Source organism: Leptosomus discolor, chromosome 20 (assembly GCF_034619465.1).
Source record: "Leptosomus discolor isolate bLepDis1 chromosome 20, bLepDis1.hap2, whole genome shotgun sequence".
Lineage (NCBI taxonomy): Eukaryota > Metazoa > Chordata > Aves > Leptosomiformes > Leptosomidae > Leptosomus > Leptosomus discolor.
This window is the reverse complement of record NC_141410.1, coordinates 8,406,697-8,534,211: the sequence shown is the minus strand read 5'-3', so window position 1 is coordinate 8,534,211 and position 127,515 is coordinate 8,406,697. Positions and strand designations below refer to the sequence as shown.

Sequence of the window (127,515 nt, the reverse complement as noted above, 5' to 3'; positions counted from 1 at the left end):
AGTTTGGGCGTACAGGCAGAAACATCCACACACTTTCATCTATGCCGGAAGGACCAAAGAAAACAAAAATTGTAACGATTTGACCTTTATGAAACCACATAAAACAGGAGGCCACAAGAGGTCACCTTGCCCCTTCTCCTGGCCCGAGGTGATCGGCGGGGCTTGTGCCTTTTCCTGCATTCCTCAGCCTCAGGACCCTCCAGCATCTGATCCCTGTGTTAAATAAGCCAGACTTTTGCTCACACAAGGATACTCTTGACCATGGCTGACAACTCAAGCAGGTCTGGGAACTCAGGTGGTAATGGGAGCCTGGTCTAGAGGTGACTCTTAGCTGTAGTTTGTGGACAGAGATGGCACTGAACATCGTATTTCATCTCATTTCATCACGGTTCTGTCCATGGCTGAGGTGAGGCCTCATCGTGACATTTCGTCATGGATTCCAATGCCCCTGGCCCTTGTGTTCGTCTGACTCTTGGTTTTAGTTTAGGTCCATATTACACAGGATGCATTTTCTCAACACGTGGAGATTTATACTTCAGGCCCTTCCCTCAGTCTGAAATTCATATAAAACTTGCCATGAATGGTGTGGTTTATACTGTTCTGCAGTCTGTGGTGCTCAATGGGTGGAGGACCCGAACTAAGCCCATGGTAATTAGCCTCATTTATCCATGCCACGTTACATCGCTATGTCCCGCAGCAAACGGGATCTGTTCAGCCGGACCCACCAGCGCAGATGTCTTCCTTCCTCGGGTGATTACACTGGCTTCAGAGGAGTTACCGCAGATTTACTGCACGGCCGATGGCAGCAGCAAATCCACTGTGTGCGGAAAATTAAAAACTAGATTAAGCAGTAACAGGATTGATGCCAATCCTTTTGACACTGCTGCCATAGAATCGCTCTGCGCATCCCGGACAGTTTGCGTTGTTGGTTTTTTTTTTTTTTTTTTTCTTTTTTTTCTGCAGCGCACACAACCTGGTGTTGGCAAATCCTCCCAGCGGCACCTCCAGCTCATCGCTCCACGGGTGTCCGAGGCGGCGGCCACTGCCTCAGCCCAGCACCACCCGCCTCGGTGTCATGAGTGTCTGCTGAGAAGCTCCCCTCAAACCAAGGAGGCCAGAGCTCAGCCCCCGAGCTGAGGGGAAGGGACCCGCGGCCCTCAGCCTCCCGGGCCCTCAGCCTCCCGGGCCCTCAGCCTCCCGGGCCCTCAGCCTCCCGGGCCCTCAGCCTCCCGGGCCCTCCGCGCGCAGCCTGCGAGGGTACGGATCCCTCCGCACCCCGCCTTACCCCCCCCCCCCCCCCCCGCCCGACTCGGCGGCGACCCGCGGGGGCAGCGACCCTGCCCTCCCCTGCTGCCTGCGGGCCGGCCCCGCTCTGAGCCCGGGCCAGTCCGGCCCTTCGCGCCGCGGGGCGGCGGCGGGCGGAGGGCGGAGGGCGGAGGGCTGAGGGCGGCGGCGGCGGGCGCGCTCATCCCCGCTGAGGCGGCGGGCGCGTGTGCGGCGGGCGCGGGGGGCGGGCGCTCGCTCGCTCGCTCGCTCGCCCGCGCGTCCTCGGCTGCCGGCGGGCGATGCGCTTCCTCCGCTGAACGCGCCGCGGGCCGAGCCGGCAGGATGACGGTGGAGTTCGAGGAGTGCATCAAGGACTCGCCCCGGTTCCGGTAAGGACCCCCCCCTCTCCACACACACACACACACGCACATACACCCCCCCCCCCGCCCTTCGCCCCTGCGGCGGAGCAGCGGGGCGCTGCCACGCTCCGCTAATCGCTTTAAGGCGGCGGGGGGCCGCGGTAAGCCGGGGCGGGAGAGCGCGGGGGACACACACGGGACGGGCAGGGCCCTGCCGGTTGCGCGCTCCGCCGGGCCGCGCACCGGGTAGCGGTGGGCCGGGGCGGCCGCGGGAAATGAGGCGGGGGGGGGGGGGGGGGGGGGAGCCGTGTCAGGGGAGCGAGCCCCGGGCCCGGTGCTGGGGATGCGGTTGGGCTGCGGGCGCTGCCCGCTCCTGCGCTGCATCCCGCCCTCCTCGCCCCGCTCGGGTCGGACGCTTGGCGGGGGAGAGGGTGGTTAATTGGGGAGCCCAGCAGGCAGCGCCGGATCCCCCGTTCCTAACCGGGTAAACTGGGGGGATCAGCTGGGCAGCGGCTGATTTAAAGCGCCCGAAAAGCCAGGGCTAAGAAAGACAGTCGTTTTCCATGCAGTCCCATCCCCATCTCTCGGAGGGTGGATTTTTTTTTTTTTTTTTTTTTTTTTTAGCGGTCTTGAAGGAATCCAGGCTATGACAACAAAAGACTCCGTCTTGGCTGTGCTGCATTTAGATCAGGCCGTTTCAGAAATGCCCAGGGCTGGAGAGGAGCCTCCACATTCTGGGTACAGATGCTCCATTATGCCCAGAGCATCCTGGCTAGGTGTCCGGATGGGCTAGGATGTCCTGATGCTCTAAAGGGAAGATCAGAGCTTCCATAGCTAACAGCCTCCTGCTGCTTTCAATACTGTGCCTGGATGGGGACAGAGAGAAAAGACAGACAATAGCCTGCAGAAGCAAGTTGGTCGGCGGTGTGTACAGGGGAAAGAGTTATCACGGGGTCTCTCCTTCTCTGCAGACGTTTCTTGTTGCTCCTTCTCAAACCCTTTTTGTTCATTAAATAGAACAGTTTGCATTTAAAAATGATTTCCTGGGATGCAAGATTCATACGAAGGGCTGCAGTGGTCTGTTGCTGTGGCTGCTCTGAATGATCGTCATTTTGTGTATGTACAACGTGTGTGGTTGTGTACAGCTGCGGGTCACGCAGACGCCTGGGCAAGTGCATGTTCTTTAGCCCTGCGTGTGGGACTCTGCAGGGCTGTGGAAAGGGTCCTGCTCCACACCTTTGTGTTTTAGTGGCGTGGTCAGATCCTGCTCTTTCTTGTTCCAAAGCTGGTTCCGAAAGTGTAATGGACAGTGCCATGTGAGATGACAGGCTGGTCTTATTTGTGTGCCTGGCTGGCGTCGGAATCATGGGAGTTTTTCATCAGGAAAAAGTTAGATGCATGGACAGGTTTGCAGAACGTACGAAGCTCCTTCTTCAAAGCCCTGCTCACTTAGCATCAATTAGAATTTATCCGCCCCCCCCCTCCTTTTTCTTTTTTGACTGTCATTTTATCCTATTGTGCTGCAGAGCATGTGAACTGTTCAGTGGCATCCTTCCAGAGCAGTGACTTCACTGTCCAGATGTCTCGTTCCACATGGCAGTGACCCTTTTCCTGGTGACGTCAAGATTGATTGATATGTTTATTTATTTATTTTGCCTTTGGTGTGCGTGGGCTTCGGGCCAAGTTTCTTAGTATGCAGGCAACATCATTCTGCTCTGTCTGCTCCATCCATAAAAACAAAACAGCTCTCAGAGTACTGTGTTGGACCTTTATCAAAAGCCAGTTATTTAAGCATGGAATTATGAACTATTTCCCAAATGGCCAGACACAGTCTGCCTGTTACAGGGAGAACAAGAGATTAGACTGGAGAAATAAGCCTGTGTATTTCAGGAGGGCTGAAACGTAGGTAGCAGGGGAATATGTAAGCTATGAACACCTCAAACAGTGAGGAAATACTGACATTAACAGGCCTATGGCAAAAAAAAAAAGAACAAAATATAATTCTTCAGACTTTCTCAAAGGGTACAGGTTTTAGCCTCCTTGAATTCTTTCTTCCTCCCAACTCTTTAATTAGCTCTTCCATTACAGTTATTTGTTTGTAATACAAGAGAATCCTTAGATGCCTGTAAGGGACAGGACTTCTTCCATAGGGCATGGCAGGGATGCTTCCTAACATGTCCCTAAACTCTTACAACTATAAAAAAAGTAAAATACCATACAAGCTAAACTATATACAAAAATACAGATAAAAATGAAGTGAGAGAAGATAGCGTATAATCTACTTTCTCACAGAGACTGAGACAGCAATAGGTGAAGTCCCTTGCCATGGGAAACATCTGTGAAAGAGCCAAAAATTTAATCCAGATTTCCCATACCGGTCCCTTAGCTGGGACTCGCCCTCCCTTTCCTGCTGGCACCCACTGCTGCACAGAGCCCCTTGGCGCTCCCCAGCGAAGGGTTGTGCCATGGTTTACAATTGGCTTATTCTCCTCAGCAGTGAGCCTTCGAGACAGGCAAATTGTTTTCTGTTTGTTATACACAGGGAGAAAAAAAAAACCTAAAAAAAATATTGCACAGGCGTAAACAAACACTGTGTTAAGCATTCCATAACAAGGCTACCAAACTAGTCTGCTTTGGCAATCAAATCCAATTACACGCCAAACACCCTGAATCAATACTCAATATACACTCGATCCATCATTGCTTCATACTTTGTAGGGACCAGTTGCTACAAAGAAAAGTTTTTTTTTAAATTTCATTACTTAAATGTGTATAGATCCTTAGATTGGTAGATAAGCCTTATTTCTGCAAGGCATCTTGCAGAGACATGTATATTCAATTCCAGTAAACAAGTATAATTACCTTGAAGGACCAGTTCTTGCACATTTGAATGCAACCCCTATAGATATTGTGGCTTTCATCTCCCTGAACATGCAGAGCCTTCTGTTTCAACCAGCAGTAGTCTGGGAAATCTAGGAACACGTTTCTGACTTGTTCCACTCAGTCACGGAAGCCGGTGGTCTGGAGTGATGCAAAGAACCCATTACTGCCCTTACCCTTGCAGAGCTGTTAAGCAACAGTGCTAGATGAGTAAATTTGGCTCATTCTTGCAAAATGGAAGTCCTTGGGCATACTGCTGGCTCCCAAGGCTTACCCCCTACTTCTATTCCCTCCTCGCTCAGGGAAGACTCGCTTGGCGCTAAGGGACGGGTAGGGACGTCGTTACTCGTTCTGGGTGTAAACGCACCACAGGAACAACCAGGAGGACAAGGGAAGAGTGGGAACAAATTGCAGAGGTTGGACCTGGCTGTAGCACTCTGTGGGTCGCAGAAAACCCCAGATGCCTCTGTGGTAATTCCCACGAGGGAGGGAAATAGGCGGTTATTTCCTTAACTCACGTTGCTATTGTAGTTATTGTTGCTATTAACTAGCCTGATTAATCAGACTCGTTGTGAGGTCAGGGTTACCCACTGCAGAGCGGGCTGCATGTCAGCGGGGTGAGCCAGGAGGTGCTCAGATTGCTGGAATCTTCTCACGAGGAGCCCTTACAGCTACCGTGACCTAAGGGACCAGACAGCTAACAGCATCCCTCCGTGTATATCCGAGCCCCAGGCCACTGACGGACCTCTGTGCTGCTTAGCAGGAAAGGGAGACCTGCAACTGAGGCGTAGGCTACACGAGACCACGTACGTGCCCAGATCTGAGGGGTGCCGGGGTTCGCCTCCCCCATGCCTTGCAGCCGCTTGGCTGGCTGTAATGCGGTAGTTCAGAGAGTCACAGGACTCCCGGGAGCAGCAACTGTCATCAGGCGGTGACCCAGGGACGTAGGCAGAGATGTTTGTTCTAGCAGTGTGCAGCCCTGTCTGCATGTTATTGCGGCGCTCATTAGGCAGAGGAAAATACAGGCGTGTAATTCCAGCTCCATGGAAGATGCAAGAAAAAAAAATTGTCATTTGCCAGAGGAAAAGAAAGTGGAAAAACAAGTACATTTAGAAAATGTATTCTGACTCTTACTAGGGTGTTTCAAACCAAATGGGAAGAATTAAAACCCTTGGTCAAGCTGATCTTGCCAAGTCTGATAACAGATTGAATTAGACAAGTTTAAAGCTCGCATAACCAGTTTTAATGCGTCCGTGCTGCGTGCATGTGTGGTAGTGAAGGCCTCTGCAGAAAGAAACTTCAGCGGCTTCTGTGTGATTTGTGTCAGTTGACACTGCACGCCTCTGACGTGTAGTTTGAGGTAAGCCAACCTTATTAGCTTAAGTTACTTAAAAGCGAATTTAACTAACACCCCGAATGGCCAAAGGAAGCGTCTTCATCTGTTTGACTAAATCAGTTTAACAAAAAGAACACATGCATTGATTGGAAATGGGGTTTTGTTACACAAGGCTTCTTATGTAAGTAAGATCTCTGATACTGATTGCAGTTGCATGGAGGTACGCCTACACAGAGAGCTTCTTTTTGAATCAGACTGATGAGGACAATTGCCATCACTTGCTGGTTTAGTTGCACAAGAGAGAAGATACTATCACAAAAGCAGCGTGATATTATCTATATCAATCATAATACCTGTCTTTATCTATTTTTTCTGTTTCCTATCTCTTTATCATCGCACTTCTAATGTCAAAGAGTCTGAAGTGTGTAAAGGGAGAAGTCAAAACAAAATTCTCACCATATAGTTACTTCCTCTCAGTGTCACCGTATAATTACTGCCTCTCACAGTACCAGCCATGAGATGCTCTCCCAGTTACAGCAGTCCATCTTGTCCATCCAGCCCCTAAATATCTGCTCATCGGTGTGGTGCTTTCCGAATGCAGTGAGGCTTTGTTTCCTCTCCTGGCTTCCAGCCGTCCTTTTTCAGCATCACTTTAAATGACCCCAAGTCAGCAATGCAGAACCAAATCGGCTCTTTACCAGGGTTGTACTGGGGGGCTCCATCTCTAAGCTGCTAGGTTGGCTCCTTCCCCCACATGTGTATTTGTGACAGTCTGTACCTAATGTGCCGTGCTGAGACTGCAGTTGTGACAGCTTCACCCGAAGGGGCCTCCTTTGCAGTCGAGGCCGCGTTACATTTCGGCTGCCCTTGTCTCGGGTGAATCCCATTCACAGCAGATCACAGCAGTACCCTCGCGTGGGACAGGTATTTTTTCCTCCATAGGTGGTATCACAGAGGTATATGGAAGCAGAAGTCCCTTAATCTGAGGTTCCCTGTCATCAAAACTACCTGAAGTTCGTAGGAAAAAGCTGCAGTCCCTCAGCCTGCATTGGTGTGGGCAGGTCTGAAGGTATTTATTCAATGTGTAGTCAGGGAAAATCCCCTGGTATGAGAGAACTGACTGGGTGACAACTGACTTGAGATCTCTGGCTTGGCCTCATAAATGGTACTTTATGCCAAATTTTTGTCAAGCAGTTTCCTTGGTAACTTTGAATTTTGAACTGCGTAGGCAGGGTATCCCGAAGGGCCAAAGTTCTGAAATCAAACCCCACCGATCCATCCAACTCTCCAAGTCAGAAAAGGATTTTTTTTTACATTTTTTTCCCCAAGATAAAACTGCCCAGACTTAGAAGCTGTAAGTTTGCAGTGGATGATACCAGACTGTGAAGTACAATCTCTCAGGCTGCTCATGGGAGCTGTAGCTCATAAGTTTCATAGTGCAGCACGTGGAGAAGGGAAATTTTAATATTTCGTAATTTGACAATTGGCTTTGTTACCAGGATAACGCTCCTGTAACACACCTTGTTTTGTAGTAGTGTGTACCCTGTGAGAACATCTGCAAACTTGGAAATGTTTCTAGCTCTCTAACAGAGCCGTTTCTGATTTGGAAGTTGCTTGCCTTCATTTTCAGTAGCTGTTCCTCTCTGTTGTCTTTCTGCTGGCTGGGGAGTATGTAGCTACACAGAGATGAAAATCATCTCTTTTGTCAGTGAGCGTCTTCTGGCATTTTTCTCTTTCCATGGCTCTCCTGGTTGCCAAGAGATAAGTGTAAGGAAAAAGCTGTTCAACCTGAACGATTTTGCGGGAGTAGTTTTGCACGGTGTAAAACTCTGGCTGTCACACGCTAAGGGTGTGAGTCTGGACTGCTTTCCCTCAAAGCCTTCCAGAGGGCAACACCACAAGGAACCACAGGCCTTGTCCTGTTAGGATGGGCAAAAGCCGCTGAGAAAGCCAACATCAGGGTTTTGCTAGTTGCTAGTTTTCTAGCCATAATAAAGAATGTAAGAAGGTTGGAAGTTAGATGTCAAAGCTTGCTAAAAGGAAAAAAAAAAAGGCAAAAGAGCAATAACCCTGTGGTGGAAGAGGGCAGTTGGACCCAGAGGGAGTGTGGCTGAGAGATGCTGATGCTAGCTTATCTGTGCTATTGAAATTATCTGTGGGAGAGTCATCCATTCCTCCTTGGAGAGTGCCACGTGTCTTGATAATTGTGCTTTGCTGGTTGTCTTGGCACCATGCAATGTCTCTGGATTCCAACCCTGGTCCTCGAAGGACTGCAGCATGGCCAAGTGATCACATAGAGTAAGAGTTCAGTGAAAAATTAGTTGGCATAACCTCATTGATGTGGACTCTAGACGGGCTCCTGTTGAAATGCGTGTTATTGCAAAGCCAGCGAGCTTTGCATTCTAGGGATAAGTCAGAGCCTGTTGTCACTCATGCTGCGGAAGCTCAGGAAGCTGGAAAGGTGCCACAAAGCCAGTTTCGTGGTGATGGGAAGCAATGGTGTCAAGCCTTCGTCTGAAGGGAACCCAGGCTTTCTGCTAGCTGGAGTGGAGAATGGGGAGTCCAGGGGCTGAGGGCTGCTGCTCGCTTTGGCTCTCAGCGATTGTGCGACTGAGGGAAGTTCCTTTTATTCATTTCAACAGCTCCTCGGTTTCGTTCTCATTAGTTTAGGGAGAGGGACAGGATGGAAGGGTCACACTGTGTATCTGAGTCAAGAGCCTGTGAAATAATTAATGTTTGTGATGACAAAGCACCTTCGCTAATGTGATGCCATCAACGCTGATTGATTAATCATTAATTTCTGGTGATCCCTTTAGGTAGGAAAGTGTGGCATTCCAGCACTGGGCTCCGAGGAGAGGAGGGCTAGAAAGGAGGGCAACGTCCTGCTGCCACCCGCACCGGGACCTCTCCCAGCCTGCGTGAGAGAAGCCATCCGTTTACCTTCATTTCCTTGTGCCTCCCAGCGACAGGAAGGCAGTGCAAGGTCCTGGAGACAGGCTGGGTTTTTTCAGTCTCAGTGGCATCAACAAGGCTGCTCTGCAGTCTGGTCAGGGAGAAGGGATGCAACGGCATGGTGGAGAATCCTTTGCCTGGAGGAGCTTGGACTGTGTGTCTGGCAGCTTTCTCTGGCTGGCCTCCCCCGTGCCAGCCATCCCGAGATGGGAGCTTGTTGCACATATCAGTGTTATCAGTGACATAGCCTCTATTAATCTGTGTGCTTTTGCAAAGTTTTGCACTGTCAGTAGGGCAGTTTGGCTTTGACCTATAATCGCTGGATAAGGAATAAAGCACTGTCTCATCTGCTGATGCACAGATCAGGGCATTATAAACGCCGCTACAGCTCCTAAGTTAGTTAAATACATGCTGGGGGATCTTGCAAGTCCCTTTCTCCAGTTAAACAGTATTTTCTGCCTTGCAGGGCACTTATCCTGGGGTTACTAACGGTAACCGGGGTACAGTGAGTTGGGAGACCTACTCGAGTCACTGGACATAGAGAGGCCAAAGACTTTCAGTTTGGAATTAGGGCTTAACAGGGTAACAGATGAACTCAGGATGGCAAGTGTGTGTGCTGGATTATTTGAGGTTAGGAACAGCGTGAAGGCTGAGACCTGTAATCAGAGCTGCAGGAGTGACTTTGGGTCTGGATGCAGCTGTCTCTGGGCTGCGTCTGTACCGTTTCACATAGTTTGTCAGGTCAAACACCCATGCCTGACCCCTCTTCAGGTACATGTGACTGGTGAGAAAGCCAGTTTCCCCACCACCAAGCAGTTTCCTGTAGCCATTGCAAAATAAGTTTCTGTTAATTCCTGCACCTAAGAGCTACCTGAACCTGCTAATGCCATAAAGCCTTGACTCTAAGCATCCCAAACTGCTCAGTTCTCAAGGGGCAGTGGAAGAACAGGGATGGGAGGGAGGAATGAAAATCAAGCACAAGCGCTTTGGAATCCCAAGCTTTTCTGAAATGCTGATGGTCCCTTTAAAACCCGGTTTCATAACGCTATGAAATTTCAGCCACAGTATTAATTTTTTTTTCAGCAGGAAGGCCAGTGGAACCATTAGTTTTTCTAGCTTACTAGGCACTGGGTTTGCTTAAAAAAAAAAAAACAGGCTACTGCTACTTTGTAAATTTGCTTATCTGGGATAAAGAGCCCTAGAAACAGACCTGCAATCAAAGTGGGGTTACATTTTGGGGACAGGATAGAATGTTTGCCTGGAGCCAAAAGTACTCGCTTGCTTGTTTGCTTGCAGTTCTCCTCTGCATCAGGACTGTATTCTGATTTCAGCCATTTGCAGTCGTTCCTGACTGCTGTCTCCCAAGAGTTTGTAGCACGCACACATCGTTAGCTCTTCCCATCGTTAATGTGGTTCCTGTCTAATGTAAAGCTCGCTTTAAAAATGAGGGTGGAGGAAAGGAAGTGAAAAAAAAGAAAAAGAAAGCAGCTTTGGCCCCATGCTAACACGATGCCATGCTAACTTTTCCTGTGGGGAAAGGAAGGGGGAACCAAGAGCAGAATTTGTACCCTCTCTGATCAGCGATTTCAGACTTGGAGGGAGAGAGGGAAGCAGGCATCATGGCCAGTATGGAAGGTTGAGATTTTTACCTGCCTTTCTTATTGCAGCTTTATCTTCTCTGAGGCACTGCAGAGCCTGCTCTGTTAAGATCTTGGAATGGGCAAGACAAGGAATTTGAGCTGCAGAATTTCCTACATGGAGGACGCTGGAGCACTAGGGAGCTGTGTGCCTCAGTCCCAGGCCAAGGGGGTGGACTGCGTGGCTTAACTGCAGCCGCAGGGAGATGGGTCTGTCTTCCAGGCTGTGTGGAGGTGAATTGCATCTCTGCTCCCCAGTGCACAGCAGCTAGAACGTAAGCTGCCAGCCTTCCTCTCTGTGGGACCCCGTAGGGTAGGGAGCAGACCTAGGATAATGAACAGTTATTTCTGTGGACTGCAAGGAGGGTGGAGGCTGATTTCCTGCAACTCCACTGCATCCATGCCTAGCTGCAGCCAGCCTGGCCCTCAGCCCAGAAGGAGCTGCCCACAACTGCAGTCACAACACCCATCGTGGCTGGCCATGTACCAACAAGGGAAAAAAGCATCATGCTTCATGTTCTGCCCGTTGTGCGAGCTGCTGAAGAAAGGGAAAAGTGTTTCTACTTCTGTTGCATCAAATCAGAAAAGGGGACAGGGTATGCTGGAGAGTCTGTTCCTCTAGAAGGCCTAGAGAAAAGTCTGTGTTTCTTCCAGCACGTGGTTGGTGGTGAGGAAACTGGCTTTGCCACCAGTCCCGTGCAGATGAACAGAGCCTAGGCATGCATGTATCTGCCCTGACAAACTAGGTGGGACAATACCAGCACAGGTCAAAGAAGCAGTGAGTAAGCCACACGTGTTACTGCAGGAGCCGATTACTCCTCTGAGCCACTGCTCCCAAAAGAAGAAAACGAGGCAAGATAATTGCCCCAACACAAACCTCTTGGCAAAATGTTCCATTCTTTTCACTTGGCGGGGTACGTGTTTTGGCTTCCTGGAGAGGGTTTCTTTCAAAGCAGTGCATCTACAGATCTTTTTGGTTTTGCAGGTTGCTGTCTCCTCTGGGCTCTCCTTTTGTAAAGAAGGGAATTCAGCTCAGAGTCTTTGATTTATAGGAAGGAAGGACCAGAAAAAAAGTGATGGAAAGGTGGTATGTGTGTTTGCAACAGCCCATACCACTCCACTGACTGCAAGGTTAGCCAGATGCAGTGTGGTACGTTTACAGCAGAGCCTGCCCACACGCATGTTCCGTTCTTGTCTTGCTTCACCTTATCTGCAGGAGAAGTTTACTTTGCTTATGTGCCAGGTCGCTTCTTGAGGGAGGTAGAGAACATTGTGTTGCTCTGATATAGTTAACCATTGCTTAATTCACTGTGAAGTTACACACACACGTATGTGGTCTCTGAGAGTAATCAGAGAATCGTTCTAGTACAGAACTTCTGCGGGATGTAGCGAGTGAATGGCTAAAAAGCAAAGCAGTATATTCATTACAGAGGATTAAGGGGATGATGTCAGAACTCATGGGTGGCACATCCCAGAGTGAAGTGCTCATTCATTCCTTAAATAAGCATAAAGTGGCACAGTCTAAACAGATTATATAATATCAGAGAGTGAGATAATCCGTTCTGTGCATACCCAGTCTGCTTCATCACACTACAGCAGGGCTTAATAATTTCCATACTCTTTATTAAATGCTACTGCTAATAGAAACAGCGTGTGTGAACACGTGTGTAAATGCATATGTGCACATGCAGTGTTTCCAAGGGTTGGATGCATCTGCCTGTTGATAGGGTAAGAGGATATTTTGTGGGAATAAAATTTAGCTGTATGGCCTGCGTGATACACACGTGTAGCTTGTAGTCCTTTCTCAGCATCCGAGCAGCTGTGCCAGTCTTTATTTAACAGTACACAGAGGAGACTGACATACGGGTTTGTCTGCTAAATCTCTGACCATCGGGATGAAAATACACTCTGCTACGTGTGGAGGTTTTACAGACATGGTCTGTGTGTATTGCTGCAGTAAAGTATCTCCATGGACACAGGGAGCAGCTAAAGGAGATTTATCTGTACTCCTACAACAAAGAATAGTTAGGTTATGCAAGTATACACACTCGTGGCTTGCTTTGAGGCCATTTTATGCCCATGCACTTGAGAAGAATACCAGCATAGTCCTGCTATATTTGCAGCGTTGAGGTGATGCAGAAATCTCCATAACTTCTGAAGAATGGCTATTTAAGTATGTCAGTTGTTCCTGCTCCATTCTAGCTCGGTGAAACAATGCTGCTTCCCACAGCTCAGTTTCTTTTCAGAATATCACCCCTTTGTTCGCTCTGATAAACCCAGTTTTTGGCAGGAAGTATGGATTTGTCCCCGCACCGTGACCTCGCCCCAGGATGTAGGAAACAGCCACTGTGATAGCACTGACATAGCAGGAGGCCCCTTTTCCCTTCCCTTCCCTTCCCTTCCCTTCCCTTCCCTTCCCTTCCCTTCCCTTCCCTTCCCTTCCCTTCCCTTCCCTTCCCTTCCCTTCCCTTCCCTTCCCTTCCCTTCCCTTCCCTTCCCTTCCCTTCCCTTCCCTTCCCTTCCCTTCCCTTCCCTTCCCTTCCCTTCCCTTCCCTTCCCTTCCCTTCCCTTCCCTTCCCTTCCCTTCCCTTCCCTTCCCTTCCCTTCCCTTCCCTTCCCTTCCCTTCCCTTCCCTTCCCTTCCCTTCCCTTCCCTTCCCTTCCCTTCCCTTCCCTTCCCTTCCCTTCCCTTCCCTTCCCTTCCCTTCCCTTCCCTTCCCTTCCCACTTCCCCACACACTTCCCCACACTTCTCTTCCCACACACTTCTCTTCCCGCACGCTTCCCGGCTTTTCTTGCTCGCACCATCTGGAGGCTGGCACTTCAGATGGTGCTCTCAGATCTGCAGAGAAGAGCCCACCTGAAGGTTGGAGGAAGAGGAGGTAGCAAGCTGACATTTGTAGAAAGACGCCTGCCTTAAGTGTTCAGAGGGTGTAGGAAAACCAGTTCTGCCAGATTGAGTTCAGGAGTTTGGAATAACGCGAGCTCTTGATGTACCACTGACTCATCTGAATTCAGAGGTAAAGCACAAAACTGTGGGACAATGCCAAACTAGTCGACAGGGCTGAGACACTGGAAAACTCCAAGCTGAGAGATATGTTGATGGGATGGGAAAAGGCTTTCTCAGAAGTCAAAATGCTGTAGCATCTTGCTTCAGGGACTTCGGTCTTTGCTTGTGTTCACCACAATTACTCATAGTTTAGAACTCCATACTTCTCTTTTACCTGCAGTTCTGAACTGGGTGGGTTGAGGCGAGATGTGTGAGATGCAAAGAAATCAAGAAGAAGTGGAGGTTTCTAGCTGAATTTTCAGTGTCGAGGATGAATATCTGTGAATCCTACAGGGCTGAACCCTGTTGTTCTGACCCTTGACTTTATGCTTCAATTTTTTTTCTGCTGCTGAGGCCTGGTTACTACAACGCCAGCTTTGTTCTCCCTTGCCTGGGCCACATCATTCAGTACAGAGAGGATGTAATAACTTTTACTCCCAGCAGCACTGGTCCCTGTTTCCTGCCCAATGATTCCCTCTACCCCCAACATTTTGGCTTTTTGTGTGAGCTTGGGAATTGCCTCCTTGTATATGAGCTTAACCATCCTGTCTCCAGAGCAGGGTCCAAGACAACGCTGGGGATGCAGGAGGACAGTGAGATTCTCATCCTGCAAGGATGATTTACTAGCTCAAAGGGATGTGACCGTCCATCGTATGGCCACAGAGAGCAGATAAGCAGTCTGTGGCTGGTAAAAGTCCTGCTAGCTGCACTCAAAAGAATGTCCTTCTCTAAAGCATGTCTGAGAAACTAATCCTTTACATGAGAATTAATTCCCCAGCCACATCACACCGGTTCTGTTCCCTCTGGAGAGGTGTAAGAGGAAGTCAGAGCTAGAAAAATGGGACCATACCCAACCCTTGGGAGTAATAAATAAAAGCAAGGGACGAGTAGTGGCTGTGACACTTATTCAGATTTCCCAAAGCAAGCTTCCATGCAGCACCAGCTGAAGTAGCACAGCCATGAACTCTCATCCCTTTAGAAAGGGTTGTGTTCTTGCTGGTATCAGTACTCTACAGGAAAAAAACCCCCAGTTTCTTGTGGCACTGGGACACAGCAAAAAACATTTGGCACCTCCGGGAGGGTGCAAGCAACACCGGACTCTCTCAGGGCAAAGGAAGGGGCAAGGACCCTCCCTTATTGCCCCAGGTCAGTCAGCACTTTCAGCATTTCTGCTGCCGGAGAGGGCAAGAGCGTCGCTGTGTTTGGCAGGACACGACACAGGAAAAGCCTTTCAGACAGAGACAAAGGGAGCATAGAGGTTGGGGAGCTCCAGTTCTGAGCCAAGGCCCAGGGGAGGGAGAGAAAAAAAGAAACAAGGAGCATTTAGTGCTGAAAGAGATCCCTGCTGGGGGAGGGTGGCTTGAGCTCAACTATGGACTAGGGGAAGTCTCAACAAAGCCTGCTGGAACTTGTCCAGCCCTGTTGGTAAACGGATGCTGCTGAGTTCACTTGGGGAGAAGACAGAACTGTTTGATAGAAGTTTTTTGATAAATCCGTTTTGCTTGTGAAAGAAAGCAAACAAATGTCATCTGAGGAGTCGCGTGCCCACATAATGTTTATTCCTTCAGCTCAGAAAAGAATATTCCTGTATTTAGTCTTTGCTGTGTGGTTTCCATATTGCCGCTGCGAAAGCCCAGTCCTTGCGACCCAGGAGGGGAGATGCCTTCTGATGAGCAAACAAGCAGTCTCTGCTCTAAAGTCACTTAGCCAGCTGGATCAAAGTGTGTAGGAAAGCAAAAGCATCACTCATGGGAAAGTGCAAATGACCCACCTGATGGAGTCTTGAGCGTGGAGAATGTTTGGTCATTAGCATGCCTGTTTCTGGGCACGTGTCTCGCCGAAGTCCTGTTTGTCAGGGGCTTGTCAGATGGATGAACTAGCTCGAGAGGGTCAAACAAGGCAAGTTACCTTTCTCTGGGGGAGACAGAGCAGGCCCAGGTCAGTGCAAAGCAAGAGCCAAAATTTGGTTCAGGAGGAGTCATCTTCTGGCTGCGCAGTGCAGTTGGACTGACGGGGCTGTTGTGGTGTCTGCTGCCTCACCTAGTTTGCTCGTGGTGAATCTGTGGATGATATTTTCTTCTCCAGAACTCAAAACCCTCTCTTGCATCCTTCTTCTGAATGACATTCCAGGAACTGAAGTGCCCAGTGTGACACTCAGAGAGGCCTGGAGAATACTGAACTGCAGGAGTGCAATTGTCCGTGCAGATTTCAGATGCAGAGACCTGTATCTCTTCCTGGACTTTTCTCAAAGTGTATTAGAGATGTGATGCTAAGATCTGCTGTACATTGAACCAGAGAGGTTGAATCTTGCAGCTGTGTCATCCTTCTGCAAAACAAATACTCAGGACAGAAAGTAAGGTAGAGATCCATTCAGCTTGATAACCAGAAAAATTACTAGCTATCAGCAGAAGTAGTGCTATGCTCTGGTGAGCTAAAGATGGAAGTTGTGGTGTGGTAGTTACCAGATGATCTTTGTTGGTTGCTCTGCCAATGCGTTGGCATTAGTGCACATGGCTGGCCCGTGAAATGGTCCGCATGGAGAATCCATCATTTTGAGCTGCTCAGCTCAGCATTTTAGCTGAGAAATGACTTCCCGTGAACTGAAGGGGACAAGAACAATGTTGAACAAGAAATGGGTAGTCCTGACTGCTCTGGCAAGTGGAGAACCCCCTTTGCCCTTAGGATGGTACCTTTTTAAAGTCAGCTGTCTGATTCACTGTCAGTCAGACTGTAGAATCCCCGAGGGGTCGATGTTCCTTACTGGTTTTACCACGGTTTGCCAAGACATCTGCATACTGCTGATCTGAAACCACCAAAAAGACTGTGTGGAGAAGAGGCACTACCCTAGGGAAGCAGTTTAGTTCAGTGCTGTTTCCTGACCTGATCTACCTATCCACACCAAGTCAGTTTTCTAATGGGATTTTCCTTTTCACACACACTGAAATAGCAGTAGTGAAAGATTAACAGTACTATGACATTGTGGGGCTGCTTCCCTTTTCTGTCAAGGTTTGGGAAGCTGCTCAAGAACTATGGGCAGAAATGGGAAATAGTTTGCTGCAATTTCTGTCAGAATTTCCCCCATAGGCTGTAATGATGAGTGGTGAAAAGTAAACTGCCTTCTGTATAGCATTTCCTCTCTGCTTTATGTACATGTTATGATCTGCAGATCAGGCAGGGTTGGACAGGGAGAGATCCAGATGCTCCAGTTGCTCTTGTCTCCTTGAATATTTGGTTGTGGGTTAAAAAAGGAGAAGCTGGGGGAAACCTGTTATCATGAGATACGTTACATAAGGAGTGCATTAAAAGAGCTAAGGAAGAATTTCATCTTTAAGCCATTAAATCCTAGAGTAATTTAGGTTGGAAGAGACCTCTGGAGGTCATCTAATCCAATGCCCTTCTCAAAGCAAGTCCAACTGGATCAGGTTGCTTAGTGCCTTGATTCTACAGGAGCTCAGACCAGTTATCAGAAAGTAGCAATGGAGAATTCAGCCTATGGGAAAAGTACTTGGTAAACTCCAATAGTTTAATAAATTCTAGCGGGCCTTTTCATAATTTGAACACAAATGAGAAGCAATACTGGAAAAAACCCTGTACTTGTGTATGTATAGCAGGGTGCATAGAAGCTGTATCTGTCATTGTGTGTCTCCTGAAGAGAGGTGTCAGTTTTTGCTAAATATTAATGTACTGATTTAAAGTCAATGGAACACCATGCAAACAAAATATGAAGTCGTCTTCATCTTGCTTAAAAACTCTGTCTAAACATACACCTCCAGCCTCTCAGTAGAAGGCTAAGAGCCATGAACTGACATTTAGCACATTCCAGACAAAGACTTGGATATTTCTGTAGCTGTGCAAAACATGCAAAATGTTACGACACTGTTAACAAAGCTAGAGCTAAGCTAACTTTAGGCACAGAATCTCTTCACCTGTGAGAAAACATACTGGAAGCAGTTTTAGGGGTTACGTCCCTATATCTAGCCTCCATGAAAAACACGAGAAAATGGAACAACAGATACCAGGAAAACAAATGTACCAGCGAAAACCAGATTTGGGCAAATTTGTTTTTCATGTCTTGATGTATTTTCCCTATTTTAATTGTTTATCTTCTTGGAGGTTCTTGTAGCATTCAAAAGCTGTGCTGAGACCACCTCTGACTGCTCTTAACAGCAGAAAAACAAGCTGATGTCGCTTGCTGGCTGTACTAGCTTGCTCTCAGCAAGCAATCCAAACCCCATCTTGCAGCAAGACAAGCCAGCAATCGCTAACTGTCCTGCCCACTGGGACCTCATAAGGAGCGAAGGGTTGAGTCTGCTAGCTACTTGTAGTGCTGTAGCAGGAAAAGAGCTGAAGCTGATAGATTTGATGACAAGTTCAAGTGTTTGAGCAATCATTGGGCTCAAAAAGGGAAAAGAAATTTTTCAGTGGAGCCTTTGGGAAAAAAAAAAAAAGAGAATAAAACAATGAAGAGAGAGATGAGGACCCTGCGTCTCAGAATCATTTTGGTGTCACATCATCCAAGGTTCTGCTGTTCTACCTCAGTTTTTTACTGCAGAAAACTCTCTCGTGCTCCCAGGATCAAAAAGCGTTGGCACAGCCTTCCACATCTGCATCATGCTTATAGCCATCTGTAGAGAGATTTTAGTCAAGATTAGAAATACAGCTTATTCCATTATCCTGGAACAAAAATAGGAGACACAAACCACTAAAAACAGCTCTTCTATTGCCATTTCTCCATTAAGCAATTGGTACAGTTTATCCCAAAGTCAGATGCATTTTAATGATGAGTAAAATCCCCGCCACACTCCTTAGTTCACAAGAGTGACAGTAAATGAATTACTTTTTACAAAACATAACATGAACCTCCGATAAGGTAATAAAAGCAATTCAATTTTTTTTTAAAGTGACTTAAATGTGAGTGGCTTTAAAATTACTTGCATAATCTGTTTTTACCTAGGTTTCTCCCACTTGTTCAAAACACAGTGGAGGTCTCAGATCGAGCCAGCAATTTCCACAGGGAGGAGATCAGCAGGGCTGCAGGAAATGGAGTGCTATATGGTTCCCTGAAAAGGAAAGCAAGGGGAAGTACACATCTACCTTATAGTCAGAGCTATAACGGCTGCTGGCCGCACAAAAGTCGTTAAAAAGAACAGGTAGCAGAAAGCATTAGTGCTTCAGTGAGTGCGAGTGGATCAGACCGGCGTGTGGAATTAGCGTTAACGCTTACTATAAATAGATTTATCTGGGCCAGAGTAAATCTCAGCCATTTTGACCAGGACGAGGAGTCACCTCTAAACGAAGCAGGTCCTGGCTGCATTCAACCACAAAGAAGTGCTTTAGCCTAAACCCCAGCCCTCAGGGTTGATGGGAGGCAGATAGAGCAGGTCCTATCGCAGAGCCAGGGAGACTTGCCAGGCCGTGCACTTCCCATTCCCTGGCTGCAGCGCGGGTTGATCGCGCTGAGGATGCAGGGTTGTTACAGACTCTTTGCAAAGCAAGACTGAACCAACCACTGTGTCATCCAGGCTCCCAGGAGGAGCGCAGACAAGCAAGCTTGGCTTCTTAGAGGCCGTGCTGTCATGGCCAGGCGGGTCACACTGGCCTTGCAGGGTCGCTTCAGGGCTCTCCATACTGGTTTCAAGAGACAAACAAAGCTAGCACCTCACAGACCAAGCGCTGCTCACTCACTTCGCTCTGAACACAAACTCTTCTCAGCTTTTTCTCCCACCCCACAGCCAGCGTTCCCTCCTGCTGGTGGCCTGTCTCCTAGCAGGGTCGTTAGGTACAGGGAGAGATGTGCCCAGGGTGACGCCTGGGGAGGTTTAACCCTCTCCTGCTAAGTTTTTTGATTATTATTACTTAACTTCGGAAGAGGCAATGGGGGAGTGTTCGAAGGAAATGAAGAAAAAAAAAAAAAATGTATATGTATACACCCCCTTGAAAGAGGGGAAGAATTTTAGTTGCCCTGACCCTCAATTCCTCTCCATTCATTGGAGCAGGACCTCTCCCAGCCAAGGTGGAGGTGTGGGTTAGTGCTCACCTTATGGCTGGTTTTACTGGTTCCCCGTTCCCCCTCCCCAGCCCCTTGGCCCATCCTTACTTCTTTGGCCTTTTGCAAGTTCTCTCTGGATGTTATGCTTTCCTTCTGATTTATGGTTTCCTGTGGGCTTGGAGGAATGTGAGGCAGGAGCTGCGTTCTGCTTTGTCACTTTGGAGCAGAAAGGGAAACAGAGATTAGTAGCAACAGGTCTTGGGTTTTTTGTGGAGGTTTGCAGGCTGATAGCAAAGCATTAGGAAGGATCAGAGGTACCCTGTGGTGACAGGCCACAGACTGGCTGCCTTGCTGAAGTGCCGAAAGCGCAGTGAGCCGCAGACCAGGCAGAAACCATTGCAGCCATTGTTCCCATTTAGCAATGGCATAGACATGGGTGCTGTCAAATACAAAGAGCAGCCATCTATTTCTTATTCCAGATGATTTTTATTTTAGATAATTCGAATGTGCAGAAACCCTCCACAAAACAGAGCAAAGGCCATGGTTAAGAATTGGCAGGCAAGCCGAGTGAACTTTCCTTTCTGCTGCAGATCTGAGAATAAACTAGTCGCTGCACAAAGGCAGCCTTAGAAATGTGAAGATAAAGAACACAGAAACCAGGATACGCTGTGTTATTCCTGCATATCCTCCAGGAACATGTGGTGGTTTTGTAGTGCCGTTGGATCATCCCTGTGTCTGGGATGGAGGCAAAGTCCTGTTAGAGCATTAGCCTGTGAGGTGGTTCAGGGTACGATCTGTCAGATCAAAGCCCCGTTGGTTCTGGGTTGGGTGGAAGGCTGAATTTAGTGCCTTTTGGGTGGGTTGGTGTGTCACCGTCATCAGTTCTGAGGTGGTTTTGTCAGTTGTTTTCCAAGTCGGGCCTGTGTGATCTCAGTGATCGAGAATCCTGGGCTGTGGCTTGGCCTTGACTCAGCCTCAAATCAGAACCAGGCACTCCTCCCCACATGAACTCTGTCTCCTTGGCCTGTTTCTTTCCAGGACGTGTCATTCAGAGCTCTGCGTTCTCGTCTTCCCTTTGCAGTGAGAAGGTGTTGGGTGTTTGTGTCTAACAAACAGCATCCTTGACCTGGCACGTGGTTAGCTTGTGGGTCAGTGTTGGCTGGACATAGTGGTTAGCACTACAGGTGGATATCCAGCTTGTAGTTGCCAGCGGCTCGTATTAGCTGAACGCAGTGGGTTTATTTAACTTAGTGCACAGTTTTACCCCCTCTTTGACCAAGGCACGTGGTAAAATATTTCCTTTGTTAATCTGCTGTGTGAGTCCGTAACAGAATTTTCAGAACAGAAGTGCTCGTGTGTGGAAGAAAAGGCCTTTTTAAACAATGTACTGATAGGCAGTGGCCCTGCTTCCCAAAGCAAATGAGGCCTTCATTCATTAAATCAGAAGCAGTTGGATCTCCATTCCAGTGGACGGAGATGCTCACTTAAATCATATCTAATATAAATAACGTTAGTCTGCTCACTGCCTCTCCACTTATTAAGCTCTCTCTCTGATGGGAGAATGTGAGTGACTGTGCAGAGCGTCTCAGAGGTGCTGTGAACTTGCTCTGCCAGGCACGACATCCTTTCGTTCCAGGTGCTTAGCCAGTTGAGAGCAGAAGTGGGCCAAGATGTGTCGCACAGTGAACTAGGAACCCCCGTCTGCAGGATTAGTGCCAACATCTGGAGTGTTTTGGCTCCAGTTGTTACTATATGAGCGGAAAAGAGAGCTCAGTGGTCAGCAAGGACTTGCAATCATGTAGTTAAATGCTATCATCTCATTTCCAAAGCAAGGGCCATGCAGTGCTATCATCTGACTTTACGGAGGGGTTGACAATTCCTCCTACCTCTGGCTTTTCTCCAGTTCTCTTGTATTTATACTTAAAGGCCAGATGTGCTAGGTGCAAGTTAGACGGGGAATGGGCTTCTTCTTAGCATCACCTGAGCTGTTTAGCACGCTGTGTGTGTGCATGCTTGTTGTTGGGTCCATTATGGACCAGCTGCAGGCTTGAGAGCATCTGGCTTTCTTCCCAACTTCCAGTCTTGTTGCAAGACATATTATTTCCAGCTTGCTTTTGATGATTGTCTTTCATTGTTTTAACAGAGGTTTTTAGTGATATTTATCTGACAGGCAATGTGAAGTACTGGGTGAGGGATCAGGGAGATCAGTTCTGTTCTTGGTTTGGGTGTTGACCCTTTGTTTCGACTTCCTTGGGTCACATTACCTCTTCTGTGCCGCTCTTTACCTGCCTTATCTACTTAAACTCACTGGAGCTTTGACAGTCTCTTTCTGTGACACTGTATAATATCAAATATATAGGGCTTTCGGTATGCTTGGGGAGTGCAGTTGCTACTGCAAGCAATGCCAACAATATAAGCTTTTTCTTTCCTTACTTTTCTATGAGTGGGGCTTCTGTATGTATTTTGTAAGCATTAAGTAGTAGCCAAATGAGTACACAAAAACATAGCCCATGGCTTGACTCGTCATGTAAAGATATTAATAACCGTGCGCACAAAGGAAATGATTAAGGGATAGGCAGTGTTCCTAATTGAATGCTTCTTCCCCATTCATGGGAGGAAGGGTGTGAAATCTCTCTTATGCTTGCCAGCTCTCATTACAGAAATCGGTCATTAGCCCCATTTATGCGACAGGTTAGTCTGCAACGCGGAGCCAATTCGCAGGGCAGGGCTGGGCTTCGTTGGAGCCCTGTGAGGAGCTAGGAGTTGCCGGTTTGCAGGCATTTCTGTAATTTTTTTCCCCAATTTTTACTAGAGAAGCGGAATGGGCTGAAAAATTGGTCAAAGAAACTCCTGTGATAGAAATTCCAAAGTATTTTTTTTTGCTCAAAAACTGTCATTCCATTTCCAGCTGGGTTCAGATCTTGTTGTGAAACTTAGAAGTCAAAGGAGCTCAGTTTCAAAGTGATGGAAGCAGAATATATTGGTCCATCTTTTCCTTCCAGAATGGAATATTGCCAGTCTCAACACTGTCCCATGAAATGCTTCACTCTGATAAATCAGCGCTTCCCAATGCCAAGGCATTCTTTCGGAAAATACTTTTTTCTCCAGAAAATTCCCAGGCAGCTCTACATTTAATGTAACGTTTCACAAATTCTGTGCCATCCCAGGCTGCAGTGCAGTGAGTTAGCTCTTGGCCCTGATGATTGCGTAAGCAAAGCCTTTGATGTGTAATCACTCCTACTCAGCCCTGAGCAGGAGAACCTGTTTCACGGGGCAGAGAAGCGTTTTTTAAAATGCATCGCTTATATCCAGTGCTTTTCAGAAGTTTCTTCAGCCTTTCCTGTCAGATTAGTGCATCTCTGGATTATCCAGAGCTCGTCAATAGCGTTCTTCCTACAATTCTTTGTTCAGGTAGGGAATTAATCTCATTTTAGAGCTGATGATCTGAGGCTAGAATTTTAAAGGCACTGAAGTGCCTGTGGAAATACATGGGTGGCTTGTGAAATTTTTAAAAACCTCTTAAATTCCAATATCGAGTAGACACAGGCTGAAGTACCTAAAGTATCTTATAAAACCAACAACAACAGTGATTTTATCGAGTTCTGCTGGATTTTGCGCTGAAACAGAGTAGAGCCTTCTGATGACGTGGTGATGGCAAGATAGGGGAGCGGTGGGTCGCACAGGTATCTTGCTAGTTGTCTGTCAGAATAAGTATCTGGAGAGGCAGAGGGATGCTCTGCATGTGCTCTGCAGCTAAAAGCACTGAGTATCTCCGGGCTTTTGGTCATGTAAGTCTGTCCTCCTATGAAGGTCAATGTGTTTAAAGAGTTTGAAAAGTTTAAGTTAAACCAAATTAAACAGCATTGGACCAAACGAGCACTGGACCTTTGTATATCAATGTAACTCCCCAGGGGCTTCTGCAGTGGTAATTAAATACCAGGCCAGGTTTTGTTTGTGTTTACACTTGTGTAATTTTGCTGAATTTATTGGGCTGGTATAAATGGAGGAGATTTAGACTAGTGGGGGTGGAAGTGAATGTCCTAAAAGAAAGCCAGAACATTCACAAAAACAAGTCTCATTCAGTCTTGAGTTTGCTTTGTGGTTTCCTTGTGAATCAGAGAAGAAAAAGGGAGTGGGAGGAGAGGAGAGAAAAGACGTTCAGAACCCAATCCAAAACCAACCCCTTCTCTTCCCCTAGCCAATATCTCTCATATAAGACGTTTGTTTCTTCTGGCAGTAGGAGGAAACCTTTCCAGACATTGTCCTCTGAGAACTGCTCAGCATTTGCAGTTAAAAGGGCAGTGCACTAAGAAAGAGAAACAAGAAAGAATAACTGTTGCTGTAACACAAAGGACAGGTGGGTTTATTTTTTTGGCCCCAAGAGTTCATGCTGTATCGCATATAAGGTTTGATTTCGTGGAGCGCTTCCCGATCTGCAGGGCCTTAACTGCCTAAAGCACCAGCCCCCCTCAGTTAATTCCTGCAGTGATTTCTCTGTCAATGGAGGACATGATGAGGACTCATTTAAGACTTGAGGGCTGCACATGTATCCCTGAGTTCCAAAAACATTGGATAAGAAGAGCGATTGTTTTCTTATCTGTTTTCATGAATCAGTAATAACATTTCTTCCCACTCTACTACGAGAGGCCAAGCTAAATTCTTCATCCCCATCCCACTTCTTCAGCCTCAACAGGGAGGACGGAGCTTCTGGCATTGAAATACTTTTCCTTGCAAAAGGTGCTGCCTGCAAGCTGTTCTCAGAACGTGTCCGGGAATACCCTGAGCCAGCCAGCCCGTGTGTACTGTTCGTACAGAGCACATTGCACTTGTGGAGAAACTTGGCTTATCCAGTTCTTCAGAGTGGGGCTTGGTGAGGGCTGAGATGATGCGGCCTGAACATGTTCCCCAACAGATTCACACTGAAAGAAAAGCGTGGGCCAGTGAGAACGCAGCGCTGGTGGAGCTAGGGATGTTGCATGTCTTGAGAGCTTGATGTCAAGGCTGGGGACTACCCTGGAAAACAAGCTTTCAGCCAGTATGTTTATTTAAATGGCCTATGTGGTCTTACGAGTTAGTCAAAAGAGCCTCGTTGACCTTTAAATCCAGCAAGCTGTAATGTATTAAGCAAAGGCCCATTAGTGCTGTGGAAAGATTGGGAAGGTTGGGGCACAACCTGCTTTAGCAGATATGAAGGGAAGCGAATCCACTAATACAAAGACACCTAAGGATGCCATACTGTCCGTTACCCTGGGATCTGCGGCAAGGCTTGTTTTAAACGGTGCTGTGTGTAAACCGATCAATAGGATTATTTTGGAGGCCACACTAATTAAGGGATTATCCAATGAAAGTGGTGAGATGCTCTCTCTGCCTTAGATAATGGGACACTGCTCCTTCTGCAGCTGAGACGGAGATTCAAGGACTGCCTCTCTGACAGGAATTTGCTTTCAAACGGGTGGTTTTAACTGGAAGCCTGTGTGCCAAGGGGGCTGGCACGTCATGCAGAGTTGAAACAGGGGTAGTTTGGATGTGCTGTGCAGCACTTGCCAGTCTGCAATACCTCCCAGTGGGCTGTGGGGTTTTTTGAATGTCAGATTTACTGCTGTCTTCTGTGCACCCTGGGTCGACTTATTTCAATAAAAGCTGTTGTGCTGAGGCAAGCTTGAAGTTTAGTTTTGCTCCAAAGGCAAAGGAGATGTCAAAAGAGTGGTAGGGCAGGGTGGACATAAAAAGGACATCAGTGTTTGTTCCCGGGAGAGTGTAGTTCTGAATATCACTGCTCTCAGGGGCGAAGGAGTTCCTTCCTTCTGGAAACAGAGAAACATTTGACGTTGGCAGACGTTGGGAAGGTACAATCAATGGATGGGGTCTGTGTTTTGGGGCTTGAGTCCGAGGAGGAGGGTGCTCTGCTCTGGTGCTGGCCTTCTGAGGTGACAGTGTGACTTTCACTCCCATGTGACTCATTTTGGGCTTCGCAAGGGAGAATTCCGGGGGTTCTGTGAGGGTCTGGGCCCCGTACTTCCAGCAGGATGGAGCGACTGGGGGCTCAGGTGCTGGTGAGAGCTGGGAGCGTCGCCCCTGCCCGTGGAGCTGCACTGACAACTGGGAAATGAAAAGCAAAAAAGCCCGGCGCTGAAAAGGCCAGTGAGGCTCAGCTTTGGCAGAGGGTCGGGAAATCTCGCCGAGCAGGGAGAATTGTGGCGAGGCGGCCAAGGGGAACACAGCTCCAGTGTTGGGGCCCACAATGGAGTTCCTGTGGCGGCGGCCACAAGGGAGGGCATTGTCTGCGGCCCCAAGGGTGCCTGTGCTCCACGCGCGGAGCCATTAGCAGCTAATGAGTTCAAAATTCACCGTCGAGGCAGAGGACAAGTAGCAATCAGTGCTGGATGATACTGTGCTCCTAGAATAGGCCCTGTGTGGTTGTCTGTTCCGGAGCTAATGGGAACAAGAGATGAAGTGTGCGTGCGTGTGTGTGTGTGTGTTTGTGTTTGGGAGGTCAGGGGGACATTTATCGCTGCCGTTGCAGCAAAGGGACACCTGCCACTGGCAAACTGGAACGTTGGCCTTGCTCTGCGTTTGTGCCTGCGACTTTCTCACCACAGTCCCCCTTTCTCTCTCTTTTGGCGCTTCAGAGGCTGTCAAGGGACGAGAAGCGTCCCGAGCCAGGCCAGGTGCACGATCAGTGCCCAGGGTTCTGAAGCCCAAAGAGGCGTAGGAAGCAAAGGCCTGACCTAGTGAAGCCTTGTGCCAAACCCCTCTGTGGCTGCAAGGGTGCAGAACCAGTGTGGAAGGCTGGATTCCCAGCCGGGGTAAATCAGCAGGGCTTCACATGGCCTTTGTAAGAATTGAAACTCTGCCCCTGAGAGACAGCAAAAGCACTTTTCTTCTGCTTTCTTGCACTTCCCTTTGCTCATCTACCCTTGTCTCTCTGCATCGGTTTCCTGGCCCCTCTCCCTGACTTGCAGCATCTCCTGTTATTGCCACTGTCTTACCCCCTTACCGTTCCCTGTCTCCCATCGATCTCTCTGAAATGCCTTTGCATTCCAGCTCTAGGATTCAAACAAGCAGGCTCCGCATCTTCTGCCGAACCGTGCGTGTCTGCATTGTGGTTATGCATGTGTGTGGGAGAATGAATATTTAGGAGTAAAACAAAGTTTTCTCTGCAGCAATAACCACGATAGACTAAACAAAATCTTGCACACATCTGCAGTCCAGCTATTTCTGGTGCGAGGCAGAAAGCTTGTGCCGCATAGCAGAGTCCACCTAACATCTGCCAGTGGTGCTTTTTTTCCAAAACAACTTCTCTGTGGAATTCTAGTGAGTCACAGGCCCTGTATCTACCTGCCACTCCGCACTGTTACCAGCAAGGTGCAGGGCTGCACTATTTTGCATGAAAACAGGTTTGTTTTCTAACCAAAACCCTGTTTAATCCCTGCTGATGTCAGAAGATTTTCCTCTAGGTTCTCATGTTATGAAGTTGGTGTAGATCTGTGACAGGGTATGCAGCCTGCATTTTCAAGGTCTAATTCATCACTTGGTATGTGGGTAAACATTTAGTATGTGATTTAAGGCCTCCATTTAGTGGGCAGACGTTTGACAGTCAATTCTGCAAGTCATCACCCACCTGCTATCAGGATGCATACTGATTCTGCACATGTCCTGCCTTCCTGGCTTAGTATTAAGGATGATATTTGTGGCAGGAGTAGGGAGGGGAGTGTGTGTCCCAGTGTCTCATGCCAGAAGATCCAGCCTGTCTGCTTTCATTTACTGGCCAAATTCACCTCTCCGGCCATAGCAGTCTTAGGTTGCTTGGGAGCTGAGGATTAGTTTGTGATATTTAATTTTTTTAAAGTTGCAGCTTGTGGTAACAAGTGATCACATGGGACTCAGAGAAATCAAAGACTTGATGGTTCCAGATAAAAGCCCAGTAGCCCCATGCAAAAAAAAAAAAAGGATTTCACACTTATTTTAAGATACGTCATGTGTTTGAAATTATGTCTTCTGCAGTTCCTTCACTGTTTGTTTGCATAAAAGCATAGTGCATGTATTTTTATTTAGAGAAATGCAGCAACCTGCCGTTTGACCTGCTGTGGCTTGGGGCAGCAACTCTTTTCCTCACTTTGTCTAGGCTCTCCTGGGATGCTCAGCTGTGATGAAGGCACTTGCTTTGTGGCTGGCGTTTTTGTGGGGCTTCAGTTTGTTAGTGTGAACACCTCCTGTGCGCTGCACCAGATTGCTCTTTCCTGCGAAGTAATGCAGGTGGAGCAAGCCTACAGAAAACTTCGTATACCCGGCTTACAAGAGGGACTCTGTGTCTTCCATTTCTCACCCTTGGGACAGCAAAGCACCCAGGGGTTCAAGTGTAGCAGCATGTAACATTAACTCCCAGTTTATTCCTTGCTGAGCATACCTCTGGATCCAGTTCATCCTACTGGCTATACCAGTGCAACTGGTTTTACAAAGACATTTCTTCACTCGGTATGCCGTTCCAACTTAGCAAGCTGGGTGAAGCGTGTGCTGGGCACTAGGCATATATGTGAAATCCCATTGAATTTGGTGGGAGTGAGAGACAGGTTTAAAATCAAGTATCTGCTTGAGGACTTTGCCTATGCATGCCCTTTAAAACCGAGCTGGCTCCAGGACTTTTCCTCTAAGCCTTTGCCAGTGAAGGCCTTGATATTAACCCACCTTTGGTAGCTTTCTCACTGGCTGGCTGTTGCCACCAGGGCACAGCACAGTGCCCTGGGAGCAGGTACTCTCACAGAATGGCTGTGTAAGCACGTGTGATTATTGTTCTCCCTGCCTCAGTCTTTCCACGTGGAGCATGAGGCTATTAGGCCTTTATTCACCTGCAGTGAAACCGTGTGGTGAGACCTCAAGCATCAAAGGCAAACTTTCTCCTCAGCGAACCTCCCTCCTCCAGTCACGGTGCTATGCCAAGGATCCTGTCGCTTCCCAGTGATTTTTATCACTGCCAGAGCCAGCCTTCTGCAAGAACTGTACTGTCTGGGGCAATAGCTTCATGGGTGCTCAAAGCGAGCCCTGCAGAGAAGGCAAGCAGAATCCCAGTGCTGTGAAGACCAGTATCTCATCCAGTTCCAGCTCCAGTTCCTTATGTGGACAGAAATCAGGAAGGAAATCAATGTTTTCTAGTAAAATTGGACTTTTCTCCTTAACCTGATGAAGCGAGAGCAGTTCTGAACACGTCACTGGTGACTTGGCCAGATGAGCTCCTTTGGCATGCACTGTGTGACTGAGCATGACAAGATCTCGCTCTCAGCCCTCTGTACCGTTCAAGCCTGGCTAGTGTCTGCAGGCCAGCAGCCTTGTCCCAGTCAGCACAATGGAGCAGTGCAGCCTTCGTTCCGTTCTGACTCCGGCTGCCTTGTACGCTTCACACGCGTGCTGTCCGGTCGGCACCGAGCTGTGACTCCGTGTTGTGGCTCTTGTGAAGGACTAAGCTCCCTCTCGCTGCGCTGTGCACTGCTATTTGGGGCTATTGTACCGAAAAGGTGAGAAACTGGAAGTTCACACGTTTAGCAGGAATGGTGGACACGTTAAAGAATCCTGATTTAATGAGGGGATGGAAAATGGCTAAAAATTCTCGCTGTTGGGTAAGATGAGGTACACTGACACCGTAGTTCATACCCACTGTAAGAGTCAGGAAGGAGCTCTTTTCTCCTCGTTTCCATTGACAATTGAACTGGTGTATTATGGGAATTTCTTTCACTGACAGACAGGCGACGGTCGGCATCACAAGACTGGTCTTTGCCACCCTGCGTAGTGATCCCTGTGTTCGTTCTGTGCTGCAGTCGGTCACCTAGGATTTGCCAGCAATGCTGCCCTTTCCTGGATGGAAGCTGAAGTGTCGTGGGGTGTTCCAAACCTGCTTTTGCACCCAGCAAACTTTCTGCTTCCACTCAAGCAGCAGAGACCTCAGTTTGGAGGTGGGAAAAGAGAGAATAATCTTTGGTCTGATCTTCCTAAGACTTTGAGACACGGAGTGGCAGCGGGAAAAGGACGGCTCTGAAACTGAAGGTAGCTGTATATCCTCTACCTACGTGAATGCTGCTGACTTGGAAGCCAGAGAGCAAAAGCATCACATGTGCCAGTTTCTAGCATAACTACTCAAAATCTAGGTCAGTGTTTGCACTGTGTCAAGCATTTATGCTTGGGAAGGCTATTGACTTGTCAGCACTGGGGGTGTGTTAATAAGTCTCTGGCAATATTAACAGTAATCTGTTCGCAGTATCTTTGATCTGAAGGTCTTTGAATCCGGTGCAGTTGTCATTAAGTGGAGTTCACGGTACAGCTTTGCGAAAGCAGCTCCATTTTACAGCTGAGGAAGCCAAGGCAGGGAGTGACTGTGAGTTATTTTTGATGACACCGCTGAGTCATTGCCAGAGGTAAGGCTACAACCCAGGAGCACTGGCTCCCAGACTCCTGCTCCAAGTCACTAGACAGCACTCTCCCCAGCCTGGTTAGACCCACCCTTGGAATATGGTATTCCAAGGCATTAATTCCAGCTGCAGCAAGACTTCTCTGCTGAGCTGTAAGCACAGCAGTGATATACATACCAAAGAACCAGATAAACATTTACTTTTCCTTTGTGTGAGAGTGCTGCAGCCAGCAGGGACTGCGGGAACTTCCTCCCCCTCTGCACACCAACAGAAGGCAGGGAGCTCGCAGTGAGGGATAAACGGGCATAAATAACAAGGGGACAAGGGAACAAGCTGCGTTTCCCAAGAATCTGAGGGAAGCAAATGAACCTGCTCAGAAGCTTGACAAGGATGGGTGAGAGCAGGTAGCAGCAGGTTCAGGGGCTGATGGAGAGGCGTTTTCCCTGCCATCGCTTTCTCCTGATCCAGACTGCCGTCAGGAAAACCAGGAACCCTCACAAGGATAAGAAAGATGGGATTTCATCCTCCTGATGCTAAATGCAGAATTTTGCCATTGAGCCACAGAAAGAGAAATGAAGCTTGCACTTTGAGAACTTGCTGCTCTGGAACAGAATTTAAGCATTACTGAAGTCGTTGGTCTTCTACCCAACTGAGTTTTAATCTAGTTTGTCCTGATCTTGCTGTTGACGAAAGAACAATAGACTCAAAGGCCCAAGGCAGTCAACATCAGCTGCACTGGTTTCTCTCTGGAAGGAAAGAGGGACCAGTGACAGACAACTGAGGACAGCGCTGTTCATGTGCTGTGACTAATTTATGCCCATCAGACTCAAGACTATGAAGCCAGCTCCTTTCAGAAAACTTAAACCCAGGCAACAATTGAATAGTAATACATTGGATCTGACTTTCCTCAATTGTATGCAGAGTTTTCGATTACCCAGGCTGCTCCTTTATTCTTGTGCTCCCCCCACCACGTGGAGAGCCAGGTGCTCTGCGCAGGATGGATGGAGGTGTGGAAGAGCAAGGGCTAAGGACTGGCATGCACAGGCTTGGTGGAGATGTGATGGGAAAGCCTGGTTTGATTAGAAATTGTTAGGCAACAGAGCTTGAAAGAAGCCGTGGCTGCTGATTTTACAACGGGCAGCACGGCAGGGCTGTGCCCGGCCCGCACGTGGGTAGCAGGGGTGAAGGGCTGGTTGGGAGAGGTAATAGAGGAGAAGCAAAGGAGAAGCAGATGGCATGGCAGCAGCACTTGCTACCCCGACCATCAGCCAGGGAGCCCCTAAAGCCTCAGGTGCAACTTAATCCCAAATTAATACAGTTTAGCTCTAGGCACCCCACTGCTGTGTGTGTAATTGGGGGAAAGCAGTGTTGTTTGTCTGGTGTGCGTGGCAGGGACGGATTAGTGATGGCTGTAATGAGCCACGCTTAGCTGGCAGGGCGACAGGATTTAGTGGACTGGGGATGGGAAGGATTCCTGTCGATGGAGTCTGTTCCCACATATTCTTCCTGGCTTCTGGTTGGTTTCACTCCCCAGCATCCCTCTTCCCAGTTCTAGATTGACTCTTCCAGTCCAGTTTAAGACTGGGACCAGGACTCAGGGGACTTTCTGCTTATTTGCTTTTAGAAGTTGAGCAAGGTGAGTCCCCTTTTTTGTGCCTCATTTTTCCCACGTAAGCTATAGGACATGTGTGAAGCACGTGAGAATATAAGGCTCCACTCATGTTTTCAGAGAGCTTTTGGTTTCAGGAGTGACTGGCATTAATGGAGGCAGTATATGTTCTGTCCAGGGCAGCTCTTCAGTCCCTTCTCAAATCCGTCTGGGAGACACTCATGTAGGATGTGCTTGTTGAGCCTCACAGAACCAGCACCAACAAAGTGATTCAAATCTCCAGTATTTTAACAAGTGATGTGTGTGTCTGAAGTGGCTGGTTACTGGCGTGGCTGCTCTTCTGCCTTGTGTATGAGAGCTACAAACTCGCTGCCGCTGTAGCCTTGAGGAGGCATCTCACCTAGACTCTCTTCGCTTTCCAGTCCACAAGGTGGGATGCTGAACTGGTATTTAATGACACTATCCAGTTGCGTTACTCCTTAGAACTTCCGTCTCCAGCACTGTCCTGTGCACCCTGCTCGTTATCCTCAGAAACCTTTGGCTGTGCTCAACTGTCTCCCAGCCCGTCCCATGCTATTTCCAGGAGCAAATGCAAAAAGCCATGCAAATGAAGCTCTCCTTTCCTACGGGAAGCCATGGCAATTGCAGGATCTGGTTGTCATGGATATTGTCACCATGGAGCCGTTGCCATGGTGCTGTCTGCTCACATTGACAGAGAGATGCAAAGTATGCTTATCCTTTTGAAGAAAGGAGGAAGAACTGTGGATACTAGAGGGCACAGAAGCTTTCAGATAGGTAATTAGGGAGGTTAATAACTACTTTGTTTTAGAATTTTGCTGACTCTGCTGTCTGTCTCTGTCAGGTTCCTTATTTTTCTCTTTTGTGTCTTACAGTAACAGCCAACAAAAGGAAATGAGACTGATGTACTTGCTGTAGGTCACCCACAGTTGTATTTCACCATGCAATGAAAGCAGCACTTTTCTCTCTTGCAAAAAAAAAAAAATAATCCAAAGAGTGACCACTGGTAATCAGTGCTCGGCTTTTATCTCCTCTCAGTTTAAACCCCCAGAAATACAGTATCTTGTGGAAGACGGGGATATGGAGGTGGAATTTAAAATCCCATCTTCCCCTGCGGGCCCCTTTTCCTGGAAGGAACACACTCACCTTATTTTAATTTCTAGAGAAAGTCTGTGCTCCTTTGGAAGGTAGTTTGGCGGCTGTTAGTGACCTTGTCAGGCTGCTGATGGTTCTGGAAGGAGGAGTTGAATGAGAAACGACTTGAGTCCGTGCCAGACATCCTTGTCTAGTTAGGGGCAGAGCTAATCTCACCAAGGCAAATGCTGGTTTCACTCCATTTCAAATAGAACAGTCAGATTTAGTAAACAGTAATAACAACTCTGCTTTGCACACCTACAGCTCCTGACTCACCGAATATTTTGCCACTACTGTTTATTAAATCCCCCAAACAATCCTGCGAGAGAGGGAAGGATTCGTTTTTCTCAGCCTTTTAATAGCGATAATGGGGCACAGAGACTGTGGTGATGGTCTCCCATGGATGCTGTGGCCGTCAGGAACAGGATCCAGGAGCTCCTGTTTCCCGTCCTGAGCTCTGGAAAGCTCATGTTTCATTCTGTCGCACAGCATTACACTAAGGGAGGCCTGAACATCACTGTAGTGACATGTAGGGTAGGGCCCTTAGCAGCCTGATTTAGAGCTATATTAAACAGAGATCTGAATGCTCCGGGTGGCTAAGTAACATCGTCTTTGATCTGAATATGCCAGTGGCTCGCTTCCAAACACATTAAGCTCATGAGGCAGTCCTTTTCCTGGCCACAGAAGATGTTTCTCTGGAGGAGTTGTCACTGCGAGGCATGGATTAGCTCTTTTCCTGGCTTTGACAGACATTTTGGTCGCTGCTAGCCACAAAGTGGGGTTTATGCAGAAGCACATCCAGTTGTTCCTGGCGCAGGGTGGGTTTCTAGGAATTTCCCAGCCCACTCAACGTGTTGACCAGGTAGAACACAAGGTGGAAAAGAGCTGCTTGGCCTGTGGTGCTCCTGTTCCACGTATGACTCCAAGATTTGAAACCGAGCACGCCTGCACGCCTCCGAGCCAGCAGTTGGGAACAGCTGGCCTGCAGGTGGGACTGGGTTCGGAGTTCAAGGGCTGCAGCTTCTCCTTCTCTCCAGCTCGGGGAGAGTTTTATGCACAGCAATACGGGTGGCTTGTAAGGGAGTGGTAACACGCTGTAGCAGTTAGATCGCATTTGTAAGAGTCACAAATCAGCCTGAGTTAGAATTGGCACCAGTGGAGGTAGAGGGAGGGAGGCAGGCTCTCCAGAAACGTTCCTGCTCCTGCTGAGCCGAAGGGATGTCTTCACGTTGGCTGCGATGGGGAGTTGGCTTGTACCCCACGCGTCCTGCCGATGTGACACGGGTCAGCGGGATCAGCTCACGCGGTGCAGAGCTGCGCGGCCCCAAAGAGATCTGCCTGCCTTCGGTGGGCGCTTGTGAAAGCGAGAAGCTCCGAGGTACTTTTTACATGCTTGGTTGTAAAAATGCAGGTTTTTTTGTAGGTGGTGAGTGAGATAGCTTTTGTGTAAAAATGTGCCTTAGGGACAAACGCGCCCTTTACTTGACCAACCTGTAATCTGGTGACTGCATGCAGAAAATAGCCCTGTGTTGTTCTGAGCTTGAATACTGAAAAAAAAGTCCTAGTCTTTATATTCTTGTGCCTCAGTTTCCCTGCCAGAATAGTGAGGAAAACCAAGTGCACTTCCCAAGGAAAAAGAAGGGCATGTTTAATTAAGTCAGCTTTGTGAGTTGCTTTGACAGCTGCAAGTATAAGTAGTTGCTATTATAGCAGCTAATAATTTGGAATTGTATGTTCTTTTGGTTCTCTTCTTCATATAGTTATGAGAGGTGACCAAGCATTTTTAGGTCATTTTATTACTTTTTAATACCTAGTTTGGTGTTGGATTTCTGCCTTCCTGTAGAACACGTGTGCGTTTGTGTCAAATGCACTCAGTTAACAAAACATTTCAAGAAAACCATGACCACTATTCCAGCGTGAAGAAAAAGAAATGTGAAAAATGCAGACAGGCCTCTCTGAGAACTCTCTGTTGATCACTTCATGCCTAAGCTGGTTAGTAATATGATGTTGTTTAATGCTAAGGTTTATTAGTCGAGTACATGACTGTTCTTTGCTGTAGTCAGCTTGTCACCTGGGGATCCCCCGGAGCTTGCCAAACATGGATTAATCACTGAATACTCACGGTGTCACCGTGAAGCAAATGTTTATCAATTTAGCAATGGGGGAGTCGAGGCTAAGAGATGAGTTATGTGGCAGCTAGTAACAGCTTTGTGAGGCCTGCTTATTCCTCCCCTCATCACAAACCATCTCTTTTGTAAGACTATTACTCAGCAGAGTCAGAGGCAAATGATGACAAATGACAATCTGACTGAAAAAGGGACCTTTCACAGCTGGCGCCCCTCCGTCAGAAGGTCATTTCTCCTCTGGTTTTGCCCGCCCTCCTCTACCAGCTCTGTCCTTCTAACTGCACCCCAAGCAGAGCTTATAAAATCCAGTTCTAGGCACCCACACACTTACACTCAGCCTCAGCTTGTCGTGATGCTGACGGCCTCGTTTCTGCATCAGTTTGCCAGTGGGACCTTCTGGCTTTGATCGCTTCTTGGCTGTGGGCGATTATTCTCTTGGTGCTTGGCTAGGACCGTCTAATGGAAGTTTGTAGAACCAGGTCACAAGAGGGGAAAGGCAGATGTGTTCTTGCCACAGACCCAATTCTCTGATAGCAGTATAGCTTATTATTCCTGTCCCCATGGGAGATGAAAATGCTTCTGGGAAGATCTCTGTCACGTACAAACCATGCTTCTGAGTGGCTTTATTAAAGGACAAAGAAAAAATCACAATGCAAAACCCTCTGGACTGTGGGGAATTACTGATTTCTCTGAGCAAGGAAACTCAAGCCTCATCTCTTTAGTTGGAAGGGCTCTGCTGTGCACTGAAAGACCAGCAGATGAGATCGTGGATTGTTTTCTCTCCCCTCATGACGGAAATAGCCCAAGGCCTGGAAAAGCATTAGCAGGAAGAGCACAGCATCAGGAAACACGAAGGGCACCCAGCCAGGACATGACTACACAGCTTTTAGCTGCCCAGCAATTGGGACATTGCTTTTTTGGGTGAAGGGATTCAATTCCCTCTTGTCAGAATCACTTGGTTTCCTAGCCAGCTGCCTCCAGCTGGGTGAGCATGTGAGCCCTAAGTGCTGAGCATCCCTGTGTACACACTCCAGCTGCTGCCTGTGCCTGGGGTTTTCTGTTTGTGTCAGAAGCCACGAGTGCTGTGGACATGGCAAGCGTGTAGGTTCAGTAGGGATCACGTGTGCCACTTGCCGTGCCTGCTCCTCTCCCTTCTGTATTCCTTCGGGATGGAGCAGTGGAGCTCAGCAGTGCTGAGGTGGCATTAGTCATCCCTGTGGAGTTATTCCAGGTTCTCAGCTTGCTTGTGTAACTGAAAGGGTTTTGCCTTTTATCTATGACACACTGGTGGAACAGTGGGAGGATTTAAATTTGGGAATGAAATTGGCAGAGAATTTAGCCCGGTGCTTGTCTTTTGCAGTAAGCAGTTGCTCTGGAACCTGTTATTTCTCTAGGGAAGCATGATCAGTGGACTCTGGAATTGCATTAGTGAGCAGGATAAGGACATTTTGAACCCCAACAGCCCAGGGATGGACTTAGGCATGTTGTACCCTTGAAGGATGGAAAATCAGGTGTTAAGGAGTCTGGTGTCATCTCTTTCCCCGAGCTTTCTGCCTCTTTGAGGCAAATGTGCTGGGCCTGTCCTGGCTGTGTGAATCAGGGCCTGTCAAGAAGGACCTCAGTTAACGCTGCTTTAGCTTGTTACCTCCTGGTTTGCAACGTACAGGAATAGCGTGGGTCATAACGAAGTTGGCTGCCATTCATGCACGTCATTCTGGGGGTGGACAGTAGTGAGTTGGTGAGCAAGGCCGTCAGCAACCTGTTACTTCTGGATTTTGCTCCCTTGACATGGCAGGCCCTGCGGTGACATCATTTGGTCAGGGAGGAGGAGAAGGTGGGGGAGAGGGGCACTCTTGAACTGCTTCTGGTTTTGAGCGCTGCTGCGCCACTCCAAGTTTCTGCCAGCCCGTAGAGAACTTACATCGCTTTCTAAGAAGCAAAGGGCCAGAGCTGCAGTGAGAAGAACCCCTGGCCAACAAGACCAGGTGTGTGGGAGAAGGTTCTGCAGGGTAGGAGTTAGGCATTTGGTTGAGGACTGAAGTCTTTTTCCTTCCACTTACAGCTTATCCAAGATGAATGCATGGCTGCACTACCCCTAGCCACATCTCGGCCTTATAATTCATCTCCCCAAGGGCTTCATTCAGATATAAAAGCACCATGTAACTGGAAAGGATGGATTAAATGTTCACCCTTGTTTCCTGTAATGAAGCTGGAACTCCCATTACAGTCCTGGAACCGAACAGGTCCCTGAGATCACTGTCCTTGAAATCAAACACTTGGAACCTTTTATATCGAGTCCGTACACCAAATATAAAGCTCAAGTTTCATGCTCTCCTAGCCATAGTCAGTTGTATTCATACCTTAGTGGATACCAAAATGTCTTCCTATGCCACACAGAGTCCAAATATATCAACTGCTTTTCTTAGGAGATAAAACTGGGGAGTAAATTATAGATGCTCTCTCCACCTTCTGGCAGGAAATATGCAGCTAAGGCTGCCCTGCTATACTAGCCTCTAGCTGATGTCTGCAGATTAAACAGTGGCTGCTGTTGCTTTCCTGAAAAGAAAAGCATCCCCAGAAATCCCAGCTCTCTTTTTTTAGCTGGTTATTTTGTCCAGCTATCAGAAGCATGAAGAAACCAAGTGGAAAAATTGAGTCTGGCAGTAAGAGTGCGATGCATGAAGGCACACGACTTCCAAACCCAGAGAACAAAAATAGCTGCAAGAGAAAAAAATTTGCCTGAAAGAGGCTCTTTAATTATTCCATTTCTTTCAAAAGCTTTGCCCCCGGCACAGCCAGGCTGCCATTTGTATAGAGCAGCCATATGTGTTTCAGTAAAGCTTGAGCACCACATTATTAGAGAGAAAGAAGCTTCTTTTTTGGCTGTGTTTTCAAAGAGCTGGTAGCAGATCGATTGTGGCCAGAGCCCTGGGCACAAGGGAGTCTGTACTTTCATAATGAGTCACCAGGATTTAATTTTCAGTCCGGCTGATGTGAGGGTGAGGGATTTTAGATTGCTGCTTGGATTCTAGAGGCTGCTCCCAGAGGGCTGCTCAAGGAAGAGGTTGGAGGAAAGCAAAGAAAGGACTACCCAGCACTTACTTTTTCAGTCTGCTGGAGGAAGTTCCTGGGCTGTTGTTGCTGTGGATCGAAATCTTTCATGGTGGCATTTTCTGCTGCTGCTACAGAAAGGCAAAGTCCTTTAGCAGTAACCAGCAGCCCGGTGAATCTATGTTTCAGGACACTGACAGAACACCCAGTCTCCTAGAAGCCACCCGTTCCCTTCTGTGGTGTCTAGGTCTTTACATCTTTCTCCAGCACTTGCAAGTTGACACTTTGGAGGCTTCTGAGGTACGCTGAGAATATTGCAAAGCTTTGAAATACTCTTGTGGCTGTTGTTTGTGCTGAAGACGGCCATACCGACATCTTGAGTTTCCTCTGATGAGGCAGCAGATGTTCAGTTATATATCTTTCTCTGGAATTAAGTCAACAGCAATTGTATGAAACCTGCCTCTTGGCTGAGACGTTGTTCAAAAGAACACTGCAGCGGGACTGAAGAGTAAAGAAATTCCTAAACACCAGTAACCAGTCAAATGTGATTTGCAAGCCCACGAAAAGACCCCTGTTAAATACACCTACTGAAGTAACCTTTTCTGAACCGTCAAAGGGGCTTTCCAGTAAGATCTGTTTGTTTAATTTTTCTTTGGGCATGGGGACCATGGGAAGCAGAAGAAGAGAGGGATGCCAGGTCAGGTGAGCACTGCCACACAGTAAGGAAACAGAGTACGACCTTGCTGCTGCTGCGCTGAAGCAGAGGCCCTCGTTCTCCAGTGGCATCAGTGGCATGGTCTGACCCTTCTGTGAGAGTTTGCAATGTCCCTTTGGGCTGTACGGCTTGAGTGAGCAGACAGGAATCCGGGAAGTGCAAGGGATCGTTCTCCAGTAGGTGCTTGACCTCAGCCACCGTCTTATCAGTAGCATTGCAGCTTCACATGACAGGAGTCCCTGAGTCAGCCCAGAGCTTGGAAAGACAGTAGAGGCAATGCTGTGGGCTGGACATGGATCTGTGTTAGTAATTTTCTGTAATGGCCTTACTGTGTCTCCTTCTTTTCCCAGTGCCTGTGGTGGGACAGAGAGGTATTTGTAGAAAGCAAAGGCTGGCATTACAGTGTCATCCCAGGACAGAGCTTGTTCTTCAAAAACAAAAGTGCCAAAAAAGAAATAGATGCACTATACTTGGTCTTTCTGCTATTATCACAGCAAATGATGGTTGTCAACCTGCAGCGACCGGTTCCCTCCCTTTGCAGAAGGGAAACTGAGAGCCCTGCAACTGCAGCAAAGTCAGGCCTTGGGACGCAAAAGTATTCCTTGCTGGGGAGTTGTTTCAATGAACTCCTACACAAATACAACCTACACACAAAGACATGCTCCCACCATGGTGGGTGCAGATTTAGTCTCTGGCTATGTGCAGTTTTGAGGAACTGATGATGAAAAAGGCCGTTTCGAACATAAATGGGTTCTTGCTGTCTTGCCTGCTCCGTCCTGGTTTCTTGCCAGCTTTCTTACAGGTACAGGAGAAGGCCAGGGATCAAGGACCCTCCTGAGCAGCCATGCTGTATTACTGCAACTTCAGAGAGCCCGGAGCTTGGTCCATTCAGAAGCAGAGTGCTCGGCTGCCCTCTTGTTTTGCTTGCTTGGGGTGGCTCTAGACAGAGGGTGTCAGTAAAACCTGTGTCTGAAGTTCTGACCTCACCATTTTTTACACTGGGTGCCATGGCAGGGAAAAGGCTGTCTGGTTTTTAAGGGCCTAGGAAGAGAGAAGTGATGTGTGGGGCGAGGGAAGGTGTAACAAACATGGTTCATTTAAAGTTCTCGGCAGGTAGCAAAGTTTTGATAAGAACGTGTTTCTCCTTGCGTGCCAAAGTAGAGGAGCCAATTGTGGGCAGTAGTTGTATTTTCTTGCATCCGGTGTTTTTGAATGAAAGCAGATTCCAGGCTGTCTTCTGCGCTATATAATGGTGATTAATAACCTAGCCTGTTTCCTCTGGGTTTAATGGTCGGCTTATGTTAAGATGTAGGGAGTATTGTTTGCTGAGATGACATCAAGAGCTCTTGGATGAAAGGAGTAGAGACGCTTCCTTTCCTCAGACAGCATTGGCAGGCTTTCGGTGGTTCTCGCTGCTCACAGAGCTGAAGAACATCACAGCTCATTTAGGAACAGCAGACCTACCCCTTTTTCTCCTTCAGACTCACTTGTTAAAAGAAACCAGATGAGGAAAGGGCAGCAGTGGAGTCACAAGTGGCCTGTAAATGACCAGCATCCCCCATCTGCCCTCCCTGTCTGGGAGCAGTGTGGTCAAACCACAGGCCAGAAGGCATTTTTAATGGAAAGGGACATTGATGGAGGAGACATTCCTCTGCTTGTTAAGTAATATCATGTGGGAACAAGAGAGCAGTGGAAGGGGAGGACAGGAGTCTCCGAAGGAGAGTTACAGCTGTTACATCACCATTCTTGAATATGCAGCCGGTTTAGATTCAAGAAGACAGTTGTTCGACCTGCAGACTCTCGTCTTTGCTCCACCTGGATTACGCAGGGCTGTAGCAAATGAGCAACTGTTGGCTGTCTCATAGCTTACAGATGGGGACTGCGCTCGCCTGTGTACGGTATTACGCGTATTTCCCATTGAAGAGTGATCAGAAGGGGCGTTCCTGAGTGTGCTGCGATACTTCGGTGGTGTGTAATCTTTGTAAGGTACATGCAAGTACTGTGCTGTTGGCCTGAACCCTTCCTCAGCTCGGCAGAAATTTAGATGCAGACCCCAGCTTTGTGACCTTTTGGCCTTTTTTTCTTAAATTTATCCTTCCTTCTCTTGGAAGCATGTCCCTTAGTGAAGGCAGTCACTATCTTCATCACTCACTAATTCACTGAGGACACCAAGAGCCTCAGAGGCACAGAGTTACTACATACACTGGTGGTTCCTCCAGGACTTTTGCTGCTCCCTTTGGTCGGTGGGTCTCCTCTCCTTTTGCTGAGACAGCAGTATTGATTCATGTGGCTCTAAGTCACATCTCTCCCCTACCGTTCTTTCAGCTGGCACATGTTCAGTGCTGGATTTTTTAAAGCCTGAGTGTAATATTTCAGCAACCAACCTTTTAAATTACAAGACCACAAACTTAAGAAGCTCCTTGCAGTGAAATTTGTATTGCATATCCTTGGTGCATAAGGGTGGCGTGAGGCTTACCACATTTCCAGGTGTGTGGTTAAAGAAGCAGCTGTCCAAGTGTAGACATCCTATCGCAGTGAGCAGCTCTGCGGGGGAACGCTCGTAGGTTTACAGTGCTTACTGTTGGACTCTGGCCTCAAAAACGTCATTTCATACCACATGCCTCAGTCTAGGAATGCCTTTTGGAAACGGCTGATGTCATGTTAGTATTCCACTTTGTGAGGGAGGCCTGGTGACCTCTGCAGCTGGATTCTAATAGCCTCTTACTGTCACATCTGTCCAGTGATGTGGAAAGAAAACAGATCCGATAATCATGGAGCAGATTTATCCATATGCAAGCAAAGCCCCACGTGTGTGAAAGAGACTTATGGTGTTCAGCGACAGAAGGACCAAGATGTGTTTCTGCTTGAGTGATGGTTCCTAAGGTTCAAAGGACATTAATTCGCCATGTGGCTGCACTTCAGGCACAGTTGTAGCCTAGAAAATGGGGTTTGGTGCTACTGAAGGAAGCAATTTGTGCCCGATGTGAGCGGGTGGCTGAGGTGTGGAACAATGGTTGCTTCTGGGTCACTTGGCATTACTGTTGGTTAACAACGTCGCCTGCAGCATCAGAACAAGGCCACTAAATGAGTTTGCTGAGTATGAGCCCCACAGCACACTTGAATTTCTCCGTGACACTGACAGAAGATAGCGTAATCTCCACCTCTTTTCCCAGCCCTGTGGAATTAATTCCTGATGAGAATTAATCCTGATGAAGTGCAAATCTCTCCTCCTGTCCACCACCAGTACACATACCTTAGTCCCTCTGATCTTTACTTATTTGGGACTTCCTGGCTTCTTTCCCAATCATCATAAGCAATCAATTAATTATTTCTTTTTGCTGTTGTCATTGCAGGGCAACCATTGATGAAGTGGAAACAGATGTGGTGGAGATAGAGGCAAAGCTTGACAAGGTAAGATGGGGCAACTTGGCGCATTGTTTTGAAGAGGGACTGATGAGTTCCTGCTTGGGAATATGACCCCACCAGTCTCCTCTAAAACGTTAGCCCATCTCAGGCTGTCAGGAAACTAAGGTGTGATAACAGCAGGCTTGTCAACAGGACCATGTCTCCCTCTACTGACAGGTGTCTGTCAAGGCTCCTTTGTGACTGCCAAAGGAGTTAGGACAAGAGGTCCAGACTTGGCCTCCCAGTGCTGAATGATGGCTTCTTGTTCTGGTCCTGGATGTCAGGGGACTGACACTGCTTCTTCTGCTGTGGCAAGTGATTCCAGTGCTGGTTCCCCTCACCACCATCTTGCTTGTGAATTTAAGCTGCGTGGGGTGGGAGCCAGTACACGTCCACAGAGCACGGGCAGCGCTGTGTCAGCTCGGGGATGCGGGCAGGCACTTGCAGGTAAGCGAGGGCCCAGATTCAGGCTGATGATGGTGCTTGCTGTCTGGTGTTCAGCCAGGCTACGCTGCAGCTGTCATCTGACCCTGGAAATACCCTCTCAGGGACCATTTTGGCCATTTTGCACTTATGCTGGTGATTCTTGACATCCAGTTGGTAGCTTGGATCTAAGTCGGAGGCTTTATGATGGAAGGTGGCTTTTCCACCCCCACTTCTCTTGACATCTGAGACAGCAGCCAAGTTGTTTCTAGATGAAGACAGAGAGAAGTGAAGAAGAGGAGCCAGAAGAGCTGTTGGCTTTTTATCTGTGAGATTTCCCAAAGCTAGCAAGGGATAAAACTGTGTCTGATGCAGCAATGGGCTTTGTTGAAATCACAAGCCCTAGGCAAAGCTGTGTCCTATAAAACCTATTTACTAATCAAGCTGCTTGAAATGGTTATTTGCACAAGCTAACTAGTCTCACTGGTGAAAGCTGCAAAGGGATTTAGGTTATCCGTTTTCCTCTAAGCTAAGGCTCTAAAGACAAGGCATGGGGTGAAACTTGCTCTGATTCTACCACTACTGCTGTCAGTGCCTCCTGGAGTTAGATGACTTGGTGTGCCAGGGACAATTCTGGAGCAAGGAGGGTGGCCTGGAAGTACAAGAGCTTTTCAGGGCTTTCAGCTTTTTAATTTTCAGTGCTTTGTTGCAAAATTATTTGAGCTTCTTCGGCTGAGGACTGCATTAAAACAATAGCCTCGTGCAATTTTTGATCTTCCCCTGACAGCAGTTATGGGGTGATGTTCTGGTAAGCGCAGAGTGGGTGGACATTTCGCTCTGTTTGCACGCACCATTTCCCCCGTCTGCTGCAGAGATGACTGCTCATGCAAAGTGCTGGCTCAGTCACTGTCAGCAACAGGCTTATCAGCCCTGGGTCCAGGGCAAGCGAGGCTGGAGTTTGCATCTGAAGAGCCACCAAAGTTCGAGTTAGTTTCTCTGAGGGTAACTTTGGACAAGATTCAGTCACCCCCATGCCTAATAAATCAGCCTGGGGTGGCCCAGCTTCTCTCCTGTGTACCAGCTGGGTGGATGCCCAGGACAGCCTTTCTAGGGCAGTGGTACCCAGATAGCTGGCGTGACTAGTTCTTAAAGAGCAGCAAGCTGGTAGGGACTGACTCTTTTCTCTGCCTCTTACTGGGCACTGAGCCCTTAGTTGATAAATGAATAGCCATTTAACACCTGCTTAAAATGGAGGTAAATGGCAGTGTAAATGATTCACCCAAAGGAACACCAGAGATTTGGGTTTGATTGCTATTTCAAAGAGATTTCCTTCATTCTGTCCTGTGCTCCCTCTGCACAGCCATCGCTGCTCCCCTTGGGAGTCTGCTTGTGCTGAATGGCCTTCAGCTGCTAGAAACCCAGCCTTGGCCACAAGTGTTTGCACAGAGGTATGCTAGAAACCGCCACGTTGCAGAATAGGCTGGATTTCCTTTCCAGAGGATCTGTCCAAACCCCCAGTGTACGTCTGGGCTCCAGATGTGACAGGAACTGCATCTGTTTGCTTTTCTTCTCTGGGCTTGGATGGGATAGTACAAGTCTGCAAGCATCCAATGCTGTTCTTTCAAATTGTGTCGACAGGAGAGGATATGAAGACTGTATATACTATGTATACACAGATATACCACGTGTGACTATATGTATTTATACATTCAGATGTACCCAGATATATTTGTACAGGGTTGCAGACAGAGGCAAGCAAGCTTGTTCTGCAACGCATGCATATAGATTAGACCCCAAAGCCTTGTGGCTGCATAAATAAAACAAGCACCAAGCCCCAAAACAGCACACCATGCTTCAGTGGGGCGAGCTACTCATTCCCAGCCTCTAGGTGAGTCTGGTTGACAGGAAAAGATTTCTAAAGCCATTTTTTCGTTAGTAAGATTAATATCCCTAAAAAGCTTCTGGATTTTGAGAATGGAAAACTTCATTTGAAAGTGTTGTTCGTTATCAGCAGCTGAAGCTTTTCACTTAGTTAAAAAGCCTGGAACAGTGATGATTTAAAAAAGAGAAGCAAACAAAAATGAAAAAATTGTGCTCAGTGGCCAAGTGTTCCTGTTGCAGATCTCTTGGGCCTTCGGTTTATGGCTTTATCTTAAGTTGTTTCACGTAACCTTTTACAGCTGAAAGGAGATAGGCTAATGGCCAGGAATTCTTGCTAAGCTAATGCAGTTCCAGGCATGCTAAGGCAGTTTGCTGTGGCTAGGAAGTCTGGGAATATTTCCTGCAGCTGCTGAATTGTCAGAAGTTAATAAAGGAGATGTATGCCTGTGCTGCAGCAGACGAATTCCAAAGTGAGGAAGCCACCCCATTTTGCTGCAGATTCCAGGTAACTTCACTGGTGACTTCACTACAACAAGGCTGGCGAGACGAATCGGAGCGTGTGTAGCTTGCTCAAAGTTGTTAACGTTTCTCTGAACAAAGCTCTTGCCAGGTCCATCAGAAACACTGTACTAAGTCACAGGCAGTCCCGAGATACACTCTGTAATCCCTCACAGTGCACCAGCAAAGTTTCCTTGGGCTGCAGAAATGTGGGGATTGATGCATAGTTATCCGCAATCTTGATGGTTTGACCTGTGTGTGAGGGAACACGGTTTTTCACTGCACACAGCAGACGTGGCTTAAGCAGTCCTGGTCAGTTGGTCTAAGGGGAATGTGATACAAAAACATCAGGCTGCTGAGTGCTGGCTCCCCTTCGTTCCAAGGTAAGAGCAGTACAGGTCTCCCCAAATGTACAGAACAGCCAGCTGGGCTCAGAGCCTCGACAGTCCCAAGGAGCAGCATACTCCCAGCAGGGACACTCTGGGCAGCTTATCACTTCCACCCAGCACCACGGAGTCTTACCTCTCCCCAGTCAATCCGTGTGATCAGGTTCCTTTTATTGCAGTCCTGATGCCTCCACATAGAACAAACAGTAAAAACCCCCTGGAAAAAAAAGGGGCTGCCCTGATTCATCTGTCCTCAGGGGACAGCCTGGAGTTGTTGTTCTTGAGTGACAGGCGAAATGCTGACAGCATCACACACCTGAGAAGTGCGGTTTGCATCCCCGTTTCTGCCGTAAGGGTTGCTCGTGTAGCCGCGCCGGGAACGTGAATGTCATCCTGTTCTAAAGGGCTTGGGCTGTGGTGGTGGTGCAGATGGAAACCGGCCTGGCTGCAGCTCGGTTTGATGTGTTCCGCTGCCTGTCCGCTCACACCTCTCTCCTTGTGCAGCTGGTGAAGCTATGCAGTGGGATGATTGAAGCAGGCAAAGCCTACATCACCACCAACAAGCACTTTGTCAGCGGAGTCCGGGACTTGTCGCAGCAGTGCAAGAAGGATGAAATGATTTCGGTAAGTCGTCCTGTGGGATGGAGCATGGGGCGCAGTGAGGGCTGGGAAGCGTTAAGCTTCCTGATGCTGTGAACGGACCCTATATCCAAGACCCTTATACTGTTTGAGTAGCCATTTAGTGTGAGATTTTATTTTTGGAGGAACGTAGAGACCATCTGATAACGCAATGCTGAAAGGTCAGAGTGAGATTTGTTGTTTGCAGGGAGAACTGAACTTTGAAGAAGCCACAGTGCTGGCAAGGGTGGTGGAATCTAGGTCAGTAAGCATCAGATATTTAGGAAAGGCGGGTAACCAGCCTACAAGGGCAACGACTGACATGTTGATTTCAGCACTAAACTGGAAAGGACAGGGAGCCTGTGGCTTCAATGTCAGACATTTTCGAAACGCCTTCTTGCCAAATGGCAGAGTGGCTCTTCAGTGGCTTAATGAGAATCTCTCTCAGCCGTTGAACCCCTGGGAATGAAGGGCAGCTGCTTCTATTCACTGCCAGTTCTCTTCACCTTTTTTTTTTTGCAGGAGTGCCTCGACAAATTTGGAGACAGTCTGCAGGAAATGATTAACTATCACATGGTAAGATGCAGCTTCCACTTGTCTTTTTACGTGCCGGTGGCATCGTTTCTCAAGGCACTGATTAATGGTCTCCTGTGTTTGGCTTACTTGACACTGCACAAAGGTGGGGTCCGTGAAGGGGAGTGTCTTTATGTTCCAGTCCCTGCCCACTGCGTAGCCAAGAGAGCAGCAAAGGGCTGGGAGTTACTATTGCCTGTTGCAGCAATATTGAGTTGGATGAACTGTGAGTCTGGCCTCACAATGATCAGTCCTGATGCATCATGTACGCTGGGAAATGGGATTTCCACAGGCTTGCGAGGAGGAACCGCTTAGTGAAGGGGTGTGTGCTGTCGCATGGGTGCCTTTTGGCTCGTTTCAGATCAGAGATGTCCAAGGAATATGTAGCAGGGTGAGGTTAGAGGCCCCTTCGTCAGAGGACGAGGATTGCTCACAAAGGTCCCGCGCTCCAGATGCCTTGTTCTTCTTTTGGGATAGCACAGGATTTTGTAGTGAGGACAGACACGGTCCTGAGGAGCTGTGACAGCTCAGGACTCTGGCTGTTAACAGCTTGTCGTGTATAACCTTGTTGCTGCAGATTTGGAATACACTCTGAAGCCTGGCTTTCAAATTTGTGACATTAGGACGCTGGCAAGGCTGTGAATGGCTCAAACCCAGAGGACTTCATTGTTCAGTCGATGCTGGCAGCAGACTCAGGGAGTTGTGTGCAGCTCTGTGTTTAAGGATAACACAGGATATGTTAATGCTGAGATGAAAGAAGGGACGTGCCCAGACAGTGGCTGTTCTCCTGAGCTGACTATATGTCACTTAACAGAGCCCAAGGAGTTAGAATCTGCCCTTTCTCCATCCCAGACATCCAGCCAAGGCATCTGTAAACCTTGTAGGAGAGGAAGGTGCTTCATGCTTGGTGGCTCCATGCCAGACCCACAATTTTAAGCCTGTAACTCTGTAGGAGCTTAAAGCACAAGTGCTTTGAAGTGGAGGAAGCTTCAGGGTGTCAGCACTGGACTGACCCACTTTTATACCCCGGTGCCCTTGTCAAAGTACATTAGGCGTGGTGCTTGCTTTTAGGATGCAAGTTAACCATGTGCAGTTGGAGAAGAAGCTGCATCAAGTCCATTTAATTATTTCATGGAGCAGGTGGGAAGACTGTTTCCTAGTGAAAAATGGCAGGGAGTAGAGGTACTGCACACGCAGCTCTCCTAGGCCTGTTAGGATTTGGGAACAGTCAAAAAGCTGTGCAGCAATGTTGGCGGTGCAGTGAACAAACCAGTGTGAGCATCAGGGAAAAGGTGCGTTTGTGGCAGAGAAAGTCAAACCCGGATTTTCTGATGCTGCCCAAATTCCCTCTGAAAACCTAAGGCCTTTCTGGCCCCTGAGAAGCTACCCCTTCGTTCCAGGGATCGCATCACAGCTGCACTGATAGGGGCTGGGCTGAGGAGTGCGTGCAGCCCAGCCACGAGGAAGCAGTCCCAGCCAGAAAGCTCTGGATGCAGAATGCTGTCTTCATGCTCCGCTGCGCCAGCTGTGCAGCTTCCCCTGGATCCCTGGTCTCTGCCAAAAGTGCCACTTCTGGGATTGCTGTTGCCTCAGCCAGCTAATAAGCAGAAGGACCCTTCCTAGAGCTGTCAAATCCCCAGCTGATGCGGTGTGACCCTTCCCATGCACCCCACCCTGTTGGGCAGGGGTGAACTCCCCGCGACGTGTGACTCAGGGGCTGTAAAAGGCGGTTATTTCCCTACCACCAGCTGCATGCACAAGAGGAAACGGGGCTTAAATCCTCCCTCCCCCCGGCCTTTGGAGAGCACCCTCCTCCCTTGGTGCGCAGCAGTGTGAGTCCCTCTCCAGGAAATGGCTTTGGAATGACTGCTGCATCTTGAGCCCTCTCCGGCGGCTGTTCGATTAGCCGAGTTATTTTTAGTGCCTTCTGCTGTCTCCTTTGTGTGTGCCCGTGCGTGCGTGTGTGTGTGTGTGTGTGTGTATCTTGGCTCATCCGCGTCTGAGGATCGCAGCTATGAAACAGTTGTCAGTGCTTACTCTAGGAATGCGGCCAGGACAGTATGTACAACTGGAACAAGTTAAAAAGAAGGGAAAACATCCCCCAAAAATTGGTTGGAAGAGCTTGTTCTGTAATTTTATTGCTAGAGCACAGGGCCTGGAGATGTTTCTAGTTTGGCAAAATCCAAGCCTAAAACCCGCTTGAATGTAGAGGATGGACACACTGAGCTCCAGAGCATTCCCACAAGGAGGACAAACCACCAAAGCAACCTTAGAGGACAAATGACAAAAGAGAGACTTGAGTTCAGAAGAGCTGGAGTCAGTGTCCTCTCCCTTTTTTTTTTGTGCTCTTAGCCAAATGCATTTGGGCTGATGCCTTACTCATGTCAAAGCATGCACAGAGGTTAGAAACCTCAATGCCGTTGTGGATCTGGACTATTGTACATTTATGTCTCAGCTTCCGTATCTGCAAAAAGCATTTCAGATGCTTTCCTGTCTCTGAGGGGCTATGGGGAGGACACACAGACTAACGACTAACAGAAGCTCTGCTTATTCGTGCCAGGTAAATACCAGGATTGTCAGAAAGATGAATCGTTACCTCAAGCAGTAGAATGTTTGCCCAAACTGTGGAAAGGGATGAAACCAAGGAAGGATAGGCAGGGAGAGGGAAAAGAGGATGGGTTTAATACTGAGATTAAAGGTGCTGGGATTCAAATTCTATTCATCCACACAGACTCCTGGGAGATTACACTGATATGACTGGAAACAGTGTTTGGCCCTTGCCTGATAGTGAAATTTGAGGAAGATGGACAATGAGGGAGCAGCACTGCTCCGTGGGGAACAGTATCTGGGGAGGATTTCAACCAGTCGACAGGCTGCCTAGCGAACAGTGCAGGGAGCAAGTCTTCCTTCCCCATTCAGAGCTGTACTTCTTGCTCTGGCTTGGCGAGAGAAAGCAAAGCAACCAAGTTATAAATCTGTTTGGCCCTTTCAGAACCAAGTGCAGCACTGCAGAAAGCACTCCCACCTTCTGGGTTAGTTCCCAGTTAGGAGACTGGCTTCCTTCAGGAGCTGCTTTGGTCCAAGCAGTTTCATGACCCCTTCCAGCCAGCGAAGACTAGCTGTACCACAGAGAGAGGCAGTCCTGCCGCCCCTCTTGCCTTCTCTCCGTCTTCAGCTTTCTCCAGCACCCTTGCCATCCCTCCCTAGTGCTGGCTCAGGGGTCACACAGCTGCAGAGGGCACTGGGCTGTGTCCAGACTAGCCGGATTTTGGCTGGTTAAAACCGTTTCACAATGCAGCCGCACACACACAGCGAACTCCTGACTGCAGTGCTAGCCTGCGCTGGCTGAGAAGGTTCGTGAAGCTGTGGTCCAAGGCTTCCCTGAACTCCAGAGGTCACTGCCTCTCCCCATTAAGTATTTAAGAAGAAGTCTGGGCTCCTGGTTTTGGCTGGGTGTGTTGACTGCCTAACGTGGGCAGCTGTTTTACTGGGATGGCTTTGTAGGAGAGACAGGAAAGGTTAGATGGCTCGGACAGACTGATGTAGGTGATGATGCTGGAGTAAAAGGTCGAGGAACTACTGTCTCTAGCTGGTTGTGTTTGATTTGACTAGTGAGCTGGAGAATGGCACTGCCCTAGCGGCCCCAGAGAATGTGTTTCTGTAACATGCCAGCTGCTTATCTGGGAGGCTGGTTTTGCTTGTGGCTCTAGGGAAAACGGCCTTCCAACATCTTTGGCAATTGATTTCCTAGGATGTTGTGTTCAGAAACGTATGCTTAGTGGCTTGAAAAAGAGCTTCCTACTGATGTTACAATGCTGACCTCTGGAGGCATCGCTGCAGCTGCAGATGTTGGTAGCAGCGTCAGCAGAAAAGCCAAAGGTCCCGCTGGCTGCCCTGTCGCCTTGGAGTCAGATTCGAGGCGGGATGCTGTGCATGTATTTCTCTTGGTGGCTGTACTGGGTCTGGATGTGTGCTGCGTTTTGCTTTAGGGGCTTGTCATTTCCCTCTCCGAACAATCATGGCAGCGTGCAGGTCCGCTGAATTCCTGTATTTATCTTTTCTAACAGCAATTCAGTGGTCCGATTCTCAGTCATATTAATGCTATGTTAGATACCTAAGGGATAAGGATCCCCCGCCTCAGGCGTCCTAGACCCAATATTTCAGCTGTGCAGGAGGAGAATATCTGGTGAGAAATGACTGTGACTGCTTCCCATGTTCCAAAAGCCAAATGCTCCACCTTTCCCTGTTGACTCTAGGAGTCCTGCAGTTGTCAGTCGTGCTGCAAAGTTGAAAGCATCAACTATTACCGCCAGTACTTGTGAAGTACAATTTTTAGGGTAATTGGCTCTTTACCAAACACAGGCAGGACAGAGGTGCAGGGTCTCAGAGGTATTTATTTCTCCAAGTACCACTGGACATGGTGAAACTGAGGCACTTGGAGTGTTAGCTTCCCCAAGTGAAAATGAAATCTTCCTCCTGAAAAATTCCATGTAGCTGAGATCCCCAGGGAGTGAGGGGTCTTCCCCTCACTGTGCCAACACTTCAGTATCCCAGAGCACTTCCCTCCCATAAATGTTATGGTCTGTCCCATTATTTGTACTGTTCGGTTCTGTCGCTCCCCTACCTGCCAGGAGCCTTTGCCCCAACGCAGAATGAGCTGCCGTTCTGCAGAAGCTCCCCTGCCCCTTCTCTGGCAGGGGCAGTCTTCGCAGCGTGGGGCACAGCTGAGCTGCCTGAAGGATGCTGCTGCATCACGTCGCCTCAGCGGGCGAGCTCCCGTGCGCTGGTTGGAGGGGCGTGATCCATGACAGGGAACGAGTTTCCAGCTACCTCTGCGAGACCTCTGAGCGGCGGGTGGCAGACGGGGATGCCAGAGCCTTGCAGCCACCTTCCTGCGCAGCTCACCAGCCTGAACCATTTCCTTTCACAGGAGCCTGAGTGGCATGAACTGGAATTTTGCTTGAGGGCCTGCAGTCTCCCCTGTGACCCCTCCTCCTCACTACATACCACGCTGGAGTGAATAAATTTTGACTGTGGCTTGCCAAGCTCTGCTGTACTGGAAACGCTTCTTGCTTGTCTGCAGACAGATGCTGTGCTGTCAGCTCCAAACCCTGTGTGTTTGCTTGCCTCCTTCCTTCCTCCTCATCACCCTCCCTAAAACACAGAACAGATCGAAAGGCATATAGCAATCTGCCAGACCATTATATGTGAGAAAACAACCTTTCCCTCTTTTCACAGAATCTGATGAATGTAAGTACATGAGTGTAACGAGGTTTCCCCACAGGTAACAGAGCATAAAGTTGCCGTCAGTTCTAGAGCAGTAGCTGCTAATTACTGGCTGTTGGATTTACACAATGACGCGAGGCAATGGCGTTTGGAATTAGAGCAGTGCAGAAGCTCGCTTTTTTTTTGTTCCACCCCATTGCCAAAGACTGTTAAACCCTAGACTTGAAGTGGATTTTGTGGCCCCGAAATTCTGATTAGGTCAGAGTTCTCTGTGCTGCTTTTAGGTGCGGTTCTTTCTACTGCAGTCATGTAGAAGCACTTGGGAAGGCAGGGTAATCCTCTCCAGGGACGTTTAAAGCAGACACGGCTGGTTATGCTCCATGCCAGCCTCTTGGTGCTGACTAGCTGTCCAGATTAAGAGATGTACAACTTAGAGAGAATTCAAAGCTGTCAGCATCCATTTCCAGGGAGCTGGGGAAGGAGAGGCTCCAGGTTACACAAGGGCAAGAGGCAGTGGATAATCCCTGGCGCTGTCAAAGAATGGGAGGCAGTTTTCCCACCAGCCTATTGCCCTACACATGCCTTGGAAGGAAATACCAGGATCTGCAGCCCAACCCTTTACACATCAAGGCTTTTTTCCATGCAGTTCCCTCTCTCTGTGTCATCAGAAAGGTAGAGAGAGACGAAAGGATGCAAGTGAAAGTGCTGTTGTGATAGGATTGCTCTGACTGAGCCCCTTAAGTGCATCTTCAGCAGCACCAAGTATTTTCCAGCTCAGAAGACATAATATTAGCATTGCCCTCATCAGACTACTTCAGACAGTGCTGTGTTGAGCTTCATTAAGTCCTAAGCTTTCCTGTCTGCCATAAATCACTGTAGCTACGTCACAGGAATCCTCCAGCAGGAGCAGTAGCAGCTTGGAGGGGAGATTTAGCTGTGCTGAGCGAGCCAGGAAGCATTTCCTGCTGACAAGAAGAAAAGCCACCCAAGCTGTGATGAGTCAGTGAGGCAGATGGCAGATGTCATGGGTGGAGGGTAGTGGTGGATTTCAGGGGCAAGGAAGAAGTAAGTGAGAGTGGGGAGTGCCTCCAAGCTGCCTATTCTCCACAGGGTTGGGTGGACCCCCTGCATTTCCTGACAGAACTTGGGAAGGGTCCATCAAGCTACCACAGTAAGGGATGTCGTTTGTGGATGCAGAATTACCATCTGACAGGGGAGACGCTTTCTGTCATCTCATGGCTTCACAGCTTTTGCCATTGTGACCTAGCGCAATGACACGATACTAGTCCAAAAGGCTTTAGCGAGCTGCTGCCCCTGAAGTTTGGTACCAGTCTAGCAGCTCACACGAGCTCAGTGCTGCGTTTCAGAAAGACTAGGGTTTTGTCAGTTACTAGAATATCTTCGGGTGAGCACTTTCTAGTTAGGGAAGGAAATCTGCTTCTCCAGTATGTAAGGAGCAGGAACGAACGTCCTTTGGCCTGAGCACAAACTGGAGCTCTTGAGCTTTTTGTGAGCAAGCTGGCAGGAAGGTTGGCATAAAGATTATGGATGGTCACCTTCTGCAGGGCCGGGTCCTTTTTGTTCCCCAGCAGATGCTCAGCGATGGCTGACAGAACCACACCTGGGCAGCCCTGTACCTGCCCGGCCAGCCCTGCCAGCCTGGCTGTAGCTGCCTCTCTCACAGCCACGCTGCAGTGTCCCCAGTTTGGGAGACTGCTGACGGGACAGGATTCCTGAGACCGGATAAAAAGATCAGGCTCTGATTCCCAGGCCACCAGACGACCAACCCTCATTTAAATGCAACGTAAACCAGTCGCCAGACTGTTTCAGGGAGAATGAGGCCTCCAGACTGGCCGTGAGGGAGATAAGCATGGAGATGTGACTCATCCAGCTCATGACCGCTGTGGCCGGGGTGGTGAATTGGTGGAGCTGGAGAAGGGAGAGCTGCCTTTGTCCATAGGTCAGGCAGCTGCGGAGGAAGCTCCACACCCTCCATCTCATCAGATGGGGCCAGGTATTGCAGGAGAAGGGCTGATTCGCTCAGGGATCTTGATCTCATCTCAGGCTGTGGCCCTCAATGCACTAATAGACCTTAATGGCTCTGACCAGCTTCACCTGGGGCCTCCACCCACACCTCTACCTGTGGGCCCAGGCACTCCATTTAAGCTCTGCCCAGGGCCTTTAGTCTTGGTTTGAGCTGTGCTGTAGGAACACAGCTCTCCAGCTCAGGCCATACACGGCTATGGACCCTGGTCATCCCAATTTAGAGATTTTTCTAGCTTGATGCTGGACCTGCCTTGTCACCGTGGCTCTGCCTGGCAGTCTCTGGGCCTGACCCCGATACCTGGACTGACTTCCAAGCTTAGCCTTGGACCTGCCTCATCAGCACAAACCGACCTGATGATCTTGGCTCTTGGTTGAACCTGCCCTGCTTTCTTGGGGTGGTGGGGTGGAGTCTTGGCTGGTGAGGCCCCCGCCCTGCCGGTTGCATTATCCCTCCGTTGGCTCCTGGTCCAATGGCCTCTGCTGCTCGCTGACGAATTCCCACCGCAAATGCTGTTGCCTGCCTTTAATCTCTACTCGAGCGCTATTCCCCTGTGCAGCTGCGATGTCCTACTTCTGAACTTCGCACACGTAAGTGCTGAGAGAAGCAGTTCACAGCTAGGCAGTCTCACTTCTTTTTAGCTTCTGCTTTGTTTAGGAGCCTGGTGGGATCTCCTCTTGTAAGCTCCGCAAGGAGCCATGCGGGAGTGCTGTGGCAGTGGCAGCCCTTTGGATCTCTGATGTCTTGGCGTCTTGATTTTGGGCTTACGGTTCCAGGAGTAGCATCCTGGGCCACTGAACTTGCTTTTGTTTCTTGGGGGTGTGAAACTCCGAAGCCCCTGTCAAACACAGGTTTGTGGTTTATCCCGTTTTCTCAGAAGTCCGTGCTGGGAAAGTGAAATGTAGGATTTAGCCTTTTGCTGCTGTTGGGTGAGAGTTGTGTTAACTCCCTTCTTCTGTGCTGACCCTCCTCCGGCACAGATGTGTGTGAGTCATGGGCTGGACTTCTCATGTCTTGGTGGAAGCTAAGAGAGAGGGTGGGGTGATATTTGGTCTGGAAAATTTTAAAACAAATGATTTGTTCCAAATAGGTCTGGGAAAGGAGAAAAAGCCAAGGGATGATTTTATATTTGAAACTCTAGCTATTAAAACTCTGTTTATTTTGCATTGAAAACTGAGCAGAGGACCCACTTGAAAATAATCCCCTGGTGATCTTGCCTGGCAAAATTAATGAAGAAGCAATAAAAGCAATGCTGGTATCATAGGATGCTTCTCAGCAAAGATGCTGCTGGCAGGAAAGGCATGTTCATTACCTGGTATCCCCTCACAAACCCCTTGGCAATCCCTGCCCCAGACTTACAATGAATCGTTGCAGGAAGGAAGGGCACCATCACAGTGCTGTGGGGCTCAGTGCGTGAATAGCAGGAGCAGAGGAGCACTGACAGAGCAGGAGATGGATATATGGATATGGCTTGTCTTCCTTGTTTGTGCAGTTTTCCTGCTCTGGTGCAGATACACTGAAATTTAAAATTCTGCATGGAAATGTCCCTGTACCACAGGCACAGCAATACTGCTTGTGTGATCACCAGGAGTTCAGTTCCCTCTCAGTAAACAGCTGTAAGGAGCAGTTTTTGTGAGCTTTGATTTTTAGACCTGGCCTGAATCCTTAGTTAATTCCTCTTCCTAGGCAGCCTGAGAACAAGCCCATGCTGTGGCTGAAGAGCATTGCACATAGGCCTGGAAGTGCCCTGCTGGGAGAGCGCCTGCCTGTTACATGCAGAGACCTTCTATAAATGCTTCCCTTGTGCTCTTCAGTGCATCTGTCCTTTTTCCAGCCAGGCACTGGTGTGCAGAGCTCTTCTGACTGCCACAAAAGGGCGAGGGCAGGATCCTACTTCCAGGGTGATCTACCTGGCCTGGGACCTGGCTCACTTTGTCCCGTGTACCCCGAGCTCAGTGGATTTTTTGCTTGCTGCTTTCAATGCAGCACCCTAGGGCACCAGCGAGGAGCTGATTTTTCCCAGGCAGGAATGGGAAGGTGGATGTAGGTGCCCCACACTAGCACTGCCTGATGTGGTATCTGCTTGTCGGGCAACAGCCTGCATTTCTGTGAAGCCTTTCAGTCACACTGGTTCCCATCTACATCGTAGCTTTGTGTAGCCCAGACTTGCTATTTATCAAGCTGAGGAAGCCCCATTCCTTAGGTGTGTGGCTTGATTTTTATGTACCCCAGGATCCATTCTTCCCTGGAATGTCCCAGGGTACTTGTCTGCAGTCCTGAGTACAGCATAATAGTGTCTCTTCCTTTCCCTGATCCTAAGCAAATGTGTCATCCTGGCAGAAACCAATGATGGAAGCTTTCCAGGTGTAGGTGCAGGTGGGAACCAGATGGCTTTGGTGCTGCTTTCTTATCCCTGCGTGGTATCATGAGTGGAGGGGAGCATTGTCAATGCCCAAACATCGCTTGGAGAAGCTGCTCCATGAGAAGAGCTGCAGGCCAACGCCTCTTGGAGTGCTGTTGGAGAGAGCAAATGGATGCCAAGAGCAGTAAATAATTTACATTGGTAAAAACACAAAGCTGGGTGGTCTTGGGGTTTTCTTTCTTCCCCCTCCTTGCTTTGCATCTGGTCGTATTTAGAGGCTGTTCATGGCTGTTTATACTCAGCTAGTCCTGGCATGTTTCTTGCATTGTCCTTGGCTGCAGCAGTACCCATAATGAAGGTGTTTGAGGCTCTGCAGCCAGTGCTGCTGCTTCTACGCAGAGTGCTTTGCCTTCTGTTTGGAGTAGTACACCTGTGTGGTGTCACAAGCGTGACTTGCTTATCTCCTAGTGGGAGATGGTAGGTAGGGATGACATCTGTGACTGTACGAGTCCGTTGGCGTTAGAAGGAAGGGTCAGGAATGAACGAGGGTGGCTTTGCTATTAGATTACTGTGAGGCACAAGAAGGTTGAAGCTGGTGACCACCTCAGAGTGTGTGTCATGTGTCAGATCTCTGCAGTGCCTGCCAAGATCTGAGTGCCGTGGACAGAGTACTGCTCAGGCTGGGAATGCTGATCATGCTCCAGTGTGGGTGGGTGGTTTTAGTTTTGTTATGGTATCTCACTATCCTCTACTTTTCGTCGGCAATTAATCAAATCAGTCTTCCCCAAGTCGAGTCTGTTTTGCCTGTGATGGTAACTGGCAAGCGATCTCTGTGTACTTAATTCATGAGATTTTTCATCTTATTTTCTCCCTCTCTTGCTGAGGAGGGGTAGTGAGAGAGTGGCTTGGTGGGCACCTGGCAGCCAGACAAGGTTAACCCACCACCTCCTCAAAAAAAGCTGCTGCTTTAGGCAGTGCCAGCTCTTTTGCCCTGTAAATGGTCTCACATGACTGTTCCTGCCTCTTGGAAAAAGCCAGGAGACCCAGAGGTGCTCATCACTTCTGGGTCATACCTGAACTATGTAGTGAAGCAGAGAAGGTGGCCGGGAAAGTGAAAGAGAGATGGTGGGTGGGGTGTTGAGGGAAGCTGCCCAAAAAACTCCCACTGGAAACCCAAGCTTGCCACAAAGAGGAGGGGGGAAAAAAAGCAAACTGGGAAAAACAGTTTATTTTAATCCGAAGGGCTTCGTACGATCTGCTTGCTGAGAGGAGGTGGCTTGACAAAGTCCTGTGTCAGCCTCACATTCCCTGGTTGAGAGCAATCCCTCCCACTCTGTGGGCTCAGGCAGCCTCCCCCGAAAGGGCTTTGGTCATTTCAGGAGAGAAACGAAGGCCGAATGCTGCTCCTGGTGACTGCGTCCTCAGGAAGACAGATACCATGGTGTGTCCCAGGACCTCTCTGGGTTAAATTGGCTGCTCAGGACACAGTGTTAAATCGGAGACAACGAGTCAGGGTTATTCAGGCCAAACAGCTGTCGTGATGCCAGACCCCCAGCACTGTGATGTTTCAGGGCATCATTAAGTTTGGGGCCGGTGCCCAGGCCTCGTGTTCCTGGTGGTGGAATGAAGTGGAGTCCCTGTCTGTTCTTCGTGGGCCACTCTTGCTAGCTGCAGCGTGGCCAATGGGTTTTCCCTGGAACCCTGGGATGACGTGTACTTGGTGCTGCGGTCGCTATGTGATCTGGGAGCTTCTGGCCATCTGGTCCCAATTAGCCAAAATGCTGTGTCATCCCTTTCCATGTCTGAAATGGGGAGTTCTTTGTAATCATGCCTGTCAGAGGTGGGTGGGAGGGAGCTGAGCAGGCACCACTGTTTGGCATCTAGCAGAAGGCAGGGGGAGAACATCTCTTAAAGGAAGATGGAGATGAGATGGACAGAAGGGGTGGAGTGATGGGCTTGGGACCATTTTTTTGTGAGGCACAGACAGGAGAATAAAACTTGAAAGACTTGTAAGGACTAAGTCTCTCTATATGGTATGCTTGGACCTCTCACCCATGTTCATCAGTGTGTGCCTGGCTGTGGTGTACCTTCAGGTTGGACATTAGGAAAAACTTCTTTACTGAAAGAGTGGTCAAACGTTGGAACAGGCTGCCCGGGGAGTAGTGGAGTAACCATCCCTGGAGGCGTTAAAAAAACAGGTAGATGTGGCACTTCGGGACGTGATTTAGTGGGCATGGTGGTGTTGGGTTGACGGTTGGACTTGATGATCTTAGAGGTCTTTTCCGACCTAATGATTCTGTGGTTCAACGATTGTGCCTGTCTCCTTCCCGAAGTGCTGTAGTGCTGAGGTGACAGTGCCCTCCTCTGGCAAAATGAGAAATTCGAGGCTCGGCAGAGACAGTTCGAAATGGGGACTATGAAGGCAGCTGCTCCTCCAAACACTCCTCTTGTGAAAGTCTGTTGGTAGCGTAGGTCTCTTTGTGATATGCAGAGCCCTGGCACAGGCTGTGGAACCTGCAGCGCAGGAATTCTGTGCTTGTAAGGGAGCGCTGCAGCTACAGAAAAAAGTTATCTGTTGTGACAGCCGTCAAGTAATGGACACCACTAAGCCCTGCAGTAATGCTGAGTCCCTCACACTGAAGCTCCTAGAGAGCATTCAGGGATTTTTCTGACTCCTCAGTGTTTCCATGTTGCAAAAATATTTGATATTCTTTTCTCTGACTTTTCTTTCAGATCCTGTTTGACCAGGCTCAGAGGTCAGTCCGGCAGCAGCTGCACAATTTTGTGAAAGAGTGAGTACTTTTGTTATCAGTTTGGTCTTCAGCTTCTTGGACTTCCATTGCACCTGTCCTGTGTGCACTGGAAACAGAACTGCAACCTCTGCATGATGACTAAAGCTTGGAGCAGAAGAGACACTGAAGGGCAGAGGATCCGGTTTGCATGATGGCTGTTGCTGTCGTCTTCCTACGCTGTCATTTGGTTGCTCTGTTGTCAACCAGATGTCTTCAACTTGTTCCCAGCTTGTAGTTAAAGCTGGATATGAGGCATGCTTTGAGATCAGAGCATCATCCTAAAGTCTAGTGAAGTTTATCTGCAGAGCTGATCCTGTAGGTCAGATGCATCCCAGAGTTCAGATCCCTACAGAGCAGGGTTAGCTCGGCATCTTCTGCTGTCTTACATTCGATGCAGGGTTTTCTTGGTGGTTTAAACTGGTTTATGCTTGCAGAAGGAAGGAACTTTGCTGCTAAATGACTTTGGGGTCCAGCAAAATCACTGTGTTCTTGGCTCCCAGTTGCATCACACTTAGTCACTCAAAATTCCAGCAGCCCGGCTCTTCTGGAGTAACCTGAGCATCCGTCTGGAAGAGGACAGGCAGGAGGGCCCTTCTTTGTGCAGAGAGCGCAGCTGATCATCCCTGTGCCTTCAGCTTGGAGCTTGACTTGTGGTTCAGAGTTATTTGCCGATAGAAAACAAGTTTGCTGGTGTGAGCAATGCTAAATATTGCATGTGAAGGATGTTCTCTTGCACGTGGCGGGCCTGAGGAGCGCAAGAACTGGGCCCAGGAAGGTCACTGGATGGGGCCAGTCTGTACCTTTTTGATCAAGGCTCTCAGCAGGCTGTCCCTGCCGTTGCTGCATGGACACGTTTCCTCCGAGTGCCTCTTTTCCCCAGGGCAGTCCCTAGTGCAGCCTGGGATCCCAAATCAGCTGAATATAGGTCAGAGAGGCAACCCAGGCCTTCAGCTAAGCAGGAGCTGGTTGCCATGGGAACTGGTAATTGCCTGTGAATCCCTCAGCAGCTCTGTGGTTTGATGGAGGGAGAGGGTTCCTAGCTGACCGACCCCCCCCCCCCCCATTCCTCATCCCCATCTTCTTGCCTAGCACTCCCCCTACCCCCACTTTCTCTATAATCATCTCTCTGATGAGCTCAGATTTAATCTGCTTAAGGCTGGCAGTCGGAAGGGGGAATTTCACCTTCTTGGTGGGTCTGTCATCCTTTCGGCATCTTTGCAACTTACCCTTTTGTTTTGTTTTGTTTTTGCACTTGCACTGCTCAACCCCTGCACTGGCAGGCCTCGGTGCTTTGATATTTGCATTGCTCCTGCCCTTGGTTGGAAAATAAATTCCACGCTTGGGACCATTTTGAATAATCCACCTAGGGCAAATCTGCAGCTTCCTGGCTGATGATGGGAACTGTGCCCTTGCACGGTGATTCATACATATCTGAGGGACAATATCTGCCTCTAACCTGCCTCCCCTGGCCCCAAGCATGAAGGTCTTTGCTTGGTTTATTTGTGGCGCACACACAGGAGAAGTCAGCTTGCCCTGCCCGTGCTGTCTGTAGCCGAATGCTCTGTGACTCCCTTAACATGTTACCAAGCCACAGACCTTGCTGAACAAAAGGTTTTTACTGACTAACTCCTGAGGTTGCAGTGTTCCTGCTGCAGCCTGACTTGGAGCTAGCTGAGAATTCCCAGCAGTACCACATGCCTCAGAACTCCTGTTCCTTTCCACTGGGGATATACACAGATGAGGAAGCTCTTCTCTCCAAAGCTGGATCAAAAGCAGTGTAAAATCCCCACAGCCCTTTGCTGCAAGTGACCCAAAAATGCAAGAAGTGACCCTGTTTTCCTGTCAATGGAGCTAGATGGCCATGTAACTCAGCAGCCCTGAGCATTGAGGGCGACGTGAAGAAGCAGCAACCACCACAGCAGTAATCCAGTCACCTCTGTGTTCATTTATCTTTGCTGTACCTGCTCGTGGTAGATTCTTTTGGCCAGAGGCTGATCCATACACAAGTATGTATAACTTCAAACAGTTTGCCACAGGGCAGAGTTCAGCATTTACTGTCTGACCGTCATGTTCAACTCAGGCTCTTCGTCTTCCCTAGGGCAAAGAATAAGCGGATGCTACTTACTTAATAAAAGTTTTTAACTTTTTAATAAGTTATAACAGTTTATAATTGAGGTAAACAGAGCTCCTCTGGACAGAAAATAAGTGTTACAGCCACTGTAGATCAGCATTACTGCCTTCAACTCCTGAGGAACCAGGGCCACTTGTAAGAGCTGATCTTCAGGAATCGCTGTCCTCGCTTCTCTGTGGTCATGCAACTCCAATCAAGTCCTGCCTGAATGGTACCTGCTATTTAATTAAAAAAAAACCCAAAACAACCCAGCCATACAAACTAAAAAAAACCCTGCCTGCTGCTATGTCTTTATAGCCTTCCCCCTGCCTCTGCAAAGCAGACCCCTGATCCCATGTGAGGTCTTAAGGCATAAATAAAACTTTGAAAGTTCGTATTTTGCATCATGTATTTGTGAAAGCAAATGCTAATAAATGTGCCTATTATACAAGGGGAATAGAATAGTCAAAAGTCTGGATTTTACAGCCAGGCAAGACAGAATCAGCTAGAGATGCACATGAAGGGCCTGGCTGCCTGAATTTGAAAAGCAGCTGGTTTTACTCTTTTTGCCAAAAGTGAAATATGGAGCGTGTGTTTTCACAGGTAGGTTCTGAAATGTTCTGCTCACCACTTATTCTGAGGGCGGTTGTGAACCTTCTTTAGGGCTGGATGTCATCTGGCCTGGCTTTCTGGATGCTCTCCTTGGAGAATTTCCTTCAGGCTTTGCAGGCAGTATGTAAGGTCCAGTATCTTTCTTTACCAACTGTCTTTAAAGAAGAGCTGTCTAGGGTTAATCTGGAGTCATTCCAGCTGGACACGGTAGAGCTTGGTGGGGTGGGTTAGGATCCCAGTGGCATCTGGGGCAGGATCTCCACGTGAGCACGGTGTACTGGGTTGCACCTCTCCCTGCTCTTCTGATATCAGCAATATCCTGGCTGCTTTGTAACGGCGATTCTCATCTTCTTTGGGTTCCAGTGATGTTCGGAAGTTCAAGGAAACTAAGAAGCAGTTTGACAAGGTGCGAGAGGACATGGAGATCTCGCTGGTGAAGAATGCCCAGGCACCTCGGCACAAGCCCCATGAAGTGGAGGAGGCAACAGGCACCTTGACCATAACCAGAAAGTGTTTCCGGCATCTGGCCCTAGACTATGTGTTGCAGGTTGGTGTCTGTGCCCCCAGCTCTGGCGGGATCTCCCAGTACGGAACAAGACATCGCAGGCACATTGCTGAATAATCTAATATAGGGAGTGAAGATGAGGAGTGGGATGAGGAGGGGCAAGTAGGGTCCCAGAATTGGGTTCAAAAGGGTACTGGATTAATAACCCATTGGTTGTTTTGCCCTCTGCCCCCTGAGGGAGTCCTTAGGACTGGTGTGTGATGGAGCATGAGACAAAGAAGGTTTGCTCTAGTTCCCGGCACTGGTGTAGCTGCACCACTATAAACCCATGTGGCAGTGTACCTGAGAAAGGAGACGTTAATGATTTTTTCAGTAACAGAAATTAAATACACTGCCTTAGACTGAGTATCTCTTGCCAGTGGGAGATTGCCTGCAGGAACACGCACTCGCTGCACCCAGAACGGTCAAAGATTTTTCTTAGGCTTCACGTCAGGTCTGTCCTTCCAGGCAGTGGGTGTATTAAGCAGACAAATTGAGTGTTAATATTGATCCATGTGTGTTGCCACTAGCTGTCACTCCTGCAGCACCGAACTAAGACAGTCTGCCGACAGGTTCTGCCTGACCATGAGGTAGTCTCTGATGTCACACGCTCTGGCAGCTGCAGGCAGAAAGGCAGTGCTTTCCCCTTAAAGCATAAGTCATGCATGTTGTTGATCCTCCTTTAGGATTGCAATTTTTGGCATCTAGGATTTAGACATGAATGCAACTGTATTTGCTGGCAAGGTCACACTACCCTGAGCTCCCTCCAGTTCTCCCACTGATGAAGAGGAGGAGTTCCTTTAATGTGCTGACCCAATACTGGGGGAGGTTTCCCTGTCAGTCCACTGCAAGGTACCAGTCTAAATCCATCAGGTTTGAAATGCCTAGACGTGAACTTGTCCAGGCATCCTTTAATTAAGGATATAGTGAAGAGAGTTCTTTTATTCTTTTGTGTGTGAAAGGAGATCTTTCCCTGACCTTGAATTTCCACACAACTGAAGGGCACCCCCTCATAATGAATTAAAACTGTATCCTAATTGCAGTAAGTTGAGCTCTCCCACCACAAATCGCAGCTCAGGTACCTGGGAGACAACTTAGCTCACCGCAAAAGTCAATTCCCAGAATTTGCTGTGGTGGGATTGGCTATGGAGGGCACTGTTGGCAGAAAACTCCTAGTTTGTCCTCATGCAAGTGCTACGTGCGGAAAATCTTCCAACCAGCATCCACCGTTTTCTCTCCAGCTTCCAGAGAGACAGACCCTGTTCTGTGGATCTCTTGCACCTTTCCTATCTTGCAGAACTGATCTTCATCGCCTTTTGACTTGTCAACTGGCCTGAAAGTGGCGTGGTCAGACTTGAAGGATTACTCACACGCCTTGAAGAGAGCCCAAAGGACCAGGACCCAGCAAAGCCCAGTTCAGGGCAAGACTTTTCACTGCAGTTAGCGCATTTCCATTATTACAGTGGCCGGTTTATGGCTGTGAATGGTGAGGAGTCGTCACTGGTGTAGAATGAAACTATCTGATATAAAGACCAGATCACCTAGTACAGAATCAAGAGGCTGGTCATGGCGTGCCTCACGGGTACTGCCCTAAGCAGAACCGTGACAGGCGCTAGCAAGCTGCCCTCTGGTGACTTTTACCTGGTTTTAGGTTCAGTTACTGCAAGCATAGTCCTGCTGAACAAACAGATACTGCATTTATAAATGATGGAAGCGATTGTCTGTCATGGTAACACGTTATTCGTGACACTGACAGCTGAAACCCCGTCGAAACCTTCTGCTACATTTGACAGTTTCTTCAGTACTAATTGCAGCACTTTCAAAGACTCCACAGTGTAGCTCATCCTGGGTCAGTTCTCAGCCTCTTACTTATATATTTTTTTAATTATTTTTCCATCTCATGGATATTTTTCACTTCCAGATCCTTGACCCAGTAGCAGAGAAATGTGCTGGGTCTCACAGGGTTTGCCTTTGTCCCCCATTAAAGGAGGTGTGCAATAGTTTTATCTTTGTTTCCAAGAGATGCCGATGGTTGTAGACTCACTGGTAGAGTGATGAACATTAGAAAACGATACTGCCTTTCTTGTTCTTCTGACCTACCTAGGTTATTCCAGTCTTCCTCTTCTTCCTTTCAGGGTAAAGATTGCTGTTCACTCCAAAACGTGCTGCAGCCGTGCAATTGCATGGAGTAGGGGTTAGCACTCATTTTCCTGGTGTCATAGAACAATACTGGAGAGAAAGAAAGAACTGGGACGTAGCACCTTGCTGCGTTGTGCCCGAGGTTTTGCGGTAGGGATTTGAAGTGGGACTTTGCAGGTCAAAGATGCAGGCGGTGAACTGTGAGGTGTCAAAGATGAGCTTCTGCAAGCACTCTGCTGGAGGACTCGAGGGATGGCCAAGCTCTCCTAGTCCTCCCAGTAAATACTCCAAACTGGTTCTTTTGCAGTAGCAGGGTGTATTTCCAAAGCAATGCTATCTTGCTGTTGCAAGAGGTACTGCAGGTCTTCCCTGCCAGGGAAGAGGTGTAAGCCTGAATGTTCTAGAAGGCCTCTCTTCCACCCTAGGACCCCCAGCACAATCCTGAGCTTCTGCCGCTTCTGTGTGGAAGCGGTGTGATGGTCTCTCTCGGTCAGCCATGCGCTTTTCTCTAAGACAAATGGTTGTGCAAAGGGTGTGCATACTGAGATCATAGGCCCCCTGCAGGTGCCACAGTTTCTTGGCTGGCTTCGCTGTGATTTCTGAAAACCCCAGTGACACGACCCTGGTACCTCTCAGCCCGCCAAGAGAAATCAAAGCAGCAACCTGAAAGATTAAACATCTCCTTCATGCGATACCAAATTGCGCTCTGGGGTCACCGTTTGTTGTCAGCCTACGTACAGACAGACATCTAGCAGTGACCTTAATCAGTAGCAGCCCAGATCAGAAAATGCATTTATGCTGTTTCACTTTTTATTCCGCCTGGAACTCACCAGAACTCTCTTTTCAGAGAACACCTTCCTGGAACTGTCCTTGAATCGTTTGTCGTGTGCTGCTAGGGGTATTGCAGCAAGTTGTTCATGCTTAGATCTCCATGCCAGACTGCTTAATGCTGCTGATGCTGAGAATCTTGTCTTGATTCCTTCACAGATCAATGTCCTGCAGGCCAAGAAGAAGTTCGAAATACTGGATGCGGTAAGGGCTCTCTGTGTTTTCTGTGGCTGCTCTCAGTGACTCAATGAAAGGCAGCCCTCTCCATTTCAGGTTGCATGGGTCGAGATACTGACTCCTCGGTCTGCCCTGGAGATACTGTCTGGGACTTCTCTGGGGGCTGCAGGTATGCTAACAAGAGGGGAGAATGAAGGAGCAGCGAGATACTGCACAGGCCAGAGCTGGAGGGGAATTTCAGGGGTGAAGGACACGGCTTTTGCTGCTTTGTGCTTCACAGCAGGGGTTACCTGACAGTGTGGAAGGATTTGTGAGAGGAAGAAAGGAGAAGAGGGAGAGGCATCTGATGGATAGATTGCTTTGGGAAGGGAAAGGTTAGACCTTGAAGTGACTCATTTGTGGGTAATAAGGGATAAGGACTTTTCACACTCGCTTTGTCCCAGAACATGTTCTGACCTTATTATTGTTTCCCTCCCCAGATGCTGTCCTTCATGCATGCCCAGTACACCTTTTTCCAGCAGGGCTACAGTCTTCTCCATGAACTGGATCCCTACATGAAGAAACTAGCCACCGAGGTGAGGGGACAGGGAATGTGATTGACTCAGTCTGCCTGTTTGTACCCCTTCACCCTGAAAGCCCATATGCTTTCCTGTTCAGCTCCCACACTTGGTGATCAGGGAGTGGTCAGAGCATCGTGCTTTTTGGATGAGCTGTGCTGCGCTACGGGGTGACAGCCAAGAGCTATGGTTACTTCCAGAGCACACCCAGACACAGCCCTTTTCTCCTCTTGTGGGGACTTACGATGTTAGGCAGGGCTGGTGTAATCCCAGAGCAGGGCAGCGGAGATGGACAGTGGCTCATAAATCTCCTTCCTGACTTTTATACCTCATGTTCTTCTCCCTGCCTTTAGCTGGACCAGCTGGTGATTGATTCTGCAGTGGAGAAGAGGGAGATGGAGCACAAGCATGCGCTGATCCAGCAGAGGGTGAGTCCTGGGGCTGCAGCTTGGTGCAAGCAGCACTTCTCTCCCCCAGTGCGGTTGTCTGGATCAGGCTTACTGGGTTTGTCCTTCACAGCCCGGAGCAGCAGCAGCAGAAGTTGTCGAGATGAGAGTAATAACCTTGTGGGTGCTGGGAGGCCCAGCTAGTAGGTAGGCCTGATCAAATGCAGGGCATTCAGCTCCTGACATATCTGAGTACACAAGGGTGAGGGACACAGGGAGGACCCCCGTGGGTCAGGGCACCAGCTCTGCCGCTGCCCTGCTCTGCCTCTGAGCAAGCCTTCCTCCTGTGCTTTCACTCCCTCTTGGCTGCTAAGGACGTGGGAAGGTTTAAAGGTTCACGGTCTGTAAATGGCTCTGAGGTAGAGGAGGGGATGCAGTTGGTGTAATCGCCTGTGAAAACCACTTGACTGCATAGCAGAGCTGCTTTTGGGGAGAAGTTAGAGCACTCCTCCCCCACCCTTTTTTTTCCTCTCCCCTCCCTCAGTCTCGCATCCTTCCTCTGGCTGAGCAAGCTAGCTTTTTATCTGGCAATCCCAACGATTGCCAGCTACTGCAGTATTAGCGTGTCCCTTCTGACACTTCTCCCTGCCTCTCGCTGCCTCGCTCCCTGGTGAGGCAGCAGTATGGCAGCATGCCTGAGTGCCCAGCCCGACCAGATGGCCAGAGTCCCTGTTAAATCATCCAGCAGACGAAGGAGTGGATGCCCTCCTTCGGTACCCACAGACGGGACTGGCTGCAGGGCCTTTTCTTCCTTCACAGGGAGCTCACACTGTGCTGGAGTGATGTTAGTGGGTCGTGGCGGGGAGAGAGAGCGGGGCTCCGTACTGCTGTTGAGAGGAGAGTGTGCTGTGGTGAACTTTTCATGCAAGAACTGCATGAACCGCAGTTCAGATGCTTCTTGCTTAGCTCCTGTGACATGACAGGGCTACAGCCTTGAGCAGCATAACTTTGGAAAGGTCCATGGGGACCCAAGCAGTAGAGCTGCTGTGGCTGAGCAAGCTGTTGTTTTCAGCTGAGCTATGGTAACCCACTGTGTGTGTGTGCTCTCACCTGCTGTAATTGGGAGTAACCACCATGAACTGGCAAGATAATAGGACTGATTATCCAAAAAAGTCTGAGCCTTCAGTAGGGAGGCATCTTTGGTTAAGCATCTTGGGCTCTGATTTTTCCAGACCATTCATCTGGGAATGATTCCAAATCCAAGGCTTGTAGAAACATTCAACTAATTTTTTTTTTTTCCCTTTTCTTTTCCTTCTCTTCTTCATGGGTTGCTGACCTGCCTTTGCAGACGCTCCTGCAGGTGAGTACCCGCTTATGTTTCCCTCTGGCATCTTCATTGCTCAGAATTAGCACTTTGCTGCTCTGGATCTTTGCTAAGTCCTGCCTTTGAAAGCAAAACAAAGAAACCTTGTCATAATGTTAGTGCTGTAACCTGGCCACTGGAGGTGGAATTTTAAAGCCCAGTTTCAAGTGAGTTTGGTTTCTCCTCGTTAAAATTGTTCTCAGTCCTGTGCTAAAATAAGATTTCAGTTCCCTCTGTAGGGTGGTCAGTCTTGACTCGGAGTTCAGTGTTGCAGTGGCAGCAGTTCTTGGCTGTCACTTAATGCATGTTTGGTGCTTAGGAGCCTTTGAGGACCATGGGTCTGGTGGGAGGCGAATTGGCTGCACAAGCTCATAAGTGTTGGACTTTCAACATACACACACACACACACTCTCATGCTCGGTGGGCAAAGCAAGAGGGGATTTCAGAGACCCCTGAGAAATAGCTGTTCAGGAGCCAAGCCCTGAGTAGGAATCTCTAAGGAGTCCATATCTGGCAGGTACTTGTGTGGATCAATACCTCTCAACAGGAGGAATCGAAGTGGCTGTTGGTTTCTCTCTAATGCTTTCTCTCTCAAAAATGTCATAACCCATGAAATGGAAGCGTAACCAGATTTGAAAGCTAATGACAGACATTCCCTGTGAATCAGCCTGTGCATATGCTCCCTTTGGTTGAGTGTTCTGAGGGAGGGGTAAATCCATTTGTGAACTCTCAGTCCCCCTGGGACTGTGCTGGAGTGATGACTTCATTCAAGGGAACATGGAAAATCTCTCTAGCGGAGTGTGTTTCAGTTAAATCTCTTTACGTGGCTTTGCTGACTGGGCTAGTAGGGAATGAAACAGAGGTCAGGCTGCAAGAAGGAGAACGAGCAATTAGTCCTTATCAGGATACATATGCATAGAGCTGTGACTGTCTGCATAAGCTTGTAAGACAGCTGAACATCCCTACTGCAGTTTAGGATTTAAAGCTTCCTGCCTGGAAATGTTAGGAGACTGCTTTTCAGCTGCTCTGAGTCGGTGTTGCTCCTCCCTTTGCAATGGAGCATGGCACTCTGCATCTGCTGAGCATCTCACCATCTCCAAAGGGAGCACGGCGTGTGTTTGAATGTCTGTCCTCATGCTGAGCCCAGAATACCCTCTGAAAAATTGGGAGATGCAGTTGCGCTTAATTAGAGAGGAGTGGCAGAAATATCCTTTTTTTTTTTTTTTTCCCCTCCTCAACACAGTGTCTTCCTCAACAGCCTGCTAAGGCATGACAGAAAGGGAGGGGATCCAGTTTAAATAATAACATTTTGAAGTGTTCTTGGGGTGGGGGAACTGCATAGAGCCTGAAGGTAGGGCCTTGCTCACTGGATTGTCTTTGGGCAGCTTTGTGAGGCGTGGAGGGCAGCCTTCTGAAAGTCAAGTTCATAAGGAAGTGGTCTGTGGCATTTTGGTTCCTGATTGTTTTAATTAATTGTTTAATTGAAATAGATTTGGTAGGAGAGAAAAACTTGGCACAAATCTTGACTGTTTTCTTTGGCACTGGAATTCAGGTGCTTTTTTCCTATGCCACCCTTTCCCCATCTTCCCTCATGGAACATCTGCCACCTCTGGGGCAGATTCCTAGGGCAGCTGTCACTTCAAGCTGTCGTCTTAACTGCTGCCCTCTCTGCCTTCGTAGCTCAGAAGCCTTAAAGAGCTCCATTTGCAGCTTCACAATTCTTATGAAAATAATGCTTATTTAGACAAAAAAGATTCCAATCAAATCAGCACGAGGAAAGGAAGAGTCTTAATTTTTGTGGGCTACAATAAATTATCCTCCTGATGTGCAAAGAGAGAGGAGAGCTTCAGCATGAAGGGTGGGGGTGCCTTTCTTCTGGCTGTGTGTGGGATGCATGTGTGCCAGGACTGCAGCATGGAATACGTTTCTGGAAAGGCTGAGGAGACAGTCTTGTACCTTCCCACATTTCTCTTGTGTGTGGAACTAAACAGTCTTAAACCACGCATGTAATGAGTTTGTATGTTTTTTATGTGGGCTCAGTTGCTTCAGATGGATGCACAAAGGCACACAGGGCCTGGTCTAGGTTGGACTACTTAGGAGAAAAATTTTGGAGAACTTAATACTGGAACACGCAGGCCTAGGGATTTTTTCCAATGGGAAAACGGGAGAGAAATGGTAACGTTTCAACCAGTGCTCCCTCGTGGATCCTGACCTTCCTGAATCCTTCCTCTGCACCAAAACTGACAGGCAGCTTCTGAAAGTGGAAGAACACGGGGCTATATAAAAGCTCCTTCGCAGCCTCCCACCTATTCCCAGGTCTGGAGTAGTGGGGGAAGCGGTTGTGCTTCTGTTGCCTGTTTGCAGGGCAAGGGAGGATGGAGTGCCAAGGCAGAGTGCTCTGCCTCATTTAGCCCAGCTGGTGGATAACAAACCAGGGGCCAGATGGCACTGCAACCCCCTGCTTTCTGCCGCTGTGGTGGAGCAGGGGTGGAATTGCTGGCCAAAGGGTGGCTCTGCTCCAGGACGCCGGGGGGAGCAGACCCCGCTGAAGGCAGACGAGCCTGGCTCTGTGAAGGTCAGGGTGCCGCTCGGTGAGCGTCTTCCTGTCAACTTTGCTCTGCGTCGCCTTCTCCCACTCCCTTCTGTGCCTCCATGGCAGCTGTATGATAATTAGCCCTTGCTCTAAGCTGATTGACTGTGAATAGGAGGCAGGAGCAGGGGGGGGGGAGCAGGTGGTCCCCAGAGGCCAGCAGACTTCCTTCGCCCAGTGCCCCTTGCTTTGACAGGAGCCAACGGCAGAGCTTCAAGCTTCCCCAAAAAGGAGTAGGAGGGGTAGAGGAGAAGGGGCTGAAAAAGAAATCCCTCCTTCCCTGCCAGCCCACGGTGCTTAGCAGAGATGCTACTCTAGAGAGCGAGCAGAGAGAGAGAGAGGACACACGGAGCTGCTCCCTGCTCTCTAGCTAGGCAAGAGCAGCAAAACCTCCCTTGCAGCTGGCATCATGAAGATTTTCGGCAGGCTTGAATACCTCCTGGTAAGGAGACTCCTGCAGGGTCGGTTTGTCTTGGGGGGGGGGGGAAAGTTCAGAGGGCACTTTTCCCTGGGGGAGCAAGGATTGCGCCTGTAGGACCTCGCTTGCTGATGCGACCCAAAAGCAAGTACAGCTTTATTACTGCAGGAGAGCAAACGGGTTTGGTTCTGCTTCGGGGATGGAAAAGCGCTGGGGCAGGGTGCAGATCTCCGTGCATCATCTGCTGGCAAGCTGCAGAGCAGGGAGATCATTTGGCATTAGGAAATTGAAGAAACAAAAGGTCTGTAAATGGGATTTGGCCGGCATGAAAGCAAGCTGTCTGCGCAGAACGGGAATGTAGGTGGGGGAGCCCTCCTCCAAATTCCATCTGCCTCTGAGGGTCTTGGATTGTACACAGTGTATACACAGAGGTAAAAATAGCCAGATAGAGAAAAGGTTGAAATATATTCAGGCATGAGAAGAAAATGGAATGTGCATGCACCAGTGTTTGTGTGGAAGGGGGGTGTGTGCATCTTTAGGGAATGCGAACGTTCCTCTGAATTATGTTCTTGTTAGATTCAGAGCCAAACTAGCCACGTAGAGCTTATAACTCGCCTCCAGGAGAAGTTCCTTTCGATGCATGGATGTATACGTAATGTTGTTAGAGTATACATAATATTGCTGATAAATACTGAGCATCATTGGTTACTTAAGTAAGCAGGGCACTTTTGGATAAAGCCTTTGTCTTCTGTGAGGGAAAACATGTCTCACGTGTGGTGTCGCTTAGGCTAAGTGGTATTGATTGGAAATAAAATACCATGGAGGTTTGGCAGTAACATGTTTCTCTGAATAGCTAAAAACACCTGGACTGAAATGGTTCACTAGTCATGCTTGCCTAGTTCTGATAGTGTTTTCCATCAGTAGAAATCAAAATGTTGTGCAGAAAAGGACAGTATCATTATTCCCACGTTGAATTGGTACACTGAAGGAGTAATGCTAAGGCTCTTCAGGGAGGGCCGTTGCCGTAGTGATGGTATTTTAAAGAATTTTAAGCAAGTCTTGGTATTTTGGAGAAAGACTCTATCTGTTCTCAGCCAGGTGTTGTGCTCTTTGGGATAGGAATGAACCCATAAACAAAACCTTCCTACTTCAGTGGGTCTGCTCTTAGGCAGAGCTCCTCACTTAGAAGCTTCCCCCCACCCCAGGGGTTCCAGGCTGATGAGGGGCATCTTCACTCTTTGAATTAAGTCTGTTCACTGAAGCTGAAGGTTTATTTAATTTCATCAGCCATTTTCTCTGCACGAAAAGCTGGCTTCCCAGGAGCGATTGGAAGAGCTTGTCTGGCCTCTGCAGTGCAAGCGGTCTCGGTGCATGCTGTGTGGGGATGGACGAGGGAGCTCGTGACCGAGTGGGCCATGAGGCAACCTTCAAACAGGCCTTTTTCTTGTCTTTTTTTTTTTTTCTTCTTTCATGGGTCTGTTTGTGCCTGTGCTGGGTTTTTGCTTTGCATTTGCTGGTTTGAAAGTGTCCACATTAATGTCCTTTTTTTTTTTTTTACATCCCTATGGATATGTCTCTGGGAATGTGTTGCTTCATTGTTGCTTCAGCAGCTTTCAGTGTGCTCCCATGGAAACCATTGTGATGTCATTTCTAAAAGAGTATCCGTTCCCAGGCAGCCTCCTGTCTAAACTCAGAGTGACAGGACTGAGAAGGGGAGGGGACAGTGAGACAAGATTGGTGTGATTTACTGAAAAGTCGGTGAAGGGAAGGGGAGCAGATGATGGCAGAGATCTGGCTTCTTATTTTGGAAGACGTCCGATTTATTTTACCCACGTGTGATCCAACATGTCACTGCTGTTGCTAATCGTGACTGCCCGTGCCAAAGCCATTCAGATCCCAATCCTAGGAAGCCTTTTCTGTGTCAAGCATTTTTTCCTGTTACAGAGACAATGAGGTGCTAAATGCAGACTCAATCAGTCCAAATTCATTGGGAGCAGACTTGCCTGCTCCGTGTACATTGCAATGATGGAAGGGATTTGGTAAAAGGTAGTTTATTAAAACCACGCATTAAAATCTCATGTATAGGAGGAAATAGAAAAAGAGGGGACGAGGGAAAGCATATGTGCGCACTCTCTTACCCTGCTTTGTCAAGGGTAAAATTTCAATCAAGAAAGTTACTTTGAGCGTTGTAAAATGGTGACACGTTCCTTCTCCACCAGCAGCTCCCAGACACCTTGGCTTGGCTTAGAGGGCTGGGAGGGTTTTTATTTCCTAGTTCTGTGTGGAGTCAGGCGGTCCATAGATGTGCTGCATCCCTTGTAAGAGTCACAGAGAGACTTAGTGATGGCACGGTTGATGATGTGCTTGGCAGGAGCAGTGTCCGTCAGCCAGGACCCTTCCACTTATTTCCCAGAATTAACAGGATCGAAATCTTCTCGTGTCAATGAACAGAACAGATACAGGGACACCTTAAGGGCAGGTCTGCCAGTTAAGGGGCTCATTGTCACACACGTGTGTGTATGCAGCTGTGGCCACGCACTACCATGATATTTCAATGCCGTTGGCCAGATGATCTCCTCAGACAGTTTCTAAGCAAGCTTTGACCTGGAAGCAGGTTTCAACAGGTATTCTTGTAACACTTCTTCCAGAAATGCGCCCTTTCTTTTCAAGGGCTGTGGTAAGGAAGTTGCCTGCATGGGCTACAGCGAGAAGATGTGCCTAGGAGCCCGTTGTTGAAGCCCATAGTTTGAGCTGGCTCTGGTGTACGGGAGGTTTCACGATTGCACTTGCCATGATTTTTGCCTTTCAGCCACCTGAGCCGTTTCTGTACATCTCCTTTTTGGCCTCGGCCTGGCAGTGAGCGGAAAAATGATAGCGATCAGAGGGATAATATTTTCCCTGATTTCCTTGCTCTCAATAACTTTGGAGGCACCTGAAGCCTTTGCTACAAGCAGAGCGTGATGGAGTGGGGCAGAGTGCCCCTGAGGATCAGGGTGCTGCACGCCCCGGGGCTAAGGGGCAGACCGGTCCTTATGCCTCGGATCTCTCCCTTGGTTTGTACCTACTCTACAAACCCAGCTTACAGCTCTGGTCGACTGTTCTGCCCTCAACCGCCCTGCAGTAGTTCTGTGGAATTGCTCAGGAATTACACCAGCGGAAATATGAACAGAATTTGGCCTGGGGGATATTTCCTAAGCAGGGAAGAGAAATACCTTCAAAGTAATGCAAACACGAGCCATTCTTCCCAGCAATGTGTTTCCATGTTTGGACATCATCCAGATGGCGCTCTGTTGTCTTAGCTGTGTTAAGTGTTTGGTGGTTTTGTGTGTAATTGTCTAAAACTGGGCTTGGCGCAGGTTAAGAGTTCTTTCAGAGGCAAGGAACGACTCCACGGGCCTTCAGCTGTTCTGCTGTAGCCGTTGGGTTTGTGGAGAGGTGTCACACGATACAGCCTCAACGAGGTTAAGTTCACACCTGGCTTGACTCCACTGGTTTTTAGTGGATTTACTCTAGTGACGCATATGGCCCATCTGTTCCTCCAGCACTCACCAGCGATATATCCTTCTTCCCGTCACACTGCTGGATTATTTAAGGATAGTTGAAGAAGTCAGGTGATTATATTTAGACCCTCCTCCTTATTTTTACCTCTTTCACAAAGTGAGACGCAGCTAAGTGGTCGTTTTTAAGATGTGCTTGGAAGGGTTTCGCCCTGCAGTTGCTGTGCACTTTTCAACAAGGTCTAGATTTTTGGATGTTTGCATTATTTACTATGAAACAGGGCAGATTCTCATCAAATTTATAGAATTGCCACGTTGGAGCAGCTCTACAAAAAAAAAAAAATCACACTTTCAAATATCTACGAGTTAGAGGAAAATTCCCTCTGGCCTTTGTTTGCAGTATGTACATGAAAGACATCTGCAGAAGAGGACCCCTATGGGATTCACCCATTTATGGCAAGAAAATTTGGGTCTGAGCAGACCTTTCTTAATTGGGTGCCTTACAGCAGTTTCTACTGTCTAATTGGGCATCATGCTGTCTTTCCAAGGAATGACTCAGTCCTGTCCCATTATATCTCCTCCTTCTGTATCAGAATTATTATTATTATGACACCTCCCAGGCAAGCTTGCATCTCTGAGCATGAAAATAACTCATCTTAATGAGAGTGAAGTGCATGTTGCCTAGCAACACAGCATCACCAGGGTCTTCGTGTGCTGAGCTAGGAAAGGCACTTCACTTAATGGGGCTGTTTTCACCGCTCTGTTGTGTCTTTGAACCAAGTAGTACGCGGGAAATATTTGTGCTGGAGAGGGAGGTGTGGGTAGAATGCATCATTAGGGAGGAATCAGTGTGCAGAGAGACAATGTGCCTTAGTTCCCCTGTTTAGAGGGGAAAGTTGTTTAGGTTTCATGACCTAGTTTCTCTTGGGAAGGAGGCAGACCCTTGCCCCGGGAGAAGGATCCCGTGTTCTGTGAGAGCAGCTGCTATTCTCTCTGCTCTGTGTCTTGCTCACCAGCTGTCAGAATCCGTGAGATCCATCTGATGAATCGGTGCCAAACCCGACAAATCAGCTCCGACGGGTGACATAGCGGAGAGAATTGAGTGAGCGCAGATTGGAGGTGGCATGGGAAGATACCTGATGAAAATGGAACTGATAAGCCTTCCCCTCTAGAAATCATCATGCCCGTTTTCCTTGTGTGAAGAGGCTGGGGTTTGTTCTGTTCCTGACCCTTAGCAGAACGGAGAGGTGGTAGCAGCACTGCTAACTCACTTGGCCAGTGAAAAGCGCCTCTATGGCTTTATTTCCCGTGGCAGACTGCCCCAAATATTGGGAATTTTTAGCCCTCATGATAACAAGCTACCTGCCTTTCTCCTTATCAGCTACCAGAGGGGAAAATACAGCATGTAATAGTACTTTCCTGCAAACAACAGGGACAGATAAGCTTACTGGAATGAGGATAATTCATGACTGCTATTCATGGCTGCAGCCCACTAAGGCATAGGGATATGCTGTGACAGACAGCTCTGCCTGAACCTTAGGATTTCGACAGATGTTTTTCTCTTCTTGATGTTTTGATTAAGCTCATCTCCATCTTGGTCCTAGAGAGTGCAGTCATGTCAGAGTCTCGGTCTCTTTCTATTTGCAGGACTTCTCCTATGATGACTCGAAGGTGGAGTTTAATGTTGATGCCCCGAATGGAGTGGTGATGGAAGGCTACCTCTTCAAGAGAGCTAGCAATGCTTTCAAAACATGGAATCGGTGAGCAGTAACTCATATTCCATTTGATATTTGGGCTAAGCCTCTGAACACAGCAAACACTGCCTGCACAGGAACACGCTTCGTTTTTTGGGGGGTCTTAGCAACTGTTATCGTCACTGGAAGGATTCTGAGCTAAGTAGTTAGAAGCTAAGTAGTTAAAATGAGGTTGGTTTGATAGTTTCTGCATACAGAGGCTTTTCTTTTAGGGGCATTGTGCATGCAGGTTGAGGGAGGTGATCCTTAGTCTCTACTCAGCGCTGGTGAGGCCACAGCTGGAGTACTGTGTCCAGTTCTGAGCTCCCCAGCACAAGAAAGGCACGGGCTTACTGGAGGGGGGCTAGTGAAGGGCCACAAAGATGATTAAGGGGCTGGAACATCTCTCGTGTGAGGAAAGGCTGAGAGAGCTGGAAATGCAGCCTGAGGAAGAGAAGGCTCGGGGAGGAAGTCTTACCAATGTGTACAAATTCCTGATGGGAGGGAATGAAGAAGAGGGAGCCAGACTTCTCAGCAGTGCCTAGTGACAGAGCAAGAGGCAAGGGGCACGTATTAAAAAAGTGACATCATTTCATCTGAACACAAGAAACTGCTTTTTTACTGTGAGGATGCTCAAGCAGTGGGGCAGGTTGCCCAGAGAGGTGGTGAAGGCTCCATCTGTGGCGGTATTCAGAAACCAACTGGGCACAGTCCTGGGCAACCTGCTCTAGCTGGCCCTGCTTGAGCGGGAGGGTTGGACTGGGTGATCTGAAGAGGTCCCTTTCGCTGCAAGTGAGATCATAACTGCATCTGAGTAAGTCCTCACGAGAGAAGCAGTGTCTCGAGAGATTAATGCGGCCTTATCAGCACATTAATCTGACTGTGTGGTGCCGAGTCAGCTCAGAGCAAAAGAGGAGTAAGCATCTGCTTCATTGCAACAGTGTTTTAAGACCACATAAATTTTCTACCACCACTTTATAACGTGCGTGCTGAGCTTGCAAAGCCACTTGCTTTGCAGGTTTTTGATTTCGGTGTCTTGGAGACGCGTACATTAAGCAGTAAAAGAGCTAGATGCTGTGTAGTTTGCATAAGTCACTATTTTCGTGTTCGAAACTTCTGTGAAGCTGTGTATTCCTCTTAGGCTGCATCGTGGAATGAGCCAGCTCATGTTTTGCTGCATCTCAGTAAATGCTAGAAAAAAAAGGAATGCCTTCCCCAATGGAGGAATGACCAGGTTTCATGCAGGGAAGATAGGGCACAACGCAGCTCAAGGCTTGCCCTAGGAAAGCTGTAGATTTACAACAGTTAGGAGAAATGCCCTAACAACCCTAACACAGCAGGACAGGCCATGAGTATCAAACCTGTCTGTTTTGGGACAGGGGGATATGTGAGTGTGGAAATATGAACTGTGCTGCCGGGAGCTGAGAAATGATTTTCTGTGCACTGACCCTGCTCTTAATAATTTAGAAGTATTTCATCTGGTAGGTCACTGGGAATGCCAGGCTCGCATGCCTCCTGCACTGGCCAGGAGTCTCTGCAGCTGCCAGAGACCAAGAGAAAGTGGAAGCAAAGGTTTCATGTTCTACCCTTGCTCGATATTTGTGCTTTTAGTTTCCCTTGAGATAGTCAGTGGGTTTCATAAATGGTTGTGCAAAAGGATTCGAACCCTTCCAGTGAGTTTCTAATGCATGAGATCAATGCCTTTCTGACCTACACTTCCTCCTCTCACATAACAGGGGAATGATACAATATTAAGAGATCTTTTACTTGGCTATGGGGTACGTTAAAATCATACACTACAGCAAGGCTGAAATGTGGTGGTGTTATTAGACTTTGGAATAAATAAACACTAAATGGTTCAGTGAACAGTTTGTGGTATGCTCAGAAACTGCCTGTATTTGCATGGAAAAAAGACTTGAAATTATTAGAGATCTCTGAATTGGTTAGTGATTCTTTCTCTCAGAAGCTTCCCTTAGTACTAAGGAGATTCCAGTCAAATTTTAGTGTAATTTTGTTACCCCTCAGGCTTTCTCATCCCCTGACAGTTAAGTCCTTGCGCTCGGAGGAACCAGAAACCACAACAGCAGCTATAGCACGGTTCATCACAGCGTTTGATTTCAGTGCTCACGAGCTGTTGCACTGGGAAGATATCTGAGCCGAATTTTGATCAGCCCTTTAGGGTTCCCTGCAAAGTATAGCCTCGGTTCATGGCATGGCTGCTTTCACTGACACCACGGGGGTTTGTGAAGCAGAAGCTCGTTCCACAATGTGTCGGGTTAATACCAAGACCTGTGCTTGACTCTTGTGATAGAGGGGAATGGTTCCAGGGAACTCCCTTCTCCTAGCAGCTCCTCTGGCTGGGATTTCGAGGGTCATTCTAAAGGGCACTTATCCTGGAGGGGACATGACCCTCTGGGACATTTTGTTTTTCCTGATGTCTGAAGTAATGTTAGTGTCAAGGGCTCCAAGTTTTCCCTGTCCCCTAAATCTCAGCTATCCTCCCTGTATCCTCCTACATCCCAGTCGTACACAATCTGCATCTTCCCCGCAGCATCTCCATGTCCTCAGTCCCACCCACTCTTACCCATATCTACCAGCACCTCAGCTATTCACAGCTCCTGTAGCCTACTCATCGCCTTCTGGCTGTCACTCAGTGCCTCCCCCTCATGTGAGCAGGAGGGGGCAGGCAGAACAGCAAAATCCACAGTTGAGGATATGGGGCTGGGAACCAGCACCAGGCAGAACTGCCTGCCGTGGGGTGGCGAGCAGGAGAGCACAGAGACCAGAACCTGACAGTCAGACTTTCTGCTCAGCTTCCTGTGACCACAGGGCAGCTCGAGCATAGGCTGCTACTGTCACAGCAGCTCAGGGTGATGCAGAGCCGTATCAGCTCATCAAAATGGGCTCCCACCTAGATAGGATGGCCTCCGTTTACCGGCGTTTTCTCCACAGACACGTCAAGTCCTTTTGTTGTCTTTCATCTGTTTAATGTTTCAGCAATGATGAAAGAAAAAGAATCCTGTCTCCTCTCATTTTCCCAGGGAACCTAGTTCTTTTGCGAACAGAGTGCGTAATACCTGCTGTAAATAACATCTTGCCGCAAGTCTCTCTGACTCTTTCTTCTCAGGTATTCCAGCACCACCTTCCTGAAGCTTAGTGTGGTGGTCGTGGCTTTCATTGCTCTCCATGAAAATGATCAAGTTGCTAAATCTTAGGCTGTATCTTGGAACGAGGAAGTGACTTGGAGGTTTGGATTTAGCACTGAAGATGACCAGGGAATTACCTCTGCTGTCAGCATCATATGGACCTTCTGTCACTTTGTTTTAACGGAAAGCTGCTAGCTGCTGACTTGTTGCCTTCTAAGAACCTGCTTCACACACACCTGTCTGTACTCTAGCCGTAGGAAACAGGAGCTTTGGCATTGTTTGGCCTCCTGTAAGCTGTGGTGGGTACAGAGAAATCAGCCTGGTGGGTAGCATAGCCTCCATAAACAGCAAGATGTGCATCTTCTTTGTATTATTTTCTCCAACACTATTTGTAGAGCTGCCAGTTAGCAGGGTTTTCTGAGATGTATTTTCCTTTTTCCCACCTGGAAGTTTCTTCACGATGTCAAGGAATTTTTGCCTTGCCTTGTGACAGCCTGCTTGCAGAGGCAGCAGGCACGCTGTGTCTGGCATGGCACGTGCAAGTAATCCAGCTTCCCCAGTAAATGTCAAGTGTACCCACTGTGCAAGTGTGCCCTAACCAGTTCAACGCGTCCCACAGGCGCTGGATTTACTGCCTGCACCAGGGCCAGCGTGCACACACAGCCTCCTGCCCCAGAAATCGCAGGCAGCAATATGAGACTGCCCTACTCCTTCGTTTCTTCTCACCTTTCCTCCCTTCTTGCTATACCTTGACGTGTCTAGAACACTTGCCATCACAGCACCTCAGTGCCAAGAGTCATTCCCTAAGGCTGTGAATCCTTTGTTCTCCAAGGGAGGGCACTGGAGAAGGGTGAGCTTTTCCTGTGACATTACTTTCCAGCTTCTTGGAATAATTTACACTCTTTTTAAGTGGAGAGCTGTCCTGCTCTGCTGCAGAACAAACTGCCTCTCTAGCTCTGCTGTTCCCTTGTTCTGATGTCTGTCTGTCTGTCTTCCCTCAGGAGGTGGTTCTCCATACAGAACAGTCAGCTGGTGTACCAGAAAAAGCTAAAGGTCAGTGAGGCTACCCGAGATGACCCTGGCAGATTAGCCAACTTGTCTGGTGTCCTGCTTTGCTGGGGACTTCTGCACCGTGGGGTGGAGGAGTGGGGAGGGGAATTGGATCAGAGGGACAGCAAGCCCGTTCAGGCATTACTGCGCTCCAAAGTGAGACTGTACTGAGAACGAAGCGGCAGCAGATGGTGTTTGTGGCAGTCTAAATATTCCTGCTCATCAGGGGAAGCTGGTGAAATCCCCAGTAAGCCTGCCGCTTCACGTGCACGTTGTCCCATGCTTGGAGTCTGTATCACCCCTTCCTACCGCCCTGGAGTTACCTGGTGGTGGGCTGCCTCTGCTCTTTCTGGGCTCAGCAGATGCCAACCAGCGGGGTTTGGGAAGGATTTTTCTGAGGGGCCTGATTATGACACAGATTCAGGGAGCCAACAAAGCCACCTCTTCTCACCCTTTCAGGATGTCCTTACGGTGGTGGTGGAAGACCTGCGGCTCTGTACTGTCAAGCCGTGTGAAGACATAGAGAGGAGGTTTTGCTTTGAGGTCGTCTCACCCACCAAGTAAGTTTGGTGGCTTCCCTAAGCCATCCTCATGGTAACTGGTCTGTGCATGGAACTGCAGGAGATTAGATTTGAGCAGATGCTGCCCTGGGCTATTAAATGTGGACTGGGAGGTACCGTTGTCCCGATGAAGTTTGTCAGACATCGGTTTAAGCCAGATCTAGGCCGTGCATACCTGATATACAGGCAGTGAAGCTGGCAATGGTCAGCTCTTCAAAACAGCTAGCAGACCTGCCTGGAGTTTCTGAGGAGGGAACAGCTCTGACGGTGCAAGCTTGTAGGATTAATTTTTGCCCCTTTGCCTGTCAAATCAAGGTGCTGCCCCTATCGGAACATCTATGCCGAGGCTGAAGTGGAACAATTTTGACCAAAACTCGCACCCTGTCCTCTTTCCAACTCATTTGCTTCCTTCACAGGAGCTGCATGCTGCAGGCTGACTCGGAGAAGCTGCGTCAGGCCTGGATTCAGGCTGTTCAAGCTAGCATTGCTTCTGCGTACCGCGAGAGTCCCGACAGCTACTACATTGAAGTGAGTGAGCGGGTCACGAAAGATCTGTAATTGTGCCTCAGATAGTGAGGGGATGGTGGGCTTTGGGGCCGTGGCAGGTCACCTGTGGGTGGGTGGCCCATTTGGAAATACCCTTCTGCCCCCAAGGAACGGAGCTGACGTCGGTGCTCACTCAGAGGCAACAATTGTTCACCAACCAAAGCCGCGCTTCTAAAGCTGGGCTAGGGGAAAGGCAAGGCTTTAAATCAACGTTGTCCTGACATCTTCACTTTTTTTGCCATCACGCTGGATTGATGTTCCCCTAGGAATTATGCCCCCCCTGGAAAGAGCTTTCTCCCTAGCTGGGACAAGTGCAAGCAAGGCACCATGATAGTGAGTAGTTTGCATGCTGCCCGTGCTCCCAGAGCAGCGGTGGGGTGCTGTGCCATCTTGTGGCAATTAGAGATTAATGAGGCTTTACCCCTTCCTTTCTTGGACTAGCCCTAGTTTATTCTTCAGGTGACAGTTCCTATCAGTGCCTCTGCAGTGCAAAGCTCTGGTTTATTCCACGGTGCTTTGCAGAATCCTGGACCCCTTTTTTTTTTTTTTTTTTCTTCCCTGCAGAGGCTGGACCGAACTGCTTCCCCATCCACCAGCAGCATCGATTCTGCTACCGACTCCCGGGAGCGCAGTGTGAAAGGAGAGACCATCTTGCAGAGAGTGCAGAGCATCCCTGGGAACGACCAGTGCTGTGACTGTGGTCAGCCAGACCCTCGCTGGGCCAGTATCAACCTGGGCATTCTGCTGTGCATTGAGTGCTCCGGTATCCACAGGTACTGCGTGCGTGTGCGCTCTGTGCTGCCAGCTAGGGGTGGATTGTGAGGTCCTGGAAAAAACAGTGGAGCTTGAATTACAACTGACTATAATTTTTGTGCAGATAGATTCAGGAGTAATGGCTTGCTGCAGTATCTGTGTGTGTGTGCAGGTATATCTGTGTATCCATGTGTATAAAACTCTCTGCTATAGCTGCATCTGCATAGACAAACACGCAGGAGCTGGATTGATCTTGCTCATCTGATGATGCATGAGAAATTCTGTTTTGAGGCACATAACCATTTCGGTTTTCTTCCTTTTGGATCAACAGGAGTCTGGGTGTTCACTGCTCCAAGGTCCGATCTCTCACACTGGACTCCTGGGAGCCAGAGTTACTGAAAGTGAGTGTTGGCTTTTAACGGCCAGAGATAGACCAATGGTGGGTGTGGAGGAAGGTAGCTCCTCACCTGAGGATTTCACTCGCTCCCTGTTGTATTGCAGCTGATGTGTGAGCTGGGGAACAGTACCATGAATCAGATTTATGAGGCACAGTGTGAAGAGCTGGGACTTAAGAAACCAACAGCAGGGAGCTCCAGGTGAGCCCGAGCGCACACACTGATCCTCCTCTCAGTCCTGTGGCAAGCTCTCCATCACACAGCAAACCCAGTACCCTAAGCTCTCTGGAAAGTGAGATTAAGAGTCTGACTGGCCCTTTGCTGAGGGCCCAGGCTACCTCAGGTACACCTGCCTCACCCCACTCCCTCTGTAGCTAGCCAGAGCTTGACTCTCAAAGGTCAGTGAGGCATTACCAGCCAGCAACCTGGTGAAACATGCTTGGGAACTGGGGCTTGGTGGGTTTACAACATGCTCTGAGACCTTTCAAATACGTATAACTGAAGCACGTGGTGTTGCCTAGGGCTGAACATCTCATTCCACTGTCAGCTACACCCTGCACTACTTAGTTTTGCTCTGAAATGGGAGAGATTTTTAGGTTTGAGAAACCTTCCCTTCTTAATACAGGCCTGAATGATTTTTAGGGCTCGAAGCCAGGCTGATAAAATGACCCAGAGCAGCTCCATCTCCTTGTGGCTGTTTGCTTTAGGCAAATCCCGTGATCCTGTGCACAGCTTTGTGCTGTTCTTCTCTTAGGCAGGACAAGGAAGCCTGGATCAAGGTGAAGTATGTGGAGAAGAAATTCCTGAAGAAGCTGCCAAATGGGGAGGCTCTGACAGAGAATGAGCGGAAACCTCGACGCTGGTGTGTGAAGAAGTGCCAGAGACACAACAGCGCCACGAAAGCGCCCACAGCTCGTAGAAAGTACCGCCACGAAGCGGGCAACGCCTCGCCAGCCATGTTGTCATCAGGTGGGAACCTCCCTTGCCCCAGTCCCCCTGCGGGGCTGTGTTGGCCTGCCCACCACTCTTTGTAGGGGCGCCCACAGCTGCCCTAGTCACGTGTGTGCCCCTGTCTTCCTCTGGGACCTGCAAGCCTGCCAGGGGTGTTGGCAAAAATGCTGTTTCACAAACCATGTTGGCCTGGGTCTTTAGAGCCATTTCCTGACACTTTCCATCTGTTTAGGGAGGCTCTTGTGGCTAGAGGAGATCGTTACACTAGGGCGATCCAGCAGCTTCTAAGCTTGTTTTGTGCATTTTCTTTTGTACTCCAGCTTCCTGCTTTTTAATAAGTTTCAAGTCCTTTTAGTTTTTGCCTGCCTGGCCTGTAAAAGAGGCCACGCTTATGAAGGGTTCAAGCTACTCAAAATGCTCTGGGGTGACTTGGTCTGCAGCGTAGCACCACCCCTGGTCGGCTCTGTTGTGTTTTGATGGGCACGGGTATGGCTCTGGACACCTCTGGGGCGCACTGGGCGTGCAAGCTCAGGTCTGTGTAAATGCAGCTGCAGAATCGTGTCTCGTTTGTTCGTTTGCATGTTGTTAACTACCTGTTTCAAAATCTCTCTGGGTAAAATAGCAGCTACGCTGGAGAGGAAGTTCCGTCGAGATTCCCTCTTCTGCCCCGATGAGCTGGACTCGCTCTTCTCCTACTTTGATACTGGTGCTGGCTCCGGCCCACGCAGTAAGTACAAAGAACGAAAGTGTCTCTGCTCCTGGCACGCTTCACCTCCCAGCTCTTCTAGGGCATGTGTGTTGCAGCAGACCTAAGGCAGGGTGTTGGCCTCACAGCAGAGAGGGTCAATATTTCAGAAGAGTGATGGGGAGTTAGTTGCACAAACTCCAACCCCTTGCTCTTTTTATTGCACTTAGTATTTTAATATCCTACCCAGTCCGTCCCTGCTGTTTGCATTCTGGTGGATGGGATTTTTTCCCCCAACATCTTTTGCTCCCAGATCGTGCATTCCATTGGCTTTTTTTCTGGTTTTTAGTTTTGGCTTTTAATTTTTTTCCTTTTTTTTTTTTTTTGGCAAGTCTTACTGCGGACAATTTTTCTTTTTGTGTTTGTGACGATGAACTCCCCTCATATTCCGTCCACCTTCCTCTAGGTGCCAGCCACATCTCTATGCAGCATCCGCTAACAGGTGGCCCCTGGAGTGGCAGTGGCATTGGTCCCGGTGGGAGCGGTACGCCGTTCCTCCTGGACGGAGGTAAGGTGACGCTCTGGCAGCTAGCAGCAAAAGAGACACCCAAATTTTACCTGTTCCAAACCAAGCTTCAGAGGCAGTTACGTATTTTCTTTCAGCCAAATGATTGGAACGTATACGTGACCAGTCCCATGTGGGAAAGACAGGCTGGCAGGCTTTTGAAAGGCAAAAGGCTTCCTAGGGTTTCCAGCAGTCAAGTTACTACATCTTAAAGGAACAACTGTCCCTCAGATGAGATAAAGGATCCAATCCTGGGACCTCATGGCAAGTAGGAAGTAAGAAGTGTTTACTCCAAATGCCCCACATCTGTCACAGACGGAGCCGTGTGGTCTGTTATCATACTTAGCTGAGGAGTGGTGACTTTTTAAAACTTACTAGCTTGCTTGCTTGATATCATATGAACTTGAGAAATGATTATGGGCCCTGAGTCAGCACAGCAGAAAATCACAGGCTTTCCCACAAGTACATGTTCTCTCCTGAAATCAGTGAAGAAGATGCTTTAGTGCTTGTCTGAGTCGGTGCCTTAAGGGCTATCCCACTTTCAAGGAATATAGCATTACTAGTCAACAGAAACAGTACTTGGGAGATGCAGGACTTCAGAGTTGCTCGACAGCCTTATCTTGCTTCTGTAGAAGAAAATGTGAATTTTGTCACTGATTCAACTGGTAATCTGTCATATTAATATTCACGTGATATGAGCCAGATCCTCTCTTCTTGCTTTGCTGTAAATCTAGAGTGGTGCCTCTCGTATGGCCTCACTGGAGTCACTCACTCTTTACTTGTACTGACATAACGGAGAGCAGAGTTTCACCAAGCAGTGTGTTTGCTTTCTACAAAAACCAGCAATGATTTTTTCTGACAGCAAATCAAAAAAAAAAAAGTGCCTGATATGTACCACTTTAAACCTTTCCTGTTGTAGCTTCGTGATCTCCTTTGGCTGTTGAACAGTGCTGAAGGATTGCTTGTGAGCCATGATTTCAGGACCACTGATTTGGACACTGTTCTTTATCGGGGACCTAGTTGTAGCTGCTCTGAAGGGTTCAACAGGCAGCCTTTAAGGTTAAGGTGTCACTTGCTATGGTTTGCAAGGCTCAGATCTTTAGTTCTTGCAGGCTTTCCTGCTAGGACTCTTTGCAAAGATTGCTCAGCTCCTGTTTCAGAAACATTTTCCCAGCTACAGTCTGGCTCGTTTTTCTTTCTAATCACAGTGGTTTGAGGGTAGGTCTTGGGGTAGATCATGGAGACTTAAACTCTTGAGTTCTGGGAGGACAGACACCCCCAGCCCTTGCAGTCATTGGGAAGTTAAAAGCAGCAAAGAGGTGAATCCAGCCAGAGATCTCAAGGGGGGCTGGGCATCCCTCCGGACAAAGGTGATGTGCCATCCCTGTTCCCAAGGGGGCGATTCCTGCATGTGCTTCTTCCTTCCTTTCTGTCACTTTCTTGATTGCTTTTGGGTGCAAGCTGGAAAAGGTGTAAAGTTTCTCGCCACTGACACGTTGAGTGTCTTTGGACAAGTCGCTTCATCTCTTCATGACTCCGTTTCTTGTGTGTCTTGCAACATTCCCCAGCTGAGCAGGGAAGGTGGGAAGCACTGTAGGAAAAGGGAAGGGCTGTCTGTGAGGGTGAATAAGCCAATGGATGCTGCTTTAAGAGTTTGGCTTGAGACACACACCGTTGATTTTATTTGGCCCAGTCATGGTCAACAGTCTGTCACAAGAGCGACGTTGCACTGGCAAGTGCCCCAGTGACAACTGAGGAGGTCTGGGGAGAGCACGGGTGGAGTGGAAACTGAGGTGATGAGTGGTAAAAGCAGAGAGGTGTCTTTATTTGGTCGTGGCGCTGCACAACTTGCTGCCAAGCTGTCTCTGCTGCTGCTCTGCTCCAGTCTACGTCACGGCGTCCCTCACGGCTTGCAGCGAGGGCTGTCCTCCACAGCCCAGCGTGCCATGGCGGTGTTGGAGCATCCCTGCATGAAGGGCAGCCTGGGGACATGGACACCATAAGGCTTTGAATCTTTCCTTGGGCAGTTTTACTGAGCGGAGCTAAGTGGGATTAGCAGTCCCCCTCTCCCTGGCCAGCAGCGCCCGGTGCAATGTGTGTGTGACGTTCTGCGCAGCCCTGTTCCCCTGCGGTCTCAGCTGTGCCTGGTGCTGGACTGCCTGCGTATTAAAATGGGCTTGGTTTGTCTTCTGTTGGCCCTGCAGGTCTGAGCAGTGACAGCGGGCTTGGAGGAAGCACAGATGGCAGCACCGATATCCTGGTGTTTGGCTCTGTGGTGGACAGCGTGACCGAGGAAGGTGGGTGTGACAGAGGGAGTGTGGGGAGGCGGCTAGGGCTAAGGCAGGATGGATGGGCGGGACTGTCTGGTGCCAAGGACAGCAGGGAACGTCAGAAATGGGAAAGATGAAGCTTTTTGGGTTATCTCTCTCCATCCTTTTCCGCCGCTTAGAGTGCGAGGTGTCAGAGGAGTCAAGCGGTGAAGCAGAGATTGAACAGGAGGCATCCGATTTGGAGGACCTGAGGGAGCTGCATCCTGGCTTGTTGATCTACAAGGCAGCACAAGCCCGAAACCTGCCTCTCATGGCAGAAGCCCTCGCGCATGGTGCCGAGATCAACTGGGTGAACGATGAAGATGAAAACAAAACCCCTCTGATCCAAGCTGTGATGGGGGTACGTGGCGCTGGTGGCTGGGAGGCCGCATTTGGGCCTGTGAGGTCTTGACTCTGGTTCAGAGCGCGCTGACAACGGGCGGCTCACAGCCTGGTTACGTGCTCGTGCATCCTCTCGGAACTGCTGGCCGAGTTGATTTAGAGATTCCCCCTTTTCCTTGCCAGGGCTCCTTGATAGCCTGTGAATTCCTGCTGCAGAATGGGGCAGATGTTAACCAAAGAGACAGCCGAGGCCGAGCTCCCTTGCATCACGCCACATACCTGGGGCACACTGGGTAAGTTCTTTGCGCGTCGCTGTGACGTGCTCCATCGCCCTCGAACTGAGATTCCGTGTTAACGCTGACAGTCGTGGGGTGAGCTGGCCGAGGGCGCTGGGCTTTGGTGAATTGGTTATTTGCCAAGCATGCCTTCTTACACCACATCAATAGCTTGATTGTCTTGAGGATAATTGCCCCCTTGATGCTAGGTTGGGGGTAGTTGGGCCCCTCTACGCCCGTTCCTTTGTCCACGCCACTGCAGCGTTTCCTGATTTAGACCCATCAAAGCAAAGCTGGGCCTTGCTGTGGAAGGACAGAGCCCTCTGCCTGCTTCAGCGTGGGGTAGGGGAGCTGGAATGTCTGCTCTGACGGTCTTTTCTTTCCCTTCTGCAGTCAGGTCTGCTTGTTCCTCAAGCGAGGGGCAAATCAGCACGCGGTGGATGGTGATGGGCAGGACCCGCTCAGTATCGCTGTCCAGGCAGCCAACGCAGACATAGTCACCTTGTAAGTGCCACCAGGACTTCCCAGTGCATGCCTGCAGGAAGGCTGCCTGTAAGTAGCCAGCGGGGAAGAAATAACCAACCCCTCTCTCCCTTGTGCTTTCTCCGTTTCACTCTAGGCTGCGTCTGGCTCGAATGAACGAGGAGATGCGAGAAGCAGAGGGCCCCTTTGGACAACCAGGTCAATATCCCAGCAACAGCCCTACTGAGCTGCAGTACAGGAAGTGTATACAGGAGTTCATCAGCCTTAACATAGATGAGTGTTAGTGATAACTACCCCACCTCCCCTTTGCTGTCTTGAAGTTGGGCTGAATTTCTAGAAGCCCCGAGAAGCCCCTATCCTTGGTATATTGGTGTTTCTTGCAGATTGGTCTGTTTTTTGATGCCTGCACATGTTGGTCGAGATGCACGCAGGAAGGACGAGGGGTCTTTCCTGTTGGCATTAAGTTCTCATGCTTGACTACTGGATGGTTGATTTTTGTGTAGGAGATTCCTAGGGCATAACCACAGACCATGGCGTGTGGACTTGAGTGTGTGAAAAGTATGGGAAGCGAGTTTAGCATTAAAAAAAAAAAAAAAATTAAAAAAAAAAAAAGAGAAGAAAAGGAAACCCTCTATCACCAGGAGAAACCCACCAACAATACGATCAGACGAGCCTGTCTCTGCTTCAGTGTAGTGACCGGGCACTGAGTTCTCGTCTGAACAGTTTGTTTGGAAGGGGTTCGGATGCGGAGCCCTCTGTCCTGGCCGCGTGACCAGCAGCCTGCTCTCTCCTGGGACTCCTGCAGCAACTGGGAGCTGCTGGGGCCAGTTCGGAAAACTCAAAAGATGACCTCTAAAGTCAGGAGCAGGCTGTTTTGTGGGGCAGAGGTGTTTTGCTCCAGAAGGCCCAACAGAAGTGGTAGGATTGAGAGCGACGGCTACTCCCCTTAACTGCTCTCAGGACTATACCAGCCACGCGCCCCTCTTTGCCCTTGGTGGTTAGCTGGTCAAAGCCATAGCTCGCCTGCTTCCTGGGCCAAGATGCAATCCGCACAGCGTCATGGAAGCAGCAGTGCTAACTTTTTTTCTTTTTTTGAGGCTGGGAGAAGCTTGTCGCTGGCGACGGGCTTTGTGTCAGGGAAGAAAAGCCACGTCCGACTCCCAGCGCCGAAATGGCTGGCGGCACGGTGCCGTTGGACTTCGGGTTCGGTTTGGTTCCTGGTTCACTTTGGATTTCGGACTGAGCATCTCTGTGCAGGAGACTTCTGCTTGCATGTGTCTCCCTCTGTGCGCTCCCCCCCTGCGTGCTGAAGCATGTGAGTAGGGCATCTCAGCAGCTGGCCCGGGGGCTTTTGAGTTCCCCAGGTCCCATGACCAGCAGAATCTTTGTTTTGTTTGTTTGTTTCTTTCCCTTTTCTTGTATTATTTGTTGCTGCAGTGGGGGAATGTGTTTCTACTTAGAGCACTTTGTTGCTACGTTTATGGTCTGCGTTACGGGGATGATGCCCCAGCAGCTCTGCAGAGGTGCTGGGGCCGTGTCATCCTGCCTCAGGAGGGCTTGCAGATTATCCTTTGGCTGGGAGTTTGGATGCCAAGCTGAGGTGAGCTGCAAGAGCCTCTTCAGAAATGCCCTCAACTGCACCCGCCCTCGGGGTTTTTCAGGACTCGTGGGTGGCAATCCACCACTGGTGTTTAGCCTGCCTGGGCTGCTGGCTCTGGGGTTGGGCCATAGTGCCTTACGGATAGCGCTGCGATCTTGAGGGGATCAGGATCTTGCAAGGAATGCAAGAATACCAGGCAGAGTTCCCCACCCTCCTGCGTTACGTCAGCAGTGGTGCACAATCGTGTTGTTTTTTTCATCCAGTGCGTGTTTGACTTCCTTCCTTTGGGTGCTGGCTGCGCTCACGCCGCAGCCCTTAGCGCATTCAGCCTCTGCAGGTTTGTTTTATCGACGTCATTGCGTTCCTCGGATGCTGAAGCAACAGCGATCCAGCTCTTCACTCAAGATACAGCCCTCAGAGACCGAACCCCCAGCGCTCTGTGTCCACCCACACACCCTAAAGTGGAACAATACGCTCCCCTTAGTCTCCAGTCGGGTGTCCTCTCCGTTCCAGGGGGAGTCCCCGCTCCCTTAGCAAAGTGCTGTCCCCAGTTTGGCTGCAGCCAGACCGCAGTTTTCTGTCTGTGCCATCTGGGTCTTGAAGTGAGTCTGTGTTGCTTTCTCCTTCTTGCTCCCTGTGGAGCTTTGGGATGCCCAGTACGGAGTGCCGAGTTCTGATCTCGGTCCCAGTTGTCTCTGGTGAATCAGAAACGGTCCCAGTGACTGTGCTGAAACTGCTGCAGAGCAATGGCAGCACAAAAGCCGGCCCCGGGGCCTTCCGTGCTTCCCGAAATAATAAAACAATCTCCTTCCACTGATCCACAAATTAATGAGCTTGGCCCCATCAGCCATTTTCATCATTGGCAATGCTTTTCGGGGCGTTTTCTCCATCGCCCTGCTCTTTCTGTCCCAGGAGGCCGGTGCTCTGCTGCTGAACCTGCAGCTCCATGCTGGCGTGAACGTGCCGATTCCCAGCACGCCGCTGGGCTGGCGCGGGAGGCCGTCGTGCAGACTTGTGTTCCGCCGCCTTGGCTGTTCAGTGCTTGGCCTGAAACGGCCCTGACCTCTTCGACCAGGCAACGCTCCCTCTGAGGCGAAGCTGTAGGACGTGCCCTTAAGAGCTGGCAGAGGGCAGGGTCTGTGGTCGTCCTCTGTTCGGCCGTGGCACCCTCGGGGGTGATTCGGGGCTGCACGTGGGATGGAAGCGGCGTGGCATAAAACGCCGTCAGTGCTGCAATTCCGTTTCAGAGGAACGCTAGGAACGTATAAATAGTTTAAATATTGGGTCCTCGGATGCTGAAGCAACAGCGATCCAGCTCTTCACTCAAGATACAGCCCTCAGAGACCGAACCCCCAGCGCTCTGTGTCCACCCACACACCCCAAAGTGGAACAATACGCTCCCCTTAGTCTCCAGTCGGGTGTCCTCTCCGTTCCAGGGGGAGTCCCCGCTCCCTTAGCAAAGTGCTGTCCCCAGTTTGGCTGCAGCCAGACCGCAGTTTTCTGTCTGTGCCATCTGGGTCTTGAAGTGAGTCTGTGTTGCTTTCTCATTCTTGCTCCCTGTGGAGCTTTGGGATGCCCAGTACGGAGTGCCGTATAAATAAATTATAGGAACGTATAAATCCCTAGTTCAGAGGACAGCTTCTTGGTGAGCAGGGACCGTGTTCTGCCTGTAGCTCCCACGTGTGGCTCTGGAGCCGCGCCACCGCGCGGAGAGGGCTGGCTGCAGGCGTACCGCCGTGCCAGTGCCACCCCCTGTGGGCAGACGGGCGCTCTCCCTAGCTGTGGCTGCAGTGCTGCTCCGTGGCCTCCTTCCCTTCGCGTCTGACGCGCCCTGGGTTAAACATCTTTCTTTCTGGGACCTGTGTGAGGGTACAGCCGGTACCGCTCGGCCTTCCTGGTGCGGGATTACAGGTTACGACTTTACGTCCTCCCGGAGCTTCACCTTTCGGTCCTTTGCGTTGGCCGTCGGCCGTCTTTCTGGTCCCAAGTCGCCGTCAAATCTCCCATGTGGCGCCCCACTGAGCGGGGTGGTGCCTTCACTTGGGGGTCGCTGCCCCGTCGGACGCCCCTCCCTTGTCAGCTGAGCTCCGCAGCCGCTGGCCGCGTCGCTGTCGGTCTGAGCGGGCGCAGGAGCCAGGCCGTGGTCCTGCCCAAACCGTCGGGGTGAAACGCCCTGCAGACCTCGCCGCTCTGCGCGGAGCTCCCACCGTGTTGGGTGCTGTTGTCCAGTGAAACCAGTTATGGTGCTGAGCCTGCTGGCAAGAGCCAAGCCTTTAAGCGTGTGTCTGCCTTCAGCAGGACGGTGCTACGCTGAGGGTTAGACCATGCGGCTCGCCCTCGGCGTCCAGGTCAGCACTTGGAGTGCTCAGGGGCTGATACACAGAGAGAACTCGCTCTGCTTCTGGGCTGGGAGCCGAGAGACTCTCTCTACTGATTTCTCTTTGATAATCCTGTCCCAGTTTATGCTGATCTGCATCGATTTAGTCAGTTGTCAGTGCTGATCTCCCCGCAAGTCGTGCCCTTCCCTAGAAAAAGGCCGCACCGAATCAGAGCTGTGGCCTCTGTCAAGGGGACTTCAAAGATCTTGAAAGTGAAATAGATGCTTCACCACTGCCATGGTCCTACTCAGTTAATGAATTTCAGCATGATCATCGTCCAGCAATGGGTTTTTTTTCTATATGTACAGCAACTTAAAACACCCCAACTGGTTTTCCAGCTTTTGATGAGAACTTAGAAATAGGACTGATCCTTTCTGTAAGCCAAGGAGAACTGGAGACGTGGCTTCCACCTTGGGTCATTTTATTTCACAGTCAGCGTCAGCGGCTCACGAGAACAATATGAAAATCCTGTACAGTTAGGTCCATTGAAGCTCAGACTCACTGCTGGAGTACATGAAGTTAAAGCCTATGTAAATACTGATGCAAAAAGCAGTGTCTTGCAAGACAATTTATCTATTTAACATGTATTGGTACTTTATTTAGATTCAATGTATAAAGCAACTTTGTGCACTTTTCCTACATACAGTATTGGGGGGTTTTATGTTCTTTTGTTATGGATTTTGTGCTGTCTTTTTTTTTTTTTAATCAGTGAAATTGTTAAGTATTTAATTTATTATTGATGTGCCCAGAGGACTAGTGCAATTTTTATTCAATACAGTTTTTCTGTATTTAATGTCAGGATTTTTTTGTAGCATTGTTAGGGAATATTTTCCAAACCCTGCCTTTTTTTCCCTCCCCCCGCAGTTTCCCTGTCTCCCGCCTGCCCCTTTTCTCTTCTATTTTTGTTCTACAGATCACGAGGCATTAGATGCCTCTGGCTTGAAATATAATGAAACACTTTAGTACATCCTACAGTTTCTAAAACAAAAAAGGTTCTCCAGGAAAAAAAAAAAAAACAGAACACTAAGGAGGCACTTCTCAATGTTTTCTGTGTTTATTTGATTTTTTTTTTTGAGGGATGTGTGTGTGTGTGTGTGCGCGCATGTGTGCTTAGAAGTTTGGAGGGGAGAGTGGGGAAGGTGTACAGAAAATTTGTTTTCAGCGAAGTAAATGGCCGACCAGGCTCCAGGGAAGACTAGACAGTGAACGCTCTCTTTTTCTTTTTTTTCCCTTCTTCAACTACAGCTCTGTTTGTGTTGTACAATCTTGTTTGCAGTATCTAACCCCAAACTGCTCTCTTCTCATTCTTCCTTTCTTTGCAAAGAGTGCGTATGTTCTCTATGCGACAGTAACTTGGTTGCAGCCGCAGTTAACGGGAGGAGATTTGCCTTTGTCTAGAAAGCAACATGCCAGGCATTGTCCAGACACAAAGGGACCCCAACCCTTGCCTCAGCCACGCCGATTCTGCCCTCTTTTGAGATTTTTGGGATCTGGGTGAATAGTTATACACCTGTCCTAGCTTTCATTTACCTTGTAACCAAGTGCCTGGACAGGTAGTCTAGGTTTGAAACGTGGGGCTCTGCCACGCGTCTCTGATTCCAAACGGGATGAATTCAGGTCGCTGGCAAGTTGAAATGACGCCCTCTGCCTTCCCTCTCCACGTGTCACCCAGGGAAGCCTCAGGTTATTTTAATAGTGTTGTCTCTGAGCTTGTCTCTGCAACGTGAAATTTCTTGGAGCAGTCTAGAGGAAAAAACATGGAATTGGAAGAATCGATGTCTTTTAAAGGAAAAGACGTTTGACAAGCTGAGACTGTGCTCGGCGTGAAATAGATCAGTAACATCTCAGACCAGCAAATTTATGGCCATTACTTATGCAAGAGGAAAACAGGACCTCTTAAGAAATGCACTGACTAACTCACTGTCCAGCGGCCGCAACACTAACCCGCTGTGTTGCTCCTGTGCTGCTCGACTGTCCCTGAACCCACTCCTCTCTCCTCACTGCCCGAGCATTATTGCTTTCAACCAAAGACAAAACAGGATGAACGGATTAAAGGTGACACTAAACCCTGGGTTAGCTGGTGAGTGCACGTGTGTGCGAGGAGAGCGCGTGGCGCTGCCAAGCGGAGGAGGGAGCGTGGGGAAGAAGTGGCTGAGCAGGAGAAGGGAGAGTGGGAGTTCTGAAGAAATGAGGTTTGGTGGTGTTTGGGGGTGGTTTTTTTTTGAGGTTCCAAAATAGAGAGTGCTGTTTCCATGGGAATGTGAGTCGTATCGGTCTGCCTGCTGGTTCCTCAGCCTTGTAGGGAGTTGGGGCTGGGGTACCCCCCTTCTGAGCTGTGCGCCCAGCGCTGGGGTGGAGGGGGAGACAGGGCAGCCGCATCGCTACGGGGAGGGCGTGAGGGACGGAGGTGGGTGTAGATGCCGAGACAGTTTCCAAGGCAGGAGGAGGACCACGTGTGTGTTTCTGGCGCAGCGTTTGAGCTGGCTGGAGAGGCCGGCCGAGGGAGCAGCGCTGCCCCACAAACCCGCCTCGGCACCCTCCTCGCGGGGAGGAGCTGCCCCTTTTCGTTCGTGGGTCCCGGTGCTCCGATCGGGGACGTGGCAGGAGCGGCCGAGAGGTGGCCTTCGGGGTGTCGGGGTGCCTCTGTAGCCCTGTCTCGGTCGGCTCCCGTCCGTCCGTCGTGTCCCTCCTGTTAGGGTGGGTTCCCCAGCCCGCGAGCCCTCGACGTCAGGCCCGTGGCTGTTGAATCGCAGAAAGGGAGGGAGCCTTTCTTCCCCGAGGGTAGCGCAGCCTGGAGCGAAAGCCTTTGAGGTAGGAGCTGGCTCAGGCTCCCCTACCTCCCTGAGCAGCACAGGGAGAAAGAAGTTCTTCAGCCGGGTCCGAGCCGCTGCGGGCGGTTGGTTTAACGCGGCGCTGCCGAGCGGCCGGGCTGCCGTACCAGGGGCTGACACTTGCTGTAAATACGCTATAACCTATTAACTCCTTCACATGCCTGCTTTCAGTACAACTTTGTAACACGTTTTTTAATTCCCCTTTTCCCTACACAGCCTGTACTGACTGTAACTATGGAACCAGATATTCTGTATGTTATTATCTTTGTACAATTTTAAAACTGTTGCTGTGGTGTCTGCCTTTTCTCCCTTCCCTTCTCTTCTATTGTCTCTTGAAACACTGTTAATAAAAATCTAGATAAACTCCCTCCCTCCTCCTTCTTTGGCTTGATTTATTTGTGTAAGGTTTCTTGCCTTGTTGCCTGTATTAACTGGATCTAGAAAACCATCCCCTTTTAACCCGTTTTCCTTCTCCTCTGCAACCCACAGCTTGAGTTTTGCGGCAGTGAATAGACTGGAATGCCACCTCCCTACTCTGCATTTTTGTCTGGGTTTCTGTGACGCTGTCTTGCGATAATGTGATTTCAGGGTGCTGGGGAAGAAGGTTGGGGTAAAGGTGACAGGCTCAGCTCACACCCCCCCCCCCCCCCCAACCCCCCCATTCGTATTTTTTCAGACTACTCGAATCACTTAATGCTTGGGATGCCCCGAGCTCTGCTGATGGTGCTCCTGTGAAAGGAGACCTTGCACTAGATGAAAATATCAACCTTCTGCCCCCGGACCACCCTCTCCCACATACCACAGTGCCATCCTTCCCCCTCCCTGGTTTCTGTCCTACTGTGTGTCTATGGCAGAAAAATAAAAGAAGAAGAAAAGAAAGACTGGCCTGGCCTCGTGATTTCTGTCCCACTTAGCGTGGAAAACAAATGCAGAAAAACAAAATGGTGGAATAACCTTTGTTTTCCCCTGGAGGGACAGACAGATCTCAATGAATCCGGGTAGGCTCGTGAACTCAGTGAGGGAGTTAAATAGGAAGGATGCTTTGAAATCAGGAGTGTTCAGTCATTGAAGGCCTTTGTGGAAGGAGAGCTGCGTCTCACAGTAGATTTGTAAGCACAGGGCTTGGGAGACACGTGGCTTGTTCCCCACCCTGACCCCCACAGCCCCCCCCCCCCTTTATTTTACCACCTTTCTGTTGCCTGTCTACGGTGGAGATGAGGGTCTCACCCATCCACACAAGGATAAACCCACTGAAGACTTGAAATGCGATTACAGAAACCCAGGGCTCCAAAAGACACTCTCTCTCTTTAGTTAACGAGGATTAAATGCTTAAATAGCTTCAGAAACCTGGGACTAATACTGCACTGCAACAGTAGGATTCGTGTAACTGGGGTCATATCTGAGTGTTGCCAGGACAAATACTTTACCAGTGTGCAGGAGGATTAGTGATCTCCCTGGGCGAGGATATTCTCGTGATTTTACCAGCGTCATCAGGCTGCTGGCAGGAGGTAACAGCAACTCTCTGTCCCACTGCCTGAGTGCCCCCTTGACACCATCCTGCCGGTGTCAGAACTAAGTCAGGATCAAAGAGGGGGAGGCGGCAGTGGCTGTTCCCTGGTCTCTACACCAGAACTCAGCCGGGTTCATCACTCACCTCTTGCTGCCCGGGACGGTTACCAGTTCAACAGCGGACTCGTTCTAAATAAACTCGTTCTAAATAAACCCTGCAGAGGAGCCTTTAGGTCCTCACCGAAAAGCTGCCTGTTTGCTGTAAGGGTGGTGGTGGGGTTTGTCTTCTCCCAGGAAGGGAGTCCGTTTTGTTCAGGGAAGGTGGGGGCGGAGGAGCAGGTGGAAACGCTGGGGTGATGCACACGCAGGCAGCGTGGGTGGTGCGGGGGGTCTGTCGCTGGCGGGAGGGGACAGTGGCCTGACAGGCTGCAGGGCAAAGTCGCTGCAGCATGAGGGTGGGTTTGGATGCACCGGACAGCGCTGGCGGGAGCGGTGGCAACAGGCTGAGTCCCACCCGGTGCGAGAGGCTCAGGTGACTCTAACCAGCAGGTAGGTCCAGTTGGTTCTGCGGGAGGCGCGAACCCACACGTTTCCTGAGCTTTGCTGTGCCTGAAGACCAACAGAACCCGATCAAAGCCGGCCTGACGATAAGGCTCACGTCACAAGCCTTTCCCACCCGCCGTGGATAATGCTGAAGACTCTTATTCTCGAGACCTTTTGGGCTGGACGCTCTAAAAACAGACAATGCTCACACCCCGGCGTGCTCACCCGTGAGCTGGGGTGGAAGGGGGACACCACGGTCACCGAGGGACCTGTCCGGTGAGCTTGTGTCAAAGGAGCGGCTGGAGAAATGCTTCTTGGCAGATGCCCGCAGGGTGGGGAGCTCTGCCGGCAGGCGAGGGGAAGCTGCAAGCCTTCTCTGTCCCCTCTCAGCTGGCTGGACACGCTCCCACTCAGACCATTGTCTCCAGCCCAGTTTGGGAGGCAATGTTGAGGTTACACTGGTTCCTGCTTTCGACTTGGCTTTGTGGAACCATGTTTTTGTATTGGCAGTTGCCTTCCCTGCAGCAGCATTGACAGGTGATGTGCCTTGGAGCTGTGCAGCTCATGGCAGCTGTGGATCTACCCTCTCCGTGACCTCCAGGACATGTCTTCTGTCACACAAAGGGCACAGGAGCTCTTGTATGAAAGACTGAAGGTAGCTGCACCCATGTAGGTGAATACCTGGGATCTTTCACTTATCTTTTCCCCTATGGCTACACGGGTTCATCACCAGGTAAAAATGAGTTCAGTAGCCCCATCCTTGGCAAAAAGTGCCCTAGAACATCAAGCAGCGAACATACAAGCAGAGATACCATTAAAGGGATGCGGGTGCCTAATTATCTCGAGAATTGCAGCATAAATGTGAAACCGTTCCTGCATCAAGGGAGATTCTATCACAGAACCACTGCTGGGACACCTGAACTCTTTGCCTTCACTTGTGGTTTGAGCACTTGTCGTGGAGAATTGTTATTATCCGACAGTGCCCTTCCACAGGTGGTTGTTTTGCTCCCGTCCAGGCGGACTGGTGTTGGACCTGCCACAACAAGCTCTGAAAAGTCTGGCTGCCAGAAGAGAAGCCAGACAACTAGCACATCGCCTTCTTTCTCCTACTGGCTGAACGCTGTCCCCAGCAAACTAATATCAAGCCCTAAGTTCCCAACTGCATGAAGCTCTGCTGTTGCACAAGTGGCACAACGGAAGACCTTGGCGTTTCGGAGCACTCAGCTTCCAGACCAGCTCTCCTTCAAGTCTTAAAAGTCTCTCTACTGTCTCTTTCTGGGCTTTGGAAAAAAGTACCAGTAATATTAAAAGGGAGAAATTATCACAAATCTGATCATGAAGCAAGAGTCTTGACATACGCAAGCTCCTGATTAAGCTTGTTCTTATTAACAGCGAGTGGAAAGCCAAACCAGAACCCTCTGGGGCAGTGCAAGGCTCAAGAGCTGGGCTCTGCCTCTCTATCCCATGTACAGCTCCCGCTCACATCCAGATGAAAGTCGTGATTCCGAGTGAGAATGGCCTGATGGCACCAGGATCTCCGTGGGTGGGAAGTATCAAAGCAAGGCAAAGCAAAGCTATCGGGGATTAACGCCTCTTCCTGTGTGTTTTTGCAGGAGACGCTACCTACCTGGACATCTTCCGCGAGTTCTCTCACATGGCTTCGAACAACCCCGAGAAACTCAAAAGGAGGAGCCTCCATTTCAGCCACTCCTGCAGATAGAACCCCCCTCCTTCCCTCTGCCAAGCCCTTCTGCTGGGAGGTCGAGCTCTGAGCTGCTGAACCCCACGAGCACAGACCAGCGGGGACGTCTCGGCTGGTGCGGGAGGCAAACTGAGCTCAGCTGCTGGAGAAAGATCTTCCCTGTTCAGCCACGCTTCTCCTGGAAACCTGTGTTTTCCCTGGTCTCTGCTGGTGTGCCCTGACCAGGAAGATGACAGACTTTCCAGGGGTAATTCCGCAATACATGTTCAGACTGTAGGCTCAGGTCCCACGCCCTGCGGTACCTGAATGCGGTTCAAAATGAGTTAAGCTGATCTTCCAGCTCTCAACGCCCTTTCTACATCGCTATTTCTGGGAAAACCTCCCCTTCCTGGGTATATGCAAACACTAACCTTGAGGGTGCTGCCACGCTGCCCGCCCCTAGAGCGAAGGACAGGTGAGCGGTGCCGACCATCGGGTCTGCCAGGAGGAGACAAGCCCGATGCACTCCGAAGGCTGAGGAAGAGTGAACGTCACCGGCTTTTAGTTACGGTGTCACTGGAGCCAGACTGCTCAGCTCTGGCCGCCTGGGATGCACTTCCCCGTGGCACGGGGCCCTCCGCACGCAGACCTCCAGCCGCTCAAAGGAGAAAGGCCACCCAGCCCACGGCACCAGGCTGCCACTGAGCCGTAGGGGTCCCAGTCCCAACCAGTCCGCTGCAAAGCCTTTGGCAAAAACGTTTTGCTGTGTCACCCACCTCTTAAGATACCTCGGCCACTGAGTGCGTTGAGGCGTTTGGTTTAACACGGTCCAGGAAATAGAATACCGATTCCATGGAGAATTTGGGAGGAATACTGAAAACAGAATCCAGCTCTTTCCCTCGGGGGGGGTCTCTGTCTCCTGCTAGTTGTGCATCTCGCTGTTCGGAGAGTTGTACTCTCCTGTTAGGCTTTCAGTATTATTTTTGTCATTTTTATTGTTGTATGTTGTAGTCACCGAAAGAATAAAAGGTTGTGTGTGTTCTATACAGGTATAGGCACCATGACATAACAAAGTGCATTGTCAGAATGATATATATAAACATGCTGAAATGTAATATATCTTATGGCCGAAGAAATGTATTTTTCTGAAAAGGTGGGAGTGAAAAAAATCTCACAGGCAAACAGTAGCTATGAACTGAGAATAAAGACAGGAATCTCTTTTTTCAAAAAAAAAATTCACACCCATTTCCTCGTTCTTTCTGATTCTAGGTCTTCACAAGCCAGAGAAGCACTTTAGTCTGAGAAGGTTTCAAATATGAAATGTATCTGGCGCAGGTTTATGGCTTGAAAAGCGGAAGCTAAATGAACGTTTCTCCAAAGGGACGCAGGGTTCCGACTCTTATCGGCAGCCTGTTTTATCTGATTAAGACTCGCTCTAATTTCATTAATGCTATTAATGAAACACGCCAGCAATGTGGCGGCTTAACAGACACCTCAGCCCTCCTGGCAAGGCGTTTCTCCTACGAGACGAGCCCCCAAACACCTCCCTAACCGGGCAGTGGAAGGCAGCTTTCACAAGCTGCCGCAGACACGGCGACCCAGGGAGAGCTGCCCCCAGGCGAGCAGGAGCTGCGCAGCGGGACGTGCGCTGGGTGAAGGTGCTGAGCTCCCCTGCTCCTGGCTGGGCACCGCCTCAGGGCTGGCAGGAGAGCAGCTGCTTCTCGGACGGCTGGCGGCTCTCTGGGCCCCTTTGCAGCAGAGCTTGGCACGCTGCTGCTCGGCTCTAGCTGCTGTGAGAGGGACAGCCGTCGCAGACGCTTTCTGTCGGGGAAGAACAACAGCCTGGTGGGTAGAGTCAGGAGCCGGGACTCTGGATTTGTACCTTTCCGTGGCATTGCTGTGCCATCGTGAGCGTAACCGTGAGTCCCGTTTGCGCCTCAATTTCTGCCCCACGCTGGAAACGCGCGGCTCGCGCAGAAGGAGCTCCAAACAGGACAGACATTTCAGTGGTGAGATGACAGGCGCGAAGGTACGACCCGAATGAAGAAGCTGTGCGGCTGATTTCTCAGCTGCAGCGCGCTGCGGGCACGTTCTGTAACAAAGGGGTAGCCGCTAAGCTGGAAATCAGTCCACACTCTCAGAGGCGATTGCTCTAAGCTGCCTTCAAACTGGACACCCCTTACGCTTCCACTAGCTGAGAAACCCCTCTTTTATTCCACTGAAGGTGGCCACAGGCGGGTGTGAAGCAACTTTCCCCCAGTGAACCCCACACCCTTCTGCTCTTCCAGTCTCACGTCTCCGCGCCACCCACGGGCCTCCCCTGCCCACTCGCACACAAACCGCGCTGCCAAGGCATCCTCCCCCTGCCTCCCAACGCCCCTCGCTCTGCTGGGCCCTCACAGGTACACATCGAAGCACACGAGCCCGCTAACAGACCCCCGTCCGGCCTTGCCACGTCCCTCTGGTGCCAAATCCGACCACGGGACAAGACGTCGCCGCTTGGTGCTTGCTCCTGCAGCCCTCTGTGCCAAAACGGGCTCCTCCTGGAAACTGCGTTACATGAGACAGAATTCTGCAGTGGGTTTGGTTTTTTTTTTGTGCACTGGGACCAGTAATTTCCTTTTAGCCAACATTTCACCAACTTTTAGCCTCCCCCTTGAGTCCCCGTGGTGACAAGCCTGGGAGTTCTGAGCGGGGCTTTGTGCTGAGAGCAAGGTGCACGCGTGTGCACGCACAGAGGTGCGCGTCTCCCTGGGGCATCCTCATCGTTCGGTAGGGACTCCACGGCGTCCACTTGAGTTTTGCATTCCCAGGGCATGCCCAGACCTTCTGCCTACAAGTCTAACTCCTCTCCTCTCTTTCTTGTCCTCTCTTTTCTCCTGCACGGTGTCCTTTCTCAGCAGGGGCGCTTGGACTTGCATAAAATCTCTCTTGCCCGTCAGCAGAGCAGCTCTGCTTCCCAGTGCGGACGTCCCAGAGAAAAGGTTGAGACACCCACTGCAACGGAGACCTCTTCATTGTCACCTGGCTGGTGCATTGCAGCCCAATCCATCTGGGTTTGGTCTACAGCTCTGGAGATTCTCCTCGGGAATGAAAAAAAAAAAAAAAAAATCAAGCAAAAAAAAAAGTGAGACTTTCAAAAGCATCTTTGTGCTCGGCTTCCAATGATGTCAGCAGCAAACTGAAGGCTACGAGGGTCCCACCTCCATGTGTGGAACCAGAACTCTTTTCATGATGTGGCCCTGTGCATTTAGGCTTCTGCAAGGAAGGGTTGGATACTCTGAAAAGGATTTTTCCAACACTTAGGAGTAATGATCAGGCAGTAACAAACCCAGATATCAGTTGAAGGCAAAACAAAGTCAAACCAAACCCTTAGTCACAGTCTGTATCCAGAGCATTTTATTATTTAAAAAATTTACAAAACAAAGCTCATTGATTTCTCGTTAATGCTTGTTTTCTACAGAAAGTCATAAACAAGACTGTAACAGAGTAAAATGCTCCTGTGCAAACGTCATCATCAAAAATAAAGTGTGATTTTTATGTACACATAAGTTACTGTCAAATATTAACATTAAAACATCTCTGCATATAAATGGACTGCAACAAAACCGCAGCATTGTCTTCATCTTCTAAATCACTCAGATGCTTTGTCCGTGACGTAGAAAGGTGTTCAACCCCATTTCTTCTCTTTCCTTTCCTCTAAGATAGCAAGACTTCCTTGAAACAATCTGGGTTAGGTCCGAAAGCACCTCAGCAGCAGCATCCTGTGCGTTGTCCTCAAAATGCAACAGGTGAAGGACAGAGCGGTGCCTCGGAAGCAAAGCGTAATCAGAGCCACCTCGTGTGGTTACGGGCTCTGCTATCCCCAGGACAACGCCGACTGACGGGAGCACACGCTCCTCAGCCTCCACTGGAGACCTTTCCACTGGCAGCCAGGCTGACTTCCCTCTCGAGGACATCTGTGAAATGTAGACGGGCCCCTCTGAAGCCACAGGTGGGTTTCCTCACAAGGGTTTAGAAGTCAGAAGCTTTGAAGGGGCTTTTAGGAGGACTCGACGACTGTCCCCGAGAGCGGAGGCGCCGTCCTCCCCTCCCCAGATCCTCGTGAGGAGCAGAAGAACATTGCACGATGCCTGAATCTGCGACACACGGAGGGTTTGATGATGAACTTGTACCGGCTGGAGGAGGCGGGTCAAGCCCACCAGTGGGGTGTTCCAGCGCTCACAGACAGCACATCCAGAACGTTCCTCTTTGCCACCTGAGCATTAGGGGAGGTTCAAGTCTCCCAGCTCCCCGTGCGCACAAGGACACCCTCAGCTGCTCAGTTCCCCTCCAAAGAGCCGTCCTTCGTGTACCTCAGTCCATTGAGCACCACGTCCGGGCACAGCTCTGGCAGTTCCACCTTGCTGGAGAGCGGGTGGAGCTGCAGGTCCCTGTGGTCCACGGCAATAGTCACTCCAGAAGGGGGAGCACGAGCAGAATCATCACCTTTCCCAGCTTCTTCTTGCACAACTCGGTAGTTTTCTAGGGTCAAGCTCACGCTGGGGATGGTGGGAGTGCGAGCTACTTTCAACGTCTTCTTTGACCTGAACCTCTGGTAGCAGAAGAGGAGAGACAAGACCACTGTATCTATAAGCAGCTCAAACATTTCAACTACAGACAACACCGAGGATCCAAACCAGAGACTCCATTGGCTTCCCATGCTGGACAGCAGCAGATTCTCCTGTGGAAAGAACCAAAGGGTCGTGTTTATCAAACACAGCAGAGCTCTGGGAACGTCCAGTTATTGCATGTTGCCAGCAGGTCAGTTTGCTGCTTGCCATTTGGGGAGCAATTTTGTGTGACTGTGCAAAATGTGACTTTTTCAAGTCTCTTCCTTAAGAAGAATAACCCCACCCCATCTCGGGGGCTGTGAATAATCCTCCCTCCAACCGCACGCAGCGCACTGCAACTAACGGCGGGCAACAAGGTTTGAGCTGGCGTAGTGCAGCCTACCGAGAGTAAAGGAGACTCGTTCACGGACTGGTAGTTCAGTTGCTGGTAGAAGATCGTCACCTTGGCAATGTCCTTCCTGCGTTGGAGAAAGGCAGCAGTTAGCAATGGTGGGGTGTTCACACATCGTTCACCAAGGCGCCCCGGCCTTGATTTTACACGCCGAGCGCTCGGCAGTAGGTTTCACCGCTGACTCAAGCTTTCTTTCTTCCTGAGAGTGCTTAACACGAGCTTGGAAAAACGTTACAGAAGCGACTTACGGTGTCGTGAGGAACGATGGGACATTTATTGGACGACCCTGTGCTTTTTTCTCTTGTCCTCTCTTTCCTCTGTGTCCTAACACCTACAAATTCTGCAGGGATGAAGAGTCAATCCCCACTCCTAACAGGAGTCCCTTCTCCCAGCGACTGACCTGTTGCTGGTGGAGTTATATCCATTCTGATGCCTTAGAGCCTGGCGGACCCAGTCCTGCAGCAGAGCATACGCATGTTATTGGCAATCCCGTCTTCTGAGGTTTTGTATGTTTAGTATTTTCTAAATGCAGATTTCATAAGCAATAAAATAGCTACTGTGGATAATAAAAAAGGATGTAATTGATTGGTTTATAACATACAGTGATAACTATCAAGTAGCAGCTGTATTTGGCAGAACAGCAAGGATGTTTTAGGTGAGTATGGTATTCTGGTTCTTAAATTCTGCCTTTAGTGGCAACCTCCTTAAAATAATTTCCTCTTTTAGACTGCATTGGTTGGATTTACACCTACATTATCACCTATTGCACGCAAAGGAATTACCTGGTCGTACAGCCTGAACGCACATTTAGCATCAGCACACGAGAAACGGCAAGAGGTCACCTGCTGACCCACAGAGTTCCCACTGCAGCCCCTCACAAACGGTAATGAGCGAGCTGCTACGCCACAACACCCACTGGAAGGAGAAAGTCATTGACACCATTGCGTAGGTGGGAACTAAGGCAGCGAGGTGAATTGCTGAAGGTCACAGGGAGGGTTGGGTTAGAACTGGAACTGGATGGACCTCTCTAGCACCTTCACTGCAGGGCCAATCCCTTGGGCCCAGGTTTGGGACCGGTTTGCTTTATTTGCCGCTTGCCTTTCTGCTGCCTGAGCTCAACTTTGCTGTTCCAACAGCCGCAGGAACTACAGCATCCCCTCTAAACACAGCAGTTGTCTGTGTGGAGTACCTGAGACTTCACGGATGGCCACTTAGCTGTCCCAGCAGACACCTTGTACAGCGATTCCCTGGTAAGATAAAAACGGAGATTATGATCACTGTGACTCTCAGTATTTAAAAGTGAATACACGAAGGCGTTTAACAAAGCTAACGACCTCCCCAGAGCTGAAGTTCTGGGGGCAGCTCTCGAGAACCTTGCAAAAAGCTTTGCAAGACGGCTTAGAAAATAAAACCAGAGGTTGCCCGAAAACCTGTTCGGGTCAGGAGGAAAACTAGAATGGTTTCAAAATCCTGTGATGCCTTCATAACCAAAATATTTTCTATTTTGCTTTAAAACAATGTCTTTCTGTTTTGAAACTGACCTACAATAGAAAAGGTCAACCAAGGAAAGTGATATCGATCAAAAAATGACACAAACGGTTTGGTCTGGGCTTAGTAAAACATTTCAGTGTGATTAAAACAGTTTCCCCTCTCATCATTCACACACAAAGTTCTTACTTAATTTGCCTAACGCTGTCATCCTTCCCCTTTCTCAGCACTGGGGTTCAAATGTCAAACCGAAATCTCTGGTTCAGAAAATGCTAAAATTCAGGTGGCCATACATTTTTCACTAAGCTGCCCACATTTTTCCTCCGCAAGCTGGCATTTACTTCGCTCTACTTTTGCAACCTACCGGCAAGGCTTGGGACATTGGTCAAAGCAATTCAGGTGATGATTTCGGAGCCTGTTGTACAGCTGGTAAAAGCAGTGACCTGGTGAGAGAAACGGGAGGGACACACTCAGACTCTTCTGCGGGAAACGGAAGGCTACCAAATGGAAGGCTACCAAAACCTCTGCCCTCACTCGGCCTCCCCAAGCACACAGCACTCCGAGAGACCTGGTTTTGCCTCCTTCTCGCTTTGGAGTGGTTCCAGCCGGCCGAGCTAACCGCCTGGGTGCAGCGCAGGTGCCTTCCCCGTAAGGATCTGCTGAGGACAGGCCAGCCAGAGAACCAAGAGAAGCCGTTCAAAGCCTTACACCAGCACAGCCACCGGTGCTGGCAACACGGAAGAGCTTGACCCTCTATTAACGTCCTTAATAATGGGATGCTTGAGAGCATCGAGCTTTTTTAGGCACTAACTTGATATCCGTGCAACTACCCAGAAAGGTGTCTGGATTCAGCGATGCGAGGAAAGAGTCCAAGCAGGAAATTGGCACGAAGCGGAAGGGCAGCGATCTGAGGAGTCATGCAGCCAGCGACTATGGTAGGAAGGTGTTCCCCTCCAACAAGGACAAGGCAGCGGGTTTTTTTTGCCCTTACCCCACGCAGGCTGCTTGTTGTAGTCACAGTATTCAGCGCCGGGAGGCAGGGGGTAGTAGTAATAGCCACAGCCACATTTTCGAACCATGATGTGCTGAAAGCAGGAATGCAAACAAGCCTGGAAAATAAAGAAGGCATAAAAGATTGGCTAAGCCAGAAATCCTCAAGCGCCCAAATCTTCAGGCTGTAGCATGCAGCCGCTAGGAGACAGCCTACGGATTTTGTTACTGCAGAAAGACACCAGCCGTTACTACAGCATAATGACCCAAAAGGTTTTCACCGTTTCTTTCTTGTCTTTACCCCTGAAAACAGTATTGAACTCAGACAGAATTTTCCCCAGCTCCCTTCTTCATTAGGCCCAGCAACATCTCAGTTAAACAGCCCAAACCTCCAGGGCCAGGAGCAACTACTGACACATACAAAGACCTGATGGCCCACGAACGTCCTGCTAGAACCGTCCAGCAGCCCTGACCGGCTCGCTGCCTGACCTCTCTTGTGTTACAAGGAGGGAAGAGCCCCAGGATCCGGGACTGAGCATCCCACGCTCAGTAAAACACATTCCAACACGCTGTCTGTGAGCTTATTGTCGGAGGGGTGTGAATCTCGCTGTTCTCTCCAGCAATGGACCTGCTGATCTGTAAAAGCTCTCTGGAGAGTAAGGTATGACTTGTTTGCGCTTCATCCACTTCGAATAAGCTGGGGCCTCAGCCAGCCACTCTGGCAGTACCTGCAGGGTGTAGGAGTTGTTGTACAGGAGTTTAACATTCACATCGTTGCCGTTAGTCGTGCATTTCCCATAATTGCCACCCAGGCGATTCACCTCATCCTGTGGACACGGAAGAGAGGCCTGAGTGATTAGGAGCTTTAATTGGACCTAGCCACCACCATCTGAACTTCACTGGACGGAGCATCGTACAAAGGACTGGAGGTGTTGCAAACTGTGTGAGCAGCCGAGCTACACCTTGCCAATAAAACGTACAGAGTCACGGGGCAAAGGCAGGAGAGTGCACTCTGCTTCAGCTGACAAGCAGGAACTCATCATGTCAAAATAACTAAATCACTTCTGGATGTTTGTTCTCATCCTCCTATACACATGCAGCCCCCCGGGTAGAGCCAGAATGAGGTGTAAGAGGCGTAAGAGTCTCAGTGTAAACCTAATCAGGCCCCAAGGTATTGAGGGCCAAAAGGCCACTTGCACGCTTGGGATAATTTTGGGGAACCTGAGCCCGGTGAAGAGGGAAAAGGGGCTTGCACAGGTACACACAGGCAGTCAAGAAGGGAACACAAGGGTCCTGCAAGTCCGTTGTACGAGTCAGTGACAGCGTTCAGCTCCTCACAACTTCCTGCGAGCAGAAGGAGAAGAAACAACGCCCGTGAGCAAGCGGCTGACCTGCTGAATGCCGATCGTGGTTGCAATGCCTGGTCTGATGTCAAAGCCTTCGTGCTCAAGGAACGGTGTCTGATTGTGGTTGTGTATCATCACTTTCACACCCGCTACCGTAGACAAGAGTGGGATGTGATCCTTCTGCTCTGCTCTCAGGATGAGGGAAAGCCCTGCAAACCAAAGAAAAGGGAAGCATTTAACAACTTCTTTGGGGCCGAAACAGGAACGCCACGTCACCTTGAATTCTCAGCACCGATCAAAGGTCTGCCTTAGCTCACGGAAGAGACATTCTTTTTCCTCACAGACCTGCTGAGCGGCCAGGTAGCAATTGCACCAGCCTGTTCCAAGACTGTAACAATATTCTGCTTGAGAACTAATATTCTCCTTGCTATAAGTTACAAGATATGGCTGATAGGGCTATCACACACATGTGGCTAGTGAAGCAAGCAAATACAACACATACTCTGTGCCACCAGACTAGAAAGGAGAGCTCTATGTCAGTAAGTCATGTGCAGAAGACATACTTAATCCACAGCCAAATTATAGCAACTTTAGCTCTTCTTCCCACCCTTTCCCAAATAACGTACCATAAGGAATTCCTGGTTTTGTAGCTGTCCAAAAAGAGTCTGTTCCCTTGCTGTTAAAAGTATAGCAGCTTCCAAAGACCGGGTGGTGAAAGTGAACATAGTCACTGAAATCAAGAGAGATTTTGATGGCTTTTAATTACGAGCGTAGCAATACCTTGACTTCTGTGTAGGATGTGTGTGTGGGGGTGTGTGTGTGTGTTTGTATGTACAGGATGCCTATGGGAGAGAGTTACTCACTGGAGAGAAGGAAGAAAGGGATTTGCTGCTCACCCAAGGTTACAGCCAGAGTAGCAAAACCAGGAGTCAAATTCAGACCTCAAATTCTGACTTGCTTTGCCTTCCACCAAGTAGACTAAATTTCTCCCTGCCTCTTCCAACAACCAGGTTGAAGTTCTGTGCTCTAATCAAGAGGAGAAACACCACTTCTGTGCTCTAATCGATAGGAGAAATAGATCCTCTTTCATTGTTTTAAAATTTATACCGCTTATTAGCATCATGCTGAACTTCCCTGGGCAAGTCAGCCTCCACCTTCCCCCAGTTTGTAGGCATTCTTAAGAAGAGTTGGGTGGGCACAGGTACAGAGGTGGCAATGCTCACAGTACACAGATGGAGATGCATTACAGGAAAGCATCAGAAACGCTAAGTGCAGAGGAATCTGAGTCAATTGCCTCCAGGAAATATAAACCAGGACCTTATCTCATAAAATGATCTACTGCAAACTTTGCAGACCCCTCTCCTCTTTGCTGAAAGTGCCTAGACAACCAAATTTGCCCTCTGCTTCTTCTGTGTCCTAGATGAGCGCTTTGCTGCTAACTTTGCTCAAGTCATCAGCTTGAAAACGGCTAAGCCAGCAAATGGCTCATGTGTTCCTGAGGCACGGCATGGCCTTGGGTGTCAGTTGTACTGGGAAGAGCTTCCACCAGGGGAGATGGCAGGCACGCAGGAAAAAAGAAGGCGCACCTTTGCCGTCGGTATTTGCAGCAGGCTCTCTCTCAGTCAGGGCAGTATGCCATGAGGTGCTCTGCCTGAAGGTGTAGGCTCAGTTTCAATCTGCGAAGCCCTTGAGTTCTGCTGAAAATCGCAACGAGCGCCCCCAAGAAGGAACATACCTGGGTCTGCAGCGCTCCCCATCATACTGACAGGAGTAGACCATATCTTCTATTTGCTCCTCGTGATCGGAAATGTTGATTATAACCGGGAGCTGGGACATGATATTCATGTAGTGAAACCTGTACCACTCAAGAATCGCATCCATCCCAGAGGAATAGGTCTTGTAGAAGCAATTCCCACCCGTGGCATTGCACTGGAAGGAGAGGGAGCCGTTCAGCACAGCCAGGACATGACAGCCTGAGGGTAACAGAGATGAGGGGGCAAAGGCAATACTGGATACAGGGACAAGGGGAACCTCTGATTTTTTCAGAAAGTGAAGTTTCTGATCATTTTAGTTATCAGAGAATCACAGAACAGCTGAGCTTGGAAGGGTCCTGTGGAGGTCACCTCGTTATGTGCTACGAACCTTCTCGCCCTGAAGCTGAACTAGGTGTGCTACCTCATCTCAGGGGAAGGAGTGCAGGGGAAAAGGGGCAGAAGAGAGCAGACACCAAAACTCAACTACCTTGGAGGAAGGAACGTATCGTGGTTTAACCCCAGCCAACAACTAAGCACCACGCAGCTGCTTGCTCACCTCCCCCCCTGCCCCTGCCCCGGTGGGATGGGGAAGAGAATCAGAACGGTAAAAGTGAGAAAATTCTGCCCCAGCCAGAAACAGCACAGAGGGACAGGGCTGGTGGGAATACTCTACAACCCATGAATCATGAACCAAGTCCTGAGATGCTTGGTTTGTTCTTACTCAGGCCTTAGATGGGTGAACACCCACAGGTTCTGGTGAAAGTGTGCCTGGTGAAGGAGAGGGCAGGACGATAATAATCAGGCAAAAATTGCTGGCCCTTCAAGCCACATCAACCTCTCTCTCTCATAGCTTCTCCTCTTAGATCTACGCTAACCCTGCTTTTGATAGGAAAAACCTGAAGCATTTGCGTTCTTCCCCCAAGTCACAGACACACATTTACTGTATTCATCCTCTCGATTTATTATTGCCGTCTTTCATTTTATCTGCAACGCTTCTAGTGCCCCCAGTACCACGGCATTTAGACACGGAGGGGATCCTCGCATGTTGTTTCTCTGCTATTTCTAGGCTCACCTGCTCAGTCTAGATGTTTTGTATATTTTTAGAAAGGGGCACAATGATTCCCATAGCCTGCTGCTACCATTCCCTACGGAATTTGTCCCTGCCAGAAGGGCTTTACAAGTGGGTGGGCTGCGTAAGGTGGTTGGTGTTGCTGTTTCACCTCGCAGGAATCCTAGCAATCAGCACAAACTGTTGGGGGCAGGGATGGGCTCTCCTGAAACATCCTCCCAGCTGTCATTACACAGCACTGAACAGCCTCACCTGGGGCTTCCACCCACACCCTCTGCCTCTGGGCGAGGATGTATTTAAGCTCAGCCTGGAGGTTTCAGCCCCTCTTTGGGCTGTGGTGCAGGGCTGTGGCTTTCCAGCCAGGCTGCTGCTGCGCTCCTGCCTGACCACGGGCCCTGCTGAGCCAGTGGGCTAACCCTAAACCTGCCTCGTCGCCACGAACTTGCCTGATGAGCTGAACTCTTGCTTGAACCCGGCTGCCGTCCGTGAGCTTTCCCTGCTCGCTTGCTCAGGTACTGCGGGACGGGCCCCCATCCTGCCCCGCCGGCAGGCTCCCCCTCTGCCCCGGTCCCCGAGGGAGCAGCCAGTTGTTGCTGCTGGTGGCTGTAGCCAGGTTAAAACCTCAAAGAGGACATGCACTTACCAGCTTGAAGCCCACGCTGGAATGCTTCTTCCCTGACCTGTTATTGTGGTCAGGCATTCTCAAGAGTGAGAAGTTTTGGCTCAGCTTGAAGCTAGACCTGCTGAGGTTGCCTACGCTTGGCAAGTCTTTCACGTGGATGTTTTTCTCATTCGTGTGGAATAAGCTGGCTGATGTGTTGATGCCGTACAAAAAGGCAATGGATTCCTCTGCCATGCGATCCAGTTGAACCAAATGTTCGCTAACCAGCTCAAATCTGCAAGGGAGAGAAATCTCCGCTGTTTGTGAATACCCCCATTTCTGTCAGACGAAAGCGCTTTATTTTGTGTCCCCTCACAGTATCCACGGAAAGGTTATTCTCCTGGTCTCTGCAGACCTTGATGTCTGTGTGAGAACAGCCAGCAGCTATGGTGCCTGTGCTTAGTATACCGAACTTCAGTAAATCAATTTATTAGGAGCTCCAGTAACTGGATGTCCAGTTGCTGGATCCTCCACTGAAAACCTCAGAACTTGTGGCTGTGCAGCATCAGCTGCACAAACTGGCCTTCCTGTCAGCCAATTACGGACTTATTCTGAGGAAACGACATGATTCCTTTACTGTGCAATTTGAAACTTTTCCGTAAGCTGCCAGCACTATGCGAGCCCTCTTTGACAAGCAGAGCCACACGAACTTCCACAGAAGTTATACCGTTTCCTCAATGGTACGAGAACCCACGCAGAATCAGCTGTTAGGAAGGAATACACACAGTAGCCACGTTTTTCAGGGAAAGACTGTTTTTATCAGAGCACAAAATCAGTTAGCAGCTTGGACCAAGTCACAAGGTAGAGTTCCCTCTATCCTGACTCAGTGCATGAAATTAACTGCTACAAGCTGTTGCACAATTCCTACAAGATCTTATCTTGAAACCAGTTTGGAAATAACAATAGTCCCTTTCCGAGGCAGAGAGACCTCCCTCTACCTTCAGCCTCCTCCAGGCTGCAGTCATCAGGCTGCCGACCCTTCCTGAACCCTCGTGACTAAGGACATGCCTACAGCCGAGGGGAAAGCACGGGTTACCTGTATGGGTCCAGGTTGCAGATGGTAATGGCTGGAAACATCTTGGCCTCCGAATGCATTGACATGGTCAGGACAACAGGGTAGGCCCAGTACTGGCTGAACATGAGCGCAAATTGCCAGTACAACATGCCGAAGCTGGCCAGCAGAAGCAGAGTCCAAAAGGCCGTTTTCATCCTGTTGCTGTCTGAGCACACAAGGCGGATGGTGCCGTGGATCGTTGTGTTCTTACAGAAGAACTCAAACATATCCTTGAAGGAGTCGTAAAACTCAATCAAGCCTTCTTTCTTCTCCTCTTCTCTCGCCACTTCCTGCTCCATCCTCTACGTCTGTTCAACAAAAAGGAAAAAAAAAAAAAAAAAAGAGATTATTAGCATGTTAGCAAAACCATGGCCAATCTATGGCCTGTTTCAAACAGGGTGCTAATGAGTTTGTTGTTATCAAAAGCTGAAAATAACTGTGAGCTGAGACTCATCCGTCCTTCCAGAGTTTGGACACCAGGAAGCAGCAAAGAGGTCGAATGTCCTGCGTACGGCTGCCCGAGTAACTCCAGGCGTTCTGCCACACTCACACTGTGACTTCTCTGTTGGTACCGATATGCAAAGTTGCAGTGACTAACACACGACCGGCTGAGAAGTCTGCTGTCAAAGGGGTGTGTAGTTTCCTTCTTTCTAAGAACACTAAGGGCCAACATTTAATGCTGAAGCAGTGTGTCACTGTGCACTCGTACAGATCTGTAAGTGATTCATCATTATGAGTATATTGGTAGTGAAACACGCTGGCCTATAGGCCTGAAACAAGGCTGTCTCAGAACTAGCAATATGGCTTCATCCTTACATCAAGGAATGGGGATAGATCCAATTTACAAATGAATGAACGGGACAAATTAGTATCAGGATTTATTTTTTGACGTATGATCTCTCATTCTGCAGAATGGAGGTAAACAGGATTAATTTCTGCCATCCCTGAAATATATTTCATCTTGGAGGTGGCTCTAGTAGGTATTTCATAGTTCAGATGAGCAGAATCAGGTATTTAGGAAAGGGAGCGGAGAAAAACACCACCTCAATTGAAACCAGAGAGGGGATTAACGAAATTAGGATGTTGATAGAGCATTGCAGATACTACTTGAAACAAAAAGCTTTTGGGTTGTTTCTGAAGACCTTGGAAATAGTAATTACTGCCATTAACAGAAATTTTGCCACCTATCTCTTACGTAAATTATTTCTTCCAGGAATCTAAAAATCTTCTCCTCCTCTCTGTTTGACACAAGTGAAAAGGAAGCATGGAAACTAAAAATCACCCAAGAAGAGTGTGGCACAACTGGAAATCAAGATCCCCATCTCCTTTGTCACGGTAAGTAAAACATCTACTATTCTGCTCTAGGTAATTTCAGACTTTATGCTGATGAGAGTGTGAACATTATTTATGCTCATACGTTTTAGCCAGCACAGACCAAGGACATCTTCCTAGGTTTTGGCATCAGCTTGGGACGTTGGACTAATGTTCACATACTTCCACTCACTGAATGTGACATCAAGTCCTGTAATATGTGAGTTTCCAACATTACAGCACTCTGTGAATCACCCTACCTATTATGCTATTAAGAGAAGTTTACCGAGTACAACACTTCGCTCCAGCCTTAACTCCAAACAAAAATCTTATAAATACAGTAACAGGGTTTGAAGACAAGGCGAGGATCGCACAGATAACTAAAGAATTGTTGCAGGTGGGCTACCCGATAACGAAACGAAAGCTCAGGCCCTTTGCTGAGTTATGGGCCCTGAAGTGTTTGGCGGTGGCTCAGCCTGAGCTTACCACAGCTCAGGCGACACACGCACTCATGCCCTGACCTGCAGCGCCTCCATCCTCAGCTAGACCTCTCCAGTTTAAACCATGGCTTTATTTCAAAGGTCTTTGGAAGAGGACACTGCATACGAAATGATATCTTAGAGTTACAAGCTGCTAAGACAGTCTCTTCTGGGTACTTATTCATGTCAGAAAGATCAGGAATGATCCTCAAACAGCCAAGTGCACTCTGAAAGCTCTATGTCAGACTACCTTTGAAACAGCCCACGAGAGTGTATTATCTGACGAGGAAACCCAGTTTATCACAAGCTGTTTTCACCAAAAACCGTAATACATACCACGTTTGTATTATTCTAAGATACCGTTTAACAATAATACAAAATCAGCTCAAAGGCATGTGCACCTCCTTTATGTTTTTATAATTAAACATGACAAATGATTTTTCAAATTTCACAGCTATACTTGCCACTGGAGAAGTACAGGAAGCCCAAGCAAAGTGAAATATTAAAAACAAGGGCACGAACAATGAAAGCAAAACCTGTGTGATCAAGAATTGAAGTGGGAAATGAGCAATTCCACTTCTGCTAGAAGGAAAAACTTATGTTTTTCTGCAGTACATATAGTTAAACTGTTCCTGCCACACAGATTACACAGAGCCACGGCACTCTGACCCACTGCTTGAAAATTTTATCAGCTAGCTGATAAGGCTGACATCTGGGTGCTTCTTCAGCCAAAAAAGGACCATCTGTGGCAAACTCCAGGAAGGAAGACACGGTAGTTTTGCTACCCCTCTAGTTACACAGTTTTCAGATTAAACTCTTCTGCTAAATTGTATGTTCAAACTTTATCTTATTCAGCTCTTTCTTTCCCATTCTCATTTTATTTAGACATGAATAAATGAAAATAAGCCTGCAGTGTATGTTAAGAAATAAATGAAATGAGTCCTTAAATAGTTACGGTATTTTAAGGTAGAAATGAAAATTGTGTGAGACTAAACCAGGAAAATTTAATTTGTTACTGTTGCATTAACCTCACTAGTCAGCCTTGCTCTAATGAGAAAAAGTAGAATAAAAGGTAATAGTTACCAGAAGAGAATGCTGAATCAAATCTATCAAACACGCTTTGTCCATGTATAATTTCAAATCTAAACCCCCCACCTGTTAAATATTCAAACCATGGCTTTCAGAGACAGCCCGCAGTTTTCAGACATTCTGACTGGGCTTTTAAGGCTATGGCTAGTTAGTTCATACCATTTGAAACCGCATTCTTAAAATAACTAGAATGAAAAAGTATATGATAATGCAAAAAAAAACACCAAACCCCAGAGGACATCTTTCAAAACACACGTGCGTACAGGCAACAGAACAGCCTCTCTCCACTGGCTTCCCAGATCAGCCTACCACTAATTTATTCAACAGAGCAATTGCAGTCAGGGACTTAACAAAACATTTAACAGCAACAGTGACCAGTTGCCCGTCTTGTCTGCGGTAAGTGCCTGGAGAGAGGCTGCAGGTTACAAGAAAGGCAGTGGAAGTTACACAGCAGCGGCAAACCCGCCTGTGTTCGTGTATTAGCACAGCACCTCAGTGCTCAACTCGTACTAAACACTTACACAGGAACATCACGTAGTCAAATAGGTAGCCACGTGCAGAGGTAGCTATATCTACATGTCAATCACACACATACACAGAAATGCACAGTACAACAGCCAGGAGCAAATCGCCAAACACCCCACTGTACCTTGGCAGAAACTCTATCTTTAGAGTAGCCCCTAAGCTCAGCCTTCGGCTTTATCCTGAACAGAAGCCAAGTCTTGGTCCAAAGCTTTCAGATTTCCTTTTCTCACTGCAGATACATCGGGAGCTGTCCAGCCTATATGGATCAAATCGATGACATCAAAGGGGGCAGGACTTGAGAAACAGATCATGGAAATTATTCAAAGCATGATCCAGGGAATAATAGGAAGTGAATGAACTGGCCAAACAAGTTAACATGAAGGTTACGCTTGAGTTAACGTTGGCTGGAGCGGTGGTGCTGTGTTCTTTTTTTTATTATTATTTTTTTTTTTTTAATGGCTTTTTAGCCGTAATTTCTATAAATACCTGGGGCAGTAACCACGGATCCTGTGAGGTTCTTTCTGCTCTGAACTTTCCCATCAAGGAACCAGCTTTCTGCTGCCTTTTCGTGGTTTCCGGAAGCTTGCATGATCACTAATAATTGAAGCCATTAAGGTTTCCACAGGTGTGCTTGAGGAATTACATACCTCAGTGTAATCTGAAATGATCAGCTACTCAGTCTAAGGCACACGTGGCAGTGGATTTCTTCCTGCTTCCCCAAGAATATTGCTCATCTGCAGTGGGCTATCCCGTACACATTAAGAACCTAACTCTTCAGATGTTGAGACGCGAATAGACTAAATCGGCCACGACACTCAATTCAAACCAGAACACCCTGGTTTTGTAACGCTGCTGAGTTAAGGCTTGCAAAAGTCTGCACAAGTAATGCAGAAGTAGTTTCAGAATTCTGGGGCTGCTAAAACACAATCACCTCAGATTGCGTGCGTAATTAGTACTGACATCTGCCCCGTCGGAAAACAGCTCTGCAGTGGTTTTGCAAGAAGCTCGTTGTATGAAAACATTAATACCCTGGATAGGGCTAACGTTTAGAGCTCCAGCTCAGACCAGCAGAGCTCCTGCCTGCCTTGTAAAATTGGCTGGAACCGGATTTTCTATTATATTGGAAGTTGTGAAACACTGTCATTTGCAAAGACAATTGAAATTTCTTGTGAAACTGAATTCGCAAAGAAGGGAGAAAGGACAAAGATCAGGGGAAACACGCTCTTTGATTTTGACCGATTTCAGTCCTTTTTAACAGCAGCTTCGTGCTGGATTTTGTTTTAGAAAAACAAAACATGCAGAACGCTCATCTCAAATTTTACAATGATTATTCTAAAAGATGCAAATCCTATTAAACAGCTGCTATTTATGTGTTTTGCCCCTCTTTGCTCTTGGCATTAAAAGGAACCGGCGCAACAAATATTTGGAGAATGTTCTAAATTAGAAAAAAAAAACGTTATTTTTGGGGTGTAAAAATTAAACTTTTGATTAAAAAAAATCCAATTGGCTCTTGAATGAATGGCTGCAGCAGAGCCACTTGTCACTGATGGATGCCGAGGTGAGTAGTTAAATTCTCATTAAAAACCTCAGAACGCTGAAAACCTACTTCTGTCACATCCATTTGTCCCCCGCCCTTCTTTCTCTTCATTTTACATTGTGCAACAGAAAATGGCAACAATAAATCCTTGACAATGAAATTATTGCACAAGGAACACACACAAGACAAATCCTGTTGCTTCATTATGGCTGCAGGCCTCAGTGTAGAGATTCTCTGGCAGCACATCAGAACAAGCCCTTCTGAGCCAGCCATGAATTTTTCCTGCAGGAAATGGAGAAGAACTGGATATGCAGACAACGCTGTCCCTCAAGCAAGATACCAGCTCTGTTCGCACTTGCTCATTTGTCATCCTGTATCCTGAACTGGGAGGAGAAGGGAAGAGAACTCTTTCGCTGGTTGAAAAGTAAGTTGGTGTTTCTTTCAAAATACAGAAACAGATTACGGAGATAACACTCGTGAGAAAGTCCTTCAGCGTTGCAAAAAGGCTATGCTATAATTATTTTCCGTGGGGCAGAATGTGTTTATTAGTGTTCGTAGTACTGCAATGGAGGGAAGGAGTAAGTATATTGCATACCCCGTGCAGCCGCAGCGACTGTTCGTGGTTGAATACACCCTCTGGACACGTTACGCTTTCCACAGGAGGATGCCTCCCACACTGTGAGTTTTCAAACCCCTTTCCCTGAGCTGCAGCTTGTTCCTCGGTTGAGATTAATAGAATCGCGTGCCGTTTAGCTGATGAAGGCAGTACAGGCAAACAAAGTACAGGAATTTTGCCATTTAAGCTTTTACCTTGCTGTTGCATATTAAAGGAACTGTCCAAACCCCACTGCTGACCCCAGCTCTGCGCCAGCCGGGGTGACCGCGCACTCCCAGCGTGGATGGTAACACAGTTCTCACCCATTTGACAGATGGCTGAAACCGAAACGAAAATCGGACTGTTCAAACACGCCTCTGTGTATGCGCCTGTCTCAGCATCAGCACCGGCGCAGGGTAACTGAGGAGAGAGGTGCAGAGAGTATCCCGCGGGCAGAGAGAAGAGACTTCACCTACTTCACACGGGCAAAAGAGTTCCCGAGTGAATTCATGTTCCTTGTGGAACGGACTCAGGCACTTAGGGAACTCTACTGCCAGACCATCATTTTTTTTTATCCTCGAATATTTTCTTAGGGCTGAAAAGTTTTGCTCTCCATAGAGCAAACCTCTCTCCTAGCACTGATTTTGGCTGTCGTTAGTCACTAATAACAGATGAACAGCACAGACAACGTTCAGCATGTAGAACATCCAGCGTGCCTGCCCCTTGCTCCATTTGCTGTTGCTACAGGCTTGAGTGAAAGAGTTGGAGATTAAACTGGAGCAGCTTAGTGATGATCTCTAGCTAGCCTCTCTTGCTGTGACTGCCTAGTCCCCTAGAGCTCAAATATTAATAGTTTGTCCAATAGAATTTTAAATGTCCAAAACAAGAGGTGCCACAGTGGCTGGACGTCTTGTGAGAACACAGGATTGCAGTGAGGTGAGTCTGACCAGACAGAGTGCTTTTCCTAATCATGTCAGTCACAGTCTTTTTGGCTTAGACAGGAACAAGAGAGGACACTGCAGCTACTCATTCATGAAGGCTTTCCCAGTGGGTCGAAAATCGCTTGCGCTGAGAGGCCTAAAACAAATCGGCAAACTGAAACGACACATCAAAACCCCCCCACCCACTTCTAGCAGCTTTCCCTGCTGCCACACCACACTGTAAACTCCACTGTAATTTGCTGTCCACTAACCACACAAACTGTCTTTCAGTTATTAACTTTCTCCCTTGCTGCATTTGTTTCATATCATCGCACGCTCTCACGCTTCAGTGTTTCAGTATTTACTTCTCCTCAACTCGCCTGCGCCTTCCGGAGGTCTCCCCACTTTTTTCTCTCTTCCTCAGTCTGTGAGCTGAGAAAAGCAGCCTTTGGCATCCGCTTCCTCTAGCAGTGGAAGGGATATGGAGCAGATCCTGTACCCTCCTGCCTTCAGCAGGCTTTGTTGATCTCTAGTTTAATCTCGGTTTTTAGCAGATCTGGCTTTACTCACGTCACTCGTTCCTGCATGAATGGCGTTTATTCTCCTGGAATGCTCCAGGTTACTCTGTCAAACCATCTTCCCACATTTTCTCTCATTACACAGGACAGCATACCAACCCAGTTTTCCTCTCTCTGAAATCAGCGTGACTTGTCTCCTCTGGTTTTGTGGAAACTCCCTCACAGTGCTTTCTTCATGGCCACTGGATGAGCCAGTCTATTCCTCCTCCCACTCAAAGGCAGGCAAAGTTCTGTGGGCAACTATAGAAAACCAAAACCCCCAGTGTTTCCTCTGCATGCGTTGGTTGGCTGTGCTGCGTATGGACTTGAACTGGCACGCATCAGGCTCTGCCTCCTGTATTTTTTCCCAGTTCTTACTAGCCAGAACCACTTTGTCGTCTTTTCAAAGCAGAACACAGAATTGTGTCTCTGCTGTCCTACTGGAGAAAGGAGCAGCGCCCAGAGGTGTTATGGAAGCGCTGACAGCATGTTCAGTCCTATGAGAGAGGCAGAACAAAGGCAGTCCCTGCCCTGGAGAGCTTCCAAACATTGCTTAATGTCTCCTTTTGATCCTTTCCCAAATGCTCCTGATCTGACTCTGATTTTCAGGTGTTTTCCTCGTCTCCTGGAATCTCTGTGTTGAAGCTCTGTCCACCAAAATTTCTTCTGGGAATCCCGACTTTCATTGCTTGGCTTGTGCGATGCTTTGAGCCATGGCTGAGGGGATCTCTATCTTGAAACCACCGTCAGCTATGCCTGCAGAAATAGGATAGCATTGGTGTACCTCAGCGTCCCATTTGCACTGGCTTGCACCTAGCCAAAGCAGCTTCAAATGCTGCATAGGCTGCCAAACCTGCTCAAGGGAGTAGGCAAACACCTTACCTTGTGCTGAGCTCCCTAGTGCTCTGGTTTTATCACCAGCAGCGCCTGACTTAGCAAGGTTAAAGCTAGCTGGCACATCCTTACAAAAGCCAGAAATCGCAGCAACGAGCACATGCACATTCTGCCGGTCACCAGCCATTTCCATGTGCCTTAATCACACCCCTTGTTACGAAAAGGCCCCATGTAACCCCTGCTTTTCAGTAAGCCTCCACCAGAGGCGCATAGGGTTAAAAATGCAGCCTCAGTAGCAAAATCCTGCTTGCTTCCAGGATGACCAAGCGTTCATTTCCACTCACTCACCTTTCTGAGTAAGATGTCTGTCGCTGCTCCTGTCATCCCCCTGGGATAACACCCCTTTTTTTGTTTCTCTTCCTGTTCTGTGTTCTTGTTTCTTTAGTCACAGGCCTTCACGGATGCTGTTCCACCCATTCAGACCTGTCAACCTCTCGGCCAATTTCAAAGACTCACAGGCTGGTGAAATCCTGCTCGCTAGTGGATTTTTTTTTTTAATCCTGCTCCAGCTCAGACGCGGTATCTGTAGGAATGCTGACGCGATTAGCACTGGCAGAGGTCGGAGAACATCTGTAAAAGCTTCTTGTTCCGTGGCCGTGCAAGACGCAACCATCCTGGAATCAGAGATACCGTAACTCCATCATAAACGAAGCCCGAATCTCCCCAAGCAGTTGTCCAAGCTCCTGGAGAAAGTGGTAGACAGTACTTCTGGCTCCTGTCTGTGGCAACAGGCAAGCAGATCTCCCCTGGCGATCCCCACTCGCCTTGACACCCAGGACAGAGATTGCAAGGCAATGCTTGGTAGCAATTCACTGGGGTTAATCAATCCAGTAACTCCAGGCTTTCCTATTGGGAACTAGAACAGGTGTCAACAAGAGGAAGAAGTACTACAGTACGGCAACAAGGAAGGAGGGGAATGAAGAAACCGGGAACAAACTGCGCAAGGGCAAAACAGTCATTAGCAAATCAGTAACTGAAACTAGCTATTACATAAGTGGCTGTGTCAGCTGTCATACCTCTTGAGATGGATGCTTTTTTGGGTTAAATTCAGGCGCAATACTGTATTTTCCATCAGGAACCTCGGAAGGATTCCTTCATTTTCTCATAGAACAGCTCTATCCATGCCTGAGTTGGTAATTGCAAAGTCATAGTCTCGATGCCCCAACGACAAAGATATAAACAGCTCTGTACAGGTTACCAGTGCTGAAAACTTTATAAAGCACAGTAATAATTCTCTGAATTCAGGTAAACCCTCAGGGAAGCATTTTGGCTGAAGAGAAGACCTGGCTTTTATAAAAGAGACAATTCTGTAACCTTTAAGTGATGCCAAAGGCAATCCAAAACGCTGGGCCGATGTAAGGATTGCATAGCTGACTTCTTTTCAACTAATTCAAACTTGCAGAAGATTACCTGGGAGGCCCATCAATGTCCCTGTGCTCTGGGTCTGTTTGCTCTGATGTTTGGGGCGCGCTTATTCCCATGGAAAGCAACGTACTTAGCCTCTAAGCCCTAAGATTTACTATTAATCACTTGTTTTTCATTTTTTTCATGCCCGGGAAAGCTCGACCAGCCAATCAAAGAGTAGAAACGCCGCCTTGTGACTTCCACAACCCATACCTCACCGTGAGTAATGTGGAGTGAACAGTCCACCTGAACAGCACAAATATTCCTGGTCTGACCTGTCGGTTCAGCACTAAGAGAAACCCTCCACAGAACTCCCCAAGCAACCCCCAAAAGTTAGCTCAGGAACCAAAAGGAGCTAAGCTGGCCTGGTGACGTTTTCTCACCCCATCAGCACCATACAAAACCCAAATAAAGGCAGAAGTCTCCAAACTCTTCACAACCGTTTGTTCAAAGTCGATGTCCTCTTTGCTGGAGGGTCCTTGCTTGCCAAGAAGACTTTGTCCAGACTCTAGCATGTTTAAAACAAACAAACAAACCGAAAAAACAAACGCAACAAGAAGATATTTAATATTCCTTATCCAACAGAACCACAAACGCAATGGCAATAAACACAAAGCTCCGCCCACAGTCACGGGTAGGGTCAGCCACAGCATGGACAAAGCAATCCCAACTTGAAAGCCTTAAACTCTTGAACTGTTCTCTTCTCTTGCTGTGCAATCCTGGGCAAACCTTTCTGCCTCTCTCTCTGTTGCTTCATCTCTGAAACAGGCATAATGACACTTTGCAGCATTGTTGAGAGGGTTAATTGGTGTTTGTATAAAGCTGTGGTGATGTAAGCTGCCAGGTAAGCATGATGATGACTATTGCTTTGATACTGCTTGTTAATTGCAACAGGATGGGTTGTAGTCATGCTGCAGTAGGTAAAAATACGTTTTTAAGAGGTATTCCTAGATCTCATCTGATATTTTAAGATGATCAGTACTTACTCCCGTTCTAGACAAACAGGCGTCAGGATTCTCTCTGCATTCAACAGCCCTGCAGATACTTTCCAACAACGTGCAGGGGGTGCTGGCTACACCAGATCCCACAGAGTTCGGCCTTTAGCTTTCAGCCTCATCAGACGAGCTCCCCGCAAGGCCCATTGCTTAACTTAATAGACTTTCTTCCCCCTTCATCAGCATGAGAGGGTAAGATCTCGAGATTATTTTCACTTCTAGACCTATTTGTCATAAATACGTCTAGAGATCAGGAACACTTGTAACTTGCATTTGCCATGCGGGCCATTTAATATGCCTCCAGCAGTGAATGTACATCATGAGGGCTTACAGCCTTTACCTGATTTTTTTGCTGAAATTCTCTCTTTTTGAGAGAATGGATTCACTCATCACACAAGGACTGACTGTAATGCATTTTGTATTACTTCATTTTGAAAAGTGTCTTAACACAAAATACCCTGGGTTTCCTCGTTACCCTTGGCATTTTTGACTGGAGCGGGTTTTGGTAGCACCAGTTTCCTATTCTATTCCATTAAAAACCTGAACACTGACTTTGTGGCTTGATAGATCAGCAGCAACGACCTGTGAAACTCTGTTCAGGACATTCCCTGCTCCCCCATGCCCTGCTCTGCCACTGCAGCCAGGTTAGTTCTTCGTCAAAGAATACTGTATACTACACATACCTGTGCACTAAAGGTTAAACACAGTAGTGGGGCTACAAAGAGGGTAAGATTGGGGTTTTTTTTGCTGTTGGGATGAACAAAAGCAGATTACCTTGGATCTGTCACAGACTTCAGAATATGCCCTGAGCACCCCTCAAGAGAAAACTCTCTAGGACACATTGTCATGAATATTTAGTGTAAATTGTGAGGTGGAACATCATTCTGTTGTCCTGGGTGCCGCAGGAAATCACGCTGCCTTGCTCTTGTTTACGATAATCTGTCTGGTACATACTCATAATAAGTTGCCCAGAGAATACGCTGGCAGACATGAATTCTAAGCATTTTTTGTACCAATAGTTCCAAAGGGCTTCCCTCCTCTTCTTCAAAGATGCGTCTTCCTGCGAGGCTGCAGCATCTCCAAAAGCTTGCATCGGCAAGTGAACCGTTTATCTACGCCCGATCAGAATCTGGCTGTAAGAGACTGCACGTGCTTCTTCACTCTGTCTGCCCCAGCCATTCTGGTGGCATTTGGTGCATGCCCGTTTCTCTTCACGGACATAAAGGGACAAACAGATCAGAAGGCGTAGTGGGAGAGCAAGGCTAAGTTTAGCAGGTACTCTGTGTTGCTTAGTAAGCTCTATAAAGTAAAGATGCTGTCACTGAAATGCTCAATTCCTCCTGTCACCACCGGAGACGATTCCTCTAGGTCAAGGCAGAGGCATATTTGTCAAAGAAATTTAGCAAAGCAGCACATCCAGTGAGGCTCATTTTGTGTCTAACCAGAGGAAAACAAACCACTGATCAGCTCAGCCGGGATCTTCCTGCAGGTCTAAATATTTTAAACAAGTAAGAAAGAATATTTTGTCACAAAAACTTGCTATGAAACGGCAAACAATCTCTGCGAAGGATGTTTATCTGTAGAGATCTGTGCAGAGACCACCTGGCTCTAAAGGAAGCTCAGCAGGAACAAAACCACAGCCATTATAATGGCTTTTGAAGGCCTACAGCCATCTTGCAAGGTAATAGCTTAATAAGGTTCTAATGCTAGGCACACTGCACCTCGGACATAAAGAGCAGTGTAATCACACAAATACTGAAGAAGAGCACGTGGAGGCAGCGAAAGCCTCTCAGGGAAAGTGGTGAACAGTAAGGAGAAACTGGTATGTCATACCATTTGTCTTTGCATCTTAAGGTGATGTCATTAGAAGGCCACTTATGGCCACTGATGGCTGTGTCCCAATTATTGTTTGGGAAACACGGGATGGAGAGGTAAATGGGAACTGGATGCTGGTGATGTCACTCCTTACCTAGTACTGGTGGAATAAAGAAGGAAGAGGACTGACCTTTCCTCTTTCTGACTCAGAATTCTTTTCTAAGCAATACTATCTCCCTGTCAATCATCGTAAAGGAGGTCAGGCCCGACCTTAGCCAGGCAGGAGAGGAAATCAAAAGGAAAAAAAAAGCTCTGGTTTCAGCAAGTTTATCAGGGATTTATCAGTGCTTAGGTTAAATTGCCTGTCATTTTATTTGGGTCACCTCAGGCTGTCTGATTGCCTGCTGCCTCTCCAATTCAGACAGTAGAAAATGAAGTAAATTACAAAAAGTATGATGCCTGGAAATATTCATCTGACCTATAAATGAACAATGTTGACCGTTATCATGATAGTAGTGATTATGGAAAACAAAGATTATGATTCATGTTTGACACTTGCTGATGTAGAACCTTCAGTCCAGAGAGCTCAAACTAGGCGGCACTCACCACATGATTAAGCGTGCATGCCTCCAATAAAGCTAGATAAATAATATCATCCTTTCTTTATACAATAAGAAAAATGGAGCTTCAAAACAATTGAATGATTTCATCATGATCAGCAATGAAACAGTGAGACTCAGGAACCATCACAGCCCTTCTCTGAAACTCAAGATAATCTCCCATGTTGGAGCTCTTTATGAACAGTTATCAGTTCCCACTAAAAAAAAATTATGAGGATCAGTTTCCTATGGAATCAAAGGGTTTGGGGAATTCTACAAAATAATATAGTTCTACTAGATAATAACACACTATACGTCTGTAATGCTACGAAACAAACCTGCACTATAGTGACAAAGCATTCATTGAAGAAAAGTTACTCAGTAAAAGCCAGTATGGTGGTTAAAGCAACAAAACCCCTCAGAAGGATAAAGAGCCAAAACCAAGAAAAACAAACGTACAATACCTCTAAATTGCCTTTTGGCCAAAGATTAAAAGGCAGCAAATTTAGCAGCACTTTATGAGAAAATGTAGTGGAAAATGTGACCAGGTAGTGCTTTGTTACAAACATGACCCCGGGACAGTGATTTAGTTTCTCAGTGTCACCGTTCTCGTCTGCACACAGGTAGCTACAGTTGCAGCACACTCAGAGGTCAGCGATGGAGATTCGCTATAGATTGAACAGCAAATACCCTTCTGCCTTTAATAAGGTCCAGAATTCCAAATTTCTTTTGGAAAGCCCCTCCCAAAAAAAAGAAAAAAACCAAAAAGTCGTAAAAGTTTTGCATTCCCCCCAAATGAAGAAATACACTTTAAAATGGTAAGAACAAATACAGTTCAGCAATACTTTTTAATGCTCAAGCACAGTACAAAGCCCAAATCCTAACTAAGGCCTTTCAGATAACAGCGGCTGGAACACAGGTTTTACGTAGCGTAAACGAGAAACGGCTTCACCAGCACCGCTGAGCTCCTTGTATCTGCGCCTCGTCTTTGGCAAACACCGACGACAGCCATGCCGACCAATGGTGCTCCCTGGCTCAGCAGGCGATCCGTCCGTGGCTTCCCGAGCTAAATCACCCGTTACTCACGGGATGAATTCTTCAAGGTGATTTTTTCAGCTGCTCCTTCTTCCTGAACAACATCCCAACGATTCGTTCTGTCCTTCCCCATGGTTTTGCAAACCTGCCTGACTTCTCCCAGCCCATTCAGATCAAGATTGCCACAGTCCCCTTTGTTCTGAGGCCCCTGACTGGTTTTTCCCCCGTTTGTTCTCTCCTCCTGCATTCCATCCAAGCTTCTTGCCCCTCTGTCCAACTCCACTCCCACCTTTACTGTGTTTGGTAATCTCCACCCACATCTCTCCTGCTTGGGTGTAACACTCCTAAGCCGCCTCTTCTACCGATCCCTGTGGCTCTTGCTCGCTCTTCATCTTGGTTGTACCTTTGGCAATGGAGCAAGCTGCCCGGCTGGATGTGTGGCACCTTCAGTTGCCTGAGCCCCCCTGTTCTAGGCAGGCATGAGAGACCCCGTGATGCTCCTGCGTTTATTCACTGGGCAATGATTTCTTTAATGCACCTCGGAAGCAGCAAACTCTTCGCAGTTGGCAAATTCGGCCTCTGTACATCCAAAGTATTTACACGGTGCCAGTTAGCAGCAGCTTTGGGGAGTGAACAAAATTAATAAATCCGTAGTGTCACCAGGATACGTATCAGGGAACATATTATATGTTACTTTTAAGAGTGTGAATTATAACTGACTGATGTTTTCACTCCACAGGCTACAGAGACTGCAAAACTAGTGAAAGGGGTACCCTCGTGAAAGGTACTACCCTAGGGGGTAGTTCTCTGTATTCAGGGCAGAAGTAAAGATTCCTGGTTTTTTCACTACTTAAGCTGAGAGACCTATCTTGGTTATCTGAAGCAGCCACGGGTTCAATGGTCAACCCATGAGGTAACACAGAAAAAACCCTGCCCATTGAGTCCACACGAGAGGAGATCCTCTCCTGATCCCACCGTAGCATGGCTGCTGGTAACAGGACTTGGGGAAATTGCTGCCCCAAGGATACATCAAGCGTCTTTCTGGGACACAAGAACTTCCCATTTCATCAGCATCCTCAGTTCGCAGCGGCCTCGAGGCACGGCCGTTCTTCCAAGAGTTCTCTGTCTTCCTGGACAACCTAAACAGAGGAGCTCAGAGCCACAGCACTGCCACAGTGATTGGACAAGAGGACATTTGAGTACATGTGAAGACAAATTAACCCTCACCACATTCCTTGGGGGGCGTTTTCTTGCTCAAATTATTTCTTCATCCACCAAGGTCAGCCTCAAAATACTCATTTGACTGCACGTGTGGAGTAGCGCACGAAGCACTGCTTTCATTTGATGGAGCAACTGAAGAGAAGGACTTGCCCAAAGGCACCCACAAACAGAACAAGTTCTGACTCCTGTTATTTGTATCTGACCTCAGAATTTGCAAGGCTTTCCTCACAGTTAAAGTTTTCTGCAGTGCAGAAGTCAGACAGCTACATATTTTTAAAGAATAATACAAAAGGCCCGTGTTGACGAGCTGATAAAGATGTTTTCATGTCCTGTAACCACCCATGTGATCGTGCTGAGGGGCCCATATCAACTTAAAAAACAACTCGAGTCTTTACGAGATAGTGAACTGTCTCGCTTGTCTCTGTCCTGCAGTTAATCACCTTACAGGCGAACCCAGCAGTACGTACTTACTTACCTGGCGCACCTAATGATTTAAGAACATATATTTGAAACTTCTACTGACTTCCCGAGCCCAGGCTTCAAATTTAAAAAACTCAAATGCTTTTACACCCCTCAGCAAAATTCAAGACACGATAGCAGGAGGCCAAAGATACTTTGCAGAGAGAGGAAATTCTATGGTGTGATTCATTTACATGTTGGAAAACAACTGGGAAGAAAGAAACTACTCTGAGAAGTCTCATTCTACGCTATCATTAGTGTCAAGAATAACATACCAGAGAGATGAATGGAATGTTCATGACAACACACTTATGCATGAAATACTTTGAGGTTGGGGAATATTAGAGAGAATGACAGGGGTGTAAATATGAGCTGTGGAATCCCTTCAGCATTCTGGGGGCTTTACAGTCTCCAGGTTCACGTGTTTCTCACAT

The 127,515-nt window shown here is 48.7% G+C and overlaps 2 protein-coding genes across 2 annotated transcripts; one reads left to right on the top strand and one right to left on the bottom strand.

Annotated features, from left to right (window-relative positions):
* Window positions 1–33,023: 33,023 nt before the first annotated feature.
* On the top strand, window positions 33,024–98,319 carry ACAP3 (ArfGAP with coiled-coil, ankyrin repeat and PH domains 3). The gene is made up of 26 exons (XM_086476041.1): window positions 33,024–33,158; window positions 33,487–33,710; window positions 41,870–41,927; window positions 45,614–45,733; window positions 46,250–46,303; window positions 58,666–58,724; window positions 61,810–61,993; window positions 65,117–65,161; window positions 65,614–65,709; window positions 66,045–66,119; window positions 67,426–67,437; window positions 75,593–75,705; window positions 79,826–79,877; window positions 80,334–80,434; window positions 80,851–80,962; window positions 81,545–81,753; window positions 82,065–82,134; window positions 82,235–82,329; window positions 82,883–83,097; window positions 83,702–83,806; window positions 86,534–86,626; window positions 86,779–86,999; window positions 87,164–87,273; window positions 87,649–87,759; window positions 87,875–87,936; window positions 98,213–98,319. The coding sequence occupies exons 1-26, from the start codon at window positions 33,024–33,026 to the stop codon at window positions 98,317–98,319; spliced, it is 2,838 nt and encodes a 945-aa protein (XP_086332167.1).
* Window positions 98,320–102,601: 4,282 nt separating this feature from the next.
* On the bottom strand, window positions 102,602–111,945 carry SCNN1D (sodium channel epithelial 1 subunit delta). Its single transcript, XM_009956817.2, has 12 exons — window positions 111,629–111,945; window positions 110,575–110,827; window positions 108,844–109,037; window positions 107,735–107,838; window positions 107,154–107,317; window positions 106,491–106,589; window positions 105,764–105,881; window positions 105,137–105,215; window positions 104,474–104,531; window positions 103,685–103,740; window positions 103,276–103,351; window positions 102,602–103,003 (listed from the first exon to the last, which is right to left on the bottom strand). Exons 1-12 carry the CDS (start codon window positions 111,943–111,945, stop codon window positions 102,602–102,604), a joined length of 1,920 nt encoding a protein of 639 aa, XP_009955119.2.
* Between the last annotated feature and the right edge of the window lie 15,570 nt (window positions 111,946–127,515).

What these genes read in the sequence shown, in the direction of transcription:
- ACAP3 (XM_086476041.1), top strand. Translation starts at nt 33,024, where the DNA reads ATGGATGCTGTGGCCGTCAGGAACAGGATCCAGGAGCTCCTGTTTCCC. An exon ending in TAGAGGCAAAGCTTGACAAG is followed by an intron (nt 41,928 to 45,613) that starts GTAAGATGGGGC and finishes CTCCTTGTGCAG; the next exon opens with CTGGTGAAGCTATGCAGTGG. An exon ending in CTGCACAATTTTGTGAAAGA is followed by an intron (nt 58,725 to 61,809) that starts GTGAGTACTTTT and finishes TTTGGGTTCCAG; the next exon opens with TGATGTTCGGAAGTTCAAGG.
- SCNN1D (XM_009956817.2), bottom strand. Translation starts at nt 111,945, where the DNA reads ATGGAGCAGGAAGTGGCGAGAGAAGAGGAGAAGAAAGAAGGCTTGATT. An exon ending in AAAACCAGGAATTCCTTATG is followed by an intron (nt 107,318 to 107,734) that starts GTACGTTATTTG and finishes TTTGGTTTGCAG; the next exon opens with GGCTTTCCCTCATCCTGAGA. An exon ending in CCACGATCGGCATTCAGCAG is followed by an intron (nt 106,590 to 107,153) that starts GTCAGCCGCTTG and finishes CCGTGTCCACAG; the next exon opens with GATGAGGTGAATCGCCTGGG.